We start from the raw sequence: 144,179 nt of genomic DNA, 5'->3' as shown, positions 1-144,179 counted from the left end.
TGGTGGATGCTGCCCCTGGTGGCTGGGGGGTGGGGGTGATGGGAGACATGAGTGGGGGCCTGGTGGAGGCTGCCCCTGCACTGCTGGGGGGTGGGGGTGGTGGTAGACATGGGTGGGGGCCTGGTGGAGGCTGCCCCTGCACTGCTGAGCGGTGGGGTTGCAGGGAGACATGAGTGGGGGCCTGGTGGAGGCTGCCCCTGGTGGCTGGGGGGTGGGGGTTGTGGGAGACATGTATTGGTGATGTCATGACCACCGGGTTTCCCCTCACAAAACCTACTGAAATGTCTTGGCTAACTGCATATAGATCCTGGGCTCTGGGAAGGTAGGACCTTGGCTATGTAGTTTTGACACTTCCTTATCCTGCAAACATGGCCCCCGGTGAAATTACTGGTATGGGGGCTGTGCAGTCTAGTTGTTGTCACGCCTTCAGTATTTAAGCCCCTCCCCCTTAGCGTTCCACGCTTCGCGTCTGTTTGTTTTCAAAGGACGCTTACCGCGGATCCTGTCAAGATTCTCCTCAGAACCCGGTTCTTTCATAGTTCCTGGTTCCGTGCTTTCGTTATTCATAGCATTCCTTACCTTGCCCCTTGCTCTCCTTGCCTTTGGTGTTCGTTACACGTTTGGGGGCGAATCTTTCTAATTGAAGTAAGTTAGCGGCAACGCTTAGCTGTGCTCGCGCTTTCCGCCAGTATTGTTTCTGGTATATTTATTGTGGTGGATAGTGCGCATAGCGCTTGATCAGTTCCAGTCAGGTGTCGAGTGTCGGGGCTCCGGCACTCAAAACGTGTGTGAGGAGTCTGTCACTAGTGACACGCAGACTCTTGCCTCAGGTTTCCTGTTGCCATGTCTTCTCTGTGAAATACCTTTAACTTGTGACTCTTCATTGAACTCGCAATAGTTAAATAATTCTCTCCGTTCATTTAGTCATTGTTTATATTTGGACAACGTCATTAGGAAATTCTGTGGCATTCCATATTGAACCCCTGTTACAGTGCTCCTCAGGTTTTATTGTCATTCGTGCACATCACCTCAGGGTCCTGTTTCAATCCAGTCCAAGGGTTTAGGAGTCACTCCAGTGTGATAGGTAGTCATTATACAGTGGCTATTTGGTTCCTTCCTGTGCCTTATTTGCCTTCCCTCCAATCACCCTTCTACAGTAAGATCCTAATTGCCACCCCTTCCATCTTCAGGACAAGCGCCCCTGCGCAGAAGCAGGATGGATAGCCCACAATATACTAATCAAAGGTAAGAGTAGAGAGATTGAAGGGGAAGATAGATAGGGAGATTAGTTAGTGCAAGTTACCTTGGGAAAGTTACATTTATCTATGTTCTTGTGTTTCCTCATAGATTCCTAGTCTATTGGAGCTTAAGATTTCGGGAAATAAAAACTAAGGGTTAGAACAACGCACTCAGAGAAGAAAGTTACATTATAAAGAGTGGTGTCCCCGCAGAGTCAGGTAAGCGTTACAGAACGCGAAGCCACCATACTGAAAAGTACTCTGCCTGGACATCATGGGATCTTCTGAGATAGATCAGCTCACCCAATTATTGGGTGAATTAAGAACCGAAGTCCTTGCAGCCAGGTCAGAAACTAGTGCTCTTAGAAGAGAACTAGGAATAAATAGAGAAAGAACTGAAGAACTGGCTCGTCAACTGCTGCAGAAGCAAGCAGGGCAGGTGCCTTTACCCCATGGAAGTGGTCAGGCTTCTTCCCCTGCGTCGCCCCCAGTTCCTGTTCAAGTGGTCATTCCAGGGAATATACCTTTGGCTCCTCCGGAGCGCTTTACAGGGGACCCAAAAAGGTTCGCAGTGTTTCTAAATCAGTGCAGGTTACACTTTCTGTGTAGGCCAGGAGTTTTTCCAAATGACCAATCTAAGGTAGCCTTTGTGTTGTCCTATCTGGGAGGTGTTGCTGCGGATTGGTCCATTCCCTTGGTAAATAGGGATGATCCAGTATTACAAAACTTCACAGAATTTCAACGAGAATTAGAGAAACTATTTGCTTGTCACACGCAGGGACAAGCTCTGGACAATGAGTTGCTGTCCTTAAAGCAAGGTAACCAGGAGCTCCTTGCATATGTTGCTACTTTTAATAGACTGGTGGCAGAAACCAATTGGCCTGCAGAAAAGAGAACAACACTGTTCTATCGTGGGCTACGCAGTGAACTGAAAGATGTTTTGGCTCAAGTAGTAAACCCACCAGAAGGTATTCCAGATTTCATAGATTTAACAATCCAATTGGATCATCGTCTTCAGGACAGGAGAACAGATCGTGCTCGTCAAGACAATCGGCCCCTTCTGATCCGTCCCAGAGAACCAGTGGTTAAGCCCGGAGTGGATGCTTATTCAGAACCAATGCAGTTGGGTGGAATCCGAGGCCCAATATCTCAAGCTGAGCGAGAAAAGAGACGACAACTGCAGTTGTGTCTTTATTGTGGCAAGGCTGGTCATTTTTTGAAAGAGTGCCCAGTGAAACCTGCTCGGAAACCCCTAGGAGGAGTTAATCAGGACAAAAAAGAACAGATGGCGGAAAACTCCAGTGCCCGACAAGTCTAGAGGTCCGCTTGTCGAGCATGGAAAAGGTTGCAGCGACCTCACACTTTGTGTTTCCTATTGTCCTTTTTAATCCTGAAACTCCCACCGAAAGACATGCCTTAATGGCATACATTGACTGTGGGGCAGTTGGCAATTATATGGATCAGCATCTGGCAAGCAAATTGGGATTCTCTTTGAGGAACAAGTTGGAAGCCGAGAATGTTTCCGGGGTCGATGGCACACCATTGGTGCCAGGACCTGTTACACAGTGCACTAACCCACTCACTATGCTGTGCCAGGAAGGACACAAGGAGAGGATCTCTTTTGACCTAATTCGAGCTCCACAATTCCGAATCCTCTTGGGAATACCTTGGCTGGAGAAGCATAACCCGATCATCGATTGGTGCGCCCGGACCCTGACCTTCCCCACCAAGTGTCTGAGCGTGTGTTTCTCAACTGAAGGTTCCAAAATTACAAAACAGCCTGATGCATCTACTCAATCTACCTTGGGTCTAATGGGTTCATTGCCAGGAGAATATCAAAGATTCCAGGAAATATTTCAAGAAGAAAAACAGGCTGAAGTATTACCTCCACATAGACCTTATGACTGCCATATTGACCTCATTCCAGGAGCTCAGCTTCCGTGCAGTAGAATTTATGCTCTCACAGAAAAAGAGAATGCGCACTTGAAGTCTTATTTGGACCAGTATTTAGCTAATGGTTTTATCAGGCCATCCAAGTCACCAGTGGCATCCCCTCTTTTTTTTGTGCCCAAGAAAGAAGGTGATTTAAGAACATGTATAGATCACAGAGCCCTAAACCAAATTACTGTGAAGAAACGATATCCTCTCCCCCTTATTTCAACTTTACTGGAACAGGTGAAACAGGCACGAGTATTCACCAAGCTTGATTTGAGAGGCGCCTATCATCTTATCCGTATTAAGGAGGGGGAGGAGTGGAAAACTGCCTTTCGAACGCGGTTTGGGCTCTTTGAATATCAGGTTATGCCTTTTGGGCTTTGTAATGCTCCAGCAGCCTTTCAGTCATTTATGAATGATATCCTTAGAGAATATTTAGACATCTGTGTGGTGGTTTATGTGGATGACATTCTCATCTTCTCCGCAAACCATTCGGATCATGTGAAGGATGTAACATCAGTGCTGCAAATTCTGAAGGATAACTCTTTGTACGTTAAATTAGAGAAATGTCAGTTCCATGTCCCGGAAGTGGAGTTTTTGGGTTTTATCCTGTCTGCACGAGGCATTCAGATGGATAACAGAAAGGTTGATGCCATTACGTCTTGGCCCGCCCCTACTTCAGTCAAAGGAATTCAGAGCTTTCTTGGATTTGCCAATTTTTATAGGCTTTTTGTTTCTGATTTTTCTCGCCTGGTTCATCCCATTACCTTGTTACTCAGGAAAAATAGAAAATTTGATTGGACTAAGGAAGCTGATGAAGCCTTTAAAAAATTGAAAGAGAGATTCACCACCGCACCTGTTCTCCAACATCCAAGACCTGACCTTCCATTTGTGGTTGAAACGGATGCTTCAAATGTTGCCATGGGAGCAGTTTTGTCTCAGCGCAATCCTAACACCCAAGAACTGCACCCAGTGGCCTTTTGGTCTAAGAAATTCTCTGCTGCTGAACTGAATTATACCATCACAGATAAAGAGCTTTTGGCTATAAAGTGCGCACTCAAAGAATGGAGGCACCATCTGCTCGGAGCAAGACACACTGTGACCATTTTTACTGACCATCGCAACTTGCAATATTTGCGCTCTGCAAAGGCACAATCCTCGAGGCAGTTGCGATAGGCCCTCTTTTTTGCCGAATATGATTTCATCATTACCTTCAGACCAGGAGTGCAAAATGGTAAGGCGGATGCCTTATCCCGTATCGGAAAAGGTGATGGAGCTTATGTACCTGTGGACCCAGTGGAAATCGTTTCTGGGGAGAAGGTACTTGGAGTAAGGACACTGCTGATTCGACATTTGAAGAACTACGAAATGAGATTAAAACCAGCATGACTAGAGATGAGTTGGCGAGGTGGGAATCGAAGGGGGAACGTTTCACGATTTTGGATGACTTACCTTTCTATCAGGAACGTCTGTACTTACCCACACCAAAACTGCAAGAACAAGTAATGGCTAATTATCATGGAACCCTGTTGGAAGGTCATCCCGGAATCACGAAAACCTTGGAAAAAGTGAAGAGATCGTATTGGTGGCCAACTTGGAGAAAAGATGTCATTCAGTATTTGAGAACATGTGGCAACTGTGCTCAAAATAAGACTCAAAAAAGGAAACCAGCTGGTCTTCTCCAACCTCTGAGTGTGCCCCTGTTCCCTGGCACACAATTTCAATGGACTTCATCACAGATTTACCAAATTGTGGAGGTTGTGATACCATTTTAGTGGTAGTGGACTCATTCTCAAAGATGGCGCATTTTATCGCATTGAAAGGTCTTCCCACAGCGGCTGTTCTGGCAAGAACCTTTCTGGAGAATATTGTGAAATTGCATGGTTTCCCCACAATAGTGGTTTCAGATCAGGGAAGTCAATTTGTTTCTAAATTTTGGAAGAAGTGTTGTGAATTGGCAAAGATTGATGTACGCCTGTCCACGAGCCATCATCCCCAAACTGATGGCCAAACTGAGCGAACCAACCAAACTCTGGAACAGTATATCAGATGCATGCTACATCAACTCGAAGACACCTGGTTAAATGTTTTATGGGTTGCGGAATATGCATATAATAACTCAGTGCATGCCTCCACTGGATTGAGTCCTTTTTATACCCTACACGGCCGGCATCCTCGTACATTAGCCTACGACCCACCAGAACCTTTGGAAATGCCAGCGGTTAAATGTCTGCATGAAAAAATCACAACATCCATTGCTCAAGCAAAGGAACACTTATCTTTGGCTAAAGAGTCCCAGAAGAAATTTGCGGACAGCAAAAGATGCGATGCTCCAGAGTATAAAGTGGGGGATTTGGTGTGGTTATCCACTCGGAATTTGGCCTTAAAAGGATCACGAAAATTCCTTCCGCGATTCCTGGGACCTTTTGCCATTGAGAAGATAATCAATCCTGTAGCCATGAAGCTCATCCTTCCAAAAACCATGAAGATCCACTCTGTGTTTCACATGTCCCTTTTGAAACCACTCTATCCAAACACCCGAATCCAAGAGGCGCCAGCTCACGTGGAAGTGGAGAATGATCAGTTGGAGTATGAAGTCAAGGCCATCCTGGACTCTAAGATTGTGCGTAATAAACTGTACTACTTAGTGGATTGGAAAGGCTATGGTCCTCAGGACAGAACATGGGAACCTGTTGAAAACCTTCACGCCCCTAGGTTGCTAAAGGCTTTTCACGTAAATAACCCGTGCAAACCTGGGAGGGGGAGTTCCAGTCTTGGAGGGGCTTTGGGGGGGAGTACTGTCATGACCACCGGGTTTCCCCTCACAAAACCTACTAAAATGTCTTGGCTAACTGCATATAGATCCTGGGCTCTGGGAACGTAGGACCTTGGCTATGTAGTTTTGACACTTCCTTATCCTGCAAACATGGCCCCCAGTGAAATTCCTGGTATGGGGGCTGTGCAGTCTAGTTGTTGTCACGCCTTCAGTATTTAAGCCCCTCCCCCTTAGCGTTCCGCGCTTCGCGTCTGTTTGTTTTCAAAGGACGCTTACCGCGGATCCTGTCAAGATTCTCCTCAGAACCCCGTTCTTTCATAGTTCCTGGTTCCGTGCTTCCGTTATTCATAGCATTCCTTACCTTGCCCCTTGCTCTCCTTGCCTTTGGTGTTCGTTACACGTTTGGGGGCGAATCTTTCTAATTGAAGTAAGTTAGCGGCAACGCTTAGCTGTGCTCGCGCTTTCCGCCAGTATTGTTTCTGGTATATTTATTGTGGTGGATAGTGCGCATAGCGCTTGATCAGTTCCAGTCAGGTGTCGAGTGTCGGGGCTCCGGCACTCAAAACGTGTGTGAGGAGTCTGTCACTAGTGACACGCAGACTCTTGCCTCAGGTTTCCTGTTGCTATGTCTTCTCTGTGAAATACCTTTAACTTGTGACTCTTCATTGAACTCGCAATAGTTAAATAATTCTCTCCGTTCATTTAGTCATTGTTTATATTTGGACAACGTCATTAGGAAATTCTGTGGCATTCCATATTGAACCCCTGTTACAGTGCTCCTCAGGTTTTATTGTCATTCGTGCACATCACCTCAGGGTCCTGTTTCAATCCAGTCCAAGGGTTTAGGAGTCACTCCAGTGTGATAGGTAGTCATTATACAGTGGCTATTTGGTTCCTTCCTGTGCCTTATTTGCCTTCCCTCCAATCACCCTTCTACAGTAAGATCCTAATTGCCACCCCTTCCATCTTCAGGACAAGCGCCCCTGCGCAGAAGCAGGATGGATAGCCCACAATATACTAATCAAAGGTAAGAGTAGATAGATTGAAGGGGAAGATAGATAGGGAGATTAGTTAGTGCAAGTTACCTTGGGAAAGTTACATTTATCTATGTTCTTGTGTTTCCTCATAGATTCCTAGTCTATTGGAGCTTAAGATTTCGGGAAATAAAAACTAAGGGTTAGAACAACGCACTCAGAGAAGAAAGTTACATTATAAAGAGTGGTGTCCCCGCAGAGTCAGGTAAGCGTTACAGGTGATCAGTAGTGCAAGGTGAAATGTGGGTTGGCTGGTGGGCATGGCCATGGTGGATGGGTTGCCTGTGGGACATGAGCAGGGGTGCAGGGTAGTACCCTGTGGTGTGGGCTGCCTGCCGGGGCCGTGGAGGGTGTAGAGGGAACATCTGGGAGGACACACATGGACAAATCACGTGTAGCATTCCCCGGCACCACCGAAATACACGTACCCTGCAGAAATCGCGTGTGAATCTTCCGCGCACCTCGGAATACACGTACCCAGGCCAATCGCGTGTGGAACTTCCCACGCAGCCCGAAGTACACGTACCCAGGCCAATCGCGTGTGGAACTTCCCACGCACCCCGAAGTACACGTAGCCAGGCTATTCGCGTGTGGAACTTCCCGCGCACCCCGTAGTACACGTACCCAGGCTAATCGCGTGTGGGACTTCCCACGCACCCCGAAGTACACGTACTCAGGCCAATCGCGTGTGGAACTTCCCACGCACCCCGAAGTACACGTACCCAGGCTAATCGCGTGTGGAACTTCCTGTGCACCCCGAAACACACGTACCCAGGCTAATCGCGTGTGGAACTTTCCGCACACCCCATAGTACATGTACCCAGGCTAATCGCGTGTGGAACTTCTCGCGCACCCCGAAACACACGTACCCAGGCTAATCACGTGTGGAATTTCCCGCGCACCCCATAGTACACGTACCCAGGCCAATCGCGTGTGGGACTTCCCACCCACCCCGAAATACACGTTCCCAGGCCAATCGCGTGTGGAACTTCCTGCGCATCCCGAAGTACACGTACCCAGGCCAATCGCGTGTGGAACTTCCCGCACACCCCGTAGTACAGGTAACCAGGCCAATCGCGTGTGGGACTTCCCGCGCACCCCAAAGTACACGTACCCAGGCCAATCGGGTGTGGAACTTCCCGCGCATCCCGAAGTACACGTACCCAGGGCAATCGCGTGTGGAACTTCCTGTGCACCCCGAAGTACACGTACACAGGCCAATCGCGTGTGGAACTTCCCGCGCACCCCGAAACACACGTACCCAGGCTAATCGCGTGTGGAACTTCCCGCGCACCCCGTAGTACACGTACCCAGGCTAATCGCGTGTGGGACTTCCCGCGCACCCCGAAGAACAAGTACCCAGGCCAATAGCGTGTGGAACTTCCCGCGCATCCCGAAGTACACGTACCCAGGCCAATCGCGTTTGGAACTTCCCGCGCACCCCGTAGTACACGTACCCAGGCTAATCGCATGTGGGACTTCCCGCGCACCCCGAAGTACACGTACCCAGGCCAATCGCGTGTGGAACTTCCCGCGCACCCCAAAGTACACGTACCCAGGCCAATCGCATGTGGGTCTTCCCGCGCACCCAGGTACACACGCACACGCTATTTTTCACACAGCGGGTGTCTGTGTTTGTCGGTACCCCTTTGCACCTCATTTGTCCTAGAGGGCCACTGTATGGACCATTCATCATGGCTGTATATGGGTGCTTTTTGTTATCGCACATTTTGGCGCACATTTTCTTCAGGCGCAGGGACGCTACCGCCTGCTTTCTGGTGGCGTACTTGGTTGGCCCTGTGCGCGTCTTTGACCGTGCACTGGTTTGCCCTATTCGATTCCATGAATACGGGTTGTAGGCGAGCGTGTGGGCGTTCCGCGCACTTGCCCCCTGTACTTCCCCCGTGACGCCCATATTTTCACGCGTTGTTCCCCATTCCGAGTGTTACGCCCCGTGTTCCGCCTACTTTTGTGATGTGCGCCGCTCTATGTGCGATTTCGCAGTGGCCGTGGCACACGCTGTTGGATGACCTGTGCGCCGGCGTGCGCGGCGCACATTTTCAGCTCACATCCAACTTCCATGAATCGATGTGCGCTGGTTTCCCTGCGATTTTCGCACTTGCACTGCGATTTTCACACTTTTCCTGCAATTCGCACGTTTTGGCACCTCTGCGCAGGAATTTTCGGCGCACATTAATTCCATGAATCGACCACTTGTTTTAGAGGGGCTGTCCCCTTCCATGTGGCCCACCAAGACTCCCTGGGCGACACCTGCCAAACAAGGCCCTGGTTGAGGAGTGTTGTGGGGCGTCCCACCTGATGCAGTGAACATGGGCTCAATGGGTGATCTCAAACCCTGGTAATCAGGGTTTGGACACAGGTAAGAGGCAAGTCAAGTAGCAAGTTAAGGGATAAAAGGTATACTGCGTGCACGCCTACACCTGTCTCCCAAAAAGTTGCATGGCACGATCGCGCCGCTACATTTGCACACATTAACGTACATACATTGCAGAAAGTAAACATTTTCTACAACATAGCTGTACAAATCAATAATGATACAAATACCTATTATTACGTATGAACGTATAATAAAGAAATGAGTAAAACACGATCATTATGTCTCTATAGTTGACCCATAGTAAAAACCGATATCATTATTTAATTTGCGGCTAAGTATTTCTCATATATACCGTACTCCATAGTTCCATAATTGCTATGATTAAACAAAACGGTCTACCTGTTAAACATCTTACCAACAATCAAAAGAGTCCAATATTCTCAAATCGCAAATATAGTTGCGTCATAAGTCATGCCTTTGATTTGTTAATGCCTCGCATTCGGTCAAAAGGTGTCTACACAACTCTTTTTCACCTGTTTTGAATAGTATGCAATTTTGTTCATCTTCAGGTGTGTTCCTTCTGGCACCCAAAACAGACAACACTGGTAATTGGTTTAGTCCTAATCATAGAAAGTTTCCCCTATTTAATTTGGAAGGGAATGTTCTTATATATGACTGACTACGGTTTATGAAATATGTCTAAATTATATCCCCATGTGTACTACATTTAGAGATGGGTTCAATATTTTTTATAACCTAAACAAGCAAAAATATGGGAGTCTTGCTCTTTGTGTAATGAAGTCAGACTCATAATCCATTTTAAACTCTATTGCATTTAAAAATGTGTCAATCTTATTTCTGTGGGTGTTTAATGCATGGTAGTTGGCCACTTTCATTGTTTTGACTAAAAGAGCACAAATGCCATTTTCATTAGAATAAAGGATTTTTAAATCAATATTATTTTGAGCAATTTATACACACTTATAGAGGAAGGTAACACTCAATTCCATATGGATTGCATGTATTAGGACTCCATTTGAAACACCTAAAACGCAAATCTGCCCTTCCATTTTTTCACCTTATGCAGTTTAAAACAGATGCAGGCTTCAAGTCCATATATTATGGATGGTATCAAACTCTGCTTTATACTTTTATCATACCTGCAAGACTATAGGCACCAAACGTTTTAGTAAAATTATGTATCATTGCCAATTTCTGTACTGCCTTCATCCCTCTTCCATCTCACATTCCTTGTTCTGAGATCTTGCACCAGTACACTCAATATGACTGAACAACTTCCTATTTTTGTTATTTATATGCCAATTATTGTAAGGGCATGTTCTTTTACACCCCAAAATACATATTAAATTTGTCAACATTTATATGTAGGAAGTGTTGGTAAGAAGATCTTTCAATTGTATCGAATGAATGTTTTAAACCCATAGGTGTTCTGTCAAGAAGAACCAGGTTGTTGGTGTACCGCATTTAAACAATAAGGGTATCACCTATTAATACCATTTAAGTATTTGACCTGTCTGATATGCATTGTTCCAGTTAAGATTTTGAGGGAGTATTTTACTCCCTGTTTTTAAACTATGAGAGTAAATGTGCTTTAAGAGAGTAAACATGACTTTTCTCCTTTGCGAGAGGGTAAAATGTATGTGACATCCAGCCGACATGTGCAAAAACTGCATGGTAATCATAACTATGCTGCAGCTTTCTGCATTGTGACAGAATACACCTTTCATTATTTATCTAAGGCCTGGCCATTTGATCTCTCTTGTATATATTTAAATGTTGAAAACACAAAAACCAGGCCAATTACATAGTAAAGCAAACATGAATTGTATTGTGTGTTTTGAGGTTTAATAGCAGGTCTTTTGATGTTTAATGAAAGTTCTCATTTGCTGGAGCTTTTACTACCTAATGGTATGCCAATGTTATCATACAACAGTGCATACAGGCAAGGACTCCATGCTGAAATTCTATATCTAATCTCACGGTCAAATGGTTATTTATATAGCGCTTTTGGCAAAGTGCTGTACATAGAACATATTTATCACAATTATCACCAAACTTAAGTCAGTACTCTTTTATCGACCTGAAACGGATGAAAGGCTGGTTGGCATTGCCGGGATTTGAACCTGCAACCTACAGATCATGCACCGATTGCAGGAACGACTGCTCAACTGGCTGAGCTACATCCTTCAGAGGTCGCTCAATTGAGTATCGACTGACGGATAATAATCACAGTGCCTAGATGTTGGATAAACCATGTATGAAGCGCTACATAAAGTTAAATATCTATCTGGATTATCACAGGGACAGGTTTTGTCACGCTCACCTTGTCTCCACAGGGGCGTAGCATGTAGCTGCACGAATGATGTCTGCACTGGCGTTGCACAGCTTGAGTTATGATGCCTGCCCACGTCTTCTCCCTCGATATCACCCTTGGAGACATTTGCCTGCAATGTCGAAACAAGATATTAGCTAACTGAGTGGAGCCGGATTGGTTCCACCTCCTTTAACCTTCTGATGCCCCTTCTCCTCTTCTGTCTCACCTTGGAGTTCTTAATGGTAGGCTCTCCGTGCTGCAATCTCTAGCAGGGGCATGGTATGCACAGTCTTTTCCAGGACCAAGTTACTTCACTAATCCTGCGGGGCTGTTGCAGAGTTTTTGAATAGCTGGATTAAGCAGGTAAGTCTCTATGCCAATGGATGCTTGGTGTAGGTGCTTAATGTCCTTATTGCCCAAGTTTTAACCTGTGTTTCTCTTTTCTTTCAGGCGTGGTCTTGAGTGGTTTTCGGATGAAGATTAGACTCTTCCTAAAATGCTGAGCAGATTTCCTGCAGGTGAGTATTAGCGTGGGTGAGTGGCGCTGAATGTCTGTATAGCGGTTTCTTTTCCTTGCGCAACTAACCTACTGTTTCTTTTCCTTTTCTGCAGGCGCGGCTCCAGAACGGCGATGGGACGAACCGCTTCAACGAAATTCCTGAAGAATGCAGACCCGGGTGAGTATTGGGTGTCCGTGCAGATACGTTCTTCTCTGCAGGTGCAGCGGCCCGGAGAGCTGCTGAAGGCGCGGCCGATTGGATGGAATACTGCAGGTAAGGCCATTGTTGCTGTACTAACTCCTGGTCTCTTTTTTTCCTTCTCTCAGGTGCCGCTGCATCAGGATCTCAGGACGGGCGTGGCTGTAGAATTTCGAGTACTGAGCAGACACGGTAAGCGTTATGCTGCAGGAGTGCAGAATAACGCGAACCGTGTTCTGCCTGTAGGGTGTGGCTTAAATAGCCTTGTAAGTAGTTCCAGGTAAAATAGTCCCTCTGCCACACCCTGCAATCTCAGCTAAAGTAGTCCCTCAGCCACACCCAGGGTATACAGACAGGCTCAGCCCTATTAGGCTGTGAATGTAGTCCCATGCAATTAGCACATGTTATGAGCCTGGCGCCAACGACGCCAGGACTGAGTCCAGGAAATCCTAGGACACACTTTTGGGGCTTGATAGTGACTGGGGTAGGCCCATAAGCTCCAGAGGTTTGGGAGTTTGTACCATGACAGCACTCCTCCCCAAGCCCCCCTTAATGGTGGATTCTCCCATTGGTCCTGGTTTGCTCGGATGATTACGATGGAATCTTTTCAACAACCGAGGAGCATGAATGTGATCACTAGGTTCCCACGATCTCTCTTGCGGTCCATATCCTGGCCAGTCTATTAAGTAAAATAGTTTTGATTTGATGAATTTTGAGTCTAGAATATCCTTAACTTCAAATTCAGGTTCTCCTTCAACCAGGATTGGTTTTGGTGGTTTCAATAGTCGGGTTCCTGGTTGCACTGGTTTCAAAAGTGAGACGTGAAACACAGGATGAATCCGCATGTGTGGAGGCAAGTCCAATTTCACAACTACTGGATTAATGATGGCCTTGATGATGTACGGACCTAAATATCTGGGGTTGAAGGTACGGGTTCCCTTACTGGTATATGTTTTGAAGCCAGCCAGACTTCATCCCCAACCTGGTACTTTGGGGCTTCACTTCTATGAACGTCTGCAGATTTCTTGTATCTTTATTTAGCTTGTCTCAGAAGGTTTGTTGTCTGTTTAAAGGCTTGAGTGATAGTAGTGTGCAAACTCCTTACAGCTGGCATTTGTAGAAGTTGAGGCGGGTAAAGATTGGAGGTTCGAGGGTGCATCCCATATATTGTATAGAAAGGACTCTGCCTCGTGCTGGAATGTAAAGAATTGTTATAGGCATACTCGGTTAGCCACAAAACATCTTTCCAGCTGCTTTCTGTTTGGTGGAACATACATCTTAGGTATTGCTCCAAAGTTTGGTTAGACCTCTCGGTCTGACATTCGGTTTGGGGATGGTGGCTGGTGGAAAGTCTTACATCGATTTGAGCTAACTCACAACACTTTTTCCAGAAGCGTGAGATGAATTGACTGCCACGGTCTGAAATCAGGATGGAAGGAAATCCGTGTATTCGGACTATGTATGTGGACCTCTACGCTTGTCGGGAGGGAAGTTTTCCGGCTCTGGCTCTGCCTCAACTTTGCCAGCAACCCCTACTGCTTTCTTGGGTGGTTTCATTGGGCACTCTCAGAGGAAATGGTCGGCTGACCCACAATATAAACACAACTGTTGCTGTCTTCTTCTATATCTTTCAGCCTTGGACAACGTCCCTCGCACTCCTCCAATCTGCATGGGTTCGGCCATGTCGATGGTCTTGGAAGCATTTTCCTTTGGGCGCATAAATACCCGAGTGTCCATTCCAGCTCGATCTGCCTTACGGTTCTGCAGTCTATGATCAAGCTGGACCACCAAGTCTATGTGTTCAGCACAGTCTCTGGGTGGGTTGACCACTTGAGCTAAAACATCTTTTAACTCCCCTCTCAAACCACGGTAAAACAGAGTTGTTCTTTTGTTGTTTGGCCAATCCGTTTCCACTACCAGTCTATTAAAGGTTGCAATGTACGTTAACAGATCTTGGTTGCCTTGACGCAGAGACAAGAGTTCTTTATCCAATACTTCACCTTGGGAGTGGCGGGCAAACAACTTCTCCATGTCCAGTTGGAACCTCTGGAAGTCTCGCAAGATGGGATCGTCCCGATTGACTAGCGGTACCGACCAGTCTGCAGCACTGCCACTGAGATACGAAAGCACAAAGGCCACCTTAGACTGGTCATTTGGAAAAGCACCTGGCCTGCATAGGAAATGTAGACGGCACCGATTTATCATAACCGCATACCTTTTTGGGTCTCCTGCAAAGCATTCTGGAGGTGCCAAAGGTACGGCTCATGGAAGGACCACCTGTACTGGATTGCTTGATGTAGTTGGAACCGTTGACCCCAATCCTGGTAACGGTGTTTGCCCCGCCTTTGATTGAAGCAGCTGTCTGGCGAGATTGTCGGTGCAATCCTTGGCTACGATCAGTTCTCTCCTCAAGGCATTGGTTTCCTGCCGGGCTGAATGCACCTCGGCCCTGAGTTCCCCCAAAAGCTGGGCTAGCTGGTTGGTCTCAGGGGTTTCCATGACACCCAGGTAGAGATTTTGTGTAAGGCTTCGCGTTCTGTCATGCTCACCTGGTCTCCACAGGGGCGTAGCACGTAGCCGCAGGAATGATGTCTGCACTGGCGTGGCACAGCTTGAGTGATGATGCCTGCCCACGTCTTCTCCCTCGATATCACCGCAGGAGGCGTTTGCCTGCAATGTTGAAACAAGATATTAGCTAACTGAGTGGAGCCGGATTGGTTCCACCTCCTTTAACCTTCTGATGCCCCTTCTCCTCTTCTGTCTCACCTTGGAGTTCTTAATGGTAGGCTCTCGGTCCTGCAATCTCTAGCAGGGGCGCGGTATGCACAGTCTTTCCCAGGACCAAGTTACTTCACTGATCCTGCAGGGCTGTTGCAGAGTTTTTGAATAGCTGGATTAAGCAGGTAAGTCTCTATGCCAATGGATGCTTGGTGTAGGTGATTAATGTCCTTATTGCCCAAGTGTTGACCTGTGTTTCTCTTTTCTTTCAGGCGCGGTCTTGAGCGGTTTTCGGATGAAGATTAGACTCTTCTTAAAATGTTGAGCAGATTTCCTGCAGGTGAGTATTAGCATGGGTGAGTGGTGCTGAATGTCTGTATAGCGGTTTCTTTTCCATGCGCGACTAACCAGCTGTTTCTTTTACTTTTCTGCAGGCACGGCGCGGCTCCAGGACGGCGATGGGAAGAACCCCTTCAACAAAATTCCTGAAGAATGCAGACCCCGGGTGAGTATTGGGTGTCTTTGCAGATACCTTCTTCTCTGCAGGTGCGGCGGTCCGGAGAGCAGCTGAAGGCACGGCCGATTGGATGGAATACTGCAGGTAAGGCCTTTGTTGCTGTACTAACTCCTGTTCTCTTCTTTTCCTTCTCTCAGGTGCCGCTGGATCGAGATCTCAGGACGGGCGTGGCTGTAGAAGTTCGAGTACTGAGCAGACACGGTGAGCGTTACGCTGCAGGAGTGCAGAATAACGCGAAGCGTGTTCTGCCTGTAGGGTGTGGCTTAAATAGCCTTGTAAGTAGTTCCAGGTAAAATAGTCCCTCAGCCACACCCTGCAATCTCAGGTAAAGTAGTCCCTCAGCCACACCCACGGTATACAGACAGGCTCAGCGTTATTAGGCTGTGAATGTAGTCCCATGCAATTAGCACATGTTATGAGCCTGGCGCCAACGGCGCCAGGACTGAGTCCAGGTAATCCTAGGACACAACTTTGGGGATTGATAAGCCCCTAAGGGCGCCAGTGACTAGGGTAGGCCCATAAGCTCCAGAGGTTTGGGAGTTTGTACCATGACAGGTTTTGCTGAGTTTCTATTTCAATTACAAATGTAACTTTCATGTGTTTGTTTTTGAACTGCGTTTGCACTTCATGGAGAGTAAGGTTTGGCATGTTTTAATTGTAGTCTTGAAGATTTGAGAGGCTAGAACACCTGTGATTGTTGTAATGACAATCACTCACCCTTGAGCAAAGACTCTGCTGCCACCGACATTAATGGTAATGTACCACATTGACTCAAGTCATAATTTTACACCCGGTGTATATAATTAGAGTGTAAATTAAATTATAAGTGTAAACATGATCTGCCTCCGCATGATTATGCACACAGCACAGGAACTCTGAAAAATACAATTGTGCAACACTGCTTTGCTGCTTTGACTGGAAAAAAGCATAATTTGTTGCAAAATACAAATTCTCAATTGTAACTTAGTTTTCCATCTTATTAATTATACAATACTAACATTCTAGGAAAATAAATATGCACTGTGCTTCTGTTTGCTCCATGAGCATCAAGACAGCAGAAGCTGAATAGAAAGAAACAATTCCTTTTATCACAGTGTGCAGTTTCTATTTATGAAATGCTTCAGAGAAACACATTCTGTTTCAGAGGCTTTTAACCATGGCTTGCAATTACATCCATGTAGCTAAAAATCAAAAGAAGCATTCTGGTTTGTGCCAAGTAACTAGAACTTTGCACTGCACTCGGCTCCAAACTTGGGCTCTAAAATAATAAAGCTGGCATATTTACAAGATTTTCATGTGTAAAAAGGCCTCGTACACACCTTATCTGGAGACCTGCTGATATGTAAAGATTAAAAAGCAGGGGTGCAAGCACCCATCCCTGCTTTAGGTTGACATTAGTCAGAATACGGCTTGATTGCTTACCGAAATGATCCATGTGAATTACAACAGATATATCGCTAGGTAGCTGTTTTACCATATGTTGCAGTCCACATGGTACCCCATCTCTCCAGCTGAGTCCATAATAGCTCACAATACACAGTGTCAAAAGCAGCACTGTAATTGATAGACTATATATAGAGAATATTCCTTTGTGTGCAGCGCTCTATTTATGAAGTGGTTTAAAAGCAAAACGTTTTAAGAGGGGTTTCTTTAATTCTAAAACCTGTTTGAAATATGCATAATAGTGAATTGTGCTCGGCTCACTTATACAGATCATTGAACGGGAATTTAAAATGTAGAGACATCCGTTAGTGCCAACAACCTGTAATTAACAGGGTTCGTTGTATCCCTTTTTTATGCATGGGGACCAGAATGGAGAATTTCCTTGATTTAGGAATATGCTTGGTTACAACAATCTTATGATAAAATTGTGACAAAAAAGCAGTCCGCCACTAGCGGTTGTTTTTTAGGACCACATTTGACAAGCCGTCTGGCCTAGGTGCCCCGGAGCTTTTTAGATTGCATTTAATTTGGTATATATCTTCCACCAAGTATTTCCCAATATAATATACCTTATTTGATGTTCTCCTCTCAGGTACCTCAGATGTCCATTTATAATGCATCTTCTTAATGTACCATGTCCAAGTATTTTCATCAATACAATAGGCATTTTGTTTTGTTGTGGTAAATTTTTTCTGACCAACTGGCAAAATATTTTTTAATTATTACTGGCTAAGACCTTAATCATTAATTGCCATTTAATATTTCATCACCAAGCTTTGCGCTTAATACTCAGAGGTTTCTAAGCACGGACCCGGGGATCGAACATGTGTTTCTATGTGTAGTTTTGCTACCAAGGTGCGCACTTCCAAGGCGAGCACGTTGCTCCTGAGCTATCATCCCAAAGCCAGGAATATATGAATTTTGTTGTGACTTTAATAATTTGGTCTAATTCAGTGCCCTTATAGATTTTCTCGATGGTCTGGCGTAATGTCCTATTTCTACATAAAATTCACATGCCAGGCAATGTATCCATTCTGCTGTTTCCTCTATAGTAAATCTATCCATGGGTATTGAATGTCGCTCCCACGTGTTAGCTAAATACTCATTTATGTTATGTTATATTTTGTCCAGCAAATACGGTTGCCTTGGGGTTGATTTTTAGAGCCTCTGCACACCGTGGGTGGGGTAATTTGATCAGTCTCTATACTTAGAGATATTCAAGCATGAACACTAGCCTTATTTTTAGTTATTTCTAATTTGGTTGCTCTAGTCTAGTGTGGCTTTAATACCTCCCATATGCCATGTGGGGTGCCCTGGAATATCCCCATCTCTTCTGCCGTTAAGCATACAGAGTAAGTTACTAGATGTGAACTTCAACAATCTGTCTCCTTGCCTAATCGTGTTTTTTGCATTTAATGATGAAGATATACTGCTTCCCCCTTTCTCCACAGCATGCATTCAAATCACTATTTCAATGGTTACTGTAGCTCATCATTTCATCCAAACTGTGCATTATTTCTGAAGTATGTTTTCCCCTGGGTGGGCAGGGGGGTCATAGACATTCAACAGCAAAAGTTGTAATTCATTTTCCAATTAAATGTTCACTGCTAACATATTATTAGTGCTGTTGGAGAGAGTATTACTTCCCTGGTTTCTTAGGTACTACCTACTCCAATTATTAACCGATCATAACGGTGGCCGCATTGGCGCTTGATAGCCATGACTATAAAATTGATGGCCATCCATTTTTACTTTTTTCATAAGTAGACTCTCCTGTATGCAGAATCTCACAATTGTTAAGCCAATCTAGACCTTTCCAATTGCTGAGGAAATACCTATAACCCCTAGTATTCCAAGACTCTATTATGAATTCCTTACTGTAATTGGTAAAGCCATTTGAGATTGATACGTTGCAATGTGGCAGGGAGCCAGGCCAATTAGAGACACTAGCTTCAGTTGAAGGTGCAAATATATCCCTTCTCTTCACAAAATCCCTTTCTGCCACTGTTACTACAAATAATGTTCACATCTTCACGATGATACCTATTTATGATTTATTAGAAACTATCCACAGAGGGGGTACTGAAGCAGCGGGTAAAATTGTGACCCATTCTTAAAAATGAAGGTGCAAATTGCAAAATTTAGTTTTATAACTGAGTACCAGTGCATCCGAGATGTTATCTTCTTATCTTCCAATTGCCCCACCCAGTCAATATCCTTTGAGTCTATGTCTCTTAATGCCGGTATAGTACTTAACAACGACAAAGGTTTGGAGCAATTTAACGTTATGCCATTAGTAGGAAACAATGTGTGTATTATAACACCAAAGCTCAGTGTGCTAGTCTCTTTTCCAACTTTTGCAAATAATGGTTCTAGTAACAATGTCAACAGATTCTGAAGTACAAATCTTTTATATGTGCCACCACTGACTTCTTGATCAGAATATCTGTATCGTTACCTGTTGCTGATGCAATATCATAATTAATTTCAGACTGAGAGTCACCCTCTATCTTACTATCATTCATTGAATCTTGTTTTCAGTTCCAAGTGGGAGATCATCCTCATTATTTCCCATGTAATCTTCTTCGACATTCATTTTCACAACCTAAAAATCTAAATTGTTGTTGTTTATCTTTTGGTTCTTTTTCCAAGCATTCTTTCTTAACCAATTTACATTTTCTAGAGCTTTGATCACAAATTAATTGTTAGACGTTGTCTTCATTTGCTAACCTGATGCTTAGCCTGAGGTTTCGTTTTTTGCTACTTATGTCTGTATTTAATCTTTGATTTCCTTCTTTTAACTTTGGTAATGTTCTGATCATCCTCACAATAATTATTAGAGATACCATTTTGTGGCAGAGGAAAACTGATAATAGCACAGACAATGGGCCTCATTACGAGGTGGGAGGTAAGGGATTACCGGCACCGGTAAGGGCACCGGTGCCGGTAATCCCTTACCTCCCTACTACGAGTTCCCTTTGCGGGTCCTTCCTTAACGCCTGGTTTTTGCAGGCAATAAGGACGGGACCAGCAAAGGGAAACCGGGGTCAATAACGGTACTGCAATTTGCGGTACCGTTATTGCCGCCTTCCCCCTTCCCATTGAGCCCCATGGGGGCCCAAATTGGAATGGGGAATGGCCCTGGTGAAAGGGGAATTACCGGTCCCTCCGACCTCGGAATGGACCGGTAATTACTCCATTTACCAGGCCGGAGTCGGAAGGGTTTTGGAGGCAGCCATGGCGCTAGTAGCGCCATGGCTGCCTCCAACCTCGTAATAAGGCCCAATCTTGGTTATTTATTAGAACCTCACTGTTTGGTTGCTGCGCGTGATAGTTCGAATACAAGAAGGACTCGGCTATATTTAACGCCTCACTTAAATTAGCTTTTATTTCCATCATTTGAGATACGATTGTATCCTTTCGACTGACATTAGTTGTGCTAGTGACTACACATGTGTGTTTCCTTTGGACCAACATGGGCCCTGATACACAGAGCGTTTTCCAATGGGGCTTTCCCATTATAAAACACTTCTGTCAATTAGGCCCATGGAGTCCTTGTCCAATAATCAAATTGAGATAGAACGGTACCCAGACCTCTTTCACTTGCAAGGCATCCCAATTATGGAATTCTTTACCCACCCCATTGAGGGCAAATCCATCATACCAAAACCTCTGGCAAAGCATAACATGCTGGCTCAAAGACGCTGACTTCTAGGCCAGCCTATGACACATAAAACGAACCAACTCGGCTCATGTAAATAATTCCTGCTATTCGGTATAATACTTACTGCCTCCAGTATATATCCTCTTTATAGCTCCTCGCTATATTACTTTACCGCCTCATGTATATATTCTTTGTATAGCTCCGCTTTGACTCCACGCTTTCATTTGTGTTATCTTGTTTGTAACTAAGCTGTGAACTTTCTTATGCCATGCACCCTGATACCGTTGGGTCTGTGGCTCAATATAAAGAATAAAACAAAGAAACTTGCGTCCACTCTAACCCTTATATGTACTCTGGCCTAGGACAAAACCTCCAAAGTTGGCTGTCGTACACACATCTTCCTTAAAAACATTCATGGTACTTTCACGCGGCCATTCGAACACTGCACCCTTCTTCCAAAGGTTACTTAGGGACTTGTGATACTCTGCTAGACCCAAAAAGGATCTTAAATCCGCCTTGTTAATTGGATTGGGTACCTTTTTATGACTGCAATTGCATCATGTGTAGGTTTGTAGCCTTGCCCACTAACCACATGCCCTAGATAAACCACTTGTATTTTCCTGAATTTGCATTTGCTTGCTTCAATGCTCAATCCTTTCTCCATTAGCCTATCCAAGACTGCTCTGAGCCTCTCATCATGCTCCATTCTTCCTTTAACACAGACCAATATGCCGTCCTGGTAAACCAGTCTTCCCGTTAGTCCCTTCAGAACAGTCACCATGATCCTTTGATCATTTCAAACATTGCTGCTGCAAAAGTGTCTGAATGGCATTCTGCGGCATCGGAAAAGGCCAATAGGCGCTATGAACGCTGTGAGGTCTCTACAGTCTACTGTTAGCGTGGTTTGGTGATATGCAGATGAAGGCTCCAACGTAGTAAACATATCAGCTCCTTACATGCACTTCAACATTTTCAAGATTATTGATAGTGGATATTGGTCAACCCATATGCTTTTGTTAATATCATTCATAGCTACACTTACACAAATGGGTTCATCCACTCTGATGATTCAATGCTTTCAAAAAAGCCTTCACCCTTCAGCCTTGCGAGTTCCCTTTCCACCTGGTCTTTTAAGGCAAATGGTATGGGCCCACGTCTGAGAAATCGGTACCGAGCCTGGTTTCAGGACAATTCTGTGCGTGACTCCCTTCAACCTTTTAACCTGCCCATGCCCACTTCAAATACTTTGGCAACTTTCCTTGACGCGACTCCTTGTTCGTGCATAGGCTTAAAACTGGTCTGGGATGCACAGCTCAAATCTGACATTCAGCAGCATGCCCCTTCCATTCTAAGAAATGTGCCCCTTTTTTTTGCAGTGTACACTTTTATTCCTGAAACTCTGCTCTTGAATTCTACGGTGGAGTTGAGCCATCCTTCCATCCGTATGTTGGAACCTTCAAACCCTCCAGTTTTTTTTTTTTATGTCTGACCTTTTGAGCTTCATCTTCATGCTCTTGCTTTGTAAGTCCTCCCATTTTTTCCGAGGTATGATGGTATATGGGGAACAGCTATCTACCATCAGTTTGATTTTCCAATTTGATATCGCTATTTCACAGCTGGGGAATTTTAATTGGCTGTCGCCATTTTTTGCTTACTAGGGTTTTACTACTACCACGCGTTCTTCATCTTCTTGAACTGCGGATATTCTGTTCTTGTTTTAACATAAAACAGCGAAATGTCCACGTCTGCTGCCACATGAGCAAATTAGTTTTAAAGCAGGACAATATCTCAAATTGACAGTCAGTGCCTCATATACGATTTTGAAGTGAGAGTATTCTACTCCCTATTTTTTAAAGTTGGGAGTAAAATGAATATTTGGGGAGTAAAAAAGTAAGTCTCATTCCAAATGCCAGTATTTTATTAGCGAGTAAAATAAATTGATTCTAACTGTAAAATAGAAATGTTTTTTAATGAATATTTCTTTGCACAAAGTCTTCCTGTACTTTAAAAAGATATAGTTTTACCTCTTCAGATCAGGTGGTTATATAGAACAGTTTATTCCTTTAGCACAATGTTTTCTACTGGTCCAAACGTATTCATGGAACTGCGTGGATGAAAGCAGGGAACATGCGTCTTTTCCTATTTTTGTTGGGAGTATTTTTACACCCCTTTTTTATTTTTTGGAAGTATTTGCCTATTTCTGGCCAGTAAAAGTATCCGATACACCCCTTATCTGTAAGGCTGGCCGTAGTGCCCCGTTCTGCTGCATCTCTAGCATCTATTCTGTCCAGTTTCATTTTGTGTACTCTTTCTTTGCAAGCATTGTTTTCTCCGATCTTTCTCAAAATCTTTCAAACGTTCGCTTTTCTTGGTTTCATTTTCTGTGTCTATTTTTTCATATTCCTTCCTCGCCAAGTTGATTTGTTGATTCGTGTCATCACTTTTGTTTGTCTCGCCCCCTTTCCTTGGATTGGTTCCTTCTTCTCTTTTCTCCATCCTCGTCGCCAAATATGTGGTAACCCTGAAAGGAACGAGTCAACCATGTTCAGGTAGGTTAACTTTACTTCAGTGGTAAGTTTCTCTCAAGCCTGCAGCATAGTACCCCTGAGTCTCTAAAGGCCAAACCACTCGTCTAATCTACATTTCACATGTCAGATGCTGCTCGCACATGGAATATGGAATGTTGCGTTGTCTCAGCCACACACCAAACAGCAATCACAGAGAGATAAAGTGAGAAACATAGAATAAAAGGGGAAAAGTTAAAGAACAACAACAAAATGAGTGAAAAGGCAAGTGAAAGGAAAGGAACAAAAGGAAGTCAAAGAGCTAAAGAAAGGCAAAGGGCAAACGCATGTCAGTCTCCCCGTGAGAGCTTAATTGCCAAGAATGTGGGCATCCACTTCAACAGCTGGCAATCTCTGATGCCCAGGATGTGGGTGCCCACAAATGCATGGCATCCACTGTATTTGCGAGTGCCGCACATCAGAGGCGTTACCAGGGTAGGGCCTGAGCGGGTAAGGTCCACGCAAAACCTGCAAATGCCCACTCAGCAACGCTGTGTGGGCATTTACAGATGTTAATGTCACTGCAGTGGGCCCAGATACATTAGCTTCAGGCCCCACTTGTTAGACATTCCTGGCTACACCTCTGCCGCACATATGGGGACATTCAAGCCCTGATTAAACAGCTGATCAACAACATCTGGCTTTTTGATAAGTAGAAAGGAGTGTTACAAAGCAAACCCCTCTTTTACTTTCAAAATGGAAAGCATTGATGGCCATGTGGTCCATACGGAAGAAGATGGTCGCTCTCCTGGAAAAAAGAGTAGTGTAATTCCGACCTCATGCCTGCAGGATTATAAGCATTGTGCAAGTGTTGCTTTAGGAGAAACCCTGGATACTGTGGGGAGTAACTCAGTGTTCTGTAAAAACTGAACAGGGATGCAAAAAGAACCCTTCATTTATGTCACAGACTGCCAAGCACCTACCATTTGAGGTGCAGCGGTAGAACTTCGGAGTGAACAGGTCTTGCTTGTAATATGAATTAAGTGTTGGAGAACTGATTCTGCTAGATGAAGATATGGGAATATGTCTTGTGTCATGAATGAGGTCCGGTCTTGGCCCACACCAGTCCAATAGATACAAAAGGTCTTCCACTTTCAAAAGCAAGTTGTGTTAGTTGTACCAGCCCTTGAGTGTGTTAAGATAATCCATGCATTGCTGGGGCAAAGTCAGACAGCCACGCTCATGGTCTTCAGGAGCTGGGCTGCAAGGTTGTTGGAGGCCATAAATGCAGAGAAGGTCCTTGCCCTTGCTTCATCATAAGCAACATTGAAAGCAGCTAACATCAGTGGAAGTTCAGTCTGTATGGACATGGCCAAAATGTCAGAGTACCACAGCTGTCTCACCCATGTTGGGGCTATTAATAATATTCTATAACCTGCTGTCTATAGCTTCTGGATCACACCAGCCACCTGCTCAACCGTCTCTGTGATAACCTGGGTATCACCGATCAGCCCCTGACTTGTCTGACTTCTTTCCTCTCCGATCGACCCTCCCAGGTCAAACTTGGGTCCTTCCTCTCCTCTATCTCCATCTCTACCTGTGGTGTTCCCCAGGGGTATAACCTCTCTCCCTGGCTGTTCAACCAATACCTGGCACTTCTTGCCCACCGCAATGCCGCTCTCTGACCCAACTTTCAGTGATATGCGGATGACAGCTCATTTTCAGGCTCCCTTCAGCCACCTCTTCACCTTCTCTCATCGCCGACTGTCTGCTATCCAGGAGTGGTCTGCCGCCAACGATCTCTGCCTTAATGCCAGTAAGACTGAGATTCTCCTCATCGGCACACCCGCTCCCTCCTTTCCTGTTTCTCTCTCTGGCCGACCTCTCTTGGCCCTCTGCCTGCTCCCACATGTGAGGCTAAAAACCTTGGGCTCATCTTCAACTCCACACTCTCTTTCTCTCCTCACATCTCTGACGTCTCTGAGATGTCAGACTACCAGCTGCACCTCCTCAGAAGTAGTCTTCCTTTCCTCTCCTTTCCCCAGAAGCTCACTGTCTCCAGAGCTCTGGTTCTCTCTAGGCTGGACTACTGAAACAGCCTCTTTCTAAATCTGCCTGCCTCTACTCTCGGACCTCTACAACTCATCCAAAACAGGACTGCGAGGCTTGTCCTTGGCCTTAAGCCTAGGGATCGTATCTCTCCAGGACTGAAATCTCTGCACTGGCTCCCATTGGCTGCGAGGATTAAGTTCAAAACCCTCTGCATTGTCGACAAGGCCTTCTGGGGCAATGGTCCACAATACCTTCAACTCTCTCTTCCTAAATATCTTCCCTCTCAAGCTCTTCCCTCATCCGCCTCCAACTCCCTCAGGGTCAGTCGCTTTTGGTGGTAGATCTCTTTCTTCGGCTGGGGCCTCCCTCTGGAACAGCCTCCCTGCCTCTCTGAAAATTGAGGAGAACCAGCTCCGTTCCGGATGCACCTCAAGACCTTCCTCTTTGCCTCTGCTTTCTCTCCTTCTCGCCCATTCTGAACTATTGGCTGAAACTGAAACTGCACTGGTCCCCTGGCTATCCTCGGGCCCAGGTCCCCTCCCTGCCAGTTGCACACTCACCAGCACTGCGCCCCTGGCAACCCTTGCACTCTAGGGCTGTTCTGTATCCCACAGCCCCTACTAGCACTTGCCACTTGATGTCTGCACTTACCCTTGCACCTGCCACCAGCTGGCCGCACATATTATCATCCCTACTTACTGTTCTAGTTATTACTGTTAACCTATGTTCTGCACTTCCCCTCCTCCTTCCCCCTCGCACTTCTCCCTTTCCCCACCTCCCCTGCACTTGCGCAATCACAATGTCACCTGGCCTAGTAAGATCGTTGTCTCCGTCTTCCCACTGTTCCCCTCCCTTGCCTCGTCGTGCCTTGAAACACTTGTGTATAGGCGCTTTATAAATGCCATATCATATCATATCATGGTAGGAGAAAACTGTATAAGGATATATAGGTCCAATGAATCAAAAACCCTGCCCCCCACCCATTGAAAGCAAACGTGATGGAAAGAATATGGTGGCAAGCTTTCGGCACTGCGTGTTCATTGTTGAAGCATACCACTTCATATTTAGTGTGCACCAAAGCATAATAGCCAATCCACTGTGGAGTGTTCTAGCTCCTAATCATGATCCCCTGAGAGAGTTCTGTTAAAATGATCCATTGGAGGCTTTTGTTCTCTCAGTAAACGCTCTGCCACCACCCTCGGCTGATGTCTGGCATCCCACATCCACAAATCTTGAGCCTCTGCGGACAGTGTTAGTGACCTTGTGCCAGTTTGTTGCTAAAGAAGGACAAATACAATAATTTGTTTTGATGGCTTAGTCCGTTCTTCCACAGATTCCACATTTTACAAATATCCTGCAAGCGCAAGACTGGCTTCAGAAACCTTCAGTCACCATGCGGCACAATGCAGCTCTGCTCAGTGTCTTTGGTGCCCATGTCTCAGCGTGTGACTTTATGGGTGATATATATGAAGCAGACGGTGTCAGATGGCATTGGTTCGGCTCATGTTTCCCCACATGCAGAGGTTGAGTAACAACAGAAGTGAAATAAGTTATGAGCATGCCCAGAGGAAGTGGTGTAAGGGCAATGAGGTATCTGTGGGAGAAAGGAGCTCAGAAAGAACATTACTGAAAGATGGTAATTTGTTCCTTCCTCTCAAAACTTACTAATCTTAGAAAGACTCCCTAAACAGAACAGGGCCTGGAGGAGGGAGGTGATCAAGGAATCAGGACCTACATTAAAAATCCTTTAGTACTCAATAACCCAAATGAGTGTCCTGACAAAACAGGAAATTCAAGTAATAATACTTAGCTAACATGTGCAAAGAAACCCAGGTAGCCACCAAACGGGTGTAAAACACAGGGTCACACCTCCACCAGGCCGATACTAGAATGAGCCTGAAGGTTGGTTTTTTACGGATCATAGCACTCCGGAAAGAAGAGGGCAATCCATGTGGACAGGGTCTGTGTGGTCACAGGTCTGCCGTCGGAGCACTAAAAAATGTACAAAAGAGTTGGGGGTCCTTACAATGTCCTTAGACCAGAGACATTGTAACTCCAGACCAGTTTAGGGTCAGAAAAAGGAAAGAGTTCCTTATCATTGATGGATGAGGCAGAGGAAAGAAAACAAGAATATGGATCTTCAATGAAAGATGGACGTCTAACACGACTAGTGATGTAAACTATTCTAGCAAAACATGCACTGAATCATTCAACCTTCTCTTGTGAAAAGCAGAGTGTGAAAGGGAAAGTGCTACCTAGAAGAAGAATTGATGTTCTATTTACCCTTGCAATACAGGAATTGTAATGATCGAATACTATAGTCTCACATGAAAGTCTTTCTACTACATAGAAAATTGTTGAGGTGTAACGGGTAGAAATAACATTTGATTTATCATTTTAAAAGAAACATTTGTGCATGGTTCTGAAATTCCAGAGCCCTTGGTACTATTTCACTCCTGGTGAACAATGGCCTACAGGCCTGTTTCTACACAGGTTTGTAGGCACTATGTTTTTTGCTCTTGGAAAGCCTTAGATACATCGTATAAGAACAATACAACTCTTAAGGGAGAAGTGCTTCCACCTACAAATTAGGGTATTGTTTATTAATTTCTAAACAGTGTTCTGGAAAGTCAGAATTAGGATTGCAGTTATTAAAGTAGTGAAACAACATGCTAGTTTTACATTCTACAACCAAAGTAAAAATAATGCATTTTCATTTCCAACCTCTAAGATGAAGGCCTCTCTCTAATGCAAAAAGAGCAGCACATCCAAAGAGGCTCGGTGACCCAGGAATCATCGTGGGCACAGAGAATGGAGACTTAAAATACAGTAAAATACTATTAAACAGATCTCACACTGTTGAAATCAATCGGTTTATGGTCGGAGGAAAATTACTGAACAACACCCAAAAAGTCCACAGGAAAAAAAATGTAAAAAGAAAAAGAAGAAAACCTCCACAAATGTGTGAATTCTTTACCGCAAGGCTCTCACATCATTTCCTTGCTTGGATAGGATGGCTTGCCTGGCCCAAAAGTGACCTTCTCCTTGCAAAAGGTGAGATACAGCTACAGAAAACACAAATGGAGCTCACTCATGAATCTAGTGAAAGAGATGGCCACCAGGAAAATCACCTTAAGGCTGGGAAAACTCAGAGGGCACACACGCAAAGGCTTAAATAGGGCCACCAATAAGAATGCAAGAATATAAACCCCACCCAAAAACAATGAAAAGACAAAGCAAAAAACATCACCTAAAAGCATTTTTTTTAAACCGCATTGTGGGAATTCCAAAGAAGCAGCCCTGCTCGTTCATGCATTCAAAGTAGCCAATTAATCCTTCACACTATCAATTTGATATCCCCATTGAGTCAAGGAGAGAAAACAAATCAAGTAAAGAGGAGATTGAGCAATAGAAGCAGCCCACGCACCAGTTGGAAAACGTACACCACTTTTAGCAGTTCATGGTCTTCACAGCCGTCCGTTCTCCTGGCCATAAGGAGTGTGTCCAGGACTCAGACAAGTCCATCTACTTGTACCTTAACCTTTTAGCAGCCATGCATTAAGGTTGACGCTGCTCAGACAAAGAGGAAGGCCTCTGCACTCCAATTGGGAGAGCAAATCCACTCTCACTGACAAATGAATAGGTGGAAACATTCTGGCCACCACATCCTCCTGGCACAGTCCAGACAATGAGAATTAACGGAACCTCTTCCGCACCAGCTAGATCTCAACCATCGGGTGGGGACATAAAGAAAAGATCAAAGGTCTACTCTACAATCAAAATGTCCTCCCACGCTCCATTGAGGGTAAAATAACCTGGGGCAGAACAACTTCCACTTCAAATTGAGGCAGGGGTCCACTTCTCATACAGGTCTTCCTGATACAATTCCCACTCGTCGGAGACCAGCTAACACATGCTCAGAGTGTGCCTCATAATGTTATCTGCCCTGGTCTGATGGTCTGCAATTGGTGGACGTCCTTCTCCAGAACCACAGTTGCATTGTCGCCCTGCATAGAAACGGTGACCCCACACAACCTCTTGTTGAATTATGCAAGGCTGCAGTCCTGGACGTAAGGATTGTCGCTCACAGATGGAAGAAAAATCACAAGGTCCAGTCTGACATCATGGAGTTCAAAGGGCTTAATGTGCTCCTTTGATTCCACTGGAGACCACAGACCTTTCACCAACAGGCCACCAAAACGGCAAACCCATACTTTGGTAATAGTCAACTGATGCCAAGTTTGCCAAAAAGTCCCAGCGTAACAAATTATCGCTGAGGATCCCCTTCACACATGGACCTGAGACACACTGGTTGAGGCTTCCAAAGCATTCAGCATGTTTCCCTTAAACTGAGTAACTGAACATCCTTATCAGCAGCCAGGCCTCGAGCACCAGAAAGATGAAAGAACCCTTGAACCCAGAAGGTGGAGAAAAGATGAGGCTAGGATCTAAGGTTGGATGAAAACACTTGTATCATCTGGATGATGTTGACAATCTGATCCTGGAGTGGAAAACACCTGCCCAAACGCTTATCCAGAACCGCCCTAATGAATCAAAGGATTTGATCGATGAGTGTTTCATCACTTCGGATAACCTGGCGATGTCCTTATGTTGAGATTGAAATATCACCAGGTTGACCCAATCCCCAGTGTAGAGGCCTCCCAGATAAATCAGAAGTGACAGAGGACGACCTGAGAACTAATCATAATAATGTGAAGGTGAAATTATGGAGGTCGGACTGGATTCAACCCCAGGAGGAAGTGAAAGTGTGTAAGTTCTTTTATCATGGTAAATACAAAGTGAAAGTGTACAATATGGTACCTAAATATTTATGTACATTTCCAAGCAGAGACCATAGAACTCAATTTCTGCAGCTGTTCATGAATTTATTTCTGACTAAGGAAGTCCTGGCTTCTCGCGCAGGGACAAATGAAAAAGATCTAGGTGTAGGTATTGTAGTGAGAGGAACGAGACAACGGGCCTGATTCACAGAGAGTTTTTGCGTCATTATGAAACGCTTCTGTGAATCAGGCCCTAAGGCGTTAATCCAGTGCAAAATAGCAAAATATGCTTTAAAGTTTCAGAGAACCTTTAATTTGGGGAGGTTTCTTATACATCTCAGTAGCCTATTACATTCTTAGGAGGGGGGTTTAAATACAATTGTAGAGCAGTGACCACTAGTAATAAGCCATTATATGTTTAGATGACATTAATTGGTTATGAGGTGTGTGATGAGACTGTTTGTGAAATATCCCTTTGTCACAGAAAGTAAACACTGGTTTAGCCATCATGGCACCAAAATATTTTCCTCCTGCGCTTGTTCGGTGTGCCCACTTCGGCAAAAAAAGACTTCTCATATTTTCCCCCTTCACTTCAAGGTCGGCATTAGAGGAGCATTTCATATTCATCTAACACTTGCTCCACGAGCCCACCCAAGTGTCATAGACCTAGTTGTCTTTTCTCCAATTTAACTGGACCAGCAGCAGAGACACATTTCAACTTTGCATAGCAGGATCCCCGCAAGTCTGAGGTGCAATTTGACACAGCGTCCATTTCCCACTAGCCTCCCAACACTAAATTAAAGCAGGGAAATTATGCCAGCCTGTACTATGATTTTAGTCAACTCACCTACACAGCAGAACCACACAGAGGAAAAACATGCACCAATCCAACAAACCCCACGAGGGCCCACCTGAGGAGAAACAACATTTCTAAACGGCTGACGCCAAACTTACATGGATGCTTCAACTTGGATCAGCTAATCACATCCCTTCACTCAGTCCAGCCCCAGGGCAGGTTTTGTATACAAGCTCAAAATCTCAGGCACGCAATGTGGGTGTTTGGAGAAGAGCTAGAGACAGAAGATGGTTGAAGAATGTAGGAGTTTGGAGGTTGTTGGAGAAGACCGGTATCATCAGGAAGGAGTTTGGAGGTGAGCTGAGGCAAGACAAATCAGGAAGAGGATTGGAAACATCTGCTGTTTAGAGAAAGATATTAGGAGGAGGTTGGGGAAAGTTATTAGAAAGAGGTTGGAGATAAATAATTAGCAGGTCGGGTAACATCTAGAAGAGGTTGGAGAAAGGTATCAGATGAAAAGGTTTGTGTGGTCGCGTTTGTTTGAGTCGAATTGGGGCGATGCCCTAATCAGAAGGGGCAACCTCTGTGGCCTGTCAGGTTTGTGACAGTTGAAAGAAGCACATAGTACACCATTTCAGGTCTGTGTTTCCTGACCAAGTCCTTGTCAATGGCCAGGGTACAATCAGGGTTTTCACAAACAGTAATCACAGGTTGGTAACTGGCTGAACTGAAGGATGGTCTCCTTAGGAGGACCTGTGGTACTCTTCCACAGAGGGAGCAGTGATCCCTACGCATTGTACCACATTTACAATCATGCGCAGAAAGGGTATACTGACTGAGCCATGCCTTCAGGGGAAACTTCCATGATATTAAGATTCAGAAAACGGTCAATGCCACTGGCATTAAGAAGGTCTGAGGCCAGATTCACAAAACACACATCCTGCTCAAAATTGTCATCTGAGAAGTCGCAAGGTTCTCCATCTTCCGGGGTCTTCATGCAAAAAGGAACCAGATCTCCCTCCTCATCACAAATCTTTCCAAACGTAGTCCAGTGTTGACTCCAAGGAGAAAGGGACAAATCATTTACTAAGTTTATTCCAGAGAACTCGAGCAGAGCTCAGCACTGGGGCTACTACACTGTACAATTGAGACACATGGAGCATAGGTAGTGGAGATCTCCAGGCCTGGGGAGTGGCTATTACCCCCAAAGTGTACTGACCACTTCTTTCTTGACTCTGTCTTTCTTGGCTGGTGCAGGTTCAGCATTGGTCTTCCTAGACTCAGCTACCAGTCACCATCACCTTGCATCCTTAGGGTGTCAGACACAGCAGTCAAAGTTAAAACCAAGTGTATTTCAGATCTTCCCCTCCTGCATGGTCGCCCCTCTATACTTAGTACCCTTCTAGTCCTGCTATTGAAAGGCTCCCCTCTTGTTCTCCTCTTTCCTTGTTCCTACTTTCTTCGCTCCTCCTTGGTGCCCCCTTTTCCCTCCTACAATAATTAGCCTGTCCGCTCCTCTATTCCTCTAACTCAAAACCCACTCACTCCTGCCCCTCCTGTCTCCACCCTTCTAATGGTCCTTCAAATGATCCTTAAACTGCTTTCTCCTTTAATGTATTTACTTTATTTATTTGCATTTATATCGCGCACATCGGCCCTGGGGCATCGTGGTGCGGTTAGAGAATATTCACTTAGGCACAGTATACTTTGTATTTTGTAGGGCACAGTATACGTAGGTACATTCTTAGGTACAGTATTACATGATTGCAACTTAAACATTATGCGGGTTACATAGTTTCAAGGAATGAACAGGAGCACAAATTACTTGAACAAATTCGTTTTCAATGCTTTTCTGAAGGTCATGGGGAAGGGTAGTGAGTTCCATGCTATGAGTGCTAGAACTTTGAAACTGGACCCCCCCTACTTTGACTCTCTTGAACGCAGGGAGTGTGAGTTGGTGTGAGTATGGGTCACAAACAGGTCTGTGGGATTGAGCTTGGTGTATACGTTCTGCTAGGTAGGCAGGAGCAGATTGAGACAGACATCTGTGAGTGATGGTGAGCGTTTTGAACAGTATCTTTTCTCTGATCGGAAGCCAATGGGCTTCTTTCCTAGCTTGAGAGATGTGCTCTCTCCTAGGGATGCTGAGGGCGGCTTTGAGCGCATTGTTTTGTGTGACTTGTAGTTTGTTGATGTGTTTAGACGACGTGCCTGGGAGGAAGACATTGCTATTGTCTAACTTTGCGCCTATAGTGGCTCTTGCAATGTTGAGGCAGTTCCTGGAGGAGATGTGAGGTTTGACAGCATTAATGATTTTAGCTGTGAGTGCTGCTGATGTTGAGATATAGCTAACTTGTCTGTCCATGGACAGTGAAGAGTCGGGGCATACTCCCAGTGTTTTTACTGCTGCAGAGACTGTGATCACAGTGTTCTCAATGCTGAAATTACAGTATCTGCTGTCTAGTTTGTTCAGGGTCTCTTTGGGGCCTACCAATAAGATTTCGGTTTTGTCCCCATTGAGACAGAGGCCGTTTGCTGCCATCCAAGCTTGGATGATTGCGTAGGTTTTTTGCAGTGTTTTCAGATCTTGTTCATAATCCCCAGATAAAGGGAGTAGGATCTGTGTGTCATCGGGATAATTTGTGAATGTTATGCCGAGTTCTACTAGGTCATTAAATAGAGGTAGAGTGAAGAGGTTATAGAGGGTGGGGGACATGCATGAGTCCTGTGGAACCCCATAGCCAATGGGTGATGAGTTGGCTTCTGCCTGGTCTGAGAACACCATCATGGCACGGCGTTCTAGGGGAATGAGGTTATCCACTTGGTGGCTTTGTGGGAGAAGTGGGCAGTGTCTGTGAGGTGCTTCTCTAAGATCTTGTGATCGATCAAGTCGAAGGCTGCTGACAGGTCGAGGATCAGAAGAAGTGCCGACTTCCCCTTGTCCATGTTCTTTAGTAGCTGTTTTTTTAAGTCTAGCAATGCTGACTCAGTACCATGCCGAGGGCGGAAGCCCAATTGTCTTTTCCCCAAGATGTTGTACAATTCTAGATAGGACTGGATTTGTAAGCATGATGCCTTATCTAGAATTGTCAGTAGGAAAGGCACTGTGGTGATGGGTATGTAGTTGTTTGGTAGGTCTGGGTCAAGTGTGGGCTTTTCTAACAGAGGCCTGACCCAAGCTTCCTTGAGGGAGGAGGGTACTGTGCTGGTGGTGAATGAGGCATTAACAAAGGTTGTAATGAAGGACGCTAGAGATTCGGCACAGTCTTTGATTATGTTGGCTGGGCAAATGTCACCCTTGCATAGAGATGGCTTTATATGCTTCATAATACTTATGACTTCGGATATGGAAACCTCTCTGAAGGCAAAGGGAATGTGTGGTTCTGTGGTAGGTGTGCCATTCGGGTCTGGTTTAGAGCTGATGTGAGTTAATGTTCTTCCTCCACCTTCTCAGTTAATTCTCACCTTCTTCTCTGTTTCAGCTCCAACTACTCCCCTTCTCATACTCCAATAGTTTTGCATCCATCTCCCTGGCACCTCCAACTCTACTCATTCCTCTTCCTCCGCTCCTCTCTGTACTCAACCTCCACTCCTCCCCTTTCACTCTTCTCACTCTCCAGCCATCCCTTAACCCTCACAATTCCCCTTGTACTGACCCACTTTTCATAACATACCAGGATATATAATTGACCCGTAAATAAAAGCTGCAAGGAAGCTGTACATGAGTTTGAAGAGGTTCAGTGATAGATGCAAATTCGGAAAAACTACAATTTTCCCAGGTAAATTAGCTTGAGTGGCCGATCGCGCTGCAGCTCAACACACTGAGATTGCATTCACCTTTGATTCAGCTGGCATATCTGACCCAGTCGCCAGGCTGTCCGTTGCCTTTGGTGTAGTTTTCTATCTTGGGAAAACGAAAACATGAGATTTTGTTTCTCCCGAGATGTCTCTTGTGGCAGCCCCCATAAGCAACAGCAGCAGAACTACTTATTTCTGTCAGCTGATACTCCTAGGTTACCATGAGGCCCACAGAGCACCCGGATAGTGGTTCAATGAACAGGGATTGACTGAATTCTCCAGACTTTTGTTTTTCATATTTCCAGGGATATTTCTGGGCCAGAGTGGGGATCTGGCAGGAGACTTAACATAACAGGCTATAGATGGCATGGGGAACCTGAGGGATCAAGTCTATACTGCTTTCAGGGCCAGCCTCGCCAAGTGGGCAGAGGTCTATGACCCCCTAGTATTTTCAAGTGCTCATCCAATAGCATGTGACGTCATTACAGCCCACTGGTGGCTGAAAAGGTTTGTAAAGTCAAATTTCCGCTTGGAGAGTATTTTTAAGATGAGGAATCAGTGAAAGGAAGGAATATATTAGAACATGCTGGCTCATTCCGAGATTGGAGGATTTACCAAACTGGCAAACGGAATTACCTTTACCGCTTCATTAATGAAGCGGTAAAGTTAATTCCGTTTGACAGATTTTGTTCTGCAGAACTGGAGCTTTACCTCCAGTTCTGCAATGTTAATACTGCAGAACTTGAGGTAAATTCTCCATATTCTGAGGAGGTGTTATGCCCATTTTAGAGTCCTGTAGGACTCCATTTTAGTCTGGCGGAATTACCCAGTGGTAATTCTGCCATTTTAAGTACAGGAGGCAAGTGCGCGGAACGCCCACACGCTCGCCTACAACACGTATTCATGGACTCCAATAGGGCAAACCAGCGCACAGGCCCAAACACGTCCGTCACAAGAAAGCAGGCGGTAGTGTCCCTGCCCCTGAAATAAATGTGCGCCAAAATGTGCGCCAACAAAAAGCACCTATATACACCTATGATGAATGTCACATACTGTGGCCCTCTAAGACAAATGACGTGCAAAGGGGTACGCGACAAACACGGACACCCGCTGTGTGAAAAATAGCGTGTGCGTGCATTCTGTGCTGCACGGAAAGTCCCACACCCGATTTGCCTGGGTACGTGTATTCCGGGGTGCGCGGGAAGTCCCACACGCGATTGGCTGGGTACGTGTATTCCGGTGTGCGCGGGAAGTTCCACACGCGAATTGCCTGGGTCCGTGTATTCCGGGGTGCGCGGGATGTCCCACACGCGAATTGGCTGGGTCCGTGTATTCCGGGGTGCGTGGGAAGTCCCACACGCGATTGGCCTGGGTACGTGTATTCCGGGGTTGCCGGGAAGTTCCACACGCTAATTCTGCAGGGTACGTGTATTCCGGGGTGCGTGTGAAGTTCCACATGCTAATTCTGCAGGGTACGTGGATTCCGGGGTGCGCGGGAAGTTCCACACGCTAATCCTGCAGGGTACGTGTATTCCGGGGTGCGCATGAAGTTCCACACGCTAATTCTGCACGGTACGTGGATTCCGCGGTGCGCGGGAAGTTCCACACGCTAATCCTGCAGGGTACGTGTATTCCGGGTGCGTGGGAATTTCCACACGCGATTTCAGCAGGGTACGTGTATTTCGGGGGTGCCGGGTAGTACTACACGTGAATTGACCGTGTGGGTCCTCCCAGGTGTTCCCTCTACACCCTCCACGGCCCCTGCAGGCAGCCCACACCACAGGGGACTACCCTGCACCCCTGCTCATGTACCGCAGGCAGCCCAACCACCATGGCCATGCCCCCCAGCCAACCCACATGTCACCTTGCACTACTGATCACCAACGCATGTCCCCCTGCACCCCACTTCCCCAGAATCCAGGGGCACCCTCCACCAGGCCCGCACCCATGTCCTCCTGCACCCCCAGCAGCCAGGGGCACCCTCCACCAGGCCCCCACACATGTCTACCACCACCCCCACCCCCAGCAGTCAGGGGCACCCTCCACCAGGCCCCCACTCATGTCTCCCTGCACCCCCACCCCCAGCAGTCAGGGGCAGCCTCCACCAGGCCCCCACTCATGTCCAACTCATGTCCCCCTGCACCCCCACCCCCCGGCAGTCAGGGGCACCCTCCACCAGGCCCCCACACATGTCTACCACCACCCCCACCCCCAGCAGTCAGGGGCACCCTCCACCAGGCCCCCACCCTGCACCCCCACCCCCCAGCAGTCAGGGGCAGCCTCCACCAGGCCCCCACTCATGTCCCCTGGGACCCCCACCCACCAGCGTCCAGGGGCAGCCTCCACCAGGCCCCCACACATGTCTCCCACCACCCCCACCCCCCAGCAGTCAGGGGCACCCTCCACCAGGCCCCCACTCATGTCCCCCTGCACCCCCACCCACCAGCATCCAGGGGCACCCTCCACCAGGCCCCCACAAATGTCTCCCACCACCCCCACCCCCCAGCAGTCAGGGGCACCCTCCACCAGGCCCCCACACATGTCTCCCTGCACCCCCACCCCCCAGCAGTCAGGGGCAGCCTCCACCAGGCCCCCACTCATGTCCAACTCATGTCCCCCTGCACCCCCACCCACCAGCATCCAGGGGCACCCTCCACCAGGCCCCCACACATGTCTCCCATCACCCCCACCCCCCAGCAGTCAGGGGCACCCTCCACCAGGCCCCCACTCATGTCCCCCTGCACCCCCATCCACCAGTATCCAGGGACACCCTCCACCAGGCCCCCACACATGTCTCCCACCACCTCCACCCCCCAGCAGTCAGGGGCACCCTCCACCAGGCCCCCATTCATGTCCCCCTGCACCCCCACCCACCAGCATCCAGGGGCACCCTCCACCAGGCCCCCACACATGTCTCCCACCACCCCCACCCCCCAGCAGTCAGGGGCACCCTCCACCAGGCCCCCACACGTCCCCCTTCACCCCCACCCCCCAGCAGTCAGGGGCAGCCTCCACCAGGCCCCCACTCATGTCCAACTCATGTCCCCCTGCACCCCCACCCACCAGCATCCAGGGGCACCCTCCACCAGGCCCCCACACATGTCTCCCATCACCCCCACCCCCCAGCAGTCAGGGGCACCCTCCACCAGGCCCCCACTCATGTCCCCCTGCAGCCACACCCACCACCATCCAGGGGCACCCTCCACCAGGCCCCCACACATGTCGCCCACCACCCCCACCCCCAGCAGTCAGGGGCACCCTCCACTAGGCCCCCACACATGTCCAACTCATGTCCCCCTGCACCCCCACCCACCAGCATCCAGGGGCACCCTCCACCAGGCCCCCACACATGTCTCCCACCACCCCCACCCCCCAGCAGTCAGGGGCACCCTCCACCAGGCCCCCACTCATGTCTCCCACCACCCCCACCCCCCAGCAGTCAGGGGCAGCCTCCACCAGGCCCCCACACATGTCCAACTCATTTCCCCCTGCACCCCCACCCACCAGCATCCAGGGGCACCCTCACCAGGCCCCCACACATGTCTCCCACCACCCCCACCCCCCAGCAGTCAGGGACACCCTCCACCAGGCCCCCACACATGTCTCCCACCACCCCCACCCCCCAGCAGTCAGGGGCACCCTCCACCAGGCCCCTACTCATGTCCCCCTGAACCCTCACCCCCCAGCATCCAGGGGCACCCTCCACCAGGCCCCCACACATGTCTCCCATCACCCCCACTTCCCAGCAGTGCAGGGCACCCTCCACCAGGCCCCCACTCATGTCCCCCTGCACCCCCACCCCCCACCAGCCAGGGGCACCCTCCACCAGGCCCCCACTCATGTCCCCCTGCACCACCACCCACCAGCATCCAGGGGCACCCTCCACCAGGCCCCCAAACATGTCTCCCACCACCCCCACCCCCCAGCAGTCAGGGGCAGCCTCCACCAGGCCCCCACTCATGTCCCCCTGCACCCCCACCCACCAGCATCCAGGGGCACCCTCCACCAGACCCCCACACGTCTCCCACCACCCCCACCCCCCAGCAGTCAGGGGCACCCTCCACCAGGCCCCCACACATGTCTCCCTGCACCCCCACCCCCCAGCAGTCAGGGGCAGCCTCCACCAGGCCCCCACACATGTCCCCCTGCACCCCCACCCACCAGCATCCAGGGGCACCCTCCACCGGGCCCCCACACAAGTCTCCCACCACCCCCACCCCCCAGCAGTCAGGGGCACCCTCCACCAGGCCCCCACACATGTCTCCCTGCACCCCCACCCCCCAGCAGCCAGGGGCACCCTCCACCAAGCCCCCACTCATGTTCCCCTGCACCCCCACCCACCAGCATCCAGGGGCACCCTCCACCAAGCCCCCAAACATGTCTCCCAGCACCCCCACCCCCCAGCAGTCAGGGGCAGCCTCCACCATGCCCCCACTCATGTCCAACTCATGTTCCCCTGCACCCCCACCCACCAGCATCCGGGGCACCCTCCACCAGGCCCCCACACATGTCTCCCACCACCCCCACCCCCCAGCAGTCAGAGGCACCCTCCACCAGGCCCCCACACATGTCTCCCTGCACCCCCACCCCCCAGCAGTCAGGGGCACCCTCCACCAGGCTCCCACACATGTCCCCCTGCACCCCCACCCCCCAGCAGTCAGGGGCACCCTCCACCAGGCCCCCACACGTCTCCCTGCACCCCCACCCACCAGCAGTCAGGGGCAGCCTCCACCATGCCCCCACTCATGTCCCCCAGCCAACACGTCATCACAATCCAGATCCCAGGCTCCTATGCCCACCCAAATCCCACCCCACGCCACCCCAGTCCAGTCCAAACACCCAACCAAGCTTTACATCCATTCAAAATGGAAATACCCATTACATGATAGATAACAAATAAGCAGTATGCGCATGAGTACAAGTCCGTCAGACCCACACAATGGCAACACATGACTGTGAAAACCCACATCCTGACAGGCATGAAACCAATGAGAGAAGTCCACACATTGAAGTAAGAAACAAAAATGTATTACAGTGTAAATGAAGTGAATGAAATATAAACAAACAATAATGGCAACAAAAATCAAAAAGCGCATGTCCACAAAAATAATAAATAACGAAAATGGGACTCCAAAATAACCGGAAAGAAATTGTGTCCAAAGTCACTGTCCAACAAAGCAAATCCAAAGGGAAAGTAAAGTGAAAATCCATTGCTCCATGGTGAAAAAAATAATAAAAGATGAAGGCCACAAATCCACTGTCAAACTATGTACAAAGAGCAAATTTAGGGTCCATCATCCCAACGATGTAAATGAAACCTACAATAAAACCTACCTAACTAATAACTATATACAAAAAAGTGGGGCATAGTCCAAGCGCCCCAAATTAAAAAAAAGAAATAAAACCTAAAACTAATTAACTATGTACATAGGTGGCGGGCTAGTCCAGCGGCTCACTCCGTGGTGTCCCGGGCCAGGGCATCATCGAACTCCTGTTCGATGTCCCGGAGGCGGTCCTGTTCCATGGCTCCGAGGGTCCGCAGGGACGCCGACATGTCCTCCTCCAACTCCCTGCGGATTCCCTATAGGCACTCGGCCCTCCGCATGGAGTTCTCCGCCCTGACCATCGTGAGCCGCGCCTCTTCCGCCCGCCGCCGCTCCGCACCTATCTGCTGGCCCAACCGCTGCCACACGGAAGACACTTCCCGTCCTGGGTCCTCCTGCCCTCCGGCCGATGCCTGCCCCTCCGATGTAGATTGCCCCGAGCCATGATGCCTCCCACGTTGACTCCGCTGCTGCCTCTGACGCAACTGCCTCTGCCAGCACGACGGCATCCAGGCTGATGGAATCCACCGACGCCGTCGTGCACGTGCCCTGCCCAATGATGCCGGCACATCCTCCATCTGATGGGATCCCCACCAAGCCGGCTGCGTTGGTCAGGGCAGGTCCACAGGGGGCCCTGGTGGCATCTGGGCCGGAAGACGGCATGGAGAACGACTGGCGTATAGTCTCCACAGAGGAGGAGAGGGCTGCCAGATTGGTCGACACATGTATGAAACCCCCGACCACGGCCGATCCCAACTGGGCCACGTTGGCACAGTGCTCTTCGTGATGACGTGCAAGCTCCTCCCGGGAAGCATGCACGTCATCACGAATGACACCTGTGCGCAACGCGACACCAATCAGGACCTTCTCCATACGGCCACGGGTCCCCTCGTCCGCAGGTAGAGGGGAGTCAGATGACATGGACATCCCCCCTACCTGCGGACGGGCCTGGGATGGGGCATCCCTGCTGGTGCATGGTGGTGCAGTCACAGTGTCAGGGACAGTGACATGCACAGGCCACTCCACGGCGACCTGTGCTGCCTCCTGCCCCTGGACTGCACCACTTGCACCAGCAAGGATGCCCTCACCAGGCCCCATGTGCGCCTCAGTAGCGGCCTCCTCCTCCTCTGTGGAAACCACCAACCTGGATGGCTCCACACCGTCTTCTGCCATTGCAAGCCACTGTGGGGGCTCACCCACCCCTTCCGCTGCAGCCGTGGGGGCATCCCTGCCGCTTTGCTCCACAGCGCCGTCTCCGCCCTCTTCTTCACTTGCCGCTGTGTAGAGGGAGACATAGAACACAAGCATCAGGGTACTGTACAATGGTCCCCTAGACAGGAAGCGATAGCAGATGAGTGGCACTGTCAAAGATCACTTCCATCATGTCCCTCCACAAAACATGGGTCAGTGCAGGCAAAACACACGCAGTAACAGGCATGGCACATGCTATGGACATTTGCATACATGTCCAAGGGACTCTCCAAACATACAATGTTGTTATGGAACTCACATACACTGTGGGTCATGCCTATCACATGCACACAAATCAACGTAATTTCATCCATCTGGCCTTGTACACCCCAGACACAGTGGATACAAGGATAACTAGGCAGCATCTGTGAATTTGTACATTGTCACAGACATTTGTCATGCATCCATGGCATTCACAAGTCACAGACACGCAGGTCAGACACACAGACATGGATACCATACATGTACATGGCATCAGCACCCATCCCTCACCCCCACCCATGTCCAGGAACAGAGACTGGCATGCTCTCATGTGTCCAATCCGCATAGGGCTCCCCATGATGCATTTAAACACATGCACCAACCGTGTGGTTCACACATTACTGGTCTCACATGCATGACCATGATGTCCCTGCACACATACATGCGTACATGGCCTATGTCACACATACAGGTAAGCATCAGACAACCAGCACACTGCAACATGCCCGGTCTCACACAGCAATGCTTGCCCACTTACCGCTCAACTCCAGACGGGTCTGCCTCGCAAGGATCTGGGCGTGGAGCGCTGGGTCTACACGTTCCAGGACCCTCACCTGGATGGTACTCATACGGCCCCGGCCCCCCTCCACGAGGCGCCGGGCCTTCAAGAGGGTCCTGGACCTCAAGTCCTCCCAGCGCTTCTTGACTTTCTGGATGTTGCGGGTTGCCACCCCCTCCGCGTTGATGGCAACCACCAAGTCGTCCCAGATCCTGTTCCGTCCTTCCTTGTTGGCGCGTGACGATACGAAGAGGGCATCATACTGCCCCAGGACTTGCTCCACCAGGACACCAACTTCGGTGGCAGTGAAGCTGGTGCCCCTCTGCCTCTCTGGCCGGGGGTTGCCACTGGTGCCAGATGTTGCAGTGCCTGACATGGCAACCCCAGAGGCAGGAGTGGGTGGGCAACTGGGTCCTGGGGCTGGGCTGTGGAGCGATGGTATAGCAGTTGGGAGTCTTCTGTTCCAGCAGGGGTGGACAAAGCAACTGGACCCCTGCAGATGGCAGATGTGCAGGCACAAAATAGCAGGGCACGGTGGCAGCAGGCAGGCAGGCAGCAGCAGATGGCTCGTGGGAGGCTGCTCGGGGATCTGGGGGGCAGTAATTCGGCCTTTTGGGCAGGAGCGTGGTCTTCCGTATGCTTACGCGTGGCCAGCTTGATACGGAGTGATTTGGCACGTGAAAATCCTGCACGTCAATGTGAAATTCGAGGAAAGGGCCTTAGCGCGTATGCGCGTCAGCACGCATACGCAATTCCATTGGACCAAAGGCCCTCAGCGGGTAAGCGCGTCTGTGACGTGATGCGCGCGGGTGTTTCCCTCATAGCAAGTGATGACAGAGCACACGTGGAAACACTGCACATCAGAGTATCATTGCGTGTAATTGGATGAAAGTGCGCGTAAACGCAATTGGCCTGGGTACGTGTATTGCAGGGGTTCGCGGGAATTCTCACACGCGATTTGCTTGGGTATGTGTATTACAGGAGGGCGTTGGAATTCTCACACGCGATTTGCTTGGGTATGTGTATTGCAAGGGTGCGCGGGAATTCTCACACGAAATTTGCTTGGGTACGTGTATTACAGGGGTGTGCAGGAATTCTCACACGCGATTTGCTTGGGTATGTGTATTACAGGGGGGCGGGAATTCTCACACGCAATTTGCTTGGGTATGTGTATTACAGGGGTGCGCGGGAAGTTTTACACGCTCGCCAACAACACGTATCCATGGAATTGAACGGGGCTAAGGCATGCGCACAAAAAAACGTGCTAATCCGGAAACACGTACGCCAGCAGCAAGCAGGCGTACGTCGACCCGCGCAGCATAAAAGTGCGCGCAAACAACAAACAAGCTCAGACGCAAGGATGAATATACCGTTCCTAGCAGGAGTGGCCGTGGGTTACCAAAGGAGGAGGAGGAGGATAGTGAGGGCCCGAATTTTCACTCCCAGAACCAGCCTTTTTGGGATGCTGATGACCAGGATTATGGGAGGTACAGGTTTCCACCTCACATAATACTGGACCTGGTGAGTGAGTGGATGACCTCACATCACCCACCCTGTGCTCCCAAGCACCCAGCCCCATGGAGAAGGTCCTTAATGTACTGTACTTCTTGGCCACTGGATCATTTCAGCGGACAAGTGCCATAGTGGGTGGGGTGTCACAGGCCACGTAGTCACGCTGCCTACACCAGGTCTTGAACATCATCACTGCACGCCCATCAGTCCGCAGGCACATATACCTGCCCAGGACACCTGCAGAAAGGCAGGCTGCCGCCCTGGATTTCTACGGTGTGGCACAATTCCTCAAAGTGCTAGGTGCCATTGACTGCACCCATGTGGCACTACGTCCCCCAGGGCATCTGAGCACATTTATAGGAACCGCAAGCACTGGCATTCCATCAACGTGCAGGTAGTATGTAATGCCAAGGGAATCATCACCTCAGAATATGCCAACTATCCAGGGTCCACCCACGACAGCTTCATTTACCGAATGTCTACCCTAAGCCGGGACCTAGAAGCTGAGCGGCATGGCGATACATGGCTGCTTGGTGAGTATGAATGCCACTGCACATGCATGTCAGATGCAGAGTTATGTCACTACCCCACTAATGATACCCATCACCTCCTCACCAGGGGACTGTGCCTACCCTTTGAGCACCCACATGATGACGCCAATTCGGAACCCCATCACACCTCCCGAGGTAAGATACAACACAGCCCAAATTGCAACCCGGGGCATAGTGGAGCGCACATTCGGAGTGCTCAAGTCACGCTTTCCCTCCCTTGACCGTTCTGGCGGGCAGCTGTTATATGCGCCCCCAGTAGTGTGCAGGATCATAGTGGCAGCATGTGTCCTGCACAATGTTGCAACACGCCGGGGCCTGGCTGTGGACATGGTGGTGCCCCCACATCCCCAACCACATGCACGCAAGCTGCGCATGGGAGGGGAAAGGGCACGGGGTGAGTACGCAGCTGGTCGCTAATTACTTCACATAGAAATCACACCACTGTGGAGTGCACACAGCCCTGGCACATACCATCTGATAAGCAATGATGACTCGACCTGACAATTATGACGAACAAAGGGACAGTGAACTGTCAGAACCATGGCAGCCTGAGATTGTTCATGTGGAAGTGTTACAATGTGCATCCCTACCTACACAAACACCACCAATGCAGTGTCATCAAAAGACACACTTCGATGCAGCAGAAATGAATACCCACTTGCAAAATACTGCATGAGAACAGTGCCATGTCACCCAACCCCTCCCCGGCACGGCCACACAACACACGATGGCATGTCATGCAATGTGAGAGCAAACAAATTAATCCCCACAACATGCCCCAAGTGTCACCAACTACAGTGTCCCTAATGGAAACTGGCCACACATGAAATGTTCACAGTAATGCAGGACCTACAACACACATTACCAAATACTTACCAAGAATACCAATCACCTACACAACCTCCAACCTACCTTAAACATGGCAGTAGACTTAAAAAATTGGTAGCCTCACTACCTGATAATGCCAGCACTTCGAACACTTCCAAGTATACAGTGTTAGCGCCACGCAAGAGTGTAGGTGCACTGCTTACAACATGGACTCCAGTTCCAAGGTAGACCGCCTTGTGAAGACATGAGAAATGGACCTACAAATTAGGAGGATGAGATGGATGCAGAGGCACATATCAATACACCATGCAGTGTACAATACAACAACAATATGCACTAGGAATGTATACACAGTATTGACTACAGACTGCCCACACATCAAATGGGAGTCCAACGTCACCATGTACGTCAATGTCACTTGGGCACACCCTTTGCAAGCCCATGGAAACGGGAAGCAGGAGGGGTGTGTGTCACACAAACCCAAGCATCTGACCCAAATTAATGACAGGCCTGCATGTGCCCAGCCACAATACAGCGTATGCCCACAGGAGCCACACAAGGCAACACACTGTCCAAAAATTAAAACATTTTTAAAAAAGAAAAAAGAAAAAAAAATCAAAAATGGCCATTAATGGGCCCAGGGGGAGGCACCCAGGAGGTCCGACGACAGGGTGCACACCAAAACCGACCTGTGTGGATCTTGCGTAAAAAAAACACCTCCATGGGCTCATGGCCTGCACGGCTACCCTATTGTGGGAGAATCGCTGCTGTCGCTCTCCTCACCCTCTGCAGCTGCATCAGGAGGTGGTGGCACTATGGGAAGCAGCCCACGCAAAGCCCTAGTCTGGACCTCCATGGCAGCACGCATGCAGGTGTGGAAGGTCTCGTTCTGGAGGATAATTGTGCGTAGGTCCCCATGCAACAACTCACGGGATACCCGGACCTCTGCGTTAGTTGCCTGCATCTCAGCTGAGAGCGTACGTGTGAGACGCTCCAGCTGCTGTTCTGCCCTTGTGTTTGTTGAAGCCTCAAGCTCAACAAGAGTCGTCCTGAGGTGGCGGAGTTCCACCCTCAGGGCTTCCCTGTGGCCCTGGGACTCTATGGAAATGGCTTCCCGCAGAGTCGCCAGCCGCCCGCCTGTCCCTGTCGGACGCCAACATGTCCTCCCTGTGTGACTGGCAGATGGAGTCTGTTGCCTGCTGTAGTCGCTCCATCAGCCACCCTATCCATGGCCTGAGCCATCATCTCTGATGATGCTGCCTGTTGGGTTGCCATACCGTATATGGATTGCTCCCATGCGGTATTGCCAGGTGGCGTACGGCCACCACGTCGGCGGGCACCACACCTGTCTGGGGCAAGGCGAACTGCGCCTTGCTGTGCCGGCACTGCCTGAGGCTGTAGGACTGCATTTCCCCTCTGATCTGCTGGCCCAGGAACAGGATCAGATGTTGCAGAGTGTGACCCTGCATCCGTAACCACCAAAGGCGTACCTGCCAACACTGACATCCCCATTGAGGGTTCTAACCCTAGTGCAAGTGGGTCGGACAGAACAGAATCCCTCCCAGGAACACTCACCTGCAACGGCACATAGGTCTCATCATCCGAATCGACACCTGAATACAGCTCGGGGGAGGTGCAGCCAGAGACACCCCTTGAGAGCACGACCTGCAGCAGTTGTGGGTTCTCACCCACCACCACACCATGTCCCTCACTGGTGGTCGGTCGGCACTGAGACCCCTCCTGGGTCTGCACCATCTCCACAACCCCAGCAGTATCAAGTGCGTCATCCCCTGCAAAGACATAAAAGAAAAGAAATGGAAACAGGCATTAGCACTATGGCACACAATTAGGGCTGAGAAGCTACAGAAACAGTACTTGATTGACACATGTCCCACATGACTAAAACCCTCCCATGCATGCACCGTCACTGCATGTGAAGGGGAGGCACATGGCACACATTGATGACACCAAGATGGAAGATGAACACATTTGCTGCATGCTGCCTAGCAGTGGCATCACACATTGGCCTGTGATATGCAGGTCAAATACACATGCCATCGCACAGATGGCATGTACCCTAGCCATAAAGTGAAGAGGGAGAGGAGGGCACCAATTGTTCATTCAGTCTAGTTTGCTCATGAAATTAATTTTTTCATTGAAATGGTTCAAATGTTTAACCTGGAGCTGCCAGTCCAAAATGGTCCTATAGCACAGGGACATGTCTAAACAAATCATATCCAGGAAACAAAGTCAGTCCACTGTACCATAGCCATGTCAGACATGTGACAATAGGACTGAGAAATGCTTATAAAAAGTGGTGGTATGCAAACAATCTGCATGAATAAACAGAGAAAAATAAGCAACAATGTTGTGGCAAGATGACACTTCAAAGGCAACTGGCGTGGTGTTGGGCTAGACGTCTAATGTTGGCAGAAGGGATACTGCTATACCGAAATGCTGGTGCGCAGAATGTATTGGATGAGGCACATGGGTGACCCAAACCACTCAGGCACACACACCCTCACCTGGCACCCAAACAGAAGCCCTCACACACACACCATGCACATGGATGACACACACATGCATGTGCACTCACCGGACAATGCCTCGTAATCTGCCAGTTCTCCCACGCCTTGGATCTGTTCCTCCGTGACATAGGTCCCAGCAACATGCTCATGTGGAGTGAGTTCTATGTCCTCTGCTGGAGACCCACCTCCAGTCACTAGAGTAGCGGCATGACTTGAGGCCAGCTTATTCTTTGCCCTGCGCTTCAGGTCATTCCAGCGCTTGTAGCATTCAGTAGCTGTGCGCCTCACGATTCCAAGGGCACTTATGATGTCCGCGATGGTCTGCCAGTGTGCCAGACATGGTGCAGGTGTGGTCTTGGATCCTGCAACAATCACCATTTCGCGGTCATGTGCGGACACATACTCTACAAGTGCACTCAGTTCGGCCTCATTGAAGCTGGGCTTCCTTGACGGGCCGGACTGTGTAGCCGTGTCTGGGGCATCAGCCTCTACTGGACGAGCACTCTTCCTCTTCCGCTTGGAAGGTGGTGTGGATCCTGAGTGTCCTACGCCGCTCTGGACACTAGGGGCAGGAGCCCCGGTGGACTCTGTACTAGGAGTGTGGGATTGCACACTCAGCATGGGAGTTGGTGCAGGCATTAGCTCAAGTGTGATGGTGTCAGGGGGAATGTCAGCAGGATGGACTTGGACCAACACTGTCCTGGCTGGGTGTGTGAGAGGTGGGGTGGATGGAGCCGCAGCTGCCCCTGCAGCCTCCCCAGCCTGCCTACGCGGGGCAGAAGATCACCTAGCTGCCCCTGATCCACGTGGCCTGATGACACCAACGTGCACCGGCGCACGTGGCCTAGACCTGCTGACCTGGAAGTTAGCCATGGAGTCACCCTGTGCCAGGTCTGGTTCCACAGTGGGCTGGTCCAACAAGGGCTGAGCATGGATGGTGTCAGCCACGTTACCCTCAACCAGGGGGGGGGGCATGGGTGTCCCTGAATGTTCCTCCACACATGGGGGGCTAGGGGCACCCTGCAAGTCACGGCCACGTCCCCTACCGGATCGACCAGGGCCACCACTTGGGGCTCGCCCACCTTTGCCACCCTTACGGCTTGTTCGCCTCCCAGCCATGGCACTGATGTTATTGTGCGTATGGGAGTCGCTGTGAACTATTGTCCTGGGCAATTGGGGGTCAAAGGGGTTGGGTACAAGATGGTAATCGTACCCTAGTGCTCTAGCAAGGCTGTATGTCGCCCCTGGGGAAAGATGACGGGTCACGCAACGCACAGGCACCCCAAAAAGCGAAGTAAGGTGCACGCAACCCCTCCTAGACCATGTGCGTGGAAAAATAAACCTGCACTACGCTGTGGCACCCAGAAACACAAGAATGAACGTATGCGTGTCACACGCAGCCTAGAATGACCTCTGAAGGGGTATGCGACACACGGGGCAAGCACAGATGTTAAATATGTGCGCGACTCACCGTCTGCCAGGAACAAAAGCGTGAAAAATATGCGCGTGTGCGCGTTGGCAACACCCCCGCCAAAAGAAGAATTGTATGCTGTCTGAGGAGACAGGCCAACAGTAGAAGGGAACGCTGTTTGAGGAAACAGGCCCAGGAAAAAGAGGAAAAGAGAAAAAGCTGTCAGTGGTAACAGGGAGTACGAACTTGAAACGCTGTGAAGTAAATTGCGTGTGAACCGACAAGAAGTACAGATTTCACCCACTCGCTCTCCACGAAAAGCACGTACAAGGAAATGGCGTTCTACACGTACCTTTTATACACACGTCACAGACGCACATACGCGATGAGGCCATTTCCACCAATTACACGCTTTGACACTCGGACGTGTATTTTTTTTTTACACGCGCCATTCTCTACGGCCATGCGTGTGACGTCATAGATGCGCCTGGGGGCCTTTGGGCCAATGAATTAACGTACGTGTGCTGACGCGCTTACGCGCTAAGGGCCTTTCCTCGAATTACACGCAGACGTGCTGGATTTTCACGTGCCAAATCACTCCATATCAAGCTGGCCACGCGTAAGCACACGGAAAACCATGCTCCTGCCCAGAAGGCCGAATTACTGCCCCCCAGAGCCCCGAGCACGCTCCCACCTGCCATCTGCTGCTGCCTGACTGCCTGCTGCCCACGTGTCCTGCCATTTGTTGTCTGCACATCAGCCAGGGGTGCTGTTGCTGTGACCACCCCTGCTGGAACCGAAGACTCCCGACTGGGATACCATCGCTCCACAGCCCAGCCCCAGGACCCAGTTGCCCACCCACTCCTGCCTCTGGGGTTGCCATGTCGGGCACTGCAACATCTGGCACCGGTGGCAACCCTAAGGCCAGAGAGGCAGAGGGGCACCAGCTTCACCGCCACCGAAGTTGGTGTCCTGGTGGAGCATGTCCTGGGGCAGTATGATGCCCTCTTTGGAAGGTTGCGCGCTGACAAGGAAGGACAGACTCGGATCTGGACGGACATCGTGACTGCCATCAATGCGCAGGCGGTGGCAGTCAGACTATTCCATCATGTGAAGAAGCGCTGGGAGGACTTCAGGTCCAGGACCCTCAAGAAGGCCCGGTGCCTCCTGAAAGCAGCGGATGCTAAGGGGCGCCGGGGCCACTTGTCGGAAGATCAGATGAGGGTCCTGGAAAGCATATCCCCAGCGCTCCACGTCCAGGTCCTTGAGAGGCAGACCCATCTGGAGTCAAGCGGTAAGTGTACATTAGGGGTGTCACGGTATTAGTTTTATGACGGTACGATAACCTTCTTGCCAAATGACGGTATATCATGGTTATCGTCGCGGTATAGCAGGTGGAGTTAAAGAATCTTAACAAATATTTTCTAAAAGGTCATAAATTGACAGATTTAGCATCACAAACAAAACCAGGCACCCAGGGCCAGAATTGGGCTTTTCAACATACTTTCCACTGAAATGCCTTGCTTCCACCAAACACAAACACACGTGTGGAGAGGAGGAGGGGGGGGGGGAGCCCTGCTGCAACTGGCAAAGCAAACTGAATAGCTTTTCTTAAGTGGTCATGTAGGCTTTATGCTCCCCCACTGGCTACTGGTGAAGATGAACATGTTGCCATCTTGATAACCTGCATGCCACCGATCAATGGAGGCTGATGGTAGTATAAGCTTGTGCGCATATACACACACACACAGACACACACACACAGACGCACTCTCTTTACGTTACAGCCTTTAGTTTACTTGCGGGCCAAAAGGCGTTCAGTAATCACGGACATGTTACCCTTTGGTATGGCAGCAGCGAATACCCCCAGAGATTAGTGAATTTCGCAGTATGACTTATTATATGTAAATTCAATGATAGAACCAGGGAAATCCCCCATTGCCATATGTTTAGAGAACATTATCCATTATAAATATATAAACCCCAAAGCCGCCAACCCAAAGTAAACCCTTTTCCTTCTTGGCACTGTATCTATTCTTCCTATTGCTAACATATTGATTTTGTGTCAGGCACGTGTGGTTTATGGAATGCCATTAAAAACTGCTCCAACTGAAACTACTTGGCAGACGGCACATCCAACAGTGCAAGACCAATACTGCGCAGCACTTGCTTACTGCAGCCTTTCCAAATCAGATTGAAAAGCACACTTTACGGTATGAACGGTATAACGGTATAAACAATGTGACGGTTATTATTGTTCAATTAAGTGGTTCACGGTATCTTTAACGGTATACCGTTATACCGTTACATCCCTAGTGTACATGCATACTGATTGTAAGCTGTGCGTGTGGTGGTGTGGCAGGAGTGTGCAGGTTGCACATGTGGTTTTATGTGGCCAAGTATGGGGGGGGTACAGGGCCGTGAGGCTGACACATGCGAGGGCTCTCATGTGTGACACATGGATGGTGCTTGTGTGTGTAGGCTTGCATGGCAAAGGATGTGGAAGAATGATTTGGCAGGTGTGACATGGATGCTGATCTGAACACTGCGACAGTTGCCGGAGGTGTACACATGCATGCAAGTGTGGTGGTGTGTGTGCATGTGCAGTGCACTCCCTGTGTCACATGTGATGTCTGGCTCACCTTTGCCTGCTCATGCTGTTGTATGTGTATGGATGGTGCTGGCTGTTGCGATATGGCTGTGGTATAGCTCATGTGTGCAAGTTGAAATGACATGTGTGTTGGGGATTGGGATGGCATGTCTGAGGTTTGCCAATGCCACTCATGTACAACTGTCATGTGTTTATGAGTCCATTATACAGTGCCCTGATGCCTGTGTTTTATTTCTCCCTGTCTGCAGCGTCAACTGATGAAGAGGGCGGAGAAGGTGCTGTGGAGCACAGCGGCAGGGGTCGCACCATCAGCCGGAGACGCAAGGCCCGGCTCCCCTCCCAGGTTGTGATCTCGTCGGGGAGTGAGGAGTCCGGTGCCGCGTCCGAGGCCGCTGCTGCCGAGGGGAGGTCCAGGAGGCGGAGGTTGGAGTTGGACTCCTCGGCAGCAGAAGGGGCAGCTGGGACCCCACAGGGCCCAACGGAGGAAGATGGCACGGATTCATCCAGGTTGGTGGGGGGTTTGGCGGAGGAGGAGGCCGTGCAAGCAACAGAGACGGGGTCTGGAGGTGGGGAATCCACTGGTGCTAGTGGTGCAGTGCAGGACCAGGGACAGGTGGCAGCACAGGCCACCGTGGAGGTGCCTGTGTGCAATCCTGTCCCTGATCCTGTCACTGCATCATCTTGCACCAGCAGGGATGCCTACCTCCAGACCCGTTCTCAGGGAGGGGATTGGCTTACACCAACTGGCCTTCCTCTCCCTGCGGATGTGGCTATCCTGCAATATGTTGAGCCTGTCCAGGGTGGGGTGGCGTTGTGTCAACGGGCCATGCGAGCTGACCTGCAGTCTTTCCATGATGAGACTGCACGTCTTCTCGCATGGCTCGTTGACCACGTTGACCCACTGGGACAGCTCACCATGGCCGGATTCCTCCGTTTCCTGGACCTTGTTCCAACCCCCTCCTCAACGGAACCCCCTATGCCCCAGTCGTCCTCCATGCCATCTTCCCACCCATGTATCACCTGGGTGCCCTGTGGAGCTGCCTCTGATCGTGCGGCCAGGCTGGTGGACAACAGATCCCTGCCACAGTCGGGAGTCGGACGTCCAGCAGGGGTGGCCACATCAACAACTGCACCCCAGCTGGAGGAGGATGTGCAGGCACCATCGGACAGGGTACATGGACAGCAGCAGCAGCAGCAGCAGGAGGCTGTAGGTGGGAGCCACGATGGCTCGGGGCCTTTGACATCGGAGGGGCAGGCATCGGCCAGAGGGCAGGAGGACCCAGGACGGGAAGTGTCTTCCGTGTGGCAGCGGTTGGGCCACGCCATAGATGCGGAGCGGCAGCAGGCAGAAGAGGCACGGTTCACGATGCTCAGGGCGGAGAACTCCATGTGGAGGGCCCTGAGGCGGGCCGAGTGCCTCGAGGCAATCCGCAGGGAGTTGGAGGAGAACATGTCGTCGTCCCTGCGGACCCTCGCGGCCATGGAACAGGAACGCCTCCGGGACATTGAGCAGGAGTTCGATGATGCCCTGGCCCGCAACATCCAGAAGTGAGCCGTTGGACTAGCCCGCTGCCATTGTATATAGTTAATTAGTGTTCGGTTTTATTTTTATTTTTTTAATTTGGGGCACTTGGACTATGCTCCACTTTTTTGTATATAGTTATTAGTTATGTGGGTTTTATTGTAGGTTTCATTTACATAGTTGGGATTTGCTCTTTGTACATAGTTTGACAGTGGATTTGTGGCCTTCATCTTTTATTATTTTTTCACCATGGAGCAATGGATTTTCACTTTACTTTCCCTTTGGATTTGCTTTGTTGGACGGTGACTTTGGACACAATTTCATTACCGTTATTTTGGATTCCCATTTTCATTATTTATTATTTTGGTGGACATGCAGCATTTTGATTTTTGGTGCCATTATTTTTTCTTTTGATTTCATTCACTTAATTTACACTGTAATACATTTTTGTTTCTTACTTCAATGTGTGGACTTCTCTCATTGGTTTCATGCCTGCCACAATGTGGGTTTTCACAGTCATGTGTTGCCATTGTGTGGGTCTGACGGACTTGTACTCATGCGCATACTGCTTATTTGTTATCTATCATGTAATGGGTATTTCCATTTTGAATGGATGTAAAGCTTGGTTGGGTGTTTGGACTGGGGTGGCGTGGGGTGGGATTTGGGTGGGCATAGGAACCTGGGATCTGGATTGTGATGACGTGTTGGCTGGGGGACATGAGTGGGAGCCTGATGGAGGCTGCCCCTGACTGCTGGGGGGTGGGGGTACTGGGAGACATGAGTAGGACATGAGTGGGGGCCTGGTGGAGGGTTCCCTGCACTGCTGGGGGGTGGGGGTACTGGGAGACATGAGTAGGACATGAGTGGGGGCCTGGTGGAGGGTGCCCTGCACTGCTGGGGGGTGGGGGTGCTGGGAGACATGAGTTGGACATGAGTGGGGGCCTGGTGGAGGGTGCCCTGCACTGCTGGAGGTGGGGGTGCTGGGAGACATGAGTAGGACATGAGTGGGGGCCTGGTGGAGGGTGCCCTGCACTGCTGGGGGGTGGGGGTGCTGGGAGATATGAGTTGGACATGAGTGGGGGCCTGGTGGAGGGTGCCCTGCACTGCTGGGGGGTGGGGGTGCTGGGAGACATGAGTTGGACATGAGTGGGGGCCTGGTGGAGGGTGCCCTGCACTGCTGGGGGTGGGGGTGCTGGGAGACATGAGTTGGACATGAGTGGGGGCCTGGTGGAGGGTGCCCTGCACTGCTGGGGGGTGGGGGTGGTGGGGGACATGAGTGGGGGCCTGGTGGAGGGTGCCTTGCACTGCTGGGGGTGGTGGGAGACATGAGTGGGGGCCTGGTGGAGGGTGCTCTGTACTGCTGGGGGGTGGGTGTGGTGGGAGACATGAGTGGGGGCCTGGTGGAGGGTGCCCTGCACTGCTGGGGGTGGTGGTGCAGGGAGACATGAGTTGGACATGGTGGGGGCCTGGTGGAGGGTGCCCTGCACTGCTGGGGGGTGGGGGTGCTGGGAGACATGAGTTGGACATGAGTGGGGGCCTGGTGGAGGGTTCCCTGCACTGCTGGGGGGTGGGGGTGCTGGGAGACATGAGTTGGACATGAGTGGGGGCCTGGTGGAGGGTGCCCCTGGATGCTGGGGGGTGGGGGTGCTGGGAGACATGAGTGGGGGCCTGGTGGAGGGTGCCCCTGGATGCTGGGGGGTGGGGTGGTGGTAGACATGGGTGGGGGCCTGGTGGAGGCTGCCCCTGCACTGCTGGGCGGTGGGGGTGATGGGAGACATGGGTGGGGGCCTGGTGGAGGGTGCCCCTGCACTGCTGGGGGGTGGGGGTGATGGGAGACATGAGTGGGGGCCTGGTGGAGGGTGCCCTGCACTGCTGGGGGGTGGGGGTGCTGGGAGACACGAGTTGGACATGAGTGGGGGCCTGGTGGAGGGTGCCCTGCACTGCTGGGGGGTGGGGGTGCTGGGAGACATGAGTTGGACATGAGTGGGGGCCTCGTGGAGGTTGCCCCTGGATGCTGGGGGTTGGGGGTGCTGGGAGACATGAGTGGGGGCCTGGTGGAGGGTGCCCCTGGATGCTGGGGGGTGGGGGTGCAGGGAGACATGAGTGGGGGCCTGGTGGAGGGTGCCCCTGGATGCTGGGGGGTGGGGGTGAAGGGGGACATGAGTGGGTGCCTGGTGGAGGGTGCCCTGCACTGCTGGGGGGTGGGGGTGCAGGGAGACTTGAGTGGGGGCCTGGTGGATTGTGCCCCTGGATGCTGGGGGTGCTGGGAGACATGAGTGGGGGCCTGGTGGAGGGTGCCCCTGGATGCTGGGGGGTGGGGGTGCAGGGGGACATGAGTGGGGGCCTGGTGGAGGGTGCCCCTGGATGGTGGGGGGTGGGGGTGATGGTAGACATGAGTGGGGGCCTGGTGGAGGATGCCCTGCACTGCTGGGGGGTGGGGGTGCTGGGAGACATGAGTGGGGGCCTGGTGGAGGGTGCCCTGCACTGCTGGGGAGTGAGGGTGCTGGGAGACATGAGTTGGACATGAGTGGGGGCCTGGTGGAGGGTGCCCCTGCACTGCTGGGGGGTGGGGATGATGGGAGACATGAGTGGGGGCTTGGTGGAGGGTGCCCTGCACTGCTGGGGGGTGGGGGTGATGGGAGACATGAGTGGGGGCCTGGTGGAGGGTGCCCTGCACTCCTGGGGGGTGGGGTTGATGGGGGACATGAGTGGGGTCCTGGTGGAGGGTGCCCTGCACTGCTGGGGGTTGGGGGTGCTGGGAGACATGAGTTGGACATGAGTGGGGGCCTGGTGGAGGGTGCCCCTGGATGCTGGTGGGTGGGGGTGCTGGGAGACATGAGTGGGGGCCTGGTGGAGGGTGCCCCTGGATGCTGGCGGGTGGGGGTGCAGGGAGACATGAGTGGGGGCCTGGTGGAGGGTGCCCCTGGATGCTGGGGGTGGTTGCAGGGGGACATGAGTGGGGGCCTGGTGGAGGGTGCCCTGCACTGCTGGGAGGTGGGGGTGGTGGGAGACATGAGTGGGGGCCTGGTGGAGGGTGCCCTGCACTGCTGGGGGGTGGGGGTGCAGGGAGACATGAGTGGAGGCCTGGTGGAGGGTGCCCCTGGATGCTGGGGGGTGGGGGTGCTCGGAGACATGAGTGGGGGCCTGGTGGAGGGTGCCCCTGGATGCTGGGGGGTGGGGGTACAGGGGGACATGAGTGGGGGCCTGGTGGAGGGTGCCCCTGGATGCTGGGGGGTGGGGGTGATGGGAGACATGAGTGGGGGCCTGGTGGAGGGTGCCCTGCACTGCTGGGGGGTGGGGGTGCTGGGAGACATGAGTGGGGGCCTGGTGGAGGGTGCCCTGCACTGCTGGGGGGTGTGGGTGCTGGGAGACATGAGTTGGACATGAGTGGGGGCCTGGTGGAGGGTGCCCTGCACTGCTGGGGGGTGGGGGTGCTGGGAGACATGGGTTGGACATGAGTGGGGGCCTGGTGGAGGGTGCCCCTGCACTGCTGGGGGGTGGGGGTGATGGGAGACATGAGTGGGGGCCTGGTGGATGGTGCCCTGCACTGCTGGGGGGTGGGGGTGATGGGAGACATGAGTGGGGGCCTGGTGGAGGGTGCCCTGCACTGCTGGGGGTGGGGGTGATGGGAGACATGAGTGGGGGCCTGGTGGAGGGTGCCCTGCACTTCTGGGGGTTGGGGGTGCTGGGAGACATGAGTTGGACATGAGTGGGGGCCTGGTGGAGTGTGCCCCTGGATGCTGGTGGGTGGGGGTGCTGGGAGACATGAGTGGGGGCCTGGTGGAGTGTGCCCCTGGATGCTGGGGGGTGGGGGTGCTGGGAGACATGAGTGGGGGCCTGGTGGAGGGTGCCCCTGGATGCTGGGGGGTGGGGGTGCAGGGGGACATGAGTGGGGGCCTGGTGGAGGGTGCCCTGCACTGCTGAGGGGTGGGGGTGGTGGGAGACATGAGTGGGGGCCTGGTGGAGGGTGCCCTGCACTGCTGGGAGGTGGGGGGTGGGAAACATGAGTGGGGGCCTGGTGGAGGGTGCCCCTGGATGCTGGGGGCTGGGGGTGCAGGGGGACATGCTTTGGTGGACAGTAGTGCAAGGTGACATGTGCGTTGGCTGGGGGGCATGGGCATGGTGGATGGGCTGCCTGCGGGACATGTGCAGGGTAGTCCCCTGTGGTGTGGGCCGCCTGCAGGGGCCGTGGAGGGTGTAGAGGGAACACCTGGGAAGACCCACACGTGCAATTCACGTGTGGTGCTCCCCGCGCACCCCTGGAATACACGTACCCTGATGGAATCACGTGTGATACTTCCCGCGAACCCTGAAATACACGTACCCTGCTGCTTTTGCGTGTGATACTTCCCGCGCACCCCTGGAATACACGTACCCTGCTGCTTTTGCGTGTGATACTTCCCGCGCACCCCTGGAATACACGTACCCTGCTGCTTTTGCGTGTGATACTTCCCGCGCACCCCTGGAATACACGTACCCTGCTGCTTTTGCGTGTGATACTTCCCGCCCACCCCTGGAACACACGTACCCTGCTGCTTTTGCGTGTGATACTCCCCACGCACCCCTGGAATACACGTACCCTGCTGCTTTTGCGTGTGATACTTCCCGCGCACCCCTGGAATACACGTACCCTGATGGAATCGTGTGTGATACTTCCCGCGCACCCCTGAAATGCACATACCCTGCTGTTTTTGCATGTGATACTTCCCGCGCACCCCTGGAATACACGTGCCCCGATGGAATCGCGTGTGTTACTTCCCACGCACCCTTGATGTACACGTACCCAGGACAATCGCGTGTGAAACTTCCCGAGAACCACTGAAATACACGTTCGCTGTTTGGCAGCCCTGTGAACTGGTCCAGGGTTAGCGCAGCCCTTTGCGATGATTTGGGAATTTTGAAGGCTTTTCCCTTCGCAAGGGCGTTCTTGGGGGCGTAACTGGCGCTGCTGCAGGGTCGCTGCGCCACTCTGCGCCACGGCTGGTTTCGGAGGCTAAAATCCATGAATACGCTGTGCCATGAAAAGGATTTTTTCGCACACGGCTGGCGCAGTGTATCGCGTGCGCCACTTTTGTGCGAATGTCTATGAATTACCCTGTATATGACAGAATGTGCACGCCAATTGGATGACACAACTACTTACGCAATGATTGATCATGATCCCACCAACTAAATCATGGACAGCCTAGACAAAATCCTTGCCAAGGCTGAAGAAATGGAATGGATCTCACACAACACTAGGGCCTTTCTATATACTACACACACTCAAATTCTGCATGTCTGCTTGCTTCCCAAGATTCATAAGAGTATGCAGAATCCACCAGGACAACTTATCGTTGTGCAACAGGGGGAATTCTCCAACCACTAGGCACCTACATCAACTATTTTTTGCAACCGTTTATACAGACAACACCTACTTATGTCAAAGACATAAGTATGCACTTCTTGCAGATATTAGACACTAGTGAGTTGACGGAAGAGGACATCCTATTTACTATAGAAGTCTAGAGTCTGCATGCAAGTATACCCCACGATCAAGGCCAAGAAGCAGTGGAATGGCTGTTACTTTAAGAAGAAGAAAAAGGAGCACCAAAAGAATTAATTATATTATTGTGTTCATCTCTTGTAATTTCTATTTCGGACACGTTAAGCAATTTTATCTGCAAACATCAGCAGTCTATTACTCACTGCGGGTACTAAGAAATGTGCTCCCATTTCTTCCGAAGAAGGACCATGCAATAGTGGTAGGGGCACTTACCAATTCACACCTAGACAAATGCAATAGCCTTTTTGCAGGTTTGCCAGGTTATCAGATTAACTGACTGCAGAAGGCTCAGAATGCAGCAAATAGGCTTATTGGGCATCTAAGGAAATGGGACCATGTTTCCGCCGTACGTAGATCACTTCATTGGTTGTCGGCCGAGGACTGTATCAAATTCAAGGTGGCATGTCTGATGTTCAGGTGCATTAATGGTCTTGCACCTGGGTATCTTGCAGCCAAAATACACGCAATTTGTCCCACAAGAGATTTTTAACGCAAATTAATAATAAATAATATATAAACTGATAAGTCACAAAGAACTGAGAATTCTTTCATATGAAGAAAAATTGATAAGAGCAAACTTGAACTTCTTAATTACCTTACGCAACCACAGAGTGGGAAATAGGTTGTGCAGCCCACACCGAAGGCTGATTAGCCTAGGTCGCTTCAATCTTCTAGTAATTCTGTTACCGCCACTTTTTTACTGTGCCGCCAAACTTGGAATGAGCCCTATGGTCATTGTGGAGTAGGTTTGTGTAAGTACCTTATCGAGGCACTCTGCATTAAAAGGTCTTAAAAGGCTCGCTTTACTGCCCGCAACTCCAAAACATTGATTTGCAAATGTTTCCCTATCCTATCAAGTGCCCCTGCTTGGCAGGGAGCCCAAGTGAGGTCCTCAACCATCAAATGATCAATCTTTCATGATTGTTACCTCTGTTTGTGGCCACTTCAGAAACAGGTCTTTGGTGGAGTTTGAAATGATAGTCCACTATATTAGAGCCTGCTGCATTATTGGTATAATCTGAATAATGTCATATTGACCCATGACCTGCACCCACTGCATATGAAACTCTTCCAGCAGCACTTGTCTTCAGTCTGCGCAAAGATATGAGTAGGATGCATGAAGACCTGTGGCCCAGCAGCACCTTAATTTGGCTCTGTCATTACAGTTTTTGCTAGAGGACCACTGGATAGCCCACAAAATGTTTGTGAATCTGCATAATATTGGTTGGCAATGTTTGTAGTGTCCAGAACAGCTTCCAAGAATTGTACTTTGCTTCAAAGCTCCAAGGTGGACTTTGATTATTGCTAGGTCTACTTGCTTGATGAAACACAAAATCTGGCAGAAAGCCTGATGCCACTGCTGCTTGCGTTTGGTGAATATTCGAAGAACAGATAGATCAAAGACCAAAAGGCAGGACTCTAAACTGCCAGTGGCTGTCCCCCTATAAGGAAACTCTGGTACCGTCAGTGGCATGGATCAGGACATAAAATCCAGCTTCTTTTAGGTTCAGTGAGCAGAGCGCATACCCTGGTTGGATTTGACTGGTGATGTCACAGTGTTAAAATCTGGAAGGTTCGGCACCTGACGGATTTCTTGAGCATTACAAGATCGATTATTGATTGTAAGCTCCTCAAGGGCTTTTTCACAGTATCCCTGTACTTCAGGGCCTTGGAAACCATGCTACCACATTCTTAGGAAGCTTCTCAACAATTCCTTGCTTAACAGTCACAGGTAGGTGTTGCTGTGCGTCATCACCAATGATAGTTGAGAAACTAATTTGTGATGGAGCTCTATGATGTTTTCTAGATGTATGATCAGCAGCACCCATTTGTTTGATATGATGTACTCCCACTCTGAGGTAAAGTGGAATATGATGCCTGCAAAAGGTGAGATTTGTAGGTGGCTCTCTTACAGAAACAGTTCAAGTGGGCTTGCCTCATCCCTGTGAAGTAGAAGGCTTTAGGGTAACCCAAACCTTTATTTTTCTTCCTCTGATCCAGTTGCAGATACCTCACCATTCACTATTGCCTAATCTTGTGGGCAGGTTAGGGGACATAGCGGGCAGTAAGAATTTGAGAGGGGTGCCTAGGGTTTGTCTGGACTTAAGATACTTCAACCCAACTCATACCTCCACCCACTGGAACCGGACAGCTCTTACTAACTAAGTGCTGACTCTCGCTCTCCTCCTAGCCAGTACCTTGAACTGTGAGGGAAAACTAGTCTGATGTGTTCAAGCGTAAATATGTACTGGTTGCAGCACCTGCATACCACAGTGAAACTATTCTTCCTAGAGAAAGAAAAACATTCTCTTCTGAAGTCTCCCTCTTTATCAACTGCTTCCCTATTTTCATATGGGAGTGTGATCACAACATTAGGCCTGTATGAAAACACAGAACTAAACCACATCTCCTTCACTTCCATGGGGCGATCATAGTCTCGTCCGCCTTCGTTCACCCACCTGAACCGCTGGTGAATAGAAGATCCCTAGACAAATTCAGCTACCTTTCAGTTCACTGCTTAGTTTGAAGGACAAGTCTCTTCCCAGTTATAGGCATTCAACGTCTTGACAGTGCCATGACACGGATGATGGCAGAGCTTCGCTGCCCATCATTCCTCTACTCAGAGCCTTGCACTTCCTTCTACATTGTCTCCCATCACATATTATTCTATGACTAGAATGCCGCAAAATCTACGGTATGCGGCAGCAGGGATATTCTAAAGTGGCGGGGCTGCTAAGGCTCAGATGAAAGTCAGAATTACAAGTTGGCCACGCCCCAACCCCTATTGTATGTTTGGAGTATATGCCGGTTTTTATGGAGCAAAATGTTTTGGTACATTGGTCATCTGTAAGGATTGGGGAAGGTTATAGAGCATGCTATTGATTTTTCTGGATGTACATCAATAAACAAGCTAATGGGCTGTACACTGGGGATTTTGCCCACCAATAAATTTGACAAATGCATAGGGAAAAATCCATCTAACTTATCTACTAGATTGATAGCTACAGTAGAAACTGGTTGAGAAAAATGAAATGATGCTCACACTTCATTGCTGGGTAAGGCAGTAAATTACCATACAAACATATTTTCGTGGTATGACAAGGGAAATACTGGGATGCATAACATTTTGCATTCTCTTTAGTAGTGATAATTTTGGTTTTCAGCTTTTTTTTCTAAATGTCCATATTGCTTTATGAACATCGTCTACTCTGCTGACCTCGCTGCTAATTCTGGTGGTTTTCCGAGGATGATGCAGAGCAGTTCCTGACCTGTTTTACTTACAAAGACTTCCGTATTTCACAAAACATTGGGGGAATAAGTATGCAAAATATATTTGAACAGTGCTGAAGCGAGTGCCTCTCCATCTCTATTTGTATGTCACATTGTTGGCAGTCTGGCCTCCATGCTCTTCTTGTTTGAGCTGTGTCAGCACGTCTCGAGTACCAGCTTGATCGCACACATTGAGATCTTAAAGGTCTAAATGGTACACTGTATTAAGTGGGGCAGGGGTCACTGAAACTGGAGAGCAAGGAAAAGAAACGAAAAAAACAGCCCACCCTGTTAGTGGGCTCTCAGAAAGGCAGGCTGGTGGGTTAGGTGTCAGTCATTTACTGCCCACTACCCCACTTAACACAGTGAACCATTGACCTTTGAAGATCGCATTGTGTGTGGGAGGTCAACATCCAATACTTGCCATTCTGAGCAAAACTACAAATCAGGTGCAGGCAGGCACAGATAACGGGGTATCTGCAGGGGATAGCTTGCAAATATGCAAAATAAATGGCTTCATTAGCCTAATTAAGGTATCGACTAATTTTCTTCTGGATCATTCTATTCAACCCTTGGCTAACAAGGTACAAGCGAACAGACTATATTACATGGCCACGGTAGTGGCCATGTAGTTATTGTTAAGTTGCTGTTTCCATAGGAAGAGCACTTTTTGGGCGGCTTATAACTTCGCTCTCCCTGGACGAATCCTCACATATATATATATATATATATCAATGTCAAACTCTGATGTTAATCAGGCCAGGCGAGCGGCACTCTCCTTGTTCAAAGGACGAAAACAATCCATCCGGATACCGTCTCTTCTTTAAAAAAGTCACTCTTTCGTTAAATCCATAAAAAACAACACAGCTAAAGAGCTATTTAACAAGTAAAAGCCATAAAAAGTAAGGCTCTCCCAAAATGTGAAAAAGTATATATAGACACACACACACAGTATGTGGTTTAATGGCAGCCCGGGGATCAAATGAACTGAAAGGCTGTGTTAGGTCCGCAGAACTACCTTCTTGTCATGGGCAGGCACACGGGCAGACTGAAAAGCCAGCATCAAAAATGTCAACACTGCCATTGTCCCTAGTGAATTCAAATGTAGGTACTTCTGCAGTTGAAGCAAGGATCATGTAAAAAATTTAAACCAGGCTGCAGAAGGGAATTGGAAAGGCACATTGTTGGCTGACTGACAAAAGGCAGCATTTCACTCTCAACTGCCAGACATCAAATGCTGTAAGAGAAAAAAAATGGGACTTGCATGCAATTGTCAAAGCTTGAAAACAGAGGCCTACTGTCAATTATAGGTGATGGCATGCTTTAAGTATAATCTTGCTGACATAGAGAGCAGAGAATAAAGGGTAACTCTAAAAACACATAAAAAACAGTTAACATCAAAAGGAGGAAATTTGCAGCTGAAAAACAATGAACACATGGGAAAACGAATCTTCATTGCCAGAATCATGTAAAATATGTATCATAATGTAAAATGTACTTTGATGCCATGATGTGACATATTAAAAGGCCTCATTTTTAAAAGCAAGAGCAACATTTGAAAACTGTTTCTGTTCACTTCCCCGAACAGATCTAAAGGGCGAGTTTGGTCTTTGCCCGTTATCTGAAAATCTTTTTTGAAGAGCAAACTTGTGCTGGACTGAGGCTTTTATTGGGGCGGAGTCACAACATCTAGGTAAACAAAGGCAGTTCGTAATGGGTTGAACTTTGTAAAATCCCCAAAATTCAAGAAAGTGTATGGTCTTTCTCTGGGCTGACTTGGGGGATGGTCTGCGATCAAGACTGTCACATGATGCTAGAGTCCCATCTAGCTAAGAGAGATAAGATCGCTTATGCATCTATTAAGCCCAGCCTTTGATTATGCAAGAATGTTGATAGGCTTTATGGCCGACAGAGTAAACAAAGAAAGCAGATGGCCAGATCACAATTGTTCATTTTGACGAAATTAAACCTAATGTAACATTGAAGTTAAACTATGCTGTAATTCTTTTGCCATAGTTTAACACTCAGAATCATACTTTGTCGATTTTCTCTGGACCTTTAAGTCGCAGGAAAAGAACCTGAGAACTAAAATCAAAACCTAAATTGTGTTTTTAGATCCACAGAAAATGTCAAAAGGCAGATATTCGGGGAAGTGATAGCTTAATAAATTAGATATGTGATTAGAAAATGTCATATCCATAACTGTTATTTTGAATTCATCACCAAAAAAAGACATTTGCACGTGCAACATCATGCTCAGATGAGACACGTTTCATAAGAACCGGAATGGGCAGACCATTTTAGCCATGTAAATATTATGCTTAACTATAAATTCGCAACAGCTGCCATGCAGTGACGTTTAAAGTGCAAAAATGTATCTGGTAAACAAAATGAATGCAAGTGGGTGGCTTGATCCCCTCCCAATTTGGCCTTGGTAAACTGAATAGGCCAATCACAGAAAACAGGACATCCCCATGAAGAAAAGGATGGGAAATAATTGTTCAATGAAAACTGATGATCAATAAGCTGGCATATGATCATTTAAACATTTTGTTTTGGGGGTAAAAGACTCATAAGGAGACACACAAGGGAACTCTGGGAGAACTGCCTGGGAAATGAATGAGAAGGATTGACTGAAATCATCTGGGTGGCACTGCTAACCACAAAAAGGGACAGAGCCTGTGGATGTTTGACTAAAGGAGGCAGGAGGAGGAAGGGAGACTGAAGAATATCCATGACTGATGTTGGATTTTTGACCAGATCCGTGTCCTGTACCTGAAAGATGGCCTGGCTGCCCTTTCCTATGCGCAAACCCAGAGATGGCTGATATCCAGTGATTTTAACAAATTTAAATTACCTACAATACCGAAAAACAGCAACATTTGGGGGATGGGGTAAGGGTTTAAAATGGGTGGGGAGGTGGTCGGGGTTATAGACCTAGCGAAACAGGGAGCTGGGGGAGGGAACCCCCTAAATTTAAGGAAAGAAAAATAAGTATTTCTTTCGGTATTTTAGGTTTGTCAAAAATGTTTTTGTTATTTCACTTTTCGTTAGGATCACATGAAACTGAGATGACTATGCAATTTACCTTGTCCAACCAAACCCAGTCTTGTGGGGATCTACTTGAGTTCATATCTTTCCCTTAATTAGTGGGCGGGAGGCTGGCAGTAGACCCCTAGCAATTGTTATTAAACAATATTTTAATGAATTCCCATATACCCCAATTACAAGGAGTAGTTTTGCTGAAGTTTGAAATCAACAACATTGATTCCAATGTGAATATAAAACTATAGTCTTTATTAATTAGATATTCTTACCCTATTTCCAAACCCAAACCTACCTAAAAGAAGGGGTGCATCCTCCGAACCCTACATTAAGGCATGAAGGCAGAGGGGTCCCAAATGATCAACTGAATAACTGGGTGTGCGCTCGGGCAGAAAAGTAAATAGAGGGAAATCACTGAGTTAAAAGTGCATCTCGGCAGGAAGTGAGAAAGTAATTCCTGAGAGAAGGGATATTTTGCAGTGCAGAGTGGGGATGAAAAAGGGTGCCAAATATTTTAAAAAGTGTTCCATGTTAAAGGTTTTTTGCTCCAACATTGTTAGACTTGCCAAGCGTGCCAGGAGATTCAAATTCATATAAAGTATAGTGGTGAGCTAATGATCTGGTCAGGTTTTAAGGTACTACAAGTTGTTGAAAGTGAACCTCCTGCATAGCATGGGGGTAGTTGAAGGGTTTTGTCATGTTTAAGATGCTGTATCATTTTGGCATGAAGGAATGTTTTCTGTGTGTGATAGTATTGGTTACTGTCTTTCGCCAGAAAGGTGAATTATTTGTACTGACGCTTTACTGGTGTCACAGATAATGTGGCGTGTTGTGTGATTTGGCGTAACTATTAACTTTTCCAAATTCGATATACACCGGCTTGGTTCTAGGCTTATTCAGTGCACAGGAGTTAGGACTGATAGTGGTTCTAGATGAGTCATGGACATAACTAGACTTAATTATAGCAAAGGTCTATTTGTGTGGCGCTTATGAATGAGGGGGTACGGTGGAGGGAGTACTCTCCATATTGCCTGTGGCCCCATAAATATATCTCACAACACACATGTGTATGTGTATATATATATATATATATATATATATATATATATATATATATATATATATATATATATATATATATATTCAAGGACAAACCTTTAGTTGCAGGGACAGTAAAGGTGAAAACTTAATGCAACAAACCCCCTGAAATTATGCTAACACCACCTTAACTTTGCGCCCCCTGCTGCGCAGCCTGTGATTACAATGATGACATCACAGATCACATCACTAATTATATTACAACAGTCATGGCCTTCAGCCATGGTCAGTGTGCATGGCCAAATATATTTTAACACATGAATGGGTACTAGTCATGGCCTTATGGACAGTGGTCACAATGCTCACCCATGTGCACTGAACACTAACAGTCTAACAACCATAGATTTTGGCCTTTACCAGTGAATAACGCTTTCAACCGTGCCCACTGTATATTATAGACACTGATCAGTAACTAGTCATGGACTTTAGCAAAATACTGGCCAGTGGCCACAATCTTTGGCTGTGCCCATTATATATTCTAACATATAAATCGCCCACTAGCCATGGAATTTGACCTTCAGCAGTTTGTACTTCTTTTGGCCATGTCCACTGTATATTGTAAAATAATAAATGCAATAAGTGATGGCCTTCGGCCATGGCCCCTGTGTATTATAGGTTCCATGTCCTTTCATTGCGGGATGTTTTTTCGCGGGGTGTTTTACTGCGAATTGTTTATTGAAAAAACCCATCAAAATGTTTTTTTTTTCTTTTTTTGGGGGAGTTCTCCCCAACCCCCAATTCCCTTTAAGTTTGTATCTAATACCAAAAACCCACATCCCATATATATAATTTTTTAACCCCTCCAAAAGAATTTGATGGTTTTTTTTAAAAAAAAAATTGCGTTAAAAAAACCTGCGATGAAAGGACGTTGTACTGTATTATAAAGCACTAACCAGCCACTAGCTGTGACCTTTGGCCGTTCCAACTGTATATTATATACACTAACAAGCCACTAGCCGTTATCTTCAACACACTACTAGCCAGTGGCCACGGCCTTTGGCTATGCCGACTGTATATTGCAAAATATGAATGGGCACTAGCTGTGGCTTTTAGCCATGGCCACTAACTACAGCTTTCAACATTGCCCACGGTATATTTAAAACAGTGATGGGCTACTAGTAGGCATGGCTTTTATTCATGCACAATGGTATTTTTGAACACTAACCGACCACCGTTTGGCCGTGCCCACTGTCCATTTTAAAACGCTACCAGACCACTAGCCCACACTTGCCACCCATCCCTCAAAGACGTTCATCAACCAAAAACTGATTTTGTCCTGTTTTGACAGTGATATTGTTAAATATAAAGATAGCCAGCTTTTGAGAACTCACAATATATTTAGGTAATGTGCAGTGAGATTAAATTATTTGCCATGGACCACACACTTAGGTTAAGCAGCGTGCTCCAAGCCCCTTGTTTTATGGCCGGTCTCTTGGTGACCACATTTAAGCAGCACGGAAGCAGGTACTTTCTGCACCCATAGCGAAAATCAAAAGCTAGCACCCATGAATATATACGCACAGTAAGTGAATGTATATCTTAAAGTGAAATATACAAATGTAGCTCATTTGACCTTCCCCTTGGACTTAAGTGCACAAGACAAAATAGCATTGGACTTTAAAAAATGTAATGACCAGGAAAATAACCTGAGAGAGGAAGAGTTCCAATAAATATGCTGGCAAAATACAAAAGGTGCTCACCTTTTAAACCCAGCAATCTGTCATGAAATATTCCCTGGAAAACTGAATCCCAATGCGAAACAACTGCTTGTGATTTTGTGGGTAAGCGTCTGCACTGGGAACATGACAACCTGAGTAAAATCCTGGTAGCCAAATACTTGAGCAGGCTTACCAACCTCAAAATAGGCAGTTCATCTATCCCAATTCATTTTCTTACGGCCATATGTTGTATACGATTCATAAGTAAAGTTGAAAAGGTTAATATCTCTTTATCTAATTCACCAGCTGACCCTCTTTCTGTTGCTGTCAGGATTAACTCGTCGCATTTTATGACATGGTCCAGACTATCTTGCACTCGGCATTGGCACCATATATCCGCTGGCAGCATGCAGGAAACAACTGCTCTATGTTGCCAAGCATCACTGGACCCATTTTAAGGATTATGTCAGTCTGGGTGTACAACTGTTCTGGTTTATGCCTGATGTCTGGGTAATCGTTAGTGAACAACAATAATTCAATTTTGTTCCATGGTACATGCACTAGGTGTCTTGGGTAGTCATCGTCACACCCGGGAACCTCCCTCATGGGAAATGCTTGGCTTTGTTGGGGCTTCCATGATCCATTTCAGAAAATCATGGACTATTTTTGAACAATGTTTTGGATCAAGCTTGATCTATATCCAAATATTTATCGGGAACAGGGTGTATCATCTCTTTGTCATTAAGCTTTTTAATGCAAACCTCCATATCCTTTTACTGACATCTAACACTATTGCGAGCACAAGTGTGTCTTCGCTCTGGGGCACATAAGTATCCACTCTCGTTATCCGCTCTACTCACTTATTTATCCATGCCATCACTACTTTCTCCGCGCAATACTACAGGTACAGGGATGTGAAGAATCTGCATCATCAGTCCCGTGATAAGGGGGCAGAGGGGTGTTAAATAAAAAAAAGAAATAATACTTCTATTTTTCTTTGAATAATCTCAAGACACCATGAAGCACTAGGACAGAGTCTTGATTTTAAAAACGCTCAGAAAGACTTATTTATTTGGTAGCTGCAGCTTTACTCAGTTGGTCTAAAGACACCGTCTGAGTTTTCTATCTTCGTCTCTGCTCCCCTTCCATTCATAAAGGGAATACATTACAACAGCCATTGCCTTAGGTGCTAAATTGAACTGCAGCCTGAGTTTCACATTTCCCTCTACAGCTGCTCCTAGCTATTTTAACAACATTTGTACGTGTTCTGAAGGCAGGCAGTACAGCTGTGACCTAGCAAGGACATTCCTTGTGTTTGTAGGCTAAATATTTAAAACATGTTCGCAGTTAACTGTTTCAGAAGAGGATTTGTTAAACACTTGCAAAGCCTACAAATATAATGTATATTGCTAACAGGGGGTCTTTTGACCAACAGCCTTTCCAATACCAGATCTGACTCCTCTTCAGGAGTCATTCCAGAAGTCGGGTCGCGGGAGTTCTTTCCACATGAACTCCTTTTATTCGCACTATATATTTGTGCTCATACGCACAAGCCTTATCTCTCACAGACTGGGTTTTCTTTTCTTTGTAAGTTAAGCCTCTCTCATAGACTTGTCTATATGTTCCCCATTATAAGGGTCTAATTGCCTTATCACCTTTAGCAGCTTATGCTTCTCTGAGGTACCCTATTTTCTCCAAGTCAAAAGATCCAGATCCATTCGCAGGAAACGGTAACTCTGATTTAGTGGCAGTGTATATATGCCATTTTTGCATGAATACCACTCGCAAGCCCTTTTTAATCATCAATTCCCACCCGGGCGTACCTTCCGGAGGAGTTGGAACACGCTGCTCCAGAACACTGGAACAAGCCTTACAACATCTCATCCCACAACACATAACTGTAGTGCATGAACTACTCATGGTCTGAACCTGTGATCACAGGGTGCATCTCTCTATGACACAATGCTCCCGCAGATAATACAGCGCTACACGCTCATTCGGAATTCATCCATAATACATTATAGCACTTAACATCACATCATACATATACCGCACCCAGACCAGTGTCATCCAATTCAGTTGTCTGTGCCGGCTTCCCATTGTCCAACAAGCACAAGGGGGCATAGAGGATCAGCGTGTGGAGGAAATTGACAGGTGGGCTAAAGCCGTCACTGCAGGAAACCTTGCTCCACCTTGTGCAGTGCGAACCATGTCCTCCGCCGTCCACTGCTTGTTCCCCAAAAGTGGCAGAATGTCCAACTGGATCCTAGCCGAGATGAGGTCCCATCTGGGTCACCATTTTCTTTGGGAAAATACCCGCTCGTGGACACAAACACCAAGAATGAGATACCGGCACACAGCTAGTAATGCAATCAAAGTTTTATTCAAAATACGCTCGAGCGGAGAGTGAACAAGAGCCTCTGTCTTCTTGTTACAAAATCTTCATATTTACACATTTTGACCAGGAACACAGCGAGCGAACATAATATGCAAGAGACATATTCTCAGCACACAATGTCAGTCAGCCATCTGGTGTGTGGCTTCTTGTTTGAGAGTTTGGAATGCACATCGGCAAGCAAAGTAGACAGAACTCACCCAATGAGTGCATTCCTGTCTTCCAAGTGACACACTGAAAGAACGGCTTGTTCACCCAGTGGTCGTGCATATGTTCGAGCTAAGTTAACAATGCGATGACCAAGAGGAGAAAGCGGGCGAATGGTGAGGTGGTTGGTGGAACAGGTGAGTTATTGGCTAGTGTGTGGAAGTGGTACTGCTGTATAAGTGTACATGTTTGTGCAGCAAGTGTGTAGAAAGGCTAGTGTAAGGAGTGGGTGTGAGTATATGATACAGACTGAAAGATGGATGATTGTTAAATAGGAAGGGACTAGTAGCATGGAGTAGGAGAGTTGCCTGTGGAGGGGGGACTCATAGTGTTGGAGTGAGGAGGAGTGAGTAGTAGGGAACGCAAAGGAGTGGTCATAGCAGAAGGAGAAAACATCAAAAAGGTGGAGGGGAGATTGGGGAGTGAAACTTCAAAGGCTCAGTGGTAAAGTGGGAAGAGTAAAAAGGAGCTTATTACCAGAGGAGAAGGGGAAAGGTGAGGGTGGGCATGACAGGACAGCCTGACTGAAAACACTAAGTGCAAGGCACTATCCCAAATCTCATTAGAGCACTAACCATTAGATAGAGTAAGGACATCTGGGAAGTCCCTGAGGGAGTCTTAAATAGAAAAGGCTGAATGCCCTTTACGTCGTCACTATCAAGACAAGACAGAATTTAGATAGTAGGGGCTTACATTCAGTATCTACTAACCCGTGGTCAGGGACACTTGGGTTTGGGTGAAAGCAAGAGAGTGAGAGGGGTGGCCAGAAGGCCCAAAAGGGAGACAATAAAAACCACTCAGCCCCTCTACGACTTGGAGTAATGATTATGCCATCTCTGGCACTTAGTTTATTAGAGTTGGTTTGAGCTGCCTTGAGAATGCCGAGTTGCTGCACGTGTGTCTGATGACAGACGTTTAGCTTATGATATATGAATTATGAGCATTTAGTATCCTGGTGTCATGTCTGTTTGCTGCCCCAGTAAACTCATTGTGTTGATCCTTCTCTTACGATTTCCCACTGTTGTTGCACTTTGACACACCATACAGTTGATTATTGCAAATGTAGATTACTCCTATACTCCACAGACTCTCCCTGTAAATTCCGAAAGGTCACAGCACCTGCCCCAACTTCAGCATAATGGCATCACGTTTATAAAGCTGCGTACACCCACGTATACTTCTCTTTCTCCTTTTCTAAAGCAAATAATTGTGCCTGTAAACTCCCTTGGACTACTGCAAATACCTATGAATTGGTCTGACACCTTTATCGGAAGAAGAAACAAAACTGTGCTTGATTGTCCTTTCCTGCAGTGCATTAATCCATCTTGGCATGTGCATAACTACAGTTGCTCGTCGAACTTCATGATACTGTACATGTACTCACAACACATCAGAATACTCACAGAACCAGTTATGGAGGAACACTTAGTGTGTTGGTTATAGTATTGGTTATAGTCGACACATATTTTATGAACTGACGAAAGTTCCATCTGAATACATATTTGTACTTTCGTTCTACCCCATATGATGCTCAGTATACTGAGTCAGTTTGAAATATGCATTATCCTAAGTTGATCTTCCCCTAGTATGCAGTTGCCACTTATTTTTCACAATGGTGTGCCCACCAATTTCGTTTCGACCATTATTATAATCCATTCCTTGGAGCACTTAATGCAAATTTCTTCACAACTCTCAACTTTTGACCAATCTCCAACTTTATTGGTATATTTTTCAGAAAAATACAGCAAATTATTTATGTATTTTTTCTGTTGTTGCTTCATAAATCGATTGCAAACAATGTTTTCATTTTCAATATTTCCGATGATTGAAGTATCTTTCTGATCATAATTCATTGAGTATAGTGTTACAATCATTCTATACAGCATGTTTTACATTTAAAACAATTTCTTTTGTACACCACGTGATGGGATTCCCACTTAACACCCACATGTGCATATATTCACATTTCTTTTTTGATCACGGTCTACGTCTCCAAATTAATTAACTTTGAGCATAATCTTCAATTAACACTTTTTGGAAGAAGTGTAGATACTGGTGTGCTCTGCTTATCATCCATCTCTTTACGTTTTTGTCAATGACAAAAGGTGTTTTGTAGAGGGCACAGTTATCATTGGTATGTCTGTCCTTCTCTGGAAGTGCAGTCGTAGTGTCAGGCAGACCAGAGTCTGGAACCTAAATGGATCGTGCATCAGATGTGTGTTACTAAAATATGAGGTCTAGCTGGTGCATAGTGGAACCAGTGCAGTACTTAAAATGACACTGCAAGTGTGTTGGTGTGCCTAGATTGCGCTGAGGTAGGATGTGAAGTGAGTAGGGTGTGTAGTCAGGGCTCTGGTATTGGGTACCCCGCATACCCCTTGTTAGACAGTCAATACCATTCCAACAGAGTCCATTCTGGGTGCAGATGTAAGGGTTTGAGTTACCAAAATGTAGGTGCATCTGCAGATCATAGGTGGTAGAGATAATGCCAGAGGTGTGTTCTGCACAAGATGCGGATATTAGTGCTATGCATTCAAGACATGCGAGTTACCCTCTGCAAAGGTCGCATTGCTTAAGAGTTCATTGGAGTTTGTCTAATCTTAAAGTACAGGGCAACTGAAAGTGGAGTTCGGTGGCTGTGCTGTAAAGGTGTAGCTGTGTCAGTGGTTGTGTGCCTTGCAGGAGTGTAACTACATATCCCCCATTAAACGTGAACCTGCTGCACTTTTTGCTACATATGTAGCAAAGAATACAGTGATGAACATCTGCTGCAAGCGATCGTGCTAGAGGGTCCCAATGCCTCACAGACCCCAAAACACAGTCAATCAAGGAGAGCACGATCACACTGCGCTGAGGAGTTGAATTGATAAGGATTCAATTTAATCAACCAAAACAGCCGACACTGTTTCAACCTTTACAGTCTTCGTCCAGGTCTTATGATTCTATGGCTGTATGTATGCCAAGCTGCACAATTAAGCAAACCTCCAACTGAGCTAAGGGATATAAGGAAAATGTCCAGTCCTTGAAGTAATAATCTCTGCAGCAACCTCGTATGTCTCCGCCAGTGCGGTAAGTAATGTTGTTTCAATGGGCCTCATTCCGAGTACGGCGCTAACCAATGGCGCTATTAACGCCTTGGTTGACGCCGTACCCGGACCGGCAGCACCTTGGTGGATGGCGGAATTACCGCCCCATTCCAAGGTTGGTGGGGCGGTAATTCCCCATTCACCAAGGCTCTTCCCCATTCCCAAATGAGCCCCCATAGGGCTCAATGGGAATGGGGAAGATGCAAATAACGGTGACCATTCATTACGGTCACCGTTATTGGCTTGGAGGCCCCTTTGCGCCCTCGACTTTAACACCTGCTCAAAGCAGGCGTTAAGGGCGAGGGCGCAAAGGGAACTCGGAGTATGGCGGTAAGGGATTACCGCCACCGGTCTCGTTACCGGTGGCCGCTATCCCTTACCGCCATACTCGGAATGAGGCCCAATATATTCAAAACCTTCAGGCATATACCCACGACCTGCTGCTTAAATTGAATCCTTGTTAATTCAACTGATCAGCGCAGTGTGATAGTGCTCTCCTACATATCACTTGTGTGTCTTAGAGTATCTGCATAAGGAAGTGTGTGTTATAGGAGTTTTGCATGCGTAGGTCTATGAATGTGTTGTAGAAGTCAATGTACACAGGGGATGAATGTGTTTTAGGAATGCAGCTGTAGAGCTCTTATCACATGAATGTTCCTGCATTCCATGAGGCTTATCTCTGAAACTACAGGACTGATTTGCAGTCATAATCACAGGGCGACCAGGTAATAAACCCTAGAACAATTTGACCTTCAGTTGATGGCATATATGTCAGAGCTGCGGTGTGTGGCTCAGTGCGTTTTGTGCAGCAGTACTGGCAGGAGTCACTCGTTCTCTGGAGCCCTCGCGCTACTAGCAGTCTTTTTACTGTTTTCATCCAGAAGGCAGAGCAATTCCATAAACACACCACACCGGCACAGGGCGTGGTGTGTGGCTCTGTATGTTTTGTGAGGCAGTACTGGCAGGAGTCACTAGCTCTCTGGAGCACTCACGCTACCAGCAGCCTTTCTACTGTTTTCATGCTGAAGGCGGAGCAAGTCCATAAATACACCACACAAGCATGGAGCGCTGCACGGTGTGTGGCTCAGTGTTTTGTGTTCGTTGTGGGGTGACAAGCTGCTGCTGATCTATCGCCTAGCGTGAAAAATCCATATTGATAGTGTTAAAGCTATTGACTAAACGTGCAATTTGTAACTTTCTGCTTGTCGGATTACTGTGCTCCGTGGGAGCGAGGGAGTGTGGGTCCCGGTGCTTACTCATAGCCCTCTCTTGCCTGCATCTGTGTTTGGAACACTTCCTTAGAATGAAATGATCACCTTTTGTAGATTATTTTGCTCCATGGAAGTGAGGAAGTGTGTGGGTCGTGGTATAGACTCATATAGTCCTTTCTCTCCTGCCTTCATGTTTGGAACACTGCTATAGAAATATTGAATGAACTGGCAAATTTGAAACGTTTTGCCCAGCGGATTATTCTTTGCTTCAGGAGCTTGGGAGTGTGGTTGTGGCTTTGACTCATAGTCCTCATCTCCTTGTTTGTTTTTTTGCACAGTTGTGCAGCGCGGAGTACTTGTTTATTTTTTTTTAGGCTGCACCTGTTTTTATGAGCTCAAGTTAAAGCACTTATTTTTTAAGCCTGTGACTAGCTTGAATTTTTACACATACTTTTTACTATGTACGAATTAAGGAGTGGGCGGTTTTGAATCAAGCCTCAGTTATCTTGCCCACGATAGCCGACCAAGAGATGCTGCTTGCAATATCGCTCCCATTACCTTCATCGCCTTTGGAAGGCATATCAGGGATCGCTATTCCAGGTAAAAATGTCAATAGACCGGAGTTAACATTGGGCAAAACATCTTCTGCATTGGAAGGCCTGCTTCCGTGTCAAGCCCTGTTCCAACCATATAATGGGAAAATGAATAACTTTTTTCCTTTTCCAACAAATCCTACTTACAACCGGTGGGCCCTCTGGCATGGAAAGTGTGCCTATTGAAACTTGTGGGGTTGAAGATTCAATTAATATGGTCAGTACACCTCCAGCTATTCACCAGGATGCAATACGAGACTTAGATTAGTCATTCTCATCATTTAATTCATCTCTGGCATTTGTGCCGCCTAGGAGATTATCGGCGGCTTTTAAACATTTGAATGGTGGCAATGATTCGTCAATCTCAGAAGCTCTTGCTGAGATTAACCAGGTTTCATGTGTGTTGCTTTTGTTATCTGAAGGGATAAAACCTGAAACCAAGTACTATGCAGTATTGTCAGAATCGCTTTTGTTTAATTTGAAAATATTAAATTGCATGCTACAGCCAAAGAATGTTCATCAAATTTTGCACAGATAACTGTGTCCGGCGATCGGGTGAATGAAGCCACCTCTGTACAATATGCAGACAGCGCCACCATTAGACAGGACCCTATCATAGGTGGTATAACAAAGATTGTTCACGTCCGGTGGCCTTGTGCATAATGCCTGAGGATTTCCTTTTGTGTGCCTCAGGTTTTGAAAGTGGCTTCTAATGTTGGTAGTGATGTAGTCACTAATATTGGCAGCTACACAGGCACGACTGAGTCCGGTTGTCCCCCTTTTTTTTCTACTACTACACCTGTGGTGGTGGACTTGACATGTGGGGATAAAGTACCTGTTATTGATGGCACTGGATTCAATATTTCTAATTTGCAGGTTATACCAATGAATACTACGATTACTTGAGATATTGTTGTGGGGTGTGAATCTCCTTCGTCGGTTCTAAATCAGAGAGTTCCTCCCTGTAAACAGCCAAGGAAGACAAAAAACATTCCCATACGTGGGTCCCTAGTCTGCCGGGCCTAGAGACCCAAGCTACTCCTCACTGATGATGACCAACAAGGCTGATACATGTCTAGGGATGCGTGTGGTCTCGTGCAGAAGGGATGTGACCTAGCAGTTCGGGCTGGACTGCCCCTTTTGGGGTAGGACCAAGCCTGATTTGCATATGGTTTTTCCCCTTCTGTAATGGCTTGGCAGGCTGAAAAACGATGGTCTGGAGGGTTGCCCAGAGCTTTGCCCGTGGTTATGATTAATTCAAAACCTTCCAGCCATCAACTTTCTGTTTTGCTAAAGTCACCCCGAGTGGGACGGGTATGCCCAGACGTGGGTCCAGAGTCTGCCGGGCCTAAAGACCCAAGCTACTCCTCACTGATGACGCCCAACAAGGCTGAAACATGTCTGGGAATGCTTGTGGTCTCGTGAAGAAGGGATGTGACCGAGCAGTTCGGGCTGGACTGCCCCTTTTGGGGTAGGACCAAGCCTGATTTGCATATGGTTTTTCCCCTTCTTTAATGGCTTGGCAGGCTGAAAAACAAACGATGGTCTGGAGTGTTGCCCAGAGCTTTGCCCGTGGTTATGATTAATTCAAAACCTTCAAAGCCATCACCCTTCTGTTTTGCTATTATATATCTTAAATCAAGACTATTGCTGGATCTGTTGATGAATGAGCTCCAGGCCATTAGAACATTATTTGACCTTTCTTTATGTAAAGATCTGACTCTTCGCTTTTGTAAGGGGAAAGGGGGTGATCAATCTCAACTCTCGCTAAAAGATATGGCAGTCGCGTTACAAAGAGAAAATGATCAATTGAGAGTGTTACAGCTGGATAAAAGTGCTCCAAGGCTCAAAGTAAATCAGAGGCACTTGTCGTGGCTCCCTGGGGCATTGATAGTTAGGAAAAATCTTCAAGGCACTCAATTCCCCTACTATTGAAACTGGGAGATTTTCACTGACTCTTCTCTCTTGGAATACTAGGGGTCATATTGTGTTGTTAACAAATCCAGACGTGGGCATATTGTTGAAAAATCATTTTATTGTATCACTGCAAGAAACGTGGATGCAATTACCTGCCTTCGATGGTTATGCAATATGTCTTTAATCTGCCAAAAAAGGAAGCTTTGGTTGGCCATCTGGTGGCTTAATCCCTATGGTTCTCATATCCAGATTTGTTTCCATTATTGGTTTTATTAAAGTAATTTTTGGGATTTTAGAAGCCCATATTAGACTGTAGTTCACTTCATCCTTAGACATACTGTTAAATAACACCTATTGGCACAACGGTCATACTAATCTTGTGATCTTTTATAGAATATATTTTGACCTATGTCAACGATTAGTCTGAAAAATATGCAGGGGGCCAAATTGTATTATTGGGTGACCTGAATGCTAGTTTCTTGGGCATTCAGTCAGTAACCGACCTTCCTGAATCGACTCAAGGGCAATACCAATATGGGAAGGTTTGGGTAAAGAATTTGGAAGGTTTTGGGCCTCATGCTGTTAAACAGCTGTATGCCCGGAGATGTCCCTAGTAACTTCACCTGGAGCAATGGGACCCTATTCTCACCTATAGATTATATTTTTGTGAGTCGGGAACATCTTGATATGTGTACCCATCTGACTATTTGTGACAATGAGTTCAGTGACCATTGGTATTTGCCAACTGTATTTAGGCAATCCTCACATAAATTCCTCTGTTTCTCTGCCTGTATCAGTTAATCCGGCTGGTAATTGGATTAGTTGGAATCCTGGTGCTGTCCAAAAAGTCAATGATATGGCCTCAACCTGACTAACAATATCAACGATGGATTGGCAGTACTGTACTTTTCGGGTGGCGAACCTTGGGAACTATGTGAAAGAGCTTTTGTGTTATAGTTTTGTTCGGCAGAAAGGACTAAAGACACATGCTAAAAGCAAGGCATAAAATAAACAGTGTTGCATAGCAATTTGCTGTGCAATTCTGTATATTTGCTAATTAAACAGACACCTGTGTAGCACAGCTTGCTATTTAAATCATCCAGTTCAATGAAAGCACTGCTCACCCTGCATTCCTCTCTTGCCCTCACGGTCTCTCCGTCTCTTTTCTCTGTTCACTGCAGATTCAAAGGAGCTAATGGAGAGAAAGTGCAACAGTAATCATCTCCTCCACTCTTAAAAAGGGCCAAAGGCCAAAAAAGTATTAGCACCAAAGTTGGTGGCTCCGAGTGCTAATGGTGATAAACACTTTCATAGATATACAGGGCTGGAATGATGTGCTTGGGTCTAACTGGCTCCGGGTTGTGGGCCGTTACCAGCCCTGCCCGCCACCAAAAGTAGTATTTAATGCTACATTGAAAACCATATCAATGACAGGCAAGAGCCATCTTGTCCACCTGAAGTTGGCAAGTATCCTTCCTGCTGCAACGCCATACTATGTACTTAATCTCAGGCTCAGACTTTTTGTTAACATTGAACTTTTGGATTTATGAAACATTTGAACTTCTCCATGCATAGTAAATGAGGAGTCGAGCATGCAAGTCATACAAAATACGGGACACTGCCCTGTGCAGCACCAACTGGATCCAGGGGCACTGTCGTGGATTATGGATAATGAACAACAAGCCTGGTAAGACAGTTTTTCACAGATCAGGCGACTTAACTGATGAAACAGTTAATAGCAACAACAGCAAGAGACTACAAGTGTTAGTTGAATACAAAGCACACGCTTCCACATAATGCAAGGGCTGGTGACAAGGGACAAAAGCAGACACTTGCTTTAGATAATATAGTTCCTTGAATGGATAATGCATGTGTTTGTAACAACACTTGCTTCTTGGCTTTAGCGAAAGGTGATGATCAGGAAATCGTAGCTTCCTCTTTCCAGCAGAGAAACCTAACCACAAGTGGCAACTTCCTGTCTTAATCAGCACGTAGCAAGGTCAAGAGATGCCTTTTACACCACTTAGATCTGATATGCAGTAAAAGGACAGGAAACACCAATAGACCGTCTTTGCCAAGAAGCAGATGACAGGCTTTAGTCCTGTGCTAAACCAAAAACCATAGAATGCAATGGAATAGTCATTGAACAACAGACACGACATGTCTTTAGAGTGTACATATTGAATACTGTTTGTTCAAGCAAAGCAAAGGAACACTCTTAAGCGTGAGGAACCCTCTTAGGCAGCAGGCCTTAACCTTCCAAGTAGAGGAAATGATGCACACATGTTAGAGAGACTAAGTCCCGACTTAGATATAAAGCTTAAGCGGACTGGGGGAGAACAGGGGTTCACACAGCAATCAGCAGACTCAGGTCTTGTGGGCTGGGAAGTGATCGGTCATCACAGATCCCAGAGCAGAGGCGAGAGAGATAAGCAGGTCCCGACAGACAGGAAGCTGTTGTCGATGTGTGTGCAGCACATCTTGCCCTACAGCTTGAGTTGAATGTGGAAGCTTGACGTGTGTATTTTGAGACTAAAGGCATTTGGTATGTTCCACCACTCCATAGCATAGCTGAACATAATATAAATCCCAGGTCACTCAAGCCGCTAAACTAAAATTATCACTTGTCCTTTTATAGATAAATGTAAACCATGCTCTTCGCTTAAATAGCAGTTCTTTTCATATGTATGGTAACGTGCTATTTTGTATTCGCTTTTATTATAGCATGTGCAATGCAAATTAGAGCTTGTAGAAGATAGATGTGATATAAATAATATATGAACTACCCTCAGTGTCAATTGCATTTTTCTGAATAATGCTTTAGAATGGTGTCTCTTTGAGTCCAAAGAACTTCACATATTTCCTGGCTGTATTTGTTAAATTATGCTAATGGACACAAAAACTCAGGACAGCTGTCCCAAGCGCTAGGTCACTTCCTGGGGCATGTGTTTTCATAAAAAACGACTTCTGATTCCATGTCTACTTCCCACAGCCTCACCTGAGGTGGAGGAAAGGGGCTGGATTCACGCTTGACCACAGGCAATTAAGTCAGCACAGAGCCTTGCACTGAAAACCTGTTTTCACAGCCTTTTTATAAGATCTATTTTTGTGTCCATTCATGCAGCTAACCTTTATATTTTATACTCAACTCACTAATGTCTTCAGCAGCACACACACATTCTGTATTGTTGATCATTTTAGGTCTTGGGTACAAATACCTTCTGGTGACATTAAACATTTTAGTACACAATTGCTAATCAAATAGGTTTGATTGCTAACCAAGAAAATTTTAATTAGTAAACTCTACTAATACATTTTGGAAAACTAATGTATGCCTTTTAAAAGACACCTGCACTCTTTTAGCAATGAAGTGGCTAGTAGGAAAAAGATTGTGCATGCTAAGAGAAGAGCACTACAATCCTCTGTAACTTTGAGCTCTGATTGTAAATATTGCTTGAGTAAAAAAGTGAAGCACTCTCACAGACATTGGTTGAAGGGCAATTGTGCCCTTCGTACTCAACTGGATGTAGAGAGCATGATCCAGGTTTTGAAGAATAAAGATTCAAGGTCCTTTTGGCACTTAATGAACAATTCGGAAAGTACTCAATCGGAACACAGAATCTCGCCTGTTTCAGAACAACAATGGATTACCCATTTCAGTAACGTTGTTTCAGAGGCTACTGTCGGGGTAGATACACCAACAACATTAAATAGTATTGTATCTAGTAATTGGAGACTGCCTGTTGACTGTGAACTAATAACACAGGTTATTTTGAAGATTAGTTCTTTTCGTGCACCTGACCCAAATAACCTTTCAAATGTGTTATTTATAGGCGACCGTAACACTTGGGCGTCTATTTTGTGCATATTATTCAAGAATATAGTATGCACACATAGTTTTCCAAAATCTTGGTCCACTGCTCATATTCTACCAATTTTTGAAAAAGGATCCCACTCCGATCCACTGAATTATCGGGCCACAGCAATTTTGGATGTGGATTGTAACGCTTTTTCAGCTCTGCTCCTACAACATCTGGAAGGTTTGCAAAAAACAACAATTAGAATTCCGAAAAAGCAAACCATATTTCGGAAAAATCATAACACCGTGCTGAATGGATTTTTGTTGAATGCCACTCGGAGCCAAGTTTGGCAGAGGAAATGTGATTCGGTCTATTTGACCACAATTGACTTATCTACCGCCTTTGTTGCAGTGGACGTGGTTTACTATGGGCCAAATTGCAAAGGTGGGGTATTCCACAGGGACTTCTTCGTCTGATTATTGGCATGCACACCGATTCTAATATTCAGGCTTCAGTACATTGGGAGGGACTACAATCCTGTATTATTTTGACTTAACGAGGGGTCAGTCAGGGTTGCGTTCTTGCGCCCTGCCTGTTTAACCTTTGTTTGTGCGACATAGGCGAGCATTATCAAAGTCATACATTGCACAAATAAGAAAAAAAGTTAAAGCATTTAATTGGCGAGTTGGCCAAGAAGTCCTTGAGAAGGTTGAAAGCTTTATATAGCTGGGATTCCCGATTTTTGTTAAACAGCATAAGACGCTAGTTAAGGAGTGCTTAATGTCTCGTGGAGTGGTATTATGTAACCAACCGCATCTAGGAGTTATTCGTTTCTGCCCTGTGTGAGTTATTTGCTTCTGCCCTGTGTGAAAGTTTATTAGGGGAAATTGTCCCAAAGTTGTTGTATGGCGTAAAAATCTTCCCAACTTGCGCATTTAATTTCTTGTCCAATATAGAGGGGCAAATGTGGAGAAAGATCGTACAGGTGCCAACTTGTGGGCATTTGGCAGCTGTAAAATATGAGCTAGGCCTTTTTTCACTTACAAATGAGTTCAGTCTATGTACCCTGACTATTCACCTACTTAAAGGTGATTTTGAGAGGAGGTGGTGATAGATCTGTTTTTGCAGTGGACTTCTGCGTGATCTGGGTCTTTCAAGTAAAGAGCTGATTGAAAATCTGACTAGGGTTAAACAGATTATTTTAAAACAGGACTGGGCAACTACGATAGATGTGTTTCATTCATATGAATCATTACATCACTTGCATTTTGATTTTAAACCTTCAGGTGTAATGGCCCCTTACTTAACTATCTATCCCCATCGATCTATTCAGTGTATATTCATCAAATTCAGGTGGATTTGATTTTAACCCGAGTGATTGAGATTCGCTATAGCATAACTAGGAAAGAATTAAGTCACTGTAGATTTTGTAACTCAATGAATCCAGCACAAAGGCTTAAGCACTTATTGATTTTTTGTCTAGTACTACTAGGCAAACTTGAATTATACTTAAGGCGTTTTTTATCGCTACTTGCTTTGGATTCTTGTTTTTCTGTTTGGCAATTTTGCCTCGCTGGTCAAACTACCTCTTTGGTGATAGCAGTCACAGGGCCTCATTACGACCCAGGCGGTAAGTTACCGCCTGGGCCGTGACTTTACCACCATGGCGTAAACTGCGTTTACGCCATGGTGGTTGGCGGACTTACCGCCCCATTCCGAGGTTGGCGGGGCGGTAAGTCCCCAATCCCCATTTACCCTTCCCCATTCCCATTTTTGCCCCATAGGGTATAATGGGAGTGGGGAAGGCGTTAATTACGCCACCGTAAATTACGGTGGCGTAATTAACTCCATGGTCCCTTAGCGCCATGGATTTTAACACCTGCTAAAAGCAGGTGTTAAAAGCGCCATGGCGCTAAGGGACCTCGTACTCAGGCGGTAAGGGACGGCGCTGTTAACGCTGCCGTTAACCCCTTACCGCCTGGGTCGTAATGAGGCCCACAGGCTTTTTTACTTCTTTGAAACTGGAGTGGAATTAATTTTTTACATTTACTCATATTGTAATGAATTTTGTGAAATCAAATGTGTTTCATGAGAACTGATTATTATCTTTTTATGTGTCAAATTTGGTATTGTTTTAAATTGCTATGAAATATTGAAATGCAATGTTTTTTGTAAATTTGTTAAAGGTTTATTTTTTAAACCATATGACAATTAAACAAAAATATAAATAAATATGTCAGAGCACTGCATTGGCATTGAGGTCTTAAGTAGTCAGTATTAAGAACAAATGAAAAGACGCATCAAGCGGGACAGGTCGTGTAGCAGCAAACTAAATGCAATAATGTGAAGCATATCAAGCTCTCCCTTCTATGATCCGAGGTAGAGTGAATTGCTAGAAATGGTATTTTTCACCTGAGGAAACTAAAGTGCATGTATATTGCTCTCAAGAAGATGAGGGGGTGTCCTGGTTGGGCTATCCAACCGGACTGCAGACATGTTGGCCTGATCTAGATTTCCAGAGTTGTTTAGATGGAAAACTGAAATTTGTGATGTGGTTAGCCTATGTCTTGACCTTGGATTGTAACTCGAGTATCTTGCAGAATTTTCACCATCGGTTTGTTTTGTGCGAATGTAAAGTGGTATTTGAATGTTTCGAATTTTTTTGTCGAAGTATTTTGGATCATTATTTCCCTTTAAAAAAAAGTGAATAATTATGAATTCATTGCTCCAAAAAAATGGAAGCCAAATAGCTCATGGCTGGTATTGGCTTGATTGATTCTGGAAGATATTGTTTCAAAGCAGCTTTGTGTAGAGACATTGCCGTGACATAGACCACGGCTGGCTTTGTAGCGACTCTGTGCAGGAGGCTCTTAATAGTGCTCAATGCAGTGTGTTGGGTCCGGTTGTTGCGAGGTTGTGAAATTGTGTTAAGGTTAGCGGAGAGTTGCATATGATGCTCAGTAGTTTTGCATGGTAGCTGCACTGCTGAAGAGTTGGTTGCACAGTTTTTGCACAGTGGTTAGCTTTTGGTTGCACATTTGATGGGTGATTGTTAGGCTGGACAGTCTGAACAGAACTCAAAACTCTACATTTTGACTAGTTCAAGCAGGTTGAATTTTCATAGTCCTTTTGAGGTTCAACGAACATGTTTTGACTGATGTGTGTTGTTTGAGGAGGCCGAAATTATATCTCGGAGCTGCATCTAGTAAGGGAAGGGAATGTGTATAGCAGTCATGTAGGTTGAACAACAATTACATTCATAGTAGGTTCTAGGTAGTGTTTGGAAATAAGGTTAGAATTTTGTGTCAGGTTAGGAAGCACAAGATTTGAGCGTGGATGTGGAATACACCAACCTGATGGGGGGCAGGGGACTACACCTCCTGAATGTGTAGAATGAGTGTTTATCGGGCCATTTACTAGAAGCACAATCCCGATTGTTGGTGAAGGAGAAGCAATGCTAGTGTTAATCGCAAATCTATTTCGTAAACGGGGAAAATGCCAACGCAAGGGTCTTTTGTTGGCGAAGGAATAAACCAATGCAGTTTTAGACACACATCTCATTGGCAGAGAAGGTGTCACTGGTGTAGAAGGTCGAAGCAGTGTTAGGCACGCATGTCTTTTGTTGTTGGAGGAGAAAGCCAAAGCAGTAAGAACCCAAAGCGTGTTTTAGAGGCGTACAAGTTCAGAGCAGTGTTGTTCAGTCTACTTATTTTTGGGGTGAGGTGAATAAAATTAAACTATCTGAACAGTATCCAAACACGGTAGGGAATGTGGTAGAGGGAATGTATCTGATGGCTATTTTTCACCTGCAACAGCAGTGGCTGTATGCTGTGGAGAAGCCCAGAATGAGTACCTTTGTCTGTATGCCAGCAACAGTGACAATCAGTAGCAGCAGAACATATCCTCTGCAAAGTGCAGTGACATATGCCTCAACTGAATCTTGCGCATTAGGGGGAAATTAAATTGTGCACATACAACTGTCACGCTTACATCAGGCGACTAAGCATGAAGTTCAGAAAGAGAGGGAGGATGTTGAGACCCCCCCATCTGAGGCACAAGAGGGAGAACAGAAGAAATTACATTAACAACAAAGAGAGCAATCCACAGATGATGAACAAGAGGTGATTCCTGAAAATGCCACAACCCAGATTTCCTTCAAATTAGGAGGCAATGAAGAACAAGAAAATGAATATGCTCCACCCTCTCATTCAAGATTGAGACTCTATCGACACATCTTAGAGGATTCAAAAGATAGTGCTGAAAGAAAAACAAAGAAAGAACAAAATGGTACATGCAATGACAAACCTATGCAATTGTTCAAGTGCAAGCATTATGCTCAGAAAGGAAACTTCGGACACTCCCTGTGAGCCAGTACAGTCTTTTCTAACAACAGTCTAAAGAATCACTTGCTGGTGGTAGTAAAGCTTTACAACTTTGTAGTCTGGCACATCACCAGAACCTCTTTCAAAAGTACCATGTAGCATCCACTGCAAAGTACACTGAGCAGACCCGAGGGTGGACTAGAGGTTAGGGCTCGTAGCAAAATAAAAATATTTATTTTAAAACAAAGGCAGGCATGTGGAATTCTTTACATCAGAAAACCATCTTTCTGACTTCCACATATACAAAAAGAAGGGCCTTTCGAGTGAAACTGGGAACCAAATTGGGCACCTCTTTCCTGTAGAACCACATGCGATGGTGTCATCTACATTCTTATCAAAAAGCAACAGTTCAACTGCAGGCAATGGACATATTTGCAGCCCCATCGTGCACCATCACATAGAATATTGCAGATTTGATCAAGCCCTGTTGAAAGACCATATTTTCCTGCAAATCTCTTGGCACGCAGACACCCTAATTTCCACTGCGTGCACCAGCCCACTGTTGCGGAGGCTTGGGAGTGTGTTACAATAGATTGCAAAACACATGAGAAGCATGTCACTTCCAAGGATATCTTTGGCATTATGAGGGCAACAGATTCTACTACTTCTTAGTTGAAAAACATGGCTTCAGATGGCTCCTCTGCACTGTTGACCCTTGTCTGACACTACTTCAGGCGACTTTCAGTACCATGCTACTACTGCGACCACCATGTTCTGAAAGCAGTGGTAATGGCCCTGGATCGCCATCAGGGTAAGAAGGTCCACAGTCTATTTGTTTGGTGAAAACATGGTGAAAACAAGCAATTGATGTCCAGACATACCGCTTTTGACAAAGCAAAGAGCTTTATGAAGTACCTGTGTGGGGTTAAGACTGGATAGAGCGTATATGTGTGATCTATTATGCATTTCACATGAATGGATTAGCAAAACCCATTGGGAGCAGCAGACTTAACATAATTAGGTTGAACACTATGTGTGATTTATGCCCCACAGTCTAGCGAATGTATTATCCAACCCTTAAGAGACAGGGAACTTGTTTTGTACTTTTGATTATACTTTATCAGGTTTGCTCCTACCTCTCTCTTCTCTTTTTAACTGATATCCCCCCTTTTTGAATACTTAACATAATTAGTGCCTAGTGGTAGTAGAGCAACAAAAGCCTCTTTCATTCACTGCATGCCAAAATCAAACTGGCCCTTAGAGCAGTTATTTGATTTTCATCTCTCTTCTTGGAGATATCCAAGACCGCAGCTCAACCAAAATGTCAACATCCTCTCACAGGAGCAACAGGCAGAGAGAAGACTTTAGTAAAAAACGGAAAGGGAAAAGCCATTGTGTTGGTTCAAATGAGCACTGTAGAAAAAAAGGCATAATGACAACTTGCTTCGTTTTCAAAAATCAAAAAATAGTTTTGAAACAAACCATTCAACTTGCACATAATAAAATAGGATAGGATAGGAGATTGCAAAGAAAAAAAACTATGGTTTGGAAAAAGCGATAGATTGCAAAGCAAAATGGTGTATATTTTGAACAATAGATTGGAAAATATGTTTTCGAGGGTCCAGTTGAAGACACACCAGAATAAGAAAAGATAGCACACTGTGGGTGTATGTATATATACACAACACACAGTAAATGCTAAGATTACAAGAGGAAAAATATTCTGGAATTTTAGGCACTCGTCAGCCACATGTAAGTTTCCGTTCAAAGAGTTGGTGGGAGAGCAAAGGATGCAGATTAAAGCAGCAAACAGACTGAGAAGGAAATTATTGTCTCAGCTACTTTCTCGGTATGTCACGTTAAGCCAATCTACAAGCATTTTTTAATTTCTTTTTTTTTTACAAAGACTTCAGAGAAAACGCATAAAGATTCCGAATTCCTAAGGTTGAAAAAAGGTAATGGAAACATTTACTAATGAAAAATAAGGGTACAAAAGCCCAACTCAAGCCCCACACATTTTAGAAGCAAGAATTCATATTAAAACTGAGAACATCTCAAAACATATATCACCAGTGTGTTGGTCATCTGCTGGTCCCATACATTTCAAGTCCACCACTGCACCCGAATGGCACGAAACTGATCTCTCAGTGCTCAGTATTCAATATTCAACATGCTCTGTGCTTCTCCACTCCTTCTATAGTGCTGTAGACATCTTAGTAATTGACTTCCAACAGTCAATACTAACTTTCTCTTTCAGAATGTCAGAACTTTTAAGAAGTCTCGTTCTAGTACAGCTGAGGCGGAAAGCCTCTACAGTTCTGTCTAATGACCCTACTTTTTTCATAAAGCATTGTTGGAAATCAACAGGCTTAGGCAGCAGACTTTTCATGAATTACATTTCTGATTTTAAGTGTAGAGTTTTAAAAATGTAATATGTACACTGTACTTATGTGATTCATGCCATCATGTATGGCAAACAAAATCTGTGGCTGCAGTTAGGAAGTGAACAGCACTTTAGAACGAACACATGTGTACAAAATAAATTCACTCTGTCGAATTTTGCCAGTGCTGTTCATTTTACAAGGTCCCTTGCTTAACTCTGGGGGTTGAATGATGGGGGATGGGGGGGAAATGGGAGCAGGTGCTGCCGTGTACCAAGTAATGTTGCGCGTGGGGCAGCGGGTTATGATGCCAAGGTTTGTCGCACCTCACCGCACTCAAAGACAGGCACTTGATACATGGACACTACTACGGGCTGTCCCTTAAATGGACTTTGGTGCACTAGAATTCACTGGGCACACTAATACCCTCGATGTGGGCTCTACATTTTATCTCAGGGATGGTCAAAAATGATAAGACCTCCTTCTGTTCCTGGCAGGCTGGGAAGCAATGTTGACATTGAGTTACAGTCAATGAAGGAGACAAAAAAGATTCACAAACATACAAAGGAAAACCATCTTGAATGTGCATATGTTCATGTTAAAGAAACCTCCATGCAGTTAGTTGTGGCTTGTGAGACTGAGAACACAAACAAGTCTATGAAGCAATAAGCTCCAGCGCACTCCGCTCCCTCCAGGCATGCACAAGACACAGATTGCAGAAAGCCCATTTGTTGAGTGGATCTGCATACATAAGAAAGGAAGGGCAAAGGCCTGGACAGGAAGGTCATGACCACTAACACTAAACCACATTGTACAAAGGAAAAATGACCCATTTACATATGTATCCCGATAATCAAGGGAGGCACTTGGAGCCAGGGTTCCGAACCATATGTGAGTCATATTGAACCACTTACCAAATCCGATCAGGCAGAGGGGTGTGAGCAGTTGAAGAGAGTGGAAGCACAGCAAAGTAGTTTGGAAGAAGAAAAAGAAAGTGGAGTGGAGAGAATGGTAGGAGGCTTGGGTGAGAAGGACAGAAAGGAAGAGGTGAAGTTGAAGGGGGAAGAGAATAGAGCGAGACGGTCAGAGAAGATGTCGGAAGGCTTGGAGGAGGTTGGAAAGAGGAATCCAGGGTGAGCTTGAAGTTTTAAAAAAATACAAAAAGGTGGAGGCGATGATCAATAAGAAGGCAAAAGATGGGGCGTGAGAAATAAAGGAAGTCGAGAACAAAACAGTGGAAGGAAGTTGAAAAGTACAGAAAGGAGGTGTTAATCCCTCAAAATAAAAAGAGAGGTGGCATAAAGATGAATTAGGAACATCCTAACCATGAGAGAAAAGAAGGAAGGCTTGGAGGAGGAAGGAGGACATTGAGAAGTGGTGAGGTGGAAGACAACTCTAGAGCAGAAAGTAGAAGTACGGATCTTGTGACCACCCTAAGAACGTGATTGTCATGGCTCATTGAGAAGGTAGATGGAGCCTGGGTGGGCCGGGAAGAGAAACGGTTTCCCCAGTGAAGGAAAAGACTAAAGATGCTGACCCGGGTCAGCCCTTGTGGTGACTTTTGGATGAGCATTGCATCACCCCACCCTCGCTAGGTTCACTGAAAAAGTCTAATGTGCCAGTGTGGAGGCTCAAGATGAAGGGTCTCCAGAGTACCCAACAACCAGGTTGCCATGAAGCAGAGGGCGATCCAGGAGACTAAGCACCAAGAAAGAGAGAACTTTTATTGCCCAGAGACTTTTACTGCAGAGGAAACCCAGGGAAGCCATCACGTGTTTTGTGGTTCCTTTTTAACAACAAAAAATCCACTTTTGTTAGCTCAGATCATTCCGGGTCTGTTGCTCCTGGATTGCACTCAGCTTTTTGACACAACCACTTTATCCAGCACATGTGCAGCGCTTGCAAAATCTGTTAGCCAACTTGTATTGGCGAGGAGATTTTTTGAAGGGTGAGTACCATTTGCATGGTACTGGACCTTGCTGGCGAGTATGGGGATAGTTGAAACTTGACATTTACTGCAAACAAACTTCAGTATTAACGGCAAATGCAATTTCTAATGTAGAATGCACTGGACGAAATTTGGTGTACTCGTCACCATGGGGCGGGTGCATTAAATCAAGTAATTCAACTAAGGTACTCACTCTGCAGTCTAATGGGATTTTTAAGAATTTGCAAGGCCTGATGTCTACCTATCAGTAGCATTGCGCTGACACAACTAAGCCTTTGAATCTCTCTTCATGTGTGATATTTGTGATATTCATGATAAAAGTCAGAGATCAAAAACCCAGTAAGGGACCTCAAGAGTGCAAAGCAGATTAGGTTCTCCTCAACTTCTGAAATTGACTCAGAGGGCAAAACAATGAGCTTTTGTGCAAGTGCAATATTTACCCACAGTCTGGATTGTTGTATGCATCAAGACCCTTCAAGAATTGTGAGATGGTTGATGGCCATGTTATCAAAACATGCCAACTAGGTAGCAGTGATGAGTCCTTGCAGTTCTGTCTCCATAAATAGTTACAGGGCTATCTGTACTAGTACAATTAGATGTGTAAACCCTAAGCAACCTGCGAGATGGGGCATTGTGAACAGGCATGTTAGTGCTGTTGGGTGTATTGTATCAGGCGAACAAACAACTTAACCAAACGGTTATCTAATGGGAGTCACCTGAGGAGTAATTAAAGACTGTAGTTGAAGATAATTGTCAAAGCAAAACACCAGGTTGTAAGCCGTGGGGGGATGGGAGGAAGGTGCAAAAGGGGGGCGGGGGCTGAACAGGGAGAGGAACTGTAATGTACTTCAAATCAGGAGATAGATCTCTATGGCTATCACCCCTCTGTTGGGGGCTTACAGGGCTGGTTAATGACCTGCCTCGCTCTGACCTAAGCGTGGGCTCTGAGCCATTACCAGCGCTGCACGCCCCAACAAGGGGGTGATTGCTATTCGCACACCAGGGCTTTGTCCAGTGTGTGAATAGTTTTATGTATTAATTCCTTTAACAGGAGACTGGCTCGGCACATATTAGGCAAGCCCAATCTCCCATAACAATTTAAAAAAACAAGATGGACGGAGGTATAGAAAAGGAATAAAGAACCTTTTCGGATTCTATGGCACCCATAACAGGAAGGAGTGTGGACCAGGGAGTCCAAAGAGTTAAGTGGGGTGGGGAGAACTTGGGGGATGGTGTAAGAGGGGTGGAGGAGTATCTGAGGAGGTGGTAAGTGGTTGGGGGAACCCAGGGAATGACCGCGTCTAGGGAAGGGCCTTGGGTGTCTGGGAAAACAGGTTGCACACTATGTTCCTGCCCACGGTTTCCAGTCATCCGATTGGCTGAGCGCTCCCCCGTCCCTCACCGTGTGACTACGGTTTTTGTAAAACTAAGCATCAGACCACGACGCATCATCCAGTGGCGAGTGGTGACCAGCCAGCCTGACACAGGAAGAAAACTCTGGGCTAAACAAAGGAAATGAGAAATGGATTTGGCCGTTATCTGTAAAGAGATGACATGAGAGCCCAAAGGAAGAGAGGAGTTTGCCAAAGGACTAGGTTTACAGAGTGACTAGGATAGGGACAGGGGCATCTGAGGAACTCAGACTGGAATAGGAGTTGCAGTGGATGTTCCAGAATTCCAGCAGATGGAAAAGTAGCAACCATATAAATAGGAAGAAATTCAAAGAACGGCTGTACCTGGAAGTAAAGGTGGAAAGGAGGCATAAGGCGAGAGGAGTGACCAACAGCATTGAAGGTAACAGATCACAGAGAATGAGGATAATGGATAAAAGGATGTTAAGCGGTATGGGTGAGCAATGTTTCTCTTGTCAAGGGTTTTGACCCATGTTCAATCCTTAGACTGGGTAGATGTGGGGATGAGCTGTCGCCGCCCATTATTCTATCCCAGAACAAACTAAATCAATAGACTGGGTGGATGTGGGGATGAGCTGTCGCTGCCCACATTCACGCCAGAATCCAGGAGAACTGCGCAGTTGGCACAAGACCACTCCAAAGATACAACCTTCTTGTGGGGGGTTCCACATCACCACTCTAATGTAAGGATGCCTATCAAAATAATAGCAAAAATCTCCTGTCAAATTCAAGACAACTCAAAAACGGATGCAGTACCGACAAATTCCCCAAGGCGGCGCTAGCGGTCTAAACTCTGACAGGGAAACTGTATTTAGGAGTTGCAAGAGGGGCAGGGACTTCAAAGCTTGTTGGTTAATTGAAAATCTTAACCACCTGCTGTTCCGAGAGGCCAAGAGGCTGAGAACTCTTACACCCCAGAGACTCACAACAGGAGGCAGGATATCACATGGCTCTTCTGAGTGAGGGAGGGGGTTTCCCCTTCAGCCTGGAGGAGAGAGACAATAGCCCCTTTCAGTTGAATGGGGTATGTTAATTTTGAGTGTTTCCTGTCAACAGCTGTCACGACTCGCTCCCTTCGCTCCCGTTCCCACCACTTGGGGGCATGATTTGGGGTTTATTCCCTACTGGACCTTTCCTCCGAACCTTATGCTACAGTGCTGTGATGAATTGGGAGCGCTAAATCCCTATTTTCCAAGCTACTTCCCTTCCGGATCCATTCCAGGTTTTTGGCAGCCAGCATGCTTCTTTAACCAAATGACTATGCTTCCCAGAATGCCTGGCCCACTGCTCCACCTCCACCCTTGCAGGACAAGGTTGGGTGGAGGATAGGCAACAGCTGTGGCTGCAGGTGCAGCAATCAGCACACCTGAGGCGTGTGCTCGTTAAGCAGCTTTAAAAGCCTCAGTCTTACTTCAGTCCAGCGCTGGTCATCGTTTGCAGTGTTCCTGTTGTGACTAGTCCCTTGTTCCTTGCCTTTGTACCTAGTTCCTAGTTCCTGTTTTCTTGTTCCTCCGCCCTGAATCTCGGATTCATGCGCTAATTGATTTCTGCTCCCTTGATTCCCTTTTTGTCTTCCTCTGTTTGCAGGCAGCATTTCTCAGTGCTTTCCCCTTTTAGATGCAGCCCAGTTTGTCTGTGTTCTATATTTCTTTGACTCTGTCCTTTGCTGCTGTAAACCCGTATGCCTTAGCCTTCCTCTTAGATTAGCTTCCTGTCTTTTCCTTGGAGGGGTAGGGAGAGGTTTGCATTGGTTATTTCGTTTTTCCCTGCTCCTGATCCTTATTTTCCATTGGGATCCATTCCATGTTTTCCATTGCACAACTGCATTTATTTCCTATTTGATATTTAGATGTGGTGTGCGGTTGTAGCTAGCTCCTGTGTGAATGCTTATGTTTTCCTCACTAATTTGTAAACACTATTCCAACTTAGGTATTTAGTTTTCCTCCCATTGCTGTTATAGCCTTTCTGGGTCCCAGTTTCATCAACAGGATTCGTGGGCTAGCTGACATTCAAGAGGTTTATCTCGTCCTCGTGAGTACTGTTCTTTAGTTCCCTTATTTAATACCATCAAGAGTGTTAGTTCACAGATCCTGTCATTGCTTGCCCTCCACGTGGGTTTAGCGCTGTCAGTACCTGTAACAGCAATTGGGGGTAAGGCGCTTGCCGACTTTCCTCGCGGTCAGGTGCTTACCCCACATCCCTTTTCATATATTGGTTTTGTTGTCACACTCTATTTGCACTCCTGGGTTCTAGCATACATGAGTCGTTGTTCCTGTGTGCACGTAGTTTAATTCGAAGCCTTTCACTGTGTAATTTAGTGCACATTTTCCTTGCCATATTTGCTGCCTTTGTACTCGCCTGACTAATCCTGACAGAATGACCAGCCCAAAATTCCCATTGAATATGGCAAGTTTAAGAAAGAAAGGCAGCAAGGCCTCTAACAAGCTTCCCCTACATTTACCTGTGACAATCAAATCACTAGTCCTGACTTAAATGAACTCCTTGTCACGAATGGGCATTTACGTGCAAAGTATTTTTCCCATAGGATGGCACATCCTACATTGCCTGATCCTAGTTCTATCTTTTGTTTTGATCCCGATTCTATGTCAGCGCAAGCCTTAGCCGCAGAAAACAACACACTGTTAGACTTATTATACAAGAGTACCTCTGTTGTTGAACCCCATGATTCCAGTTGTGCTTCACCTCAGATAGAACAGTTTCATGGTACAAACATAAAGAATGGAGGGGTTCCTTGCATAACTTCTGTTTTCTACCCTCAGTCTAAAGCATACTCCTTTGCACAGGTACAATCGGCGCACATCCAGATTGCTAGTGCAGGATCCAGCCCTGATGCCACTATGCCTCCCCCTGTGCCTACTGATAGTTATGTACAGTTAATGCAGGGCATGCTAAGAGCTAAGCTTGAGGAGTTAAGACAAGAATTCATTTCTTTACAAGAGGAGAATAAAACCTTGCACTCTTTACTGAATACACCTCAGACTTTATCTGTTGATGTTGAGGAAGTGAACACTGTTCAGCCCCTGAGTGCAGAGACTTTGGTAAACCATGATATTTGTCAATATGTTAGATCTATTGGGAGTGAAGGTCTCTCGTCTAGCACAGCACTTAATCTGGGCACAGTTTCTAACAATTGTTCTGCTGTTTGTTAGGGATTGCAGTTAGCTGAAGATTTACAAGCCACTCCTTAACCTAAAATTTCCTGTGTAGCAGTTTGTCATAATTCTGAGCTGGCACACATACAAGCTTCTGATTTCCAAACACAATCCACAATGGTGGCATACACAGATTCAGTCACTACAGTAGGCTTAGGCCCTGCTCTTGATACAGCTGCTGAGACTGAAGTAGATGTTAAAGCTGATGTGGAAAACGATGTTACCTCTGGGTTCACTCTTCCTTCTGCCAATTTTGATCAATACAAACAGTCAGAGACAGTACAGATTTCATGTTCTGATGGACTCATTCCACAGTATACAGAACCAAAAAACCGGCAGGCGATTCCTGAACTGTTGAATGTTAATCTGCCTCTTTCAGAAGCTAAAACAGAGGAATGGACAATTGACGAAATCCTGATTAACAGAGACTTTACTATGGTGATTCCACTGGTTGATTTTGACTTCTACAAAGAAAGAGACTCTGTGTCGCCCACTAAAGAAAGGGACTGCAAGGGTACAGCTCAGTCTTTGGTTACTGGTGCCAAGGAGTCTACTGCCCTAAAGGTGCCCTCCATTTCTGAGCCACCAATGTGTCTGTCAACTTCTGAGACTTCTGTCTGTCCTCCTACAACCATTGACTCTTCTATGATCCAATCCACAGCCCTGCAGTCATCTTTGGCACACGTGTCTTCAACCAATGAACCGCTGCCATGTCTGCCATTTACTCAAGAGCCAGTCCCAAAGACCTGGACACGTTTGTATCCAGCAACCGAGATTGCTTCAGCTTGCATGCCTTCAGCCTCAAGGTTTCCCCTGGCCTGCCTGTCTTCAGCTACAGTGACTCATCCTGCAGATCATCCTTCAGCTTTAGAGCCTCCGGTAGTCCATCAAAAGTGCATGTCTTCAGTCCCGGAGTATACTGAGTGTTTGCCTTCAGTTCATGAGACGCCTGTATCCTGCTTAGCCTCGCTGCCAATATCAGAGGTAAACCTGTCTACACCATCAGATCCTGCTGTATTTTCTTCTGCTCCAGCGATTCCTCCTGAATCCCAACCATTTACTGTCGATGAACGTCTAGCTTGCCTTTCTTTTGCTTCAGGAGGAGCACCAGAATGCCTGCCTTTTCCACAAGATGATTCTCCCAACTGCTTCACTTTAGCATCAGAGCCTCCTAAAAATGCAGCATCAGAGTTTGAGACTTTTGCCAGCTCCCGCTTCAGAGTCATCAAGCTGGACCAAGTGGTGAGTCAGAACCACTCACCTGGGTGTGCACAGGGGGTGGTGCAGACCGGCGTATTACCTAGAGGACTTGTGCAACAGAATTCCGCCAAGAAGCACCAGTTGGGTGCTAGTAGCCAAAGGAAGGGAATGACTGCTGCAGTTCAAAATGTGTCTGTTATTGCTCCTTCTGCGAGTGTGCCTGAAATACCAAGTACTGTGTCTATCACTCCTATCAGTATGCCAAACATCCCTGCTGTTGTATCCCACGTGCAACAAGGTGGTTACACGACTGTCACCAGGAGTACCAGCCTTGTACAACCCATTGGACTTTCAGGTCTCCAAGGCGTAGAACATGTGCAGTCAAACCTTAGTCACTTTCAACCACAAGCCTTTTCCCAGATGGATGACAGAAGAAAATCTGAACCTCTACCTCAGCCGCCACCTTCTCTAATGGCTGAACATAAACCTTTCCTGAAGCCAGCAATTTCCTCACCTCCCGCATGTCCACTCTCGGCAGAAAGGCTAACAGGGCTTCTACCATTGTCTAAGGCATGTTGCACCAGCCTGCCTCCCTCCTCAAAGACTTATAAGGGTCCACTCCCAGTGACTGAGCTTCCTGGACCTTCCAACTCTGCTTCAGGTCCTGCAAGTCCTTCATGCCTTTCTTCGAACCATGAGTCTCTTCCTCACCAGAAGCCACCGTTTCCATCAGTACCACCTCCAAAAACAAAGCACTCCTATCATGGAAGTCCATCTGCCTTTGCCCACAGGCCACCATTTCCATCAGTGCCACGTCCAAAGAAAAAGCACTCCCATCATGGAAAGAAGATGTCTCGTGCGGGTGGCGGGCACCCGAAGACGGCCGTAGGAGGGGGTATACTGTCACGACTCGCTCCCTTCGCTCCCGTTCCCACCACTTGGGGGCATGATTTGGGGTTTATTCCCTACTGGACCTTTCCTCCGAACCTTATGCTACAGTGCTGTGATGAATTGGGAGCGCTAAATCCCTATTTTCCAAGCTACTTCCCTTCCGGATCCATTCCAGGTTTTTGGCAGCCAGCATGCTTCTTTAACCAAATGACTATGCTTCCCAGAATGCCTGGCCCACTGCTCCACCTCCACCCTTGCAGGACAAGGTTGGGTGGAGGATAGGCAACAGCTGTGGCTGCAGGTGCAGCAATCAGCACACCTGAGGCGTGTGCTCGTTAAGCAGCTTTAAAAGCCTCAGTCTTACTTCAGTCCAGCGCTGGTCATCGTTTGCAGTGTTCCTGTTGTGACTAGTCCCTTGTTCCTTGTTCCTTGCCTTTGTACCTAGTTCCTAGTTCCTGTTTTCTTGTTCCTCCGCCCTGAATCTCGGATTCATGCGCTAATTGATTTCTGCTCCCTTGATTCCCTTTTTGTCTTCCTCTGTTTGCAGGCAGCATTTCTCAGTGCTTTCCCCTTTTAGATGCAGCCCAGTTTGTCTGTGTTCTATATTTCTTTGACTCTGTCCTTTGCTGCTGTAAACCCGTATGCCTTAGCCTTCCTCTTAGATTAGCTTCCTGTCTTTTCCTTGGAGGGGTAGGGAGAGGTTTGCATTGGTTATTTCGTTTTTCCCTGCTCCTGATCCTTATTTTCCATTGGGATCCATTCCATGTTTTCCATTGCACAACTGCATTTATTTCCTATTTGATATTTAGATGTGGTGTGCGGTTGTAGCTAGCTCCTGTGTGAATGCTTATGTTTTCCTCACTAATTTGTAAACACTATTCCAACTTAGGTATTTAGTTTTCCTCCCATTGCTGTTATAGCCTTTCTGGGTCCCAGTTTCATCAACAGGATTCGTGGGCTAGCTGACATTCAAGAGGTTTATCTCGTCCTCGTGAGTACTGTTCTTTAGTTCCCTTATTTAATACCATCAAGAGTGTTAGTTCACAAATCCTGTCATTGCTTGCCCTCCACGTGGGTTTAGCGCTGTCAGTACCTGTAACAGCAATTGGGGGTAAGGCGCTTGCCGACTTTCCTCGCGGTCAGGTGCTTACCCCACATCCCTTTTCATATATTGGTTTTGTTGTCACACTCTATTTGCACTCCTGGGTTCTAGCATACATGAGTCGTTGTTCCTGTGTGCACGTAGTTTAATTCGAAGCCTTTCACTGTGTAATTTAGTGCACATTTTCCTTGCCATATTCGCTGCCTTTGTACTCGCCTGACTAATCCTGACAACAGCCCTCTGCCAGCAAGGAGAGACATGTGATCACTGACCCACCCAGACTTCTGGAGGCGGACCCAAACACTTTGGGGAGTTGAATTGCAACAAATATATATTTTATAGAAACAGTGATAACTTATTGTGACCAAATGACAGGAATGTACAACTTTGAGAGTCTTAGTATGGAAAATGCCCTCAGGATTTGAGTCCAAACTCCGATTTGTACCATGTTCTGGGGCAAAACCCCGCTAATTATGAATATTGTAGACACTGTATTTAAGCTAGAGACATGGAAAGTTACTGGGATATATGTGGAAGGGAAATGTACCTTTGTATAATTTTTGATGAAAAACCAATGTTGCAAAACCCACTAAAATCGAAAATAAGTTGCCATTTTTGAATGCAAGCTCCTAGAAACGCAGAGTCGGGACAGGGACTATCTTTAGTAATATATGATGTGTGTATGTGATGTCAAACAACTGTGTACCTAGGAAATATGTATTTGGATCAGGAATAGATTTGTGTGCACATTGACCAGGGGAGTGTCATTTCTGCAGGTCATAAAAATGACATCACTCTGACACACTATCCCTTCCCAAATCAGGGACCAAAGAATCTATTGACCTATCAAATCAAGAGAGGGGCAGGCTTAGTGATGCTAGCCTCTCCACCCACTTTTTAAAATACATAAAAAGAGACTGCTGGGACAGGTAGAGACATTCAATTCCATTTGCTGCGGAGCATGCTGACCGACGACTTCACATCCAGAGATCCAACACTTAGACTTCCAAGCTAAACAGAGACTACAGAACTTTGAACCAAGAAGGCCCACTGCAAGCAAAAGTATTTGTCAGCAGGCCTCAAAATCTTTTGCAAACTATTCAACAGCCGGGCGAGCTGTTTGAATTCTTTGCCAAGAACTTTTGCCGGAACCGCAGACCAGACCCAGACCGCTGTGAGCAGAACCAGAGATCCGGATCGCGGTGAGCAGAACCGGTGACTGATTGACCCGCCGAGCAGAGGGAACCGCCGCTGGACATGTTGACCAGATCCGTGACGAGGCCCATTCATTTCAAAATTGGGAGTGAGTATCCGCCAGAACTGTGCAGAACCCAATCTCTTAGTTAAAATAATCTAATCCAAACTATTTTAACCTAAGTAGAACTGCCTCCTAGAAATCGTGTCATCTGTCATTCTACAGCTGCGAGCTTTATATCCGAAAAACTACCTTTATTAAATCGTCCGTATCTCTGGAACCGTTTGTCCTAGGAACGAGGTTTAACTTTCCTCTGAAGGCTTAGAATCTAAGCTTTCCAACAAGCCTAGAACCGACTTCCTACTCTCCAGTCGTCAAAATAGCAGCTCCATTCTTTCCTTTGTTAAAATCCGTTTGCAACCTGGTAATAACTCATAGAGCATTGCTAAAGTGAGCCTGAGCTAATACCAACAAGCATCTCTCACTCACCCTGAATCTCTAGAGGGAATTAAAATCAGTTAGCACATTTTCCCATCCATTGCCATCACATTTAAAAGCATTTTGGGCCTGTGTTTCAAACTTCTATCTGTTTCCTCTAAGCTTCCTGGGGGGGAACTGAATTCCGTATTGTATTTGATTGTATTCCTGAAGACTGTGTGGGTTACTTCCATCTCCTTGCATTGCATATAGGGGGGGTGAATTGCCACCAGGGGAAAAGTGAACATATTATCTCTTGTGAAACCATATCAGTTTATTTTTTGTACTGCATTTATTCCACCTTGCATTTCCTTGAAACCATAAAGCATTTCAGCTCCCTCATCCTCTATACTACTTCTAAGTGACCAAATCAGTTTACCAGTAGAACACTATCCATTGTTGATCACTGTCATACTTTAAGTGTGATATCCAATATTAATTTATTATAAAAGTGTGATAGATATATATCGTTATATTTCTCAAATAAACCTTTTAAATTTGCAAAACAGACCTACTTCTTGGCTCAGTGGGGTCAGGGGGATTCTAAGAGAGAGGTGTTATATAGGTTTTGTCATCTAGAGTACATGAACTGGACCTAAAAATATATCAATAAGGGTTTCCCTCAGCATCCCGGACTAGGCATTGACTTAGCTGTAGTGTTGAAGTGAAGCCGCTTAACACTCTCGTTCAACGGCATCGGAACCCAGATCGTAGGGGGCCTCGAAGTGCGTGAGTCTCCGTGCAGGAGGAAGTGCAGTATATGATACGGGGCAGGAAGTAGCAGATTTGTGGGGTAAGCCAAAGGTGTGTGTGTGGCCACCTTATAGCAGGTTGGAAAGATCCCAGAGGACAAGGAGAAGTTGAAAAGACGCAAGAGGTAGGTGCAGGTAAAGGATGACATTTCTGTAATGCAAAGGGGTCTGCAAGAGCACAGAAAGGGTTGGTAGAGTGGAAGATGGATACAAAATTCCATCGGAGTGTTGAGGTCAAATTCAGAGTTTAGAAGAGGTGAGGGGTGCAGGACAGATTGGGAGATAGCTAGTGTCACAGGTTTTAGAGCTTTTTCTAGGGTTGCAGCCAGCAAAGTGCTCTGCACAGTGGATCAAATGAGTGGGCTGTGGACGAGTGGGGCAAGCAGGGACATCAGGGTGCTGGATAACTTGTGAGTGGAGAACAAAGACGGGAGATGATGATAACGGAGAAGGAGCACAGCAGAATAACTAAAACATGGCAGATGGTCAGTGCAGACTCCACAACAGCACGGAAATAGCCACAACCTATAGTAAGTAGTAGATGAAGGTAATCACTTGTCCGTTTGGTGAATGCAGACTAGCTGGACCGCTGCATCAAGATGGCGCTGATTCGTGCCTTTGGCAACATGCCAACAGGTACAATTAGGCATCGTTTTGAAAATTCAGACAGGTGGTCCTCAGAAATCTCTTTAACCAACCAATTGAATTGATGACACCATACAGAAGATTGCCCGGAGTCATTTGCACACTCCCTTTCAACTACACCAGTATGAACTTTGAAGGCAGGAGGAGGAAGTCAGCAAAGGGTCACAGCTCTGCATAGTGTGACACTCCTATTTGGCAGCCAAGGCGAAGCAGCCAGACACTGTGTACATCCGTATAGATATATGCACCTTCCTTGCATACACATGAAAAGGGAACACCACCAATCTGTACTGTGCGATAACATGGTGGCAGAGCTAGAAGGGGCACAAGTATTCACAGAATCTTACTTTTTATTTAATTAATTATTGCATTTGTTATATGCCCAAACCCTGAGGTATTACGGCGTACAAAAATGTGTACATTGAATACTTGGTATGAAACTTGGTGGTTGCAAGTACATAGGATTATACATATTCATGGTTAACTTTACAGTTACAGTACACGTTGAATTACAATGAGCGATACCATGGTGCTTAATATAGAAAAAGAGAGGGCATACCCAAGGATGAATGCCCCGAGGGATAATGTAGTAACTAATAAAGCATACAGAAGAATGAGAGCAATGAGAAATAGCATGGTAATTAATATAGACAAAGAAAGGCATACAGGAGAATGAAACAGTGCGAAGTGCCGGATTTGACTAGGGGCTCAATGCCCGCTATCACCAGCTCCATAAACGCTAATAGTCCAGCCAAATATCAACCTTCTTCACCCACATTGGTCTACATGGTTTCTGGTCTACACGGTTTCAAGCTGCTGAGTTTTGTTGAGCCAAAGTGTACCAGGATACCATATGAGTTGTGCTGGGTGGGATGCATCGCTAAATTGATGCAATGCCAGTGACGCCGCCACCACCTTCGATTATTTTCCAGCACCTCAAAGAGAATGTCCTTTCCTCGAATGAGCAAAAATATGAATTCATAAAGAACAGTGCGTTATTATTTTGTATAGAACACAAGTACAGTGTGCACTGCAAAATATATCTGAGCAAAGAGAAGGTTTTTCATTCAAAAGGTGTAAATGTTAGCTTAATGACAGCTGTGCTGCGAGACAGACCGGCCACTACAACTTTTCTAAATATTAGCAAAGTAGATGTATTGCATGGAAGCACACACAAGTCTCGCTGCACTCTCAAAGTACTCCTGTTCGTAAGTGTTTAAATGCATTTAAAATTTACAATGTTGTCAACCGTTTCTTTTTAAAGAAATTACAAACACAATTTATGAAGAAAAAAAGAAAATGTTACAGTTCAAAGTTATTCATAAACGTACACAAATTGATTTCCATTCAAAAGTAATGCATCGCAAAATGCAGTTTACTTTAAAAATCGTTCAGTCTACATGCAATCATCTTTCTGACAACAAAGGTGTGACGATTAAGGTGTCAGTCTATACACTTTTCCTCAATGTGTTTTAAGTCTTGCTATGACCCTCCATCAAGAGAGAACTTCCTTTTTTCATACAGAAAATAAATAAAAAATTCAAACACTACCTTACTCAAGTGTTTCAAATTAAATCACTATATGAAACTGACCAGGTAAAACGAGTAATTTATATTCCGTCACAAAAAGTTGGGACATGCTGGTCTAGTCGACAGCAACTCTAGAGGACTGGAAATTAACGTGGGGTTGTCAACCCCGATGGACTACTTCCTACCAAAACTTGGGAACATCAAACCAATGCATAGGCTGTGAACAGTCCAAGAAATCTCTAGAGAGGAAAGAGGCATCAATGATATGGGCGTCATACTGTGTTGGCTGCAATCAAGTGTCAAAGCAGACGGAACACTGCTTACATCCACTGTGGGGTCTCCAGCCCCAGTGTTAAGTTGCACAATCAAGATTGACAAACCCACGTCACTCGGGTACGTCCCCATGCACCTCATGGTTAATGAAGCAGTAACCACCAAGCACAGTCACAACAACTGCCAATCCGAGTAGGCGCAAAGGAGCCAGAGCTGGCCATCCAATTGCCACATACAGTAATTACCATCATTCTTCATATACACCCCACATAGTTCTACCACTTTCACGTAGTAAATAGGGGAATACTATGGCCAACGCAACTAGGAGGGCTACAAAAGTCCAAGATATCTTTCAGCAAGGCAGTCCCTAGTAGGGAAACAGTAGCCACACTCAGTGACAGAATATGCCTTAGTTAGTATATGTCCTTGAGTTGCCTTACAGTTATGATTAAAAAGCAAGGTAAGCCGCAGTTCTTTCCCACTAGTTACCCAGAAGAAAGCAGTCGACCCCAGGGGACAGCAGTGGAGGCCCAGAAGAGATCCAGTGAAGTGAGGCCCAGCTATCCCACGAGCAGAGAAACAGAACATGTTTCAGCCCCCAATATAAACCAATGGGGAAATGCGGTTGAAGGGAATACTGGAGGATGAGTATCTTGAATAACCCACCAACCCAGGGCTCAGACGAGAGTTGGTACCTAAAAACACTGGTCCAGGAAAGCAGATAAACCCAATAGATAGGAACAAACGCTTTTTCACAGCACAAAATGTTATGTTAATTAGCTTTTATACTGAGCTCCTCATTATTCTAGTGGTCTAAGAGCGCTGAAATGTAGTCCGTGTGGGTGAACTGTGACCCCACCCAGGGTACAAAGCAGACCATGGTCTGTGGGGTGAGAAGGACATGAGGATAAAGGTGAGCAGGAATGGAGAAGAGCAGGAGAAAGTCGGAGAGAGAACAGAAGACAAAGATGACGAGGAGAGGGGAAGGTAACATGAGGAATGAGTGGTAGAATTGAGCTGGGATGCATATACCATAGAACAGACTTGGATCAAAGAGGTCATGAAAACAGTCAGGCACTGTCCATAATGGGTAAATCAATGATCTTGTCAGTTAAGAGTGCAATGTATTGTGGGTTTAATTAGAAGTAAGGTTGTGAATGTGTGATGGCCTTCGGAAGTGCTCAAGAGTCCCTGGATGTTCTGGAGGCTTAGATACCGGATATTTGCATCATGTCCCTTATGAGGAGGCACAGGGTCAGCTGACAGAGGTGTCAGAGCCAAGAATTGGCTGTGTGCAGAAATAAACATTGGTGGAGACAAAAGGGTGAAATGCCAAACAAAATCTACTCTGCTGAGACCCTTACTCTGCTAGCATCTTTTGGTCGGGGATAGAATGTGAATGCCCCCAGCCCTACAGCTAAGGGGTTTGTTGGGCACTTTTGCTTCCTAAAAATAGTCAAATACTCCCAAAAAATAAAAAGAGGGAGGCAAAATATTCCCAGCAAAAAAATAGGAGACAGAAAGTTAGACCCCTTGTGCCCCTGCTTTCACCCACATACCTCATGGTTTGGACCAGCAGTGCATGTACCACAGGAAGAAACTGCTATTATTACTGACTGATCGGAAAAAGTAGACCTACATCTGATCAGGTGCATGAGTAACAAGGTAATTCTTACAAAACATTTCCGTTTTCAAGTTAAAATATACCTTTATTAGTTTATAAAATACTCCTATTAAGAAATGGATTTACATGTTTGCTTCTTAAAAAATCATTTTGCTCCCAATTTAAAAATAATACTCCCAATTCCATATCTTATTTGGAGCACTGAGTGTGCCATGAAGTAACAGGGAGGCCTGACCTTATCCGATAAGGTCAGGCCCTCTTGGGAAATGTAAGTAAATAATATAATTATGTAGTGTGTATCGTAGGGAGTGCACATATGTAAGTATACATATGTACCACTAGTTGTCACTCTTTAAGCTAAACTTTAACTATGTCTACACTACATTTCCATAGTCTACACTAAGTTTCTCTAAACACTTCCCCACCACAGATACACCAACACAACTCTCCACCAACACAACTCTCCACACTCCTTAAACACCACTCTTGGAGCAAAATTCCTACAAAATAAAATAACTAACTACAAGCCTACTAGATTCCTCAGGTAATGCAACGAAATCCACCTGGAACCAAAACCATACCTCAAGAAAATATTTGGCGGCACCTCCTTCTACCATTTAGCTGCAAAAACCTGGAACAACATCCCAAAAGAAATAAGAAACACCAAAGATCAAATTACTAAAAACCTGGCTATTCAACACCACAGACTCAAACTGAAAACGAAAACAGAAAGAAAAAAGGATGACTAGACTAAACCAGACACAGACAGCCCCCAGAACCACTGGGAAGCTCCCACGGCACCCAGATGTGTCTCACCGGGTAGAGTGTAACACAGGCGACACCCACGGAGACGGAATCAACAAACCCTACCTAATCCCACCCAACAAACGCACTCGTCCCTTAGTTCCCACCAGGTACCACAGTGGTTGGAATTGTTGGGATACGTAGGCGTAGGCAGGTGCAATGGCTGTATGAGTGGGAAGGGAAGATGGGTAGCGCTGCGAGGCAGGCGGTGGGACGTGGGGGCGAGATGTAAAAGGGACCTTGAAGGCTGGATGGACTCAGATCATATCAGATGCATAGGGGTGCTACCGAAACCCATCTGGGGAGAATACAGAAACCCACCGCCTCAAATCAGGATAGAGATGCCAACTAATCAACTGCACTAACAATTTCCCCCTCTGCGTACATCTCTCAAACTCCAAACCAAACACAACCACAATCCTTCAGCACAGCAAACCGCAAAAACTTCACTACATGGCAACAACAAAACAAAACACACACATAGACTCGCACAACAGTACACAATGACTACCGTCAGCAAAACACCCCAGGCCCAGCCAACGGACCACCGGGCTGAGGCTGCCAACAGCACATCACTGCTCTTTTGCACTTTTCCAGCTCCTTCCCACTAACCCCCCCTCCCTTCCCTTTCAGAGCCGCCAGATTGCCAGGGGACCACTTCGGTGGTGATAGTGCGCGGTACAAATGTCCTTTAACATTAACACTCTTACAGACACCAGAGTCAACCACACAAACAATTTAAGTTAGCAACCTGGAGGACAAATTAAAAACTGATCTAGACAAGTCACAGAATTGCTAAAATATACAAACCAGAGAGCTTTATTTCTTCAGATCAGCACACGCCAACCTTGCAACACAGCATCCTTGTGCTGTGCTGTATTAGTCCCCTAGTAGACTGCATGCCGTATGCAAGACTCAATAACTTTGCATAAAACGAGCACGAGCAGTGCAAAGCATTTCACTTATTCTCATTTAGGGTAATACACAAATCGGCCCGGTGATCTTTATGAACTGGCAGCACCAGGACAGGAAATTAATTTCAGTGTGCTAAGCAATAATCTGATGCAGTGACTGGCTGCATAGACAATAATTCCATCTGTCAAATGAAGTGATTTGGGAATCGAGGGAGGGTCACTGCAAAAATAATGCAATTGTAGGTGGTCTTGGGGTCCACTAAGGCAGGAGCACAATAATGCAATTCTAGGTGATATTGGGAAGGCAGGAGCACAAGGAGATCCCATATTGTCCCTAAAATCCTGAAATCGGCCCATTTGTATGGCAGTATTTTCTTTATAATAAATTGAACTTAATCACTTCGAAGGATGTGACAGGATGTCGCACAGGGGCTTTACTCCTGCACCAATGAACAACTTGGTTATCCACAAGAAGAACAATCATCTTTTACGGGAGTTGGGACCCCACCATCCAGAATTGGAATCTGCATCTCAGCATGGAAACGTGGATGGCACAACAGCATAAATGGACCTGCAGTAGGGCGATGGTGACGAAGACCTAAGACAGCCCAGAGAAGCAGATTTGTCATGAACAGCCTCAAATACCACAGTGATACCAGTTAATGTCTTAATCAGAGCCCTTTTGTTAATATGCTGTTGGAAAGAGATGTTATTGTCCACAATGAACACAAGGGATTTAATAAAGGGGACAAGTTGAGGCGTGAACCTATCCCAGTGCATGCCATTTAGTCATTCTCGGATGATTTCCTGTGTTGATGGGTAACGAAGACGAGCACATTGCATTTTAGTTGTGTTGAGCTTCAGGTATGCACTTGTCCTTCACGTTTTGAAAGTGGCAAGGTATTTCTTGAGGGGTTTGATGTCGTGGGAGCAGTTCAATAATGTACAGCTGGTATCATCCATGCATTGTTGTAGAGGGAGGTTTGGATTCTCAAGGAGTGTACCTAGCAGGTTGTAGGGAGGCATGTGCAGGTTAAAATACACTGGGTAGGGTATTGAGCCCTGTGTAACCCAGCAGCTAACAGGCAGCAGTCAAATCTGAATGTGCCCTTCTGAAGAGCCTGGTGTCTGTCTGATATGTAGGAAGAGAACCAATTGGGAACCATGCCAGAGAAACCCGTTCTTTATGCAAGGATGTTGCTCAGAGTGTGGTGGCAGACCCTACTGATGTGGGTGAAAAGGACCCTTTGTGTTTTTCTTTTGCAAAATGTGTAGTTTGGGATGGAAGATGAGGACAAAGGTTAGGATTGTCATCAACGCAGATTTTCATTCCTCCAGTCAGGAGGATAATTTTGTAGTTGATATACAAAGCTAGTGTGATATTCCAAAAATCGAATAAAGTTAATATCTCTGCCCATGACTCTACAATCGTTTAAACCACTACTTATATGTAATGTATAGCACCTTTTACCATTCGTATGGTCCCAACGCGTTGTAGGATGAATGCCCATGGGGTACAGAAGTCCAGGTATGGAGAGTTATTCAATGCGTGTGGGCATTTCAGCCAATACAAAAGTAGGTAGGGGTGGCCAGATCCCTGCTAGTCACCCATGTCAAGCAGACATGTGGATGGGTGCAGTGAATGGGTGCAGAGAGGTAGTCTACAGAGTATGCGAGAGAACCATTATGTATGCACATAGACTGGTCACTCTTCTCTCCTGGACTGGCCTCCTTCGCTCAATGGGCCATCTTACATCTGCCTGGGATCAGTCCTCCTGCTCTCCGGGTCCATTTGGTTCCTTAATCTTCCTCATCCAATATTCCATAATCTTCTTACTTTTTCCTTATTAATCTGCATCCATCTCCTGGGTGCATCACTATATGTATATATATATATAAAATTATATTGAGTTTCTCACACACCTTTTACTGCGCCATACGGAATTGGGTGATACTACAAAAACATTATGATTCCATGAATTGAAAAGCGCACATCCGTAATGGTAGTTGAAAGAATTTATTAAAAGTGGCCCTTTGTGATAACACGTGTTTCGACACTTCTGTGTCTTTTTCAAATCAGGGCAAGTCGAAAATAATATGGTCATAGCAACGAGCGAGAGACGTAGAACAAGACATTCTTTTCAGGCAGGATTTAACCCCAGATTATTTTCAATTAGCAAAGACGTTACACGAAAACCATTGGACATCAAATAAAGGACTTGCCCTGATTTGAAAAAGACAAAGAAGTGTCGAAACACATGTTATCACAAAGGGCCACTTTCAATAAATTCTTTCAACCACCATTACGAATGTGCGCTTTTCAATTCATGGAATCATAATGTTTTTGCAGTATCACCCAATTCCGTATGGCGCAGTAAAAGGTGTGTGAGAAACTCAATATAATTAGGTTTTATCAACAGAGTAGAGGAACTCAATGTCTCTGTAGCTTCCCACACCAATGCGACATTGGGCCTCATTATGAGTTTGGCGGTAGCCTTAATAAGGGCACGGCTATCGCCAAACTCGCTACGGCACCGCAAATGGCCCATTACCGGCCCATTACGAGTTGAATGGGCCGGTAATTGCCCATTCGCAGGTGCCAGTATGGCCGGGCTCCCGATCCCAATTCTGCCACATAGGGCAGAATGTTGGTGGGGAGCATGGTTGCACCGGCACTGTTTATAACAGTGCCGGTGCAATCACGAGTTCTGCTTGCGGGTGCCACTATGCACGCGTGGTCTGACCAGGCATGCAGAGCGGCACCCACAAGCAGAACTCGTAATGTGGCGGCATGGTAACAACGACGCCGGTAGCACTACCGGCGCTGTTGTTGCCTTACCGCCACATTTGTAATGAGGCCCACTGTGTTTCGTTAGAAACAAACTCTAGAAAATCTGGTCGCAGGGGTCCTTAGGTTGATATCCACTATATAAGTTCCTCATCACAAGACTATATATCACTAGCTCCACTTGTCATGTGATGGAGGTGTGTGGAAAAGTGACTCCTTTAAAAAGATGGTAATTTCTTTTTTTAAATAGTTTTTGGCTAACATATGGGAGATTTATGACAGTAATATATATTCAGGTTCTGCAGGTCTTATGCACATTTAGAAACTTGGATTAAAATGCAATAGTTTTTGGCACACTGTTTTTGGCAATTTTCATCAATTCCCTATTTTGATAGATAGTACTTCTAGCTACAACATACCCACATTTGGTATCAATCTGAATTTGCATGGCAACACAGCGATGTATTTAATGATTCAATATTTAATTAAGCAATAAACCTCAATGGGCAGGGGCATTACAGGACCAGTTAATGCCCGAAGGGGTTTATTGCCATTACTGTCCCAGCATGTTGTACCGGGATACTAATAGTGTTTATTTTTTTTAACGTTATGTTTGCCTTTTCTGAACTTGAAGAAAAACTACAAAAACAAGGGAGTTCCAGGTAAGTGAGGTGGGGGGATTTAAATATGTGAAAAAGTGGGGTGGGGGTTTGGAAGGGGTAAGGGGACGCGGGAGTGCACCTACCTCCGTACTGGTGGGGGAAGATGGAAGCCTCTAGCTCAGAGGAGGCTTTTACCATGTGGTAAAGCGCCAGTTCTGAGCCTCTTGATTGACTGGAAGCCCCACCCCCTCCCACTGTGTACTAATATGAGTTTTTCCAACTTGTTCATATGAAGGAGGTTTTCTAATGTGCAATTTCAGACGTTCTCCGACAGATGGTGGTCTCCCACATATTCTCTTTAATATACTGTTCGTGTAAATGAGCAGAATGTTCATTGCTGGGCCTATGTTCAGTGACTTTTTCTTGAGTCTTTGTTAATGGAGTTTTTATGAGCCTAAGTGAAATGAAATATGTGACAGGTTCTCTTTGAAGCCAAAACCCTGGAAGCATTACACAACAAATGGCAATGGGTTTGTTTATATGATCCTTGGAGCCAGCTCATACTCGACCATCAAGGCCCTTTGTGTACCCTCTTGACGTGTTACTCTTGCACATTCATAAGATGGGTAGGCCTGGGAATGCAAATACATAGGGCCTGATTCACAGAAGTGTTTTATAATGATGCACTCCCATAAGAAAATGCTCTGTGAATCAGGCGCATAGTGTTTCTGGTTCTCTGTTCAACATGCAAGACAAAGCAGAAATAACAACTCAATGCTGCTTCAGTTCTGTTCTTGCATTTCGTATCCGGATTGGTTCTTGTCTATGCGCTTTTAAATCAGAGAAATTCTACAATATTGTTTCCCTAAATGCTGCAATATGGCTTACACGTGTTTTATACGTTGGTCTTACACTTCGGGTACATAATGACAGTCAGTGAATCTACGGCAGTTTTCTATATCACACAATTGTAATTTAGATTTTCTGAATAATCTAAGCTCAGGAAATCACACTCGCTGAGATGCTGTACCAATGTTAATCAGCGTATTCCAACACATGGAATAAAGATGGGCAATTAAAAGGATTCCCAGTACACTTTCTGTGGGTTGCTGAGTTCCTCTGGAGGTGAATGGACTCCAATAAATGGGACATAGTTCTTGACCATCTCTTTGTAATTTTACATAAAGAAAGATCCTTGGTAAATACTCTTCACTCACAAAATGTCACTATCGATGGTACTCTGATGTATTCAGTTTCAAAAAACGCAGTTTTCCTTATTTTCTTCAACCCTGCTACACTAGTTTTTGATTATTGTGGAAACGTACACAGCTTTGGAAGTTATTGCATGCACGTGCACACCTCTTTTGATCTTGCAGGATCATCATCTTGTTATAACAGTGAGCAAGAGGCCCAGATTTCCAATAGTTGTTATAATTACAGAGTCGTGCCTTTCTCTCTTTTAGGAAAGCCTTTTCCCCCCCAATTCACTGTTTTAAGCTTCATGTTTGCTGTAAATTCTTCCACAATATCACAATGTGTTATCATAAGCCTGGAATGTCATGCACCCCCACCCCCTTGCAGGGCTGCCGAAAATGCAGCAAGCTGGGGATGGTGCATGGGCAGTGAGGTGCATGTCTAGGAGCAGACCATGGAGAGGAAGGCTGCTCTGCTTACAGGCTAATGCAGGGAGAGGGTGTGGACATTTGCAGGAGGTTGATCACCACAAGGGAGGGTTTCATATCACGGCAAAGGATGCATTATGTGCAAGGTGAAAATGTGGGTAAGTATTGTACCACTAAAGAACAGCGCTCACGAAGTATTTCATGCAAATATATCAATTTGCCACTGTGTTGTTCGTCAGTTTATCCCGCAATCCCCTCCAACATTAAAAATGTGATTAAATGAAATCTTATGAAGTCAAGATTGATCATATCAGAGACTTGTCAGGTGAATATCAAATTAGATTTCAGTATTGTACTATCACTGGTTTACTTTCAAATGTCGAATGCATAGATTGCCCTCCTGAAGACACAGGGGTACCCTCACACGCGCCCTAACACAACATCCTCCTCAGCACCTCAGATTCCACTAAATGGATGGCCTCAGAGGAGCCAAAGTGGGAGTCCAAGTTGTTTTTTATATGGGATAAAGTATCCCCTATATTGCAAGTCACCAAAGGTTTTCATGATCAAATAGAAGAACGAGGCCAAAGGCAGAGTTCTTTTTTAAGGTCACAGAACTCTAAGGTGGCTTGCAGTATCCTTTTATATACATAGTGGGTATTTCTTAACGTATAATATATGGCCCAACACTGTCATCCCCTTGAATACCCAACCTCTTACTTAATGTAAGAGATCTTCCATTTGCTGATCCATATAAGCAATGCAGAATCTGTTTGGTTTTGAAAAGTCAACATGCAGCTTTGAATGTGTTGCAGAAAATGGTTTAAGCATTTTAATAAAATGCACAGGAAGAATGTTTTGATTTAGTACTGTTAGATGAGTAATAACATGCACCTTCTTGCTCACGTGTGTTAAATTTCAGCAGTGCATAAAACATTCTACCATAAACAGCTCCTTGGCAATTCATTCCTGTAAAGTGTCACAGAAAACTATTTCACAAGCAAGGAATATGAAAAGCTGGCAACAGCTTTTATTTAGAGCTGTATCGACAGCTGGAATTCTGACCTTCACTGGCTGAAGCAGCAGTCATTATGACATGACAACTGAAGCGTAATAACTGATTATGGAGCAGTTGTGATGTCCTTTGATTATTGCGAGTCAGTTGTGATGTCACAAGTAGCCTGTAATAAGAACATTATTTCCATGCTTTTATAAGGATATTGCAGGCTGCCATGTATTATAGCTATATATAGAAATCATATGGGTAATGTGTGGTTATCATCAGGGGCACTAGCTCCAGTGTCAACTGTAAGGGAAGCATGGTATCAAAGTATGACACTGACACAAAAAGGTACAATTTATAAAACCTTTATTGATGTTTTAATGGGGTTGGAGAAACTCCTACTTTTCCCTATAGCTAAAATGGGAGTAGTCTTGACCATCACATAATAAATAAAACAGTCCTAGTGGAGTCCGTCAAATCAAAATGACCTATAATAACAAAACCTCATGCCTGCCCTATACCTTGCACAAAAAAGAATGAAAGGAAGAAGATGTATGCAAAGGGAAGTCAGTGTTCAAATATAAAGAATAAATGTGTCTGAGTCAGCTCTCCTCCCCACGTTGGACAGAAAGGTTTTAGGTATACTAAAATCACAATACCTCATGGTCATGGACATGTTGCCCTGTGTCATGCTAACACATAACTGCAGTTGATTACAAGGGACCCAAACGTTGCTCTCCATTTATATACTTTAATTGCTACAGGTTCTGTTTTCCAATTCAGCACAAGAAAGGCTGATTGGCCAAAAGTTTAAGTCTAAAAGTCACTGATTCCCAACAGAGAAAACTATTGGTGCAAAGTAAAAACTTGCAACGGAAGATCTGAAAAATATATTAACACCTAATGGGAAGTTAGCTAATCTCCTGGTTAATGAGATTGACTCACATGTAATCATCATGGGCGATTTTAATGCTAAATTATGTGGTTCTGTAGACCTGGACTCTGATAGACATCTGCTTGAAGTCTCATGTGGTATCCCTAAGAGAAATCTGAAGGAGAACTCGGGCGATGCTCCTGGTAGCCTACTTAACACTTTCCTCCTTCATACGGCCCTCGTGGAAGTAAATGGTAGACGGCTTGGTGAAGACCCTCCTAAATTTACTTACAGCTCAAGGAACTCTCCGATTGATATTGTTTGGTGGATTGTTTTTCGTTCCACTGCCTGCTTGACCACGAGATCCTTCAGTGCCCCGAAAAAGATCATAATCCCCTGATGATTTCATGGAATGGGCTCCCTGCCAACTTGCGTGTAATGCCTTTTGGCCATTCCCTCGTAATTAGTTCCATTTATAAGTTCAAGGAAGCTACCAAGAGATAAGCTACAAGACATTTTGTCAGGTGTGGACATGGCAAGGTCACAAATGCTCGCACAGGTGCATGATGCATTCCCAGTAGATACGTTGGTGCTATACGAGAAGCTAATTGCCACCATTACTAATAAATGTGTATATTTTCATTCTGACCGTCGCAGGCTGGAAGCAGCCCAGGACACTTCCTGGTATCATGCAGAATGTCATAGGGTGAAATATGACCTGCGGCTAGCTATTAGCAGTAAATCCAAAACAGCAGGGGACATAAACAATCTCAAGTATGAATATAAAAAGCTCTTGAAGTATAAAAAGAAAGTATTTATCAAGCTGCAGTGGGAGCGTTTGGAAGAAGTTATACGAGACAGAAACGTCAAAGGTTTCTGGAATCTTGCTGCGACTGGATTCAGAGATGCGCAACAGGATATTTCAAGTCCATTATCACCATCAACTTGGGTAGCTAATTTTAGGGGGATTTTGTATAAAGACGGTACTCTTGGTTCCCTTCTATTTGATAATGCTCAATGTAATAGTACCTCCATTACTTTCTCAGTTGAGGAAGTGCTGGTGATTATTAGAAGTGCCAAGCCGGGCAAGGCTCCTGGCCTGGATGGAGTCAGGTGAAAATATTCAACTGGTTCCCAGAATGGTGGGCACCGGTGTTTGTAAAAATGTTTAATGGAATTGCTTCTGCCTCTGCTCTTCCATCATCATGGACAAAGAGTCATATTAAACTGATTTTCAAAAAGGGGATCTCTTCGGATCCATACTGCTGCTGCCCGATATCCTTATTAGATAGTGGCCCAAGATTTTTGCCAGCTTCCTTGCGAGTAGACTTGAGCAATGGGCACTGGAAGATTATATATTACCCATTTACCAAGCAGGATTTAGAAAGGGATTTAGTCTGCTGACCACGCATTTGTACTAGCCACTATAATAGATATATATGTGTCTCTTAGAGGTGGAACAGTGCATGCAGGCTTCTTGGACATAGCTAAAGCTTTTGATTCGATCATTCCCTTTTGTGGAACAAACTATATAAAATAGGGGTTACGCCCCCACTTGAATTTATTTAATTTCCATTTATTCTAATACCACGGCCTCAGCGATCGGCTACCCAAATCTTGGGATTAGCGAGGAGTTTGTGACGAATAAGGGTGTTCGTCAGGGCTGTCAATTGGCCCCGCTACTTTTAATTATCTTTCTCTCAGACTTTATGCTCATATTTGCAGCAAAGTCTGTTTTTGCCTAAACTAAAGAGAGTTCTCTACCCCTTCCTTCTATATGCAGACAATGCCATTTTATTAGATTTAACACCAAAAGGATTAAGGGTCAGCTTGGACTATGTAACCAGCTATTTTGAGGCTAACGGTAAATAAAACAAAGATAGTGGCTTGTGGTGCCAACAATAAGAAATACAATTGGGCCATAAATAATACAAATAGTAATGTGGTACACTCCTATTCTTATTTAGGTGTGCTTTTTTCAAGCAACTGTCTATGGTCTGCACATTTACAGCAGCTGGAAAACCGACTACGTATTGGCCTGGCGGGGTCTTCTGAGATTTTACTACAAATATGGCAGTCTCCGTTTAGATAAATGTATTCAGGAAGCAAAGGTGTTCTCATCCCCTTTGTATTATAGCGACATTTGCGGTAGCTCATTGTGCATTGCCCTGGATTGTATCTTCCACATCTACCTGAGGAAGTTGCTTGGCGTGGGACCAAGCACCCGAGGCTTGGCTCTTGCCCTTGAAGTTGGTGTCTAATATTGGTCTGTGTGCCGAATTTGGTCTCCTTGACTACTTTCATAAAAATACACTTAGGCCGGTCCACAAAATCCGAATATTATTAATGTCCTGGGAGATATGAAAAAAGCCGCCAGTTACTGTGGATACTGCTTGTACAAGAAATGTGTATTATGTAAAAAGTGGGATTTTAAACAGTTATATGTGGGTTGTGTGTCCTTTTCGTGATTTGAAAGAGAAAGCAAGAAACTTAGAATTCAGTCTTGCAACAAATAGTATGTTAAATCTTCGCTCATTGAGCTATTTGGCAACGGCAACGTACTCATACCAGTATTTCGGCATGCTGACCAATATTCGGTCTCCCATTCACATACTTATTCTTGCAATGGTGATATTAAATGTTTTACCACTCAGGGGCTGTATGTTGTGGCAGTTTATATCTAAGTTCTGTACCTGTGGCAGCGGTCTTCTTGCTCATTTGTACAAAATTAGTGGACCTAAGAAGACAATAGCTTAAAAGACATATTGTCGGTCATAATATTATAACTGTTTTGGTGGCAATGAATTGTGTTTGTCTTGCAACAGTACATGTTTTGTTAATGATTCGTGCGAGTACATCGTCTCCGCTTTTAAGCGTTTATTAAGGACATTTTAAGTATATTTTTACATTGAAAATGGTTATAAATGCACACAATTTTACATTTTTAGCAACTATGTTTTTAATAAGGTTTTATTTGTGTAATCTGAATTAAATGTATTTCTCTTTGCAAATAGTGAAAACCGAAATAAGGTATTACTACTTGCAATGGAAAAATCAGTGGAGGAGATTTAAATGTACTGGGATAATTGCCAAACTAAAAAGATAATCCTGACATCTTGTACATGGCACAGTCATGAAATGGGATTATAAAAAATCCATAGCCTAGTTTAGAACGGCATTAAAGGAAAAGAGAATGTTTTCCAGATAATACGGGTGCGTTTACTGGTATTACTATATTCGTGAAGATCTGGCATTTAGCATTCGGAGCAAACATTTTATATGTATTTTGGGTACATCACTACTGGTTAAATACAGGTTAACATACACCTCCAAAATACCTATAGCAAGGAGAATAGTAATTTAGACTATAACAGAGTAATACAGAGTCCTGCATTGTCCTGTGGAGTGAGTCATGCTTAGGTTGTCCTTACATTCTGGCTTTTCATTCGTGGCCTCACTAGTAAAACAGGTCCATACTTAAACTGTTGGAATCCTTGTCAGGTCCTCACAAGAACAGCAATGCAGACAGAGTGTGTTCCTGTGTACTGATATTCCTATACTTGTGAGTAGGGATGTACCCAATAGTGAATGTACTATTCTGCCAAATATACCGAATAGTTGGTCCAAGTATTCAGCCAGAGTTGAATAGTTTTAAAAGACAAAACAATATGGGGTACCCGAAGGCAGAGCCTGGTGACTTCCCCCCGTCCCCAATGGTCACAGGGGGGTGGTGTGGGCTCAGTGGGCCTTGCCCTGGTGTCCCCACATAATGTTTTGTATTTTAAAACTATGTGTACAATTAGGTGGTGCACTGGGTCTTGCCTTGGTGGCCCCCACAGCTGCTTCTTTTAATGAGTAGGAGGGCCTGCCAGGATAAGGCTCGGCAACCCACCATCACAATTGCAGAGTTTGCCCAGTCTTGCCCCGGCGACCCCCCAGCATAATTGCGGGGATCGCCGTGTCTTGCCACGGTGGCCCTGAAGCTGCATATTTTTTTTAATGGGCAGGAGCGCCCGCCATGCCAAGGCCCGGCGATCCCCCCCAGCAACAATGGGGGGCGGTTTGGAGGGGTTTGTGGGACATTGCCCCAGTAGCCTCAATACTACTTTGCTTAAAAAAAAGAAATTCAGCACGGGCTGCTGGGCCCAACCCCAGTGAACCCCTAGCAACAGGGGACCGGAAGGGGGCTCGCCTTGAGTTGAGGGCTGGGGTTGGTTGCAGCAGCCATTAAAGAAATACCTTATTTAGCTTCTGCAGCCTTGTGAGGACCTCCTTTATCCCACTTCTAGCGTAAACATTGTGCAGCCGTATGTTTTGGCTATTTGTGAAATAAGAGTTCACATTCATTCCCAGAATCCAGGTAGCAGAAAGAAAAACATAGCAAATTAGAACATCAAAAACAGACACCCAGTCTGTGTTTTCTTATCTCAATAAGGCCCTAGGTGAGTGCTCAATAGTATGTCGGGCATCTGTTAGATACTTACATTTATAGTAAAGAATTGAACAAGTCCTCACTTTACACGGTGGTGCCTAACTAGCAAAACAGATCCTTACTTTAATGGTGGGAATCCTCTGGGGGTCTCAAAAGTATAGCAATGTTGACAGACGGAGACCAGATTTGTAGCAGGGACAGTTTTTATGTAGGTAGATGGGACAAGGTTTAGGAACACGAGGGTAAGTATGCGAATGTGTATGTTTTTGTTTGAGCCAATGTTGAAGGTTTATGTTGCTGAGTATGTCCCCCAATGCGGGGGCTCTGCATGCATTAATTTTCCATATCTGCAGGCATGCCCAGAGTTATTAGTTGGTGACTTTGTGAGTGCTTGGCATGTTTTGTCCATGTGCAGAGGTACCTGCTGGGTGATCCGTACCCACAGGCTGATTCGGGGTGATTCAGATTGTATAAGTTTGTCTATGCGTGTGTGTTAACTGTATCTGCAGTCATATCCGGATCACAGGGGTTTTGCATTAGTTTGTCTGTGTAGAGTTTGTCCTGTTGGTGTTACCAGAGACTGAATATGCATATAAAACCAGCAAGCAGGCACAGTTTTTGTTATGTCTAACCTTCTGCACTGATGAAAGATAATTTTTGGTGATTTTAATAAGTGAATCTCATGTTTGACTAATCCGATTTTCAAAATGTTTGCAGCGTACTGAGCAAGGAAGCAAAACTACCATTCTATGGCACTTATGTTTCTCCACCTGTACTTTAAGCACATTTTTCTCAAGCTTATTAGACTAATAAAACCTATATCATTACCCCTTAACAAGAAATAATGGCATTGGAAAGATTAGCAAGAATGGCTGTTAGACCAGACTGGACAATTAGGCCACCAACATTGACAGCAGTCACAAGATTAGCCATTGTGACCATCATCATGTTTAGCCATACTAGTAACCAGGTAGGGGATGTGATGCAATGGCCAACTTACAGAGGCTTAACAGTATCGACATTATGCAATATTACTAATAAGGCCGATTGGTACTGGATTAGCCATAAGGAACTCATTGTAAATCAGACAACTCATTGAATTGCTAAGGTATTCAACCCAGGGCCATCCTAACAGGCAATTTGTTTCCACTACAGGCATATCACCATCTTTTATCTACAGTTCCAAACATTTTCGTACATCATTCAACCAACCGCTGTGAAGGCATCATGAAGCTTGACACAGACATTAGACTTAAAATCCAAAATAAACTACTTGATTAAATCAAATGTCAGGGTGGTTGAAGGCCTAACTTGCCCAATGCTAAGGTGTGTTTTGCCTTCCTGAAGGAAACTAATGAAAGCTTTAGTCTAAGAGTTCAACTTAAGTCTGTCTGTGTCCAAAACCTATACTTGCCCTCACAGCTAAACAATGTGTAAGGATGTCTCAAGCAAAATAAATAGTGTTCAACTCAAAGTTCTGAGCTTTTTCCAGTTCACAGCTTTCTTTCAGCTCCCCTTCTCCAAATATAGGAAAGTTCCACGAAAAAGTCTAAAGATTACCTTTCTTCAGTTCACGGTAGTATAGTTCAAAACTAATCTTTGGGGTTTCCTTCCCCAAGTTCCAAGCAACACAGTTCACAGAAAACAAGAGTTCTTGAGGCGCGGTTCTCCAGACCACATAATGTAGATCCTCAAGTCTCAAGGTTCCCTTCCCCAAGACTTTAGTTTCCTCATCACAATGTTTGTAGCTTTTCAGCATTTAAGGCTCATTGGTTTAGGCGCAGTTGTCAGATCAAATGGTCCACCCATCACAGGTCGCACAACGAAGACTCCTGGCCTTTTGGCTTTGATGTGTAGATTTACAATCTTCTGGCTTTTCTTGGTCAACCTCTTGGTTCTCTACTACTTGTCACACATCCTTTCCATACTTTGGCCTTGGCACTCTTTATTCATTCACAAATGTTCAGCTCAGGGGTGTTTTACTCACACCCACTTTCGTATGATTCACGGTCACACTTGTGCCATTTTCCTGTAATTTGTCTTCCGCTGAGCATTAGCGTTATTCACCATATTTATTTGGCCCATAAAGGTTTTTATTCCATTAGACCTTTAAGTGCTTAATTTTAGAGTTACATTCCATTCGGTTTTCGACCAGCCTTCATACTGCTTAATTGCAACGTTCTATTCAGTTTGGTGTTCAATATGTTTTGATTTCACTGAAGTTTAAAGTTCCATTCATTTCAGTGTTCAATAAGCATTGGTTTCATTTAATTTGTGAAGTTTAATTTATTCGGTATTCAATATATAGAGCTGTAGGGGTTGCCTGGTGGTCTAGTGTCCTCCGTGACACTCACCAGCTTGTGGCGTCTCCCTCTGCCGGCCCACTTTTTTTCTTCTTTGCTGGGGGAGCCGAGACCTGCCTCGTGTCTTTGACCACACGTTGGCACCCGGAATGCTGCTTTTTAGACATGGATGGCATCCTTTCTTCTTGGTGCTTGTTCGCAGCTCCTGCTGCTGATCCTTTTTCACTGAGACTTCCAGACTGGCAGCACTTACACGGCCCTCTGGACACGGGCAGTGTATGTTTTCTGGGTAGTTTCGAAGTGTCCTGGCTCCTCATCCGGTCCGAACACGGCTGCCTCCTCTGAAGCAAGGTCCCCTGCTGGTCTCTCCCACACAGGCCTCCATGTTGCTCTCTGCTCTGCTCTACTGGTCTCCCTTTATACACCTGTAGCGCCTTGACAGGCTGAAGGTGTGAATCTTTAAAGACTTGGCTGGCCATATTTAAAGGAGCATGCTTGACCCTCACAACTCCTATCATGCATCTTCCTCGTCTCAAAACCAAAGTGGAAAAAATAATTAATGTTCATTACTCTTAGTTGCCTCTTCTTCGTACCAGTACTGTAAATTGACATATAGAGGAAAATGAGGGGGAAAAGGTCTACAATACCCTATAAAGGTCGGGGAGGAGTTTGGTTGAGTCTTAACAGGATAAGGGGGTACCATGTCTCTCCTAAAGGTACCCCACTCCCAGCTCCCAAGGACCTGCCCCACAGGTGTGATGGACTTTCCCTGGCCACCTGGGAAGAGGATCTAGGGGATCTAGGAGTGAGCATACCCACAGGTTTTTCAGACTGCCCATAGAAACACATTTTAACACTGCACCCACATTAACATGCCACTCTCAATCTTTGAGCCTCAAAAGAGGAAAGCTCCAACCTCAAGCCCAACCGCACCAAACTCATTCCTACCATCCCATAGACATGCAATGCTCCATCCACTACCAGAAGCACCTTCGTACTATACCACCCATTCACAGTTTCCCCCTTGACCATAGGTACACAGGAGAGAAAATAGAGCAGAGTAAAGTAGTGAGAGTGAAAATAAGCAGGGTAGGGTGGACAGTGAAAAAAGGGAAGACTTGGTGGTAAACAAAGAGGTCTAGTGGATAAATTGCTAAATTTGAAACCAGAAATCAAATCTGGATTCTATTCCTGGCTCCCTCATTGGACCAAAACATATATTGAACAAGTAATTGTAATACATATATTGAACAAGTAATTGTAATATCAATGTGTTGGGACTTAGACTTTTTTAACACCATCATAATGTACTTAATAACAATAATAATAATAATAATAATAATAATAATAGGACTGGCCAAGAACAAAAGGATGTAGTCACCTTTGTAAATTAATTTAGAAACGAGGGGATTTGAATTCTAATCCCCAGTTTTCCCTGCTGGACCAAAACTGTGTGATCTTGGGCACATCACGTTAGCTCACTGTTTACCAATTACCTGAACTACCAAAACATTGCATAGTGGTAAACTGAGGCAGAGTATAGCAGGGTAAATTAAATTTGAGGGAGTGGCTATTATAATCAGAGATGAGGTGTGTGCAATCTTGCATCAAAGATGCAGACTTGAGAATCCAAATTCTAATTCTGGCAATCCCACTTAATCAAATGTGACTGCTATTGAGAAAAGTTCTTCAACCCGGTGCTCGTCCCTTATCTATGAATCAATTAAATCGAATAGTGGTTAGAAACAAACTGAATATTGTTTATTGGAGCGCTACTCGGAACGCGGCTACTTCCACGCTAGCTTCTTGCTGCCCATCTACATACTGGGGTGGCGTGCATTTGGGCAAAAGTGGCGATTACTTGAAATGCCCATTGGCCTGTGTTCCTTGTGGTGACCTTCAAGATGGCTGCCTTTGCTGTGCACCTGTGCTGGAGGCTTTGGGTTCTCCCCGCCACCATGGCCGATTGGCAATTGGCTTGGGAGCCACACAATTTGGTCTGTCGGGGACCGGCAGGCTTTAGCCAGCCCCCTCACCAAAGGCTGACTTCCTAAGGCCCTGTCTGCTCCCTGAATGCTGCCTGGTCGGGGCTGGGGATCTGGCCCACATCCCACATGATCGCATGGTAGTGATACGACGCTGCACACGCTCTGTGCACACTGAGTACATCGTGACACTGCACCTCCTAGTGGGTTCGTCGCAAATACTAACATCACTCCCTCCTCTCTGACATTCCCACCCTCATTCCTCTCCCCTTGACTTCCACTCTCCCTCATCAACTCTAGCTGTGCCCAGTGGCTGTACTGTGTTTTCATCTGCCCTGCTAATTCAGAATTTAGCTGTGCCCAGTGGCTGTACTGGGTTTTCATCTGCCCTGCTAATTTAGAATTTAGCTGTGCCCAGTGGCTGTACTGGGTTTTCATCTGCCCTGCTAATTTTGAATTTACCTGTGCCCAGTGACTGTACTGTGTTTTCCTGTGTCCTGCTGTTCCTGTATTGTTCCATCTCTTCCGCTTGCACCCCCCTCTGTCCTCTCGTAGTGTCCCCACCCCCTTCCATTGTTCCTTCATTCCCCACCCACCCTCTCTCCCCCCTCTTCCACATCTCCTATGGTGCTCTCTTTTTCTCCTATCTTCTCCAACTGTTTCTCTATCGACTATCCTACCCTTCTCACTAAGTCTGGTAGGAAGAAGTTCAAAAGGGATATCCTGGTCGGGCTGGGGATCTGGCCCATGCCCCACATGATCGCCTGGTAGTGATGCGACCCTGCACTCGCTCTGTGCACACTGAGAACATCCTGACACTGCACCTCCTAGTGGGTTCTCCCCTTGCCACTCTACACCCTCGCTCAGCTGTAAAACACTCCTCTGAAATCTGCTGTCTCCTGGAAAAAATCAACCTGATGTCCTTGGTCTCACCGAGACTTGGTTCACCGCCAGCTCTGTCACGAGCTTTGACACTCTCTTCCTTGATGGCTACAAGAGCCTCTCTGCACCCAGATCCAACCGGTCTGGTGGGGGTGTAGCCTTGATCTTCCCGGAGTGGATTCCTGCCTCTATCATTCCTATGCAGGCCTACTCCTCCTTTGAATGCCTGGTCTGCTGTCTCTCTCTCCTGGCCACTCTCTCAGTGTGGGCGGAACTCTCTTCCACCCTCCTGGCCTCAACCACTCAACGCCTCCTCCTTGGGGACTTCAACATCCATCTAGATGCTTCTTGTCCTGCCACAGGACTCTTCCACGACCTTTGCAACTCTCTCACTCTATTCTTCCCCGACTCACTCTGCAGGGCACACTCGTGATGTTCTGATCTCCTCAGACCTTAAACTGTTCCCACTTACTCACCACTCCTCTCTCCTGGAGTGACCACTTTTTACTCTCCTCTCATCTCTCTCTCTCTCTACCCCTCAGGCCAAGCCTGCCCCCACACTGCCACCCACCTTCTCAGTCATTCGACCCATGAGGCGTGTGTCAGCTGAGGCTTTCACCACATCTTTCTCTCCTCCTCCTGCACCTCTGTCTGACACACACCCTGACACAGCCCTTTCTATGCTGCACTCTACTATCTCTGATACCCTCCATTTACTTGCCCCTGTTATGAGGATCCGAATTAAGCATAAAATCAAGTGCAACTCCAGGTAGGACTCAGAGCTTGTCACCCTAAAAGGCAACTGTTGGGTGGCTGAGAAGAAATGGTTGGCAGCTTGTACACCCTCTGGCAAACTGGCCTGCCGCCGGCTCCAAAGGCAATACCGACTCTGTCCTCACTAAGAAGAGAACTCACATCCAAGCCCATGTTTCTGCAGCATCTAACAACTCGGCCAAACTCTTAAAATCTGCAAGGAGCTGGCCAGTCCTGCCGCAGCCTCTACCTCTCCTGTCCCTTCCCAGGCTATCTGTACAGCCCTGGCTTCTCACTTCATGTCCAAAACTCAGGACATCCTGTCCACCCACTCCTGCTTCTCCCCCTGCCGCCACCTCTGCCCCTCCCTTCTCTGCCTTTTCTCTCTTCTCTCCCGATGAGGTTTCAAAACAAGTCCGATCCATGAAGACCTCATCTGAACAGGTTCTTCCCTGTTCTTCCAAAACCATCAAGGACCACATTGACACCCTCGCCCCAGCCTCAACCACATTGACACCCTCTTCTCAAGAAGTCCTCAGCCGACCCCTCCCTTCTGGCTAATGATCGCCTGATCTCGATCACTGCTTTCCTGGGCAAACTCCTGGAAAAGCTGGCCATCTCTCAGCTTAACCTTCACACTGAATCTGTTGGCTGTCTCCACGACAATCAGTCTGGTTTCAGAGCAGCCAGAAGCACGGAAACTGCTCTCCTGAACATCTGTGAAGACCTGCTCTCTAACCTTGATTCTAATCTCCCCTCTGTCCTCATCCTACTTGATCTCTCCTCTGCCTTTGACACGGTTAACCATGGCACCTTGCTCAACCAGCTCTGTCATAATCTGGGTATCACTGATCAGGCTCTGGCCTGGCTAACTTCTTTCCTCCCTGACCGACCCTCCCAGGTCCAACTTGGGTCCTTCCTCTCCTCTATCTCTCTCCACCTGCCGTGTTCCCCAGGGGTCTACCCTCTCTCCCTGGCTGTTCAACCAATACCTGGCCCCTCTTGCACACCGCCTTGCTGCATTCTGTGCCAACTTACAGTGCTATGCGGGTGACAGCCAGCTTGCTATCAGGCTCCCCACTGCTGCCTCTTCTCCTTCTCTCATCCCAGATTGTGTCTCTGCAATCCAAGAGTGGTGCACTGCCAATTATCTCTGCCTGAATGCCAGCAAGATGGAGATCCTCCTCATTGGCACAACTGCACCACTCTTTCCCCTCACTCTCAGGCTGGCCTCCCATGGCACTCATCCTGCTCCCACCTGCGAGGCTAAGAACATCAGGGTTATCTTAGACTCCACACTCTCCTTCTCTCCTCACACCTCCGACGTCTCCAAGAAGTGAAACTACCAACTGCACCTTCTCAGAGGTATTCTCCCTCTCCTCTACTTCCCCCAGAAGCTCACTGTCTCTAGAGCGCTGGTTCTCTCTAGGCTTGACTACTCTAACAGCCTCTTTTTAAATCTGCCTGCCTCTACTCTCCGTCCTCTGCAACTCATCCGGAACAGGAATGCAAGGCTTGTCCTTGGCCTCAAGCCCAGGGATCGTATCTCTCCAGCGCTGAAATCCCTCCATTGGCTGCCAGTGGCTGCAAGGATCAAATTCAAGACCCTTCGCATTGTCCAGGAGGCCTTCTGGGGCCTGGGACCAAAATATCCCCAGTTTTCTCTTATGAAATATCTTCCTACTCTCACTCCTCCACCTCCAATTCCTTGAGGGTCAAGCGCTTTTCCAAGCAACGAGCTGGGGGCAGATCTCTCTCTTCGGCGGGTGCCTCCCTCTGAAACAGCCTCCCTGCCTCTCTGAAACTCGAGCAGAACCATGTCTGGTTCAGGAAGCAGCTCAACACTTTCCCCTTTGCTTCCGCCTTCTGTCTTCCTCGTCCTTGCTAATCTCCTGCCTGATACTGCACTGGTTACCTGGCTACCTTCTGAACCATGGGCCCAGGTCCCTGCCCTCTCAGCTGCACACCTGCACTGCCTCCTGGCAACCCTGCACTTGGGGCTGGATCTGTAGCCCTACAGTTCCCCTACCTGCACTATCTATTACTTGCTGTTTTGCACTTAACCTTGCACGGCCACCTGCTGGCCGCACTTCTTCTTTCTTGTTGTTCAGATCCTATGCTCCTCCTCCCCTTCCCTTGGCACTTTGCCCCCTTTCCTCTCCCCTGCACCTGCGCAATCTCAATGTCACTGGGCCTAGTAAGATTGTTGTCTTTTCCCACCCTTGTTCCCCTTCCCTGCCTTGTCACGCTTTTAAACACTTGTTTATGGGCACGCTATATATAAAATATATTGTATCATTATATAGAGAGAATGAGAACTAAAAATGTTAAATAAAACACACAATTAGAGGTATTTTGCAAGGCCAGATTACAGGCTTTGTAATACAACGTTCTGGATTATAATCACATGCATCATTTCGATGCAGCAATCAATACCCCTACGTTCCTGCTAGTAATCACTTTGGACTGATTTTCAACCATGTGATTTCACAATTATATTTAAATCAATATGCCCTTAGCTTCGGTAGTTGAGTTTGAGCTTCGTTATTGATCTCACTTTACTGAAATGCTGCTAAGCTTTCCAATAAATATTGTTAAAAAGAATACAATGGTCCACCCATCAGCAGTCAAAGATTGGGTTCCCTTCTTGGGGGAGTCAAGAGTTGTGTGACGGCATGTTCATAGCCCCCAGGAATTTGGTGAAATGGCCTGTGGTTCTAATCCCAATTTTCTTACTTGTACAAAATCTTGGAAACGTATTTACCCCTCTGTTTCTGTTTTCATGTCTATCCAATATAAGAATGCCTATAAAAAAACAAAAATATTAGGAGGAGCGAGGGATATGGTTAAGTGACATAACACTGACTTGGGAAACCCCAGTTTGGAATCTGTATATTCCGGTTCCAAACTGTAGAAAAGAAAATGGATTGTGTGCAAATAACTTATCTGAAAGGGCTTCAGTTCCCTTGGGCAGCGTTTTTTCTTCAGTGCACATTACTGAGGAACTTCGCCATATTTTAAACATGTTAGGTGGCGATAACCTACGATTTCTCAGAATGTTTACAATGTGCCAGAAACATGGTTCCCTGGCTGGGGCAGATTTTGTCTACCTGCTCTCCCCCTCTGTGGTTTGTTCCTCTATATAAAGCAAGAAAGGGTAGGCTGCAGTTATCATCCCCCTCGATTTGTCAGTCCTCAATTTGCTTCCAATCCTTTATTTGAATGTTCTCTACTGTTCAAAGTTATGAGTTGTAAAGTCCCATTTTGCTAATCAGTAAATCTACAGTCTTGTTTTTAGGCCCTACTCAGATTTCAACAGAGTACTTGTCGGACACTTTCAATGAAAATTCTTTCAAGTTAAGTCCGGTCTCAAATACTAACCATTACTAAAAATGTATTATGCGTTTCTGATTAAGTTTCCTTTATTTGTTGAAGAATTTAAACTTGTTTATTAAAATGATCTATAGTATTGTATAATTCGAAATGATGTAGCTCCTCCTACCTCAATAGATTGAACAAAATGCTTTCCTCTATAGTACATTGCATGGCTTCACAAGATTAAAGTAAAAAATACAATAAAAATTCCCCATACAGTATGAGTGTTAAGGGTGTTCTACTTCCACTAAAGACATACAAGCGAGTATTACGTTTTACTTATTCCTTTAGCAGCAAAGCACAATGGCAAACAAACTACATTTCCCAGCCACATCTGGTCTCCTCAGTAGTTTTCTTTGACTTTTAAACATTACATGGCAGTCCAATCACATAGCTTGGCTCTCTATAATCTCATTTACTGTCCCCAAATCCTCCTCTGTCTCTGCAGCAACAAACACCTAGGCGAACCCTAGGAAACCAGATCAGACTAGCAACCAGGAAAATAATCCAGTCATCATGCGAAGCACGTGAGAAGGCTTGGGACCGCACCTCAAAAAGAAAGAATAGTCAAAGAGTTCAGTATAGAAACGTTGCCATGAGATTGTATGAACAGAGAAATACGTTAAACATGACTGTATGTCAAACAGGATGAAGAAAACACACCTGTGCATCTTTAATAGAATTAGAACGCTCTTAATCCTAAAGGGTATTGGGAGTCTATATTGTATGGCAAGGCACCCAGGGACAAGTAGTATGCTGGTTTAAAGCTTACTCACCACCACTAAGAAAATTCCTAAACAGTAATAAAATGGTATCCGTAGAAATGATAGAGTTTAAAATAACGAATGGAGAAATGACCGCATTTTTTACTGAATTTCTTAGAAATGTGGGGGCATTTTTCTTCAATATAGGTGGGGGGTCGGAGTGGGGTATGGGTAATAGTCATGGTAGGGGGAGAGTTTTGGGGGGTCTTCCCTACATTATATAAAAAGAAAATTCTGTCATTTCTCCATTCTATAATTTCATGGTAATCATAGAAAATAGGACTATGAAAACAGAATGCCCTGATCAATCATCTGACTTCATAATATCTTCACTTCAGGCCCAAAAATTAATGCCTTAGAACCCATGGCTCTTCAGGAGGAGATGGTCCCAAAATCCACCAAAGTTATGTCTTCTGAGCCCTAGCCCATCTGGCCAAAGAGGGTGAGGATACGCAGCCATAAGGATGCCCGATACCCAATAACTGCTTGCTGCTGAAAGGCCGGTTCACAGTTGTGCTTCACCTTTAATGCTTGATTCAACATACTACACACAGCCCCGAAAACGTAACCCCAACGTTAGTGTGGCAAGAAACACCAAAGCATAAACCCTCCAGATAGTACACTCTGTGAAAGTCCACAGTTTACACATCTGAAACGTGTTTGCAAGAAATAAGGCACAGTTACATGGTAAGCTTATAAAAGGGCTCAAAATGTGCACTTGTCGCTAGCCATTGGCAATTGATAATTGGCTCTTGACAAGAAAAGGGGCTGCTGTGTATATCTGGAAAACGGAGGGGGCAAGTGACTTATGACTGGCCATTAGCTTGCAAATTGAAATGTATACCTCTGGCTTACAAGATGGAGCATTGAATGGCAGGAGCACATTTTCTCCAACTTCCAAAAAGCCGCAGTACCCCGTTGAAATACCAAAGGAAAGAGTAGCTGCGTTCAGGGGGCCTGAGGAATAGAACCCCTTTTAGAAGGCTGCAGACCAAAGGGTGTACGCCAATGGTTTACATCCACCCATTGGTGGCCAGATGGGATGCCCGGTCTTTATATGCCTTCTTTAAAGGGCCTTGCTGTCATGGGCCAATGAGGTCAGGAGGTGACATTTCAGCTATAGGACCTGAAACAGGATCTTAGTCCGCATCCATACACCAGCGATCCCAAGCACCATCTTAGATTTTCTAGGGAGTCCAAGAGTCTTCGATAAGGCCAGCAGCTGAAGCCAAAAGACCTCTGATATGCCAGCAAGCCCCAAAACCATCTAGGCCGCAGGACTCAATGACCCTGAAAAAATTGGTGTCTGTAGAGCTCCCAACGGTACCATCAGAATGTCTGGAGAGCTCAGGAAATTAGGGTTGGACATCTAAAGAAAGTTCAAGAAGAATCAGAAACCAAGCATTGGCAGCCTATCACAGGGTGTTCAGCACCAAGCATAATGGCTCTAGTCACTTTTGCTAGATCTCTCACGATCATCACAGAGAGAGAGAGAATACATACTCACTCAGGGGCCTCCCCTGATCTGGAAAGGGCCTCTGAGATATGCTACCTTGGCGAATAGAAAAGGACCCAGCCTCCCTTTTCTGAGGTCCCCCAGATGTCTGGAGCTCCAGTTGGCCACAATGTTGATGGCCCGGCAAGTACTCTGCAGGCAATAGTGACAGAAGTTGTTTGCCAAGTTTGGGAGAATCCTGGATCTCATGCCTCCAGATAGTGGACATATCTGACCAATGATATTTAGACCATCTTGTGTAAAACACAAGCTTTCAATCGGTCTGTGGGCAGGGTTTGAATTGTGAATAAGCCAGTTGGGTGTTCCAGACAATTTATACTATTCCACGGGCCTTCTGCCAGTAGAGATTTTCACAGCTGGTTCCTGTTTGCACCCAATTGTAACGAGGAGGTCCATTGTGGGGACGAAGATGGCTCAGTTGTGCCAAGTGGCAAAGTGTTCAACTCACCAATGGAGCTTCCATCTAAACTTCCATATCTAGAGGAACTATCTGGGAGCACTTAAAAGGGATGAGCGCAGATAATGGGATCTTCAGCCTCTCTAAGGTCATGTAGTGGAATGGTCTGGGGAACGGCCCATTAATCCCCCTTCTTCAATATAAAACAAATATCCTTCTTTATCTAGGGGCTCATTACAAGTTGGCCGGTACATGGTAAAAGTGGCAGTAATAACGCTTACCAGCACTTTTACCAGACCGCCCAACTCCAAGTTTGCCGGTAGGGATAGAGGATTTACCTCCAGCTAAGAGGTGGAGCTAAATCCTATCCCTACTGGCAAAACACTGCCGGTATTACCAGCATGGTAATACTGTTGCCAGTAATACAGGCAAAATCCCCCCATGGAGTCCCAACGGTAAACCACAATGGAGCCCTATCGGCTCCATGTAATGGGGATTTACGGTTGAAACCGGCCCTTGTAATCTGCCGGTAGTACCAGCCGACAAGTGCTGGTAATGGTATCACCGTTTGCTGGTATCCCGGTGGTATTACCGCCAGGATACCGGCAAACTCGTAATGAGGCCCGATGTCTCAGACTTTCTAAGATGACAAGAGAGGTTCGCAGACCTGAGTATCCACTTGAAATCTTAGAAATTCTAGGCCTTGCAATGAAGAGCGACTCCCAGTTTATGATGAAGCCCAGGTTTTGCAAAAGGGAGATCCCGGTCTCCTCTGCTTGGCTAGCACAGTTGCGTGCTGAGACATAAGAGTCATGTTGTACATGTATATGAAAATCTGTAACCCTTGAGCTCTCACTTATTTGCCACTACAGGCCGCATCAGCTTTGTGAAGCAAAACAAAGCCGATGGTATTCTGAATGGGAGGGATGTGAATTCCCAAATTTTTCAGTCTCAAGACAACAAAACTAATTTTAGTTATTGAACTTCCTTAATTATATAATCAGAAATACTTTCTTGTAGCATATTGTCCACACTAATGTGCCTTTTGGGGCTGTGGCTTGCACCTGCCTGTCCATAAGCATGTGTTCATCTGTCGAAAGTTGCAATGGTCTGTACGGAACAGGTTGGTATGGGGACCATATCAATTTTGGGTGGAGTCCTGACACCAATACCCAAGCATCATCTAATATTAGGCAAGAAATGTGTGAAAGCTAAGCTGTCAGGCCCACTGCAGGACTGTTCAGCATGCCCCAAAAAGTCTAAACTGTGGCAATAGGTGAGTGTCTGATGTTCATGCCGTGCCTGCCACGACCACCTCGACCTATGCACAGGAAGGCGGTGTCCTGCTTGCCTGTGGGATTCCAGTAGGAAGAGCCACACCCCAATGGGAACCATACAAGTGATGTCTCAGCAGCCAGCAGAGCGGCCCCTGCATTGGCTAGACCTTCCAAAATACGATTTTGAACTTAAAGAATGGAGGACTGCACCTTATCCATGGTTGAGCAAGTGCTCACTAACTTGCTAAGATTTTTTGCAAAGGGGAACCCAAACAACATTTCATTTGCCTCGGGTCCTGCTGCCATAGATGCCAGTTCTCCAAACTTAGGATCTACGTGATTTTTCCATCGCGGAAAAGTCTGCGACGAAAAAGCTTGCATGAGAAATGTGTGAACCACCAAAGGTTCGCACATTTCCCATGAGAGCATGCATTGTAACCCCCACAGACCCACACCCCCACCCACACCACACCCACACCCTTAACACACCACCACCCACACCTCCAACATACCCAAACCCTACTTACTTCTCTTTACGCTGTGTCCCTGCGGCGCCAGTTCCCTTTCACTTCCGTTATCGGGAACCGGCGCCGCAGGGTCCTTTTCTTTTTTTTTTTGGGAGCTGCAGAGGTGTCCCCCGCATCCCCCTTTCACTATACACTAAAGTATAGTGAGCGGGGTGTTGCGGAGGTCAACCCTGCAGCCCCTTTTTTTTCAGGTGTAGCGGGGGTGTCCCCTGCAACACCCTGCTCACTATACCCTACAGTCTTTTTTTTTTATACTTACCTACAATGCTACCACCAAAGGTTCGAACTTCGGTGGTAGCATTTTTAGGACTTTTTGTACAGTCTGACCTTTTGTTTTTGGTCCGATCGTACAATTTCCAAACTTAGTGTCTGTTTTCACCAGTACCCTTTTCCAACATGGCACAATTACTGTTGCCCAACAGGCAAACCACCAATTGTGCCCCACCCACCATATTAAATGGGTCGATGGGCTCTACGGTGTCCAAAGCTCTTTCAGAGAGATCCATTATGTTTACCATTTGGCCTGAGAGATCCAATGTGTCTTGACAGAAATTCAAGGAGTGTTCTATTCCTTTTGTTATGGTGCTTATGGGCCACTGAGATAAAGTTCTGGATCTTTGCAGTGATCCCTGGGTAGTATACCCTTTCCCTTCCAGACATGGCAGAGTTGAACTTCCAGTGGCTTCACTTTGTCCACAACCTCCTTGTCCAGGTTTTCCCCTACCCGGCGACCACGTAGTCGGCTAATCATTCCGAAGACATAGGATGATCAAATTCACACAGAAAGTAGAGGAGTTGGGGGCAGGGTGTGAGGACATGGCGAGCCAAGCTATGGGATTGGACTGTGGTTGTTTACTGATTTCAATATTTCAAATGCATAGAAAACTGAAACGAGACAAGGGGCCAGATGTTACCAAAAAATAATTTATTGTGCTCTGCTGTGGAAAGATTAAGTAAAGGAAGTGAAGCATAATACTCCCCTGCGGGTCTTGTCGATTTAAAAGACTTCATTTAAGCTTTAAATGCTTTAATGCCCCCACGCCCCATACCCGACATATCTCAGGGACATCTTCAAACAATGCTTGAAAAAAAACAGGGGTCTTTAGCCCAGACACATCTAGGTATTTGGTTCTACAATTATTCTCCATGGTCACTTTTGCTCATTCTGATTTTCATTTTTTAAATGAGGGTCCCCACTAGGCCACACCAATAGCCCCTCACCCACCACCCACACAGCCCCGTCCCCTAACCATCTCCACCGAATACACCATATTTTTTTTCTCCATTTGGTGAAAAAGAGATTGAGGAAAAGTACACGAACGAAGTGCATATGCAGATAAAGTGACCACGAAAATGAAACTGCCCATACATGGTGATTCACCACTTTTGGACACATGGGGCAAATGGCTATCTCACACATCTGAAGACCTTCTGGTATTCTTTGGCACTGAGATGCAATATACATCCATTGAACCGAGGAGCAACGCTACCCCGCTAATCCACACACTTCTCTTCAAGGCTCGCAGAGCCATTTTCCTCTCTTAATGAGACTAAAGGCCCCTGGAGGGATCAATGTATGTAACATCCCCGACAAACAATGGAATGCAGGTTGTCTCAGACCATTTAGATGGTCATCTCGGGCATGGAAATGCTGGGCACCTCGCTCTCCCCATGATGTAGTGTGACACACTGTTAGAACCCTCTTGTTACAGATATCAATTATACAACCATCAGCACTAAGTGATGACTGTCCCAATTTCCAAATACACTTTCCTAGCTATGATAAATAAAGGTGAGGGAAGATGACAATGTAAACGATTGCAGAGTACTACAGCAATCTACCCAAACAACTCTCTGGCTTCAGACATTTCAGAGGTAAGGAGGCAGCTGTGCCCAGTATCACCGACTACTTTTTCATTACTCTGGATTCGGAACAGCCTACAGCGCTAATTTTGCCCAATTTGTCCACATTGTTCAACAAAGCAGATCACTTAATCCTCCTCACAATTTAGGCTGCAGTTAGTTTAGCAAGCCAAATATCAGACCAGGTACCGCCACTGCAGAGCCCCCTCCCTGCCCCAGCAGATTCTTAAACACAGCAGGTGCCTGAGCTGATCACCCAAGAACGGTTGCAGTTCCAAATACATGCAGAAGACACATCTAACTCAAGCTACAGAAAACTCACAGCGTACCTCATCATTTGCACCAGAAAAAAATGGTCTTTAGCCTCAATGCACATTGGATTCTATGCTGCACACATTTGAATGGCCTCGTTTGCTCCCTCTTCACAGTTACGCAAATCAGAAGGAGTTTCAGGCATTTTAAGGCCCATTCCGTTCTCAAAAATGGCATGCGTTTTGAAGTGTGAAGAAATAAGACACACCCCTATGCCCATTTTAAGCGCAACAGCCCCACTTTCATTTGAACCAAAATGCTCATGTTCCTTCTGATGTATTTCAGAGACAGGCCTGTCTGTGAAATGCGCTCCAGCCTCCAGTCATCCATTGGCGGCCAGAGCACTCATGTATGCAAGGGGCGACCAGAGCAACTTTTACACTGCTGTCCAGCCTCCCTGAAATGGGCAGGTCAACTTTGAGAAGTGACCTGTGCATTTCTGAAATCAATGCGAATTTAGAAAAGTGTATCCCCAGTGCATTTTAACCAATAGCATTTTTTTGCAGACTGGCTGCCTTATCTGGGTTTTGGTGCACGCATGCGCAGATCTTTGCCAAGTAAAGCACTGCTTCCATTAAGACCTTTTGTTTATCCAGCAGATAACAGAAGTCATAAAAAGTATCAACAACACAACCCGGATTCTTAGCGGAGCCCTAGCACTCAATTTGTGCACTAGGTCACTAAATCATGAGAGCCCAGGTCTACAGAAAGATTTTTCTTTCTGCAGCCTCTCTGACTCCCCCACCCCATCCCCCAATCGCGCCACAGCAGATCAGCTTATTGTGTGTGTGATCCTGAACTATTTTTAGTGAGCAGGGTCGTTTTGCTATCGCTTGCTCAACTCATTGTTTTGTGAACATTGGAGATACTTCAGGCTAGCAGTGCAGGTGGGACCCTTGTGGATAGAGCACCGTTGTTCCACAATCCTTTTTCCTTTGTGCCCATTTTACCCATAATTAGTTAGCCCAGAAAGGCTGGTGGCAGTAGCTGGTGGTCGTTGTATACTTTTGCATTCACTCCAGTAAAGTAGTCATTTTCCCCCAATAGTGGGCAGAATTGCTGCATTGTAGTTAAAGCCCTGCCTTTTCGTTTCACTCTCTTTGTTGGTAGTATCACACCCGGGCAGGGTAAAGAACTGGCATTTATTGCCATGCTCTTTGCAAGCTCTGACCAGGGCCCCGGAAGTAGAAACTGGTTTGGACTGGGCGGGGAGTCCTAAATAGTGTGGTGGCTGGCTGTCCCTAGTTGGTAGCTGGTAGTCCCTGGTTGGATTTCCCACTAGTGATTTGAATAGTCCAGGTCCTCTAATGGGTGGGCTGGGGTCCCGCAGCCCAGGTTTCTGTAGATCCATTCCAAGGGCCTACCACTAGATTTGAAGATCCAAAGAATTTGGGGCACAGAGGGACAGAAGGAAGCTGCTGCTGAGACAAGTGCTGCCAAAACCAACTTCCAGGTTTGGCAAAGCTCTGCTATTGGCCAAGGGAGGCCTGGACTGATGGCCAGAGGAGGCCTGGACTAACTGGTTCTCTGTCCTGCACCTTGCTGGATGACTCACAGAAACTCCTAGAAGCTGTGGGGTCGTAGCTGCTTACAACCTCTGGAGTGTTAAATCCTGTATATCTGGACATCCTGTGCCTCTCCAAGCTATACAACCTGCTGAACAATCTCATCAAGGTACTGAGACTTTGTGGCTATACTGCTCTTCACCAGGTAGAGGAACTTTCCTGGAAAAGTCCTCTAACCACTTTCTTCGTAGGTCACAAACAAAGACACAAAGGTTGCTTTCTTCACCTGTTGCATCATTGAGGTCTTCCTTTGTCGTGGATGCTGCAACAGAGGTCCTTTGTCTTCAAAGGCTAGAAGCCCAGTCTGGCAGGAGGGTAGGATGGCATTTTGGAGCTTCAGATCACTGTAGAGGACCCCAAGGGGGAGGGTTTGAGGAGGAAGATTGGAGAGTTGATAAGGGACAGAATTCTGTGACAGGTGAACGGACTTTGCCTTCTTATGTTTAACACCCGTAAGACCAAAATGCCATCCAACGACAGATGGGTGAGAGGCAGAGGTCCTCAAGACAAGGCCTGCAGGGTTCCAAATTGCTGAAAGCTGCAAGGCATTGAGCTACTGCTAGCAGCCAATTAGAGCCTGTTTCTTAGCTCAAAGCCAACTGTTAATAGGAGCTACTGTTGACTCACCAGACCAACTCTTGCCATACATGCATCCCATGTGACATTACCTCTGTGTGATGGGGACCTATAGAAGAGAGCATTGGGGCAAATCTAGAGGACATATAAAAACATAATGGGTCACATAAAAATAGAGAAAATGTTCTAGCTTTAATCTCATGTGGAAGTTAGATTTGCAACATTTCTATGCAACATCCTATATGCGGGAGGCCGACGCCGCCACTGCTGAAAGAGTATGTCAACTGAAAGAATTGAATTTCTGAAGTGGAATGAAACAGGAAGTAACTAATTAATGATGATGAAGGATCCGAATTGGAAGATTCACGTAAGATTTTCATAGAAACCTTAATATTGAGAATATTGGACACTGTATATGGTTGCTTGTAACCAGGGATCAGCCAACTGTAGGATCCAGGAGTAGAATTGACTTTCTAGGACTGAGTGGAATGGATCCGTTATTTGTATGTTCTATGTGGTGGTTGGAAATAAATTCAGCGAGATTACACATAAAAAGGACTGTGGATTAATAGGGAAAACAATGTATAAATTGCATTAAGAAGCACTATGTATGGTTATTGACAGATTGTCAAAAATACTGCCTGGAGACTGTTAGGGGGCGTGTACCTGAATGGACGTGTGAAGTCCTTGCTCCCTCAGCTCCAGTTGGGCATAGTGAGCGGACTTCTCCCCCGACAAAGCTTGGGCACCCTGGCACCCCCGGGGGCCCAGAACGCATAGCTGCTGACTGTTGCTGACTTGCATACGCCACCTCCCACAAACTGCCATACAGCGCAGGCGAAGGATTGGAGAGGAGAGCGCCCGCCAGGCGTGGATGAGGAGAGTGAGGAAATTGGGACCCACCTCTTGGAGGCCACTGAGATCTCACAGACACACCACCTGAGGCCGACTACCCAGGCCCCGGTGCTTCAGGAGAAAGCGATCTGACCCCAGGATCCTGGCTCAGCACTGGCCCACCTGAGCGGAGGCACAACAAGATCGGGCACTGACCCCAAGCAGCCCATAGCCCAGGCGGGCGGCTCACAGAGGACCACAGGAGCCCTGGACCTAGACCACAGTCCGTAGCATGCTGGGACTCGCGGAGTGACCGAGGGTCAAGCAGAGAAGTCCATTGCCCCGCCAGGAGAGGAATCGCAGGACCGGACCAGGATATGTGCCCCCTGCCTGGCGGAGAAATGCATTTAGGTATGAGTGGGGCACTGGAGGAGGGAGGGGGCTCCACCAAGGCGGGTGCCCGGCAGGAGACAGACACAACGCAGGCCCCCATAGTCATACACAGAGACACACGCGGGAGGTGAAAGGAGGTCCACAAACCAATTAAAGGGCAGGCCCGGGCCCACAGACCGCCTTCCCCCCACAACAGGCTCTGAGCTGCCAAAAAACATCTTGCAACCCGTGGGGGACACTGGAAGAGAGGGCCTTTCCCACACATCTCTTAAAAGTGCCTTGCATACGCCAGACAACACTACACGAGTTCCGGAGCATGGGGGGGCTAGACCGGCACAAGGCCCCCAGCGAGACCAAGCAAGGAGGCCAGGGAAGGGTCTGGGGGCCCCACCACAAGCTGTGCTCCCACAATCAGGGCACACACGGTGAAAGCAACAGGAGCACATAGCGCACCGGACCCCCCAGACGGAGGCCGCGGAGCAAACACACAGGTGCTCCACGCTCCGCATGTGCCTGCCACGGATAGAGCCGGAACGCACCAGGAAAGGCACACCTGCACCGGAAGCACCCCAGGAAAAGACCCACTTGCTGCCACATTACGAATTTTTCCACCTGAGGGTGCTCAAACTCTAGGATCCCCGGACACAGGGGCCCCCCCGTGGACTCTTAAGGACCACATGAAAAGGCGTAAGGCCCGGGCACCATAGGGTGAAGCAGGGACGCGATCACTTCGCACAGCACGCCCAGGGAGACTGTGTTCACAGGGCATCTTCCCCATTCAGAAGTGAGAATTACAGAGATCTTCTCCACAACGGGGCAAGCCACACGGGGAACCCCGGGGATAGGGGACTCAATTCTGGTGAGGGATGCAAGTGGTGCTGCCAGAGACCTCCTAGACATTCAGTGTGCTTTCGGAGGACCCAACCCCACCGGGGCCCACGCTGAGGACTTGGAGCAAGGCTTGAAACCGCATCTCCATTAGATTTGCACCAGGATACGAGGGGGCTGTAAGGAAGGGAGGCCCAGGAGGCCTAGGGCTGCCAGAAGAGAACTACTCAAAGGTAGGAAATAGGACTTGAAACATCGGCACCCTAGAGCGAACACCACTGCGTGCACCATATCCACAGGTGCCCGCACAAAGGTACACCCACCCCAGGGCCCAACAGGAGACAGCGCCCACTGAATCCCACCATAAGGAACACCACCTGGATCCGCCAAGGCCTACGGGCCCTCTAAAACCAGAGGTTCTCCATAAGGCCCCTCCTGCAAGTCTAGGGAGAGGCATAGGGACCCAACACCACAGTGCAGGGCCGCTTTGGGTGATGCACGCTGAACGCAAATGAATGTTTGGACCACCCTAACGTGGCCAGGATACAAAATACAAATAGAGAAGAAGCCCTGCCTCGGTTGGTTACCCAAATAGAAAGACGTGGAACGACGCCAGCGCTCCACACTTGGCCATCACACTGGAGGGGGCACAAGGCCGGGCTACCAAGCAGACAAGGGCCCAAACCGGGATTCTATCTTTGCAGCGATTCAGGAGACACATGCAATGGAGTCAATTGAAGGCGCCTCCGCCCCGACTGCAGCCCTGACCTGAGATGACCTCAAAGACTTATTTAAGGAGATCAGGGCCTTCGGAACCGATATACAGGCCTCAATTTGCGACCTTAAAGGCAGGGTAAACAAAAATTGAGGACAAAAGGGAGGGGCTCGAGCACAACCACCTGCAAATGAACGTTCTCGACATGAAGTACGTGGCGCGGATAGCAGATCTGGAACACAGGGAAGAAGAGATGCTCCTGAAGGTTGACGATCTAGAAAACAGGGAGAGGCATAATAACCTGAGAATCCTCGGAGTGAGCGAGCAAAATGGCGAATCGGCCGCGGAAGTCGGACGAAAGGTGCAGGGCCTGATAAACCAACTCGTCACACTCAAGGGGGGCAAAGAAGTACAGTTGGAGAGAGCACACAGGAGAAAGAGGAGAAGGCAGGAGTCTGAGGTCCATAGTGGTGCGCTTCCTCTAGTATAGAGAGAAAATGGAGGTCCTCGATAAAGCAAAGCCCCAGGGGAGCATCATCTAGGAGGGAGATACGATCAAAATATTACAAGACCTCTCCGCCTTGACATTAGCCCGCCGCAGGGAGTGTCGCCCCCTCACACAATGGCTCACCGACAAGGATGTCAGGTACCGCTGGTCCCACCCATTTGCGTTAACATTTGAGCTGGGAGAAGTGGACTACCGGGTGACAGGGGGAAAAGAGGCCCTTCAGGTTCTGCAAGTCATCAAAGGCGAGGGCAAGAATGGGGCGTCAATGGTGACAGAGAGTTGACATCCCGGGCCCAGCAGCAGATGCCCCTGGGTCCACGAGCCACAAAAAAGAAGGTGCAAGGCCGCAGAAAGTTCAAGAAGTTGAACACCCCTCCTGGGGAAGAAAAAGGGGATAATTGAAGTACAGGGGTACACAGATCAGCGAAGGAGGGGAACCCCAGAGCACATTACCCCCGTCGGTGGAGGTGAGATGTTATGAGGACCAACGGAGGAGCGACTATCACATCCCTAGCGGCACACCTTAGGTTGGGCGCCTTCCAATATGTAATGGTTATGGGGGGGAGGTAAGGGGTCTGATACGATCGGGGAAATTGAAGCACTGGTGAGGGACATGGCGTTGAGGGTTATCAGAGGGTCCTGGAGGGTCTTGCGGCTTTGGATATGCGACCATACCATGATAGGCCCGGTGGAAGTCCTCAAGTTGGGCTCCCTGAACGTGAAAGGCCTCAAATCCCCCACTAAACGCTCACTGTTGGGGAGGGAGCTCAAGAACGGCAATCTCGATGCACTCCGAGTTCAGGAGACCCGTACAGTCCTGGGTGAGCAAAGCGAATCCCAAGGGGCCCATATTGGGCAGACATTTTGGGCCTCCGGCCAACTAACAAGGTGGATGTGGGGATCATACTGAGCCAGAGATTCAGGCTCTTGCATCCAGTGGCCTGGGGCCGGACAGACGGGAGGGTGCTGGTGGTTCAGGAACTCTAGACAACACAAAACTAACCCTGGTTTCACTGTACAGCCCCAGCACGGGCCAAATGCAATTCCTGAGGGAAGCCATGAGGGAGGTTATGGAGAGGGCGGAAGGCCTCCTCATCATAGGGGGAGACTTCAACATGTGGGCAGATAAGGTGATGGATCACAGTGGCGGGCATACCCCAATAGCCACTAGAGGGGGAAGGGCAACTAACGGTTTTACTGACTACATGTGGAACTAGGGTCTTGTAGACATTTGGAGGGACACCAACCCGACAGAAGAGGGCTACACTTTCTATTCCCCAGTCCATAGCTGCAGAACGAGGATTGATTATTTCTTCTTGGAACGGGAACACCTCAGTAGGGTGAACTTGTGTGTACATACCCCAATCAGCTGGTCCGACCATGACCCGGTAGAACTTAAGTTGACCCTCTCAGGGCTGAAATCCAGAGAATCGCTCTGGCGTTGCAACAACCTTCTCCTCAAGGACACCGACTTTGTGGAAGAAATGAAGGGGGCTATAGAGGATTTCTTCCAAATTAATGACACAGGGGAAGTGGAGAGAGGAATGGTTTGGGACGCAGCAAAGGAAACCTGGAGGGGCCTACTCATTAGTGAAGGACCCGGAAAGAATAGGATTAGGGCCTTGCAGGCTGTAACTCTCAGGAGAGAAATCTGCCTCCTAGAAAAAGCAGAGGACAAACAGGCAGAGCAGAGTGAAGAGGCCCGTAGAGTGGCTAGAGGCATGCACCAGGAATTGTGAGACCTAGAGATGGGGAGAGTCCTCCCCAGCCTTCAGTACCTGAAACAAAAGTACTACGAGAAGGAAGACAAGGCTGATGCCATGCTGGCGGCCAAACTCAGAGGCCAGAGAGCCGACGGATGGGTGGCTGGGATTGACCAGGTTACAGGCTGCAGCGAGGTTGGGAGAAACATAAAGTTGATGGGCAGGAGCTAAAAAACTCATGGGTCTATGACATCTGAAAGACAGAGCCAATAAACATGTAAGCTATACCACTTATTTTATTTAAGTATAAGAGTTAAGTTATTGCCACCTTTTGTGCCCATTACTTTTTGCCTACATTCACTTAGATTGCTTCATCCATTGGCAAATTGTTACCTTTGGCACTTAAGATTGCTTAAACATTTATTCAACCATTCAATGACCCTTCCAAGCTTAATCGTCTCATAAGGTGTTGTGTTTAGCCAGCCACTAACTTTCCTGTTTCTTTTGAGGTCTTCGTCATTACTGGTCTCTTACGCTGGTACTACTCTTGGACACTGGAATGGCAAGTTGCTATTAAAGCCCTAGACCTAGAACAATGCTGATCTTGAGCCCAAAACAAACCTGCCGTCAAGGTAAAACATGTCCATGTTGGTCAGTATTCCCATCTCCACCTTCAGGCACTTTTTTCTGTTCCAATGGGAAGCTGTCTAACCAATCTAAAGCCCTCCTTTCCCGCAGCCTACAATAATGCTACTTCCTTTTGGTAATCACTGAATCTACCATCGCCATAGGCCCTCAGACACACCTGTAAAGAGTCCAGCCATTGTTCCCACATGACGGCAAAGAAATACTCAAGTACTAGTAGATTACATAAGGAGATAAGGAGTAATTCCTCTGTGCAAATGCACACTTAACACTATTGGACAATGGGTAAAAATTCTCTCTATGCACGCACTATCCCTTTGCATATAACAGCAGCTCAAACCGTGGCTCCTTCAAAATAGTGTGAAAAATTCGATCATTGTGGCCTCCATGCTGTCGATTCTCCATCCCTTCTGGTTCTGACCACCATTTGCCTCTGGCTGCACATGACATTCCTGCACCAATTTACACAGTGAAACCCAACAGCGTACTATTACAACCCCAAAGGTTCGCCTGACTATGGCTATCTGAGCCCCCCCATCACCTCCACCGCTATGCATCTGTTCACCTGGCTCAACTGTTGTCTTGCGCTGTCCCATCGATTATCCCCCGACCCCCGAAAACGGAATTGTGCATTGCTGTTACATTGTTGCCATTCCCTCAAAACATTGGCCGACACGGCGGATGCCGTTTTCTGAACTTTTGACTTCTCTGAAAAAGGACGAAAGCATTGGTTTGATATCCTCTCTCCGATATCATTCACATAACTAGCATTCACATCACTAACCATCCTTCACAAACTACGGACTGTCCAACAGAACAGCACATATTCAGTCTCTTAGCCTTTAGGCTGTTGGTGCACTTTAGAGAAATCCACAATCACCAAATTACTCATCTCTCCACTTTTAAAATGGTTGGCCACGGGCTGGAATAGGATCACCAACCCTGAGGCAAAGTTTTTTTTCGCAGCCAAAAAGCGTTGACTGACATTTTCTTTTACTGGACAAATAATATCAACTACATAAGTAAATTTAAAAACGGACAAAAGCAAACGGACCTATGACTGACCATGAATCTTACACAGATGTATACTGAAGATACGTTCTCAGGTGTGCCACAATGCCAGGGAAAGTACTACCGTATTGGAGCTAACATAAGTGATGCTGGCTTAGTTTGTGAATCTGTGCCATCCCTTGAAGTGTGGAGCGAGAGCCATCTCCTAAACTAGCTTCGAAATGCTTTGAAAAGACGAGCTAAGACAGTGAAAATCAGCCAATATTAACGAAGAATGTAAGCAATACGTCTACAAATCATAGAGTAGCTTAGGCAACCTACAGTTCTTTCGACCTTCACCGTTGTTTATTATTTAAAACAAAACCCTGCTCCACTTAAAACTCCCTTTTGCAAATTCTTCACCCTCTCACTGGGCTTTTTTTTTAATGAGCACATCAGGAAACAGGATTGGTTTCCCAAAAACCTGAGGAATCGAGGAGCTGAAGCCTAAATGAAAGCCCACTGAGAACACATTTTGCAATGGTAAGCATTGATGTGAATTGTGCAATGGTAAACTTGCTATTGTGTGCCTTCAGAGCTATTTGGGCGGTCAGTTTAACATTACGTCTTACAACGCGGGTACTGCTCGTGATCTATTGGTGGAGTTGACAGTTTTCCGAAGCTATTTGCCTCGCGTATATTGCGCGCCAAAACAGCGATTTCGCCTCCATGGAGCTAATATGAAAGCATTAGGTTTAACAATCATTTAATGCTCGGATTCCACATATATAATGTGTACGGCTGCCATCTGTCCGTGTTTTACCTAGACAGTTTGGGGCCCACCTAACTTTCTGGTCACAGGTTGATGGAAGTTTGGTAATGGTCTGGGTGAAATTATCATGATGTCAGAATGTGAACAAAAATGCAAGCTTTGAAAATTCAAGGGCACGTTCCATTTTAAGTGATGGCACCTGTTCAACGTACAAAGGTGTCTTTAAATGCCCCTTTTTCTGATTAACATTCAGGCATAACACGAGTAAGATATCTGTAAAATAAATGTAGGTCATGTACATTTTTAATGAGTTCCTGTGATTTTGGAACGCAGGGCTACTGCACGCTTGCAAACGGCGCTTCCCCTGCACATCTCTGGTGGCAGCGGCGCAGATGATTGGTGGTGGGTGGAGGGGTATACTCACCACGCACTGCATCGGGAGGGGGCTGCAAAAAATTCCATCCGACCCGAGTACAAAAAGTGCCCCGTCCTTCTCCTGCCTGAGCGGCCAGCCAGCCCTACAGCCGAGTAACGCGCTCGGGAGCCTCCATCCTCCGGTGAGAGCGTGTTTTAACCAATTCGCGGTCGAGGTTATTGCTGTCCAGTCGCAAGGGACCAAAAAAAGCAGCAAGCAGAGGCGGGAAAAGTTTACGCGCAAACGGAGGAGTCTACGCAGGGGTGGAAGTTTCTGGAACACGCCCCGCTATCTCCGGCTAAGGAGCGGGGCCGTTCTCTTCATGGCAACGGGGTGCCTCGGGAGCTCTCCTGTGCCAGGGGGTCTTCCTCGGTACCAATCCTACGACGACACCCCGCTTCTTGGGCTCCGTGGAAGAACGGTCCCCAGGCTACAGCTCTCCCCCGCCTCATTCCGAGGAAGTCGCAAAGGGCGGGGCTCCTCTGCCACCTCACCCGTACATGCCAACCTTTCTGAATTAAGTGCCAGGCTTCCGAAAATGAGACTCCTCTCACGACTCCAGAACGTGATGCTTAAAAACCCAGATCGGGTTTACCTTTCCTTCAGCTCCAACTAACGAAGGCAATGAGAGCCAATCCCATTTGGAAAGCTGGGGGCTGACAGAACGGCTGCCCGTGCCGCCCCCTCATGTACTTGATTGGTTGTACCCAAAGAGGGGGCGCTACCGCCGTTGCCCTGCACACGTGGTTCGGTGGATTTGAGAAATGGGCACCCGGGGAGCTGAAGTGGTGTGTGTTCAGCCTCACGCACCGGCGTGGCTGCGCAGCGCTGATGTTAGGGCGAGAGAGCAGCGGCGAGGCTCTAATTCTCCACAGATCAGGTGCATAGAGAGTGCCGGGCCCCGCAGCACCAAGCATAAGAATGACGACGGAGAACAGTCCGCGGACAGCAAAGAAAAGAAAAGTGGCGTTAGGGTCAGCCGGAGGGAGTGGGGGAGCGCAGGTCAGTCGGAATGAGGGGAGCTGAGCTGGTAGGAAGCGTTTGCAACCCTTGTTCATTTCAACCTCCGCCCCCCAACGCTCCTGCTCAGTCGCGTCACAGTGTTCGTTCTTCCTGGGCACTATTTGCTTCACTGATGTCCCGTGTGTTAAAGACATACATGTTCGACAGCATCACAGGAGTACTTGGGAGGCTTCTCAGTGGGTTCTGTGCCTGTTGAAGAGACGGTGGATTATACATGCACAGGTTACAATCAGCCTCGGACTGGGCTACAGGCCACTTCCCGAACCAAAAACGCAAAATGCTGCTGTGGGCCAGTTTTTTTGGGTCAAAGTGGGCCACTTTTTTGGCCAATGTGGGACAGTTTGATGAGTTACAGCACGGTGCGGCTAGTAGTTTTGATCCGTGTTTCTGAATAAATATCTTTAAAAGACACAATCTGCCTCACATTTCATCAAAAAACTCCCCCCTGGGAACTGTTCAGGCTGCCACTAAAGGAATAAATTGCAATTTGCAGCTGTGGGCCACATTTTTATTGGTGCCTGAGACAATGTTATGCCCCAGTCCG

The sequence above is a fragment of the Ambystoma mexicanum genome, chromosome 2p (genome assembly GCF_040938575.1).
Source record: "Ambystoma mexicanum isolate Mex_15411 chromosome 2p, UKY_AmexF1_1, whole genome shotgun sequence".
NCBI classification, from domain to species: domain Eukaryota; kingdom Metazoa; phylum Chordata; class Amphibia; order Caudata; family Ambystomatidae; genus Ambystoma; species Ambystoma mexicanum.
This window is presented reverse-complemented; position numbering follows the sequence as displayed.